Below are 135,493 nucleotides of genomic sequence, written 5' to 3' on the forward strand. Positions count from 1 at the left end.
GTTTGAAGACTATTTGACGTGTATACCTGTATGTTACAAGACCTCAACGGTGGAACAGGCGGAGGATGATTGCTAACCCTATGGAGCGTCACAACGGCTGGAATGGCGGATGAAGGCTGCAGCAGAAAAGGGTCCCCAGTCGTCTTGGACTCCATGCCACTGGACCCAGACCCGGATCTGTCAAGGATAGTGGGGAGACTGGTGCACACAAAGTCACGCACAGGCATCCTCCGTAAAGCGATACCCCCCTACCAGGAGGATCGTCATACTCGCTTCGAGTGACCGCCGATGATGTTACAACCATGTTGAACTGGTTTGAAGTCTATTTGACATGTATATGTTACAACCATGTTGAACTGGTTTGAAGTCTATTTGATATGTATATGTTAGAAGGATGCCATTTAAGGGATGAACTGGTTTGAAGTGCATTTCCAAATCAGTGTAAGTGTAAAGGGTTGCAACAATAAATCAGAATCAGAATCAGAATCAGAAATACTTTAATAATCCCAGAGGGAAAATTAAGATCAATCCTAACTGCTCATCAAAGTATTAATTTTGAGTGAAGAAGAAAAGCAGGAGAAAAGATGCAAGTTGAAGTCCATGATTTAGTAAAAGTTCAGAACTGGGTCATTTTCTTGTGTGTGTTTAACTTGCTGTGTTCTTTCTGGATGGACAACTCCTGAGCTTTCTGCTGAGTCAGCAGCTGACGAGCCACCGACAGCTTCTCTTCCAGCTGCTTCACCATGGACCTGTGGGGGCGGGGCCACACACACACACAAGTCATGCACGTTAAAAATGTGTCGTCTTATATTCTTACATTTAGTTTTTCAAGTCGACTAAAGTTGGGTTGTCTTATATTATAACATGTTTTGTTTTTCAAGTCGACTAAAGTTGGGTTGTCTTATATTATAACATGTTTTGTTTTTCAAGTCGACTAAAGTTCGGTTGTCTTATATTATAACATGTTTTATTTTTCAAGTTGACTAAAGTTGGGTTGTCTTATATTATAACATGTTTCGTTTTTCAAGTTGACTAAAGTTGGGTTGTCTTATATTATAACATGTTTTGTTTTTCAAGTTGACTAAAGTTGGGTTGTCTTATATTATAACTTTTTTTTTCAAGTTGATTAAAGTTGGGTTGTTTTATATATATCATGTTTTGTTTTTCAAGTTGACTTAAGTTGGGTCGTCTTATATTATGACATATTTTGTTTTTCAAATTGACTTAAGTTGGGCTGTCTAATATAACCTATTTTGTTTTTAAAGTTGACTAAATTTGTGTCGTCTTATATTATGTGTAACATATTTAGTTTTTAAAGTAAAGCTGTGTCGTCTGATATTATATAAATCATATTAAGTTTTTCAAATAAAGTTGGGTTGTCTTATAGTCTTATATTATATTATATTTATATATATATACATATATATATACATATATATATATACATATATATATATATATATATATATATATATATATATATATATATATATATATATATATATATATATATATATATATATATATATATATATATATATATATATATATCTCGAAGGCCTTCCGAGAGGCGGGATGGAAGATGGGCTTATTCTGACGGATCAAACAGTGACAAACGGAACGGAAAAAGACAACGAGAAGGTTCTCCGGAAGTGTAAATGCGGGTGGCAGACGGTAATAATAATAATAATAATAGATTTTATTTGTATAAAGCACTTTATATTGAGTAAACAATCTCAAAGTGCTACAGTGTATTAACAAAACAATAAAATAAAGAAAAAAAGATAATTAAGAAATAAATAAAAATAAAAACTAGAACAGCCAAATAGTTATAGCTAGTATGCACATATCTAAAAAAAAAAGGCTTTTTTAAAAAGAAGGTGACTTCTTTCAAAAGGACTGCGGATTCATCAAGGGAGAATGAAGTGTGGGAGGACTCCCGACCAGCATAACCGAGCTGCTTCGGCAGGTCAGACGGAAGAGACCCAATGCCAGGTGACAAAGCACAGTGCAGAGGGTCTCAGCAATGCTGAGGGGGGACGTCAGTGGAAGCAGTAGGGCAGATGAATGCAGCGCCCGAGAGCGAAGCTCATGCAGTCCCCCAGAGAGGTGCACAGTCGGAGAGCCAACGCAAACATCCAGAAAGGCACAAGAAGATCAAGTGGCCAAAGGCGAAAAACCAAGCAGAATGGCGCAAGCTTGACGATCACCTGAGAGGGGTACTGGAGCATTCCCTGCGAGGGACGGTTGAGCGTAAACTAACCTCGCTGAGTAACATCATTTATGAGGAGTGCAGAGAGAGGTTTGGAGAGAGCGCGACCAAGCGAGCCAAAGCCCAGAGGCACAAAGGATGGAGGGAGAGGGACATCAAGGGGCTTATAACCAATAGGCGCCAGTTGCGTAAGAGGTGGAGGAAAGCAGCCACAGAGGAAAAAGAAGGCCGCAAAGTGCTATGGGACGATCTCAAGCATCGGCTTGCCAAGCTGCGTCGGGCAGAGAGACTCAGAAGGAGCCGGAAATGGAAGGAGAAGGAAAGAAAATACTTTTCAAGGATCCTTTCCGGTTTGCCCGTCATCTCCTGGACGAAAAGCGAAGTGGCAAGCTGTCCAGCGCGAAAGAGGATCTGGAACAACACATCAAGGGCCAGTATACGGATTAGCCAAAGATACACCACTTGGCTCACCAGGCCATGTGCCACGTCCAGACCCCCCAGAGACCCCTTTCGACACCTCCCGACCTAGGCTGAGCGAGATTAAAGAAGTCCTTAAAAAAGCCAGATCAGCCTCTGCACCAGGACCAAACGGGCTTCCTTACAAGGTGTATAAAAACTGTCCGCAAGTGACAACAATCTTGTGGAAGCTCATGAATGTTGTGTGGAAGAAGCAATCCGTTCCAGCGGAATGGCAAGAGGCAGTTGGAATATTCATCCCCAAGGAGCAAAATTCCACCAACATCAGCCAGTTCAGGACAATTGCTTTACTGAACGTGGAGGGAAACGTATTTTTCTCTGTCCTGGCAAGAAGGATGACCAGCTTCCTCAGCAACAACTGCTACATCGACACAAGCTGTCAAAAAGCTGGACGGCCAGGCTTTCCGGGTGCATTGAGCATACATCCGTGATCTGGGAACAGATACAACATCTATTTAATAATACCACCTTAACATTTGACAACCAAACAATTACACAAGGCGACTCGGTAAAGAATCTGGGTATTATCTTCGACCCAACTCTCTCGTTTGAGTCACACATTAAGAGTGTTACTAAAACGGCCTTCTTTCATCTCCGTAATATCGCTAAAATTCGTTCCATCTTGTCCACTAGCGACGCTGAGATCATTATTCATGCGTTCGTTACGTCTCGTCTCGATTACTGTAACGTATTATTTTCGGGTCTCCCTATGTCTAGCATTAAAAGATTACAGTTGGTACAAAATGCGGCTGCAAGGCTTTTGACAAAAACAAGAAAGTTTGATCATATTACGCCTATACTGGCTCACCTGCACTGGCTTCCTGTGCACTTAAGATGCGACTTTAAGGTTTTACTACTTACGTATAAAATACTACACGGTTTAGCTCCAGCCTATCTCGCCGATTGTATTGTACCATATGTCCCGACAAGAAATCTGCGTTCAAAGAACTCCGGCTTATTAGTGATTCCCAGAGCCAAAAAAAAAGTCTGCGGGCTATAGAGCGTTTTCTATTCGGGCTCCAGTACTCTGGAATGCCCTCCCGGTAACAGTTAGAGATGCTACCTCAGTAGAAGCATTTAAGTCCCATCTTAAAACTCATTTGTATAATCTAGCCTTTAAATAGACCCCCCTTTTTTTAGACCAGTTGATCTGCCGTTTCTTTTCTTCTCTCCTCTTCTCCCCTGTCCCTTGCGAGGGGGAGTTGCATAGGTCCGGTGGCCATGGATGAAGTGCTGGCTGTCCAGAGTCGGGACCCCGGGTGGACCACTAGCCCGTGCATCGGTTGGGGACATCTCTGCGCTGCTGACCCGTCTCCGCTCGGGATGGTTTCCTGTTGGCCCCGCTGTGGACTGGACTCCCGCTGATGTGTTGGATCCACTGTGGACTGGACTTTCACAATGTTATGTCAGACCCACTCGACATCCATTGCTTTCGGTCTCCCCTAGAGGGGGGGGGGGGGGGGGGGTTACCCACATATGCGGTCCTCTCCAAGGTTTCTCATAGTCATTCACCGACGTCCCACTGGGGTGAGTTTTTCCTTGCCCGTATGTGGGCTCTGTACCGAGGATGTCGTTGTGGCTTGTACAGCCCTTTGAGACACTTGTGATTTAGGGCTATATAAATAAACATTGATTGATTGATTGATTGATACAGCATGCCAAAAGAGAGAGGAGTGACCTCCACGTGGTATGGCTCAACCTGGCAAATGCCTATGGCTCATGACCAAACAAGCTGGTTGAGTTTGCCCTGAATTTCTTCCACGTTCCTGTGTATGTCAGTAACATCATAGTCAAGTATTCCAACAACATGCACATAAGCTTCTCAGTAGACGACTACATGACAGGATGGCAGCGGTTGAAAGTGGGAATTGCCATATCACCAATCCTCTTTGTGGTTGCATTTGAAGTGCTACTCATTGGGGCAAGGCAAATGGCCAGAGGCCTGAAACCACCGTCAGGTGGAAGACTCCCCGCTCTGAGAGGTTTCATGGATGATGTGACAAGCATCCTGCAGACTGCCCCATGCACAGCACGACTCCTCAAGCGTTTCGACGAACTGACCGTCTGGGCGAGGATGAGGATAAAAGCCGCTAAGTCCAGGAGCCTGTCAATCAGGCCGTATCCCAGGGAAAACAGGGGGCATGGACTCGCTCGGAGGATACCATCCAAAGAGTCATAACCTGGGCCGACATCTGGCGAACTCCTCAATCACGGCTCAGCTTCCTCGTGAGGGCAGCGTATGACACCGTGCAACGCCCTTGAAACCTCGCCCAGTGGTTCGGAAGCGAGGGCAAGTGCTCCCTGTGCAGCAAAGACAATGCGGGACTCAAACACATCCTGTCAGGGTGTAACGTCGCGCTGACACAGGGGCGCTTCCGGTGGCGACACAATCAGGTGCTGAGAAAGTTGGCAGAGTTGTTGGAGAGATGCAGAGTCGGGCCAAACAACTTCACGGATCCCCATCGGTCAAACATCACATTCATCAAACCAGGAGAGGTAGGACAGAAGACATAGGCGGGAAGATCATCACTTCTGCTTACCCCTGGTAAGGGATGGGAGATGCGCGTTGACCTGGACAAGCAGCTAGTCTTCCCAGCTGAGGTAATACAGACAACGCTAAGACCAGACGTTGTGATGTGGTCCTCAGCTGCTAAGAAAGTCCTCATCATTGAATTAACCGTGCCCTGGGAGGAGGGAATACCAGTAGCACACAAGTTCAAACGGTCAAAGTACAGCAACATGGCAGAGGACTGCAAGGGGGGAGGCTGGTCTGCGTCCATTCAGTCCGTGGAGATCGGATGCAGGGGTTTTGTGGGAGGTTCTGCGACCCGGCTCCTTCGTGCGGCGGGAATGACCGGTTCCAGCCTGAGGAGGGCCATCAAGGAGTTGGCAGAGGAGGCAGAGAAGGCAAGTTTCTGGATGTGGCTAAGGAGGAGAAACAACACTTGGGGCTCAAAACCCCATTGAGGTCAGTTGCAGGGAGTGGCGCGGGGAGACTTCCCAGCTTAGCTACTGGCATTTTCCAACTTAAATAGCCGATAGCCCCTCCCGCTAGCTGAGACCAATTTGACGGGGGGATTAAGAATGCCGTTCTTTTGTAAAATACACCATAAATAACCATCACACGTCTAAAAGTATTCACATATTACTTTTGCATTTGTTGATCAGTCATTTTTGCATACAGTGTATTTAGGCTTGGATAACATAAATGATAAATGGGTTATACTTGTATAGCGCTTTTCTACCTTCAAGGTACTCAAAGCGCTTTGACAGTATTTCCACATTTACCCATTCACACACACATTCACACACTGATGGCGGGAGCTGCCATGCAAGGCGCTAACCAGCAGCCATCAGAGGCAAAGGGTGAAGTGTCTTGCCCAAGGACACAACGGACGTGACTAGGAAGGTAGAAGGTGGGAATTGAACCCCAGTAACCTGCAACACTCCGATTGCTGGCACAGCCACTCTACCAACTTCGCCACGCCACATAACTTTTAAATGCCCAGTGCCCTTCTGTAACACCCAGCTTTTGAGAATCATGGTTCGGCCCAAATTAGGCCTATTCAGTCAAGGCAGGTGTGTTCACCTATGTAAAGCCCTCAGCCCCACCCTGACTCCTTTAGCCACCAGTTCAGAGCCATGGTGAGTGAGAGGTTACAATTTGTTTGTTGAGCGCATGCTTTTCACTGACTAAAAAGATTGAATGTTTGTAGTTTGTACATGTTGAGCTTCCTAACAAATGTGCACGGTTTGAGAGGAAGTTTAAGGGCAAACTGTCACAGGTGCCTTCACAGATGTGTAAGTTACCCATGCCTTGGGCACTAATACACCCCCATACCATCACAGATGCTGCATTTTACACTTTGTGCCTAGAACAGTCCGGATGGTTCTTTTCCTCTTTGGTCCGGAGGACACGACGTCCACAGTTTCCAAAAACAATTTGAAATGTGGACTCGTCAGACCACAGAACACTTTTACACTTTGCATCAGTCCATCTTAGATGAGCTCGGGCCCAGCGAAACGTTTCTGGGTGTTGTTGATAAATGGCTTTGGCTTTGCATAGTAGAGTTTTAACTTGCACTAACAGATGTAGCAACCAACTGTAGTTACTGACAGTGGTTTTCTGAAGCGTTCCTGAGCCCATGTGGTGATATCCTTTACACACTGATGTCACTTTTTTATGCAGTACCGCCTGAGGGATCCAAGGTGCGTAATATCATGGCTTACGTGCAGTGATTTCTCCAGATTCTCTGAACCTTGTGATGATATTACGGAGCGTAGATGGTGAAATCCCTAAATTCCTTGCAATAGCTGGTTGAGAAATGTTGTTCTTAAACAATTTGCTCAGGCATTTGTTGACAAAGTGGTGACCCTCGCCCCATCCTTGTTTGTGAATGAGTGAGCATTTCATGGAAGCTGCTTTTATACCCAATCATGGCACCCACCTGTTCCCAATTAGCCTGTTCACCTGTGGGATGTTCCAAATAAGTCTTTGATGAGCATTCCTCAACTTTCTCACTCTTTTTTGCCACTTGTGCCAGCTTTTTTTAAACATGTTGCAGGCATCAAATTCCAAATGAGCTAATATTTGCAAAACAAAGTTTCTCAGTGTGAACATGAAATATCTTGTCTTTGCAGTCTATTCAATTGAATATAAGTTGAAAAAGGATTTGTTGTATTCTCTTTTTATTTACCATTTACACAAGGTGACAACTTCACTGCTTTTGGGGTTTGCAGTTTTTAAAGTAAAGTTCGGTCGTCTTGTATTATATATATCATACTTAGTTTTTAAAGTAAAGTTGGGTCGTCTCATATATATATATATATATATATATATATATATATATATATATATATATATATATATATATATATATATATATATATATATATATATATATATATATATATATATATATCATATTTGTTTTTTAAAGTAAAGTGGGGTCGTTTTATATTATATATAAATCTTATTTAGTTTTCAAAGTGGACTAAAGTTGACTGGTCTTATTTCGGGATGAATTACCATAAGTTATGTCTAATCATGTATTTACAGTATTTTTGACAGCAGTACTTGTACTTTGAAGTATAGAAATAGTTGCAAGTACCAACCTTCCAGCAGTACTATTACATTGAAGTATAGAAATAGTTGCAAGTACCAACCTTCCAGCAGTACTATTACATTGAAGTATAGAAATAGTTGCAAGTACCAACCTTCCTGTGTGCCTACTGAGTGCGAGAGTCAGGTTGTGGATCTCCCTCTGGGTCTGTGCCACCTTCTGGGCGGCCTGGAACAGTTTGATGTTCAGACTGCGCTTGGTGTCCACACCACCGTTGTAGGTGTCCACACCACCCTTGTAGGCGTCCACACCACCCTTGTAGGCGTCCACGCCGCCCAGTGCCGCCTTGTCCTGGGCGCCATCTTGCTTCTTGTCGCCCAGCTTGTGGTTAAGAAAGTCAAAGATGGTGTGGCGCTCCCTGCCGGCGCTCCCGGGCTTCCGCCGCCGCTTCACTCGTCTGGTTGGCTCGCCGCCGTCTTTTTGCAGTCGGCTGTGAGAGCGTGGGCGGGTGAGCTCGCCGCACTGGTCCAGCAAGTCACTTCTGGGGAGGACCACCGCCATGACGGGCTCCACTCGACCTGTCTGTGCTTTCCCTAAACCTGAGCAGACAAAACATCTTTATTCATAAACCTTTCATATCATGTACATATTTTTACTATCTACATATTTTTAATATCTTGTACATATTCTTATTATATGCATATTTTAATATCATGTACATATTTTTATTATCTACATATTTTTAATATCATGTACATTTTCTTATTACCGTAATTTCCGGACTATAAGCCGCTACTTTTTCCCCTCGTTCTGGTCCCTGCGGCTTATACAAGGGTGCGGCTTATATACGGCCTGTTCTTCTCCGACACCGACGAAGAGGATTTCGGTGGTTTTAGTACGCAGGAGGAAGACGATGACACAATGATTAAAGACTGTAGGCTGGTTATTTTGATAACGTACAGGCGAGCAGTTTGTATTACTTTGCACCGTTGTATTATTTGTACTCTGCACGAATGCTGTTCGCCATGTCAAAGATGTGAAAGTTTGATTGAATGATTGAAAGATTTATTGTTAATAAATGGGACGCTTTGCGTTCCCAAACAGTCATCTCTGTCCCGACAATCCCCTCCGTGGTAGCAGGAACCCCTATATACTACGCTAATTACACATCAAAACCCTGCGGCTTATAGTCGGGTGCGGCTTATATATGGAGCAATCTGTATTTTCCCCTAAATTTAGCTGGTGCGGCTTATAGTCAGGTGCGGCTTATAGTCCGGAAATTACGGTATATGAATTTTTTAATATCATGTACATATTTTTATTATCTACATATTTTTTATATCATGTACATATTTTTTCATTATCTACATATTTTTAATATCAGGTACACATTTTTAATATCATGTACATTTTTTATTATGTACATATTCTTAATCTCATGTACATATTTTTGTTATGTACATATTCTTATCATGTACATATATTTATTATCATGTACATATTTTTATTACCATGTACATATTCTTAATATCATGTACATATTTTTATTATCATATACATATTGTTAATATCGTGTACATATTCTTGATATCATGTACATATTTTTATTATGTACATCTTTTTTTCATGTACATATTTTTATTATGATGTACATATTTTTATGATCATGTACATATTCTTAATATCATGTACATATTAGTATTATGATGTAAATATTTAATTTGTACAAACCCCGTTTCCATGAGTTGGGAAATTGTGTTTAATGTAAATATAAACAGAATACAATGATTTGCAAATCCTTTTCAACCCATATTCAATTGAATGCACTACAAAGACAAGATATTTGATGTTCAAACTCAGAAACTTTATTTTTTTTTTGCAAATAATAATTAACTTAAGAATTTCATGGCTGCAACACGTGCCAAAGTAGTTGGGAAAGGGCATGTTCACCACTGTGTTACATGGCCTTTCCTTTTAACAACACTCAGTAAACGTTTGGGAACTGAGGAGACACATTTTTTAAGTTTCTCAGGTGGAATTCTTTCCCATTCTTGCTTGATGTACAGCTTAAGTTGTTTAACAGTCCGGGGGTCTCCGTTGTGGTATTTTAGGCTTCATAATGCGCCACACATTTTCAATGGGAGACAGGTCTGGACTACAGGCAGGCCAGTCTAGTACCCGCACTCTTTTACTATGAAGCCACGTTGATGTAACACGTGGCTTGGCATTGTCTTGCTGAAATAAGCAGGGGCGTCCATGGTAACGTTGCTTCGATGGCAACATATGTTGCTCTAAAACCTGTATGTACCTTTCAGCATTGATGGCGCCTTCACAGATGTGTAAGTTACCCATGTCTTGGGCACTAATACACCCCCATACCATCACAGATGCTGGCTTTTCAACTTTGCGCCTATAACAATACGGATGGTTCTTTTCCTCTTTGGTCCGGAGGACACGACGTCCACAGTTTCCAAAAACAATTTGAAATGTGGACTCGTCAGACCACAGAACACTTTTCCACTTTGTATCAGTCCATCTTAGATGAGCTCAGGCCCAGCGAAGCCGACGGGGTTTCTGGATGTTGTTGATAAATGGCTTTCGCCTTGCATAGGAGAGTTTTAACTTGCACATACAGATGTAGCGACCAACTGTAGTTACTGACAGTGGGTTTCTGAAGTGTTCCTGAGCCCATGTGGTGATATCCTTTACACACTGATGTCGCTTGTTGATGCAGTACAACCTGAGGGATCGAAGGTCACGGGCTTAGCTGCTTACGTGCAGTGATTTCTCCAGATTCTCTGAACCCTTTGATGATATTACGGACCGTAGATGGTGAAATCCCTAAATTCCTTGCAATAGCTGGTTGAGAAAGGTTTTTCTTAAACTGTTCAGCAATTTGCTCACGCATTTGTTGACAAAGTGGTGACCCTCTCCCCATCCTTGTTTGTGAATGACTGAGCATTTCATGGAATCTACTTTTATACCCAATCATGGCACCCACCTGTTCCCAATTTGCCTGTTCACCTGTGGGATGTTCCAAATAAGTGTTTGATGAGCATTCCTCAACTTTATCAGTATTTATTGCCACCTTTCCCAACTTCTTTGTCACGTGTTGCTGGCATCAAATTCTAAAGTTAATGATTATTTGCCAAAAAAAAAACGTTTATCAGTTTGAACATCAAATATGTTGTCTTAGCATATTCAACTGAATATGGGTTGAAAATGATTTGCAAATCATTGTATTCCGTTTATATTTACATCTAACACAATTTCCCAACTCATATGGAAACAGGGTTTGTACATATTTGAATGATGACTCACCTTTGCCATATTCATATCCCATCTTCAGCATGAGCTTGGATCCGATGCCTCTGGTGTGAACCTCCCAACCGCCAAAACAGGAAGTAGTTACTGCAGCCACTTCCTGACCGCTGACTTTAGGAGATAACATCAAAGACATCATGTGATTGGATGTGACAGGACAACACAAGATGGACCTCAAAATGTACCTTCAGCATCCACCACCTGCTCATCATCATCTTCTTCATCATGGCGGTCAGAGTCAGAGGAGGGCGGGTCTTCTTCTCTCAGCGGGGGGATGATGCAGTCGGCCTCCATGACAGCATCTTTCAGCAGCTGGGAGTCAAACTTCACCGTGTAGAACCCCTGCTGGACATCTAGGAACACACCTAGAGCTTAGACGCTCTCTCCAAACTGACCTCCACCACCCTACCTGTGATCCTGGCCTAACCCTAACCCTGCTGGACATCTAGGAACACACCTAGAGTTTAGACGCTCTCTCCAAACTGACCACAACCCTACCTGTGATCCTGGCCTAACCCTAACCCTGTTGGACATCTAGGATCACACCTAGAGTTTAGACGCTCTCTCCAAACTGACCACCACCCTACCTGTGATCCTGGCCTAACCCTAACCCTGCTGGACATCTAGGAACACACCTAGAGTTTAGACGCTCTCTCCAAACTGACCACCACCCTACCTGTGATCCTGGCCTAACCCTAACCCTGCTGGACATCTAGGAACACACCTAGAGCTTAGACGCTCCCTCCAAACTGACCTCCACCACCCTACCTGTGATCCTGGCCTAACCCTAACCCTGCTGAACATATAGGAACACTAGACGCTCTCTCCAAACTGACCACCACCCTACCTGTGATCCTGGCCTAACCCTAACCCTGCTGGACATCTAGGAACACACCTAGAGCTTAGACGCTCCCTCCAAACTGACCTCCACCACCCTACCTGTGATCCTGGCCTGACCCTAACCCTGCTGGACATCTAGGAACAAACCTAGAGCTTAGACGCTCCCTCCAAACTGACCTCCACCACCCTACCTGTGATCCTGGCCTAACCCTAACCCTGCTGAACATATAGGAACACTAGACACTCTCTCCAAACTGACCTCCACCACCCTACCTGTGATCCTGGCTGAGTACCAGATGGAGTCCTCGTGCCGAGCCAGGCAGGACGAGCCTTTTTCCAGGTTACTCAGGTCACAGTCCAGGAAGTCTCGGAGCTCCGACACATACACCACCTCTCCATGGGAGAACCTTTAAATGATATATATGATAATCATCTGGAAGTACACCACCTCTACATGGGAGAACCTTTAAATGATAAATATGATAATCATCTGGAAGTACACCACCTCTCCATGGGAGAACCTTTACATGATAAATATGATCATCATCTGGAAGTACACCACCTGTACGTGATGTACTAGTACATTTACTCTTGTAGCTGTATGTAGAAATGGCGCTGCTGCAGTGGTTGCTACTTTCTTGTTCTCATGTTTTTTATCACTGCAAATTCATCATGCATCACAACAGCATAGAACATGTGACCTCTCTGAACCATCATAATAAATATCCACAATTCAATATACAAAATAAATATTACATCGTTCCCGAGAGGGACAAGCAGTAAAAAATGGACAGATTAAAATAATATTCTATTACTAAAGTAACTTCGAATGTAAATTTTTTGTATTAGGGTATTATAAATACTGCAGTATTTAGGTCTCAACGTCTACTCAATAATACTGTGACAGTATCAAAGGAAAACTTGGTGAGTGTAGTCTTTTTCTGGTGCTTTAGAGTTGGCCGTATATAAACTACATCTCCCAGAATCCTCTGCGCAGCGCAGAAACAGCAAGCTAGAACGCGGTAACCAGGAAGTTAAGTGTGTTGGTAGATAACATGAATTGTTGATGTTGCTAACAAACATGTTAATGTTGCTAACAAACACATATGTTAATGTTGCTAACAAATACACATGTTAATGTTGCTAACAAACACACAAGTTAAAGGCCTACTGAAATGATTTTTTTTTATTTAAACGGGAATAGCAGATCCATTCTATGTGTCATACTTGATCATTTCGCAATATTGCCATATTTTTGCTGAAAGGATTTAGTAGAGAAAATCGACGATAAAGTTCGCAACTTTTGCTCGCTGATAAAAAATAAACCTTGCCCTTGTACAGCCCTTTGAGACACTTGTGATTTAGGGCTATATAAATAAACATTGATTGATTGATTGATTGATTGCCCCTACCGGAAGTAGCGTGACGTCACAAGCGGTAGTGCTGCTCACAATTCCCCGTTGTTTACATGGAGCGAGAGATATTCGGAGCGAGAAAGCGACGATTACCCCATTAATTTGAGCGAGGATGAAAGATTCGTGGATGAGGAACGTTAGAGTGACGGACTAGAAATGCAGTTCAAGAGATATCTTTTTTCGCTCTGACCGTAACTTAGGTACAAGCTGGCTCATTGGAATCCACACTTTCTCCTTTTTCTATTGTGGATCACGGATTTGTATTTTAAACCACCTTGGATACTATATCCTCTTGAAAATGAGAGTCGAGAAGGCAAAATGGACATTCACAGTGACTTTTATCTCCACGACAATACATCGACGAAGCTCTTTAGCATGAGCTAACGTGATAGCATCTGTCTCAAATGCAGATAGAAACAAAATAAATAAATCCCTGACTGGAAGGATAGACAGAAGATCAACAATACTACTATCAGGAGACACCGAACCAAACACTGGACATGTAAATACACGGTTAATGCTGTGCCGCCTGTCGAACCCTGGTAATGCTGTTGCTAACGACGCTAACTTAGCAACGGGAACTCGTCAGAGCTATGATAAAAACATTAGCGCTCCACCTACGCCAGCCAGCCCTCATCTGCTCATCAACACCCGTGCTCACCTGCGTTCCAGCGATCGACGATGCGGTCGGCGGCCCGGAGACGTAGGAAGTCAAGGTGAGGTCGCCGGCGCTAGCTCTGCTATCCAACAAAGTCCTCCTTGTTGTGTTGCTACAGTCAGCCGCTAATACACCGATCCCACCTACAACGTTCTTCTTTGCAGCCTCCATTGTTCATTAAACAAATTGCAAAAGATTCACCAACACAGATGTCCAGAATACTGTGGAATTTTTTCGAAGAAAACAGAGTGTCCAATAGGGTCCAAACACTTCCGTGGACCTCGCGACGTCACGCGCATAAGTCATCCTCCAAAGGCGTTTTGAACCGGAAGTTCCCCGGGAAATTTAAAATTGCACTTTATAAGTTAACCCGGCCGTATTGGCATGTGTTGCAATGTTAAGATTTCATCATTGATATATAAACTATCAGACTGCGTGGTCGGTAGTAGTGGGTTTCAGTAGGCCTTTAATGTTGCTAACAAACACACAAAAACCCTGGCGGAGGTCAGAAAGTCTGTCACTTTTGTTTCCAAGGTTACAAAAAAAACAACCGGTCTCGTCGCAACGCATGGCGGGTAATCACCCAAAAAAATCAGAGTAAACTAAAAAGCTACTTGATAAATCCGCAATCCATCTATTTTGCGACCGCTTGTTTCTCCGGATGTGGCGGGGGGTGGAGCCTATTCCAGCCTGACTGGGGTGGAGGGCAGGACTGGACATGATAAAGCTTTACACACACACCATACATACACACACACATTCACACACACACCATACATAAACACACACACACCATACATACATACACACACCATACATACACACACACCATACATACACACACACACACCATACATACACACACACACCATACATACACACACACCATACATACATACATAAATACACACCCGACATACATAGCTATTCTATTTCACTGTGCTGATGAGCTATGTCTCCTTTTATTTGAATGGTTGTCCACACATTCTTTTATAGCTTTATTTATTTTCCTATGATACTCTGATGTATTTTGTACAAATGTCCATTTTGTCTATTATTTGTGCACTTTCATTGTTGAAGTTGTTCTTGATTTAGTGTTATGTCAAAGGATTGAGCACAGCTGTGACTATTTAAGTGCATCACTTCCTGACAATTGCACACTGACCAAGACATTTTCCAAAGCAGTTTGTGAAGGACACCAGTGTTGTTGGCCTTGCTTTCTCTTTATATTTATTTATTTGACACTTACTTTGTTGGCGCAGGCAGGAAGGAGCACACTTTTATTGTGAAGACAGGAAGTGTGCTTTACATTTATGATTAGAGAGTGGCAACAGCCAGAAGATCCAGTGAAGATTAGACATGGACCTGCTGGCACCGTACTTGCCAACCTTTCTGAATTTTCCGGGAGACTCACGAATTTCAGTGCCTCTCCCGAAAATCTCCCGGGACAACCATTCTCCCGAATTTCTCCCGATTTCCAGCCGGACAACTATATTGGGGGCGTGCCTTAAAGGCACTGCCTTTAGCGTCCTCGCTCACCTGAAAAGGAGACTATTATATATGTCTCCGTTATCCATAGGTTTATCTTTAACCCATAAAGTAGGCAGGCACGGAGCTATTTCTCAGCGTGTGTTTATTCCAGCCAGCAATTTAATACACTGACACACAACCTCCGGATTCCCATCATGCATTGCTTCAAAACTACGGCAAGTAGTAATGTCCAAAATTTCCAGCCGGACAAACAATATCGGGGGCGTGCCTTAAAGGCACTGCCTTTAGCGTCCTCTCACCTGAAAAGGAGACTATTATATATGTCTCCGTTATCCATAGGTTTATCTATAACCCATAACATGGTGGCCGAATGGATATAGTCACTCATGAACGGTCAGAGAAGCACAAGGCGGCGGCAACGCAGTATTATGGGCCACCTTGCAAGCAACATCCCGTTCTCATTTGTGGATGTTTTTAACAAATCTGTGAAGGATATGTTCCCGGATTCAGAGATCGCTCGCCAGTACTTAAATGGCAGAACAAAGGCTACTCAAATAATGAAAGGTAAGTGTTTTTTTTTTTTAAGTAAGCAGCAAGTACAGTACAGTTAGTAGAACAACTGTGTTTTCATTACTGTGTACTGTACTATATATATATATATATATAAGAAATACTTTAATTTCAGTGAATTTTAGCTATAAATATACTCCCCCCCTCTCTCTCTATATATATATATATATATATATATATATATATATATATATATATATATATATATATATATATATATATATATATATATATATATATTAGGGCTGCAACTAACCATTAATTTGATAATCGATTAATCTGTCGATTATTACTTCTATTAATAATCGGATAAAAGAGACAAACTACATTTCTATCCTTTCCAGTATTTTATTGAAAAAAAAACAGCATACTGGCACCATACTTATTTTGATTATTGTTTCTCAGCTGTTTGTACATGTTGCAGTTTATAAATAAAGGTTTATAAAAAAAATAAAAACATTTAAAAAATTTAAAAAATTAATAAAATTGCCTCTGCGCATGCGCATAGCATAGCTCCAACATATTGATGACTAAATTAATCTCCAACTATTTTTATAATCGATTGCATCGATTTTAATCGATTGAATCGATTAGTTGTTGCAGCCCTAATATATATATATATATATATATATATATATATATATATATATATATATATATATATATATATATATATATATATATATATATATATATATATATATATATATATATATATATATATATAAGAAATACTTTAAAGGCCTACTGAAACCCACTACTACCGACCACGCAGTCTGATAGTTTATATATCAATGATGAAATCTTAACATTATAACACATGCCAATACGGCCGGGTTAACTTATAAAGTGACATTTTAAATTTGCTGCTAAACTTCCGGTTCGAAACGCCTCTGAGGATGACGTATGCGCGTGACGTAGCCCGGGGAACAGAGGTATGCCTTCCCCATTGAATACGATACAAAAAAGCTCTGTTTTCATTTCATAATTCCACAGTATTCTGGACATCTGTGTTCGTGAATCTGTTGCAATCATGTTCATTGCATTATGGAGAAAGAAGCTGAGCAAGCAAAGAAGAAAGCTGTCGGTGCGAAACGGACGTATTTTCGAACAAAGTCAGCAACAACAGTACACAGCCGGCGCGTCTTTGTTTACATTCCCGAAAGATGCAGTCAAGATGGAAGAACTCGGATAACAGAGACTCTAACCAGGAGGACTTTTGACTTCGATACACAGACGCCTGTAGAGAACTGGGACAACACAGACTCTTACCAGGATTACTTTGATTTGGATGACAAAGACGCAGACGTGCTACCGTGAGTATGCAGCTTTGGCTTCTAAACATTTGATCGCTTGACCGTATGTGCGCAACTTTTTTTTTGCGTATGTACGTAACTTTTTTAAAATATATAAGCTTTATGAACCTTGGGTTAGGTGAACGGTCTTTTGGGCTGAGTGATTGTGTGTGTTGATCAGGTGTTTGAATTGTATTGGCGTGTTCTATGGAGCTAGGAGCTAGCATAGGAGCTAGGAGTTAGCATAACAAAGATGTAGGTGTTTTTATGCAGGATTAATTTGTGTCATATTAAATATAAGCCTGGTTGTGTTGTGGCTAATAGAGTAAATATATGTCTTGTGTTTATTTACTGTTTTAGTCATTCCCAGCTGAATACCAGGTACCGTGAGTATGCAGCCTTGACTGCTAAACATTTGATAGCTTGACCGTATGTGCGCGTCACGTACATAATTTTTTAAAAATATATAAGCTTTATGAACATTGGGTTAGGTGAACTGTCTTTTGGGCTGAGTGATTGTGTGTGTTGATCAGGTGTTTGAATTGTATTGGCGTGTTCTATGGAGCTAGGAGCTAGCAGAGGAGCTAGGAGCTATCATAACAAACACGTAGGTGTTTTTATGCAGGATTAATTTGTGGCATATTAAATATAAGCCTGGTTGTGTTGTGGCTAATAGAGTATATATATGTCTTGTGTTTATATACTGTTGTAGTCATTCCCAGCTGAATATCAGGTACCGTGAGTATGCAGCCTTGGCTGCTAAACATTTGATAGATTGACCGTATGTGCGCGTCACGTACGTAACTTTTTAAAAATATATAAGCTTTATGAACCTTGGGTTAGGTGAACGGTCTTTTGGGCTGAGTGATTGTGTGTGTTGATCAGGTGTTTGAATTGTATTGGCGTGTTCTATGGAGCTAGGAGCTAGCAGAGGAGCTAGGAGCTAGCATAACAAACACGTAGGTGTTTTTATGCAGGATTAATTTGTGGCATATTAAATATAAGCCTGGTTGTGTTGTGGCTAATAGAGTATATATATGTCTTGTGTTTATTTACTGTTGTAGTCATTCCCAGCTGAATATCAGGTACCGTGAGTATGCAGCCTTGGCTGCTAAACATTTGATAGCTTGACCGTATGTGCGCGTCACGTACGTAACTTTTTAAAAATATATAAGCTTTATGAACCTTGGGTTAGGTGAACGGTCTTTTGGGCTGAGTGATTGTGTGTGTTGATCAGGTGTTTGAATTGTATTGGCGTGTTCTATGGAGCTAGGAGCTAGCAGAGGAGCTAGGAGCTAGCATAACAAACACGTAGGTGTTTTTATGCAGGATTAATTTGTGGCATATTAAATATAAGCCTGGTTGTGTTGTGGCTAATAGAGTATATATATGTCTTGTGTTTATTTACTGTTGTAGTCATTCCCAGCTGAATATCAGGTACCGTGAGTATGCAGCCTTGGCTGCTAAACATTTGATAGTTTGACCGTATGTGCGCGTCACGTACGTAACTTTTTAAAAATATATAAGCTTTATGAACCTTGGGTTAGGTGAACGGTCTTTTGGGCTGAGTGATTGTGTGTGTTGATCAGGTGTTTGAATTGTATTGGCGCGTTCTATGGAGCTAGGAGCTAGCAGAGGAGCTAGGAGCTAGCATAACAAACACGTAGGTGTTTTTATGCAGGATTAATTTGTGGCATATTAAATATAAGCCTGGTTGTGTTGTGGCTAATAGAGTATATATATGTCTTGTGTTTATTTACTGTTGTAGTCATTCCCAGCTGAATATCAGGTACCGTGAGTATGCAGCCTTGGCTGCTAAACATTTGATAGCTTGACCGTATGTGCGCGTCACGTACGTAACTTTTTAAAAATATATAAGCTTTATGAACCTTGGGTTAGGTGAACGGTCTTTTGGGCTGAGTGATTGTGTGTGTTGATCAGGTGTTTGAATTGTATTGGCGTGTTCTATGGAGCTAGGAGCTAGCAGAGGAGCTAGGAGCTAGCATAACAAACACGTAGGTGTTTTTATGCAGGATTAATTTGTGGCATATTAAATATAAGCCTGGTTGTGTTGTGGCTAATAGAGTATATATATGTCTTGTGTTTATTTACTGTTGTAGTCATTCCCAGCTGAATATCAGGTACCGTGAGTATGCAGCCTTGGCTGCTAAACATTTGATAGCTTGACCGTATGTGCGCGTCACGTACGTAACTTTTTAAAAATATATAAGCTTTATGAACCTTGGGTTAGGTGAACGGTCTTTTGGGCTGAGTGATTGTGTGTGTTGATCAGGTGTTTGAATTGTATTGGCGCGTTCTATGGAGCTAGGAGCTAGCAGAGGAGCTAGGAGCTAGCATAACAAACACGTAGGTGTTTTTATGCAGGATTAATTTGTGGCATATTAAATATAAGCCTGGTTGTGTTGTGGCTAATAGAGTATATATATGTCTTGTGTTTATTTACTGTTGTAGTCATTCCCAGCTGAATATCAGGTCACCCCCGGCTCTCACAGCATCTTCCCTATCTGAATAGCTTCAACTCCCCACTAGTCCTTCACTTGCACTTTACTCATCCACAAATCTTTCATCCTCGCTCAAATTAATGGGGAAATTGTCGCTTTCTCGGTCCGAATCTCTCTCACTTCATGCGGCCATCATTGTAAACAATAGGGAACTTTGCGTATATGTTCAATTGACTACGTCACGCTACTTCCGGTAGGGGCAAACCTTTTTTTTATCAGATACCAAAAGTTGCGATCTTTATCGTCGTTGTTCTATACTAAATCCTTTCAGCAAAAATATGGCAATATCGCGAAATGATCAAGTATGACACATAGAATAGATCTGCTATCCCCGTTTAAATAAAAAAAATTCATTTCAGTAGGCCTTTAATTTCAGTGAATTCTAGCTATAAATATACTCCTCCCCCTTTAACCCTCCCCCCCGACCCCGCCAACCCCCCCAATATCCCAAATTCGGAGGTCTCAAGGTTGGCAAGTATGCCTGGCACGCCTGATCTAAAGCTTTGCTGTAGCACCCACATAAGCCAAAATAAGATATTTAGAGATGGAGAAATCACCTGCAGTTATCTGGGAAGCGACACTTGTCCTCCAGGTAGAAAGGACAGGGCTTCATGGACTTCTGAGTGGGGTAAATGTACAAAACTCGAACTTGCGCCTCATCGCCGTCAGGTGCTTCTGCCCCCACCACCATGGCGTTGTGGAACTCCAGGGTACCCCACGACGTCCTGTACGGTGCTCTTACTTTGGTACCACTCAGCGTCTCCTCCTCCTCCTCTTCCTCGTCACTCTCCTGGTCTCGCTCCTTCATATCACACCTAGTCCCCGAGGACTCCCCCAGTTCAGAGTAGAAAGCCGCAAACTGGGATTCCAGTTGGTCCTGTGTGTCCGCCGGTGCTCCATTGACACCCCTCGGGGAGGCTCCATTGGCATCTCCCGGGGAGGCTCCATTGGCATCCCCCGGGGAGGCTCCATTGGCATCCCCCATGGGCGCTCCATTGGCACCCACCATGGCCGCTCTATTGGCACCCACCATGGGCGCTCCATTGGCATCCCCCAGGGAGGCTCCACTGGCACCCCCCAGGGAGGCTCCACTGGCACCCCCCAGGGAGGCTCCACTGGCACCCCCCAGGGAGGCTCCACTGGCACTCCCCAGGGAGGCTTCATTGGCACCACCTAGGGAGGCCAGATGAGGGAAAGACAACAAGCTGGCCTTGGTGAGTTCCATCAGCTGACACAGGTCCGCTCTGAGCTTGAGCAAGTCCTGCAGCTGGGAGGGGTCCAGGCCAGCTGCCAGGGTGGCATCCACCTGCTGCAGCTGGGCTTCATAGGTCGTGATGGCTGCCTCCAGGGTGACGTCATCCATGGTGTCCCGTGGCACTGGGCAGGATGGGGGGAATGGCAGACATCCAGATTTGGTCACACTAAGGAGAAAAGACGAGAGTTGTTATAATAACAGATGGCAAACAACGGGTTCTCTGTTAGAAGTCACATTTTGTCCGAATGCATGCATTAATGACATAAATAGTTACTTAGAGCGGATGCTAACCTAGCTCAGTGTTAGCGTGTTAGCTTGCTAACTCTCATAGTAGCAATGGTGTTACCTGGCTTAGTGGTAATGATTATCCTCTCAAGTCCGCGCATGGACAGGTAGAGCGATAACATTCCCTGCAAGACGATAATGCATCATTCGATTGCAGCTAAATTCACTTTTGGAGACATTCAACGAGCCGAACACGACCTACGCGCATGACGTCACCGGTAGGCATCGAGTCGCTAAAATGAATAGCACTTCCGTTTTGGTTTTCAAAATAAAACAAACATCGCCCTCATGTGCGTTGACGGCATGCAGAAAAACCTAGTGTAAACCAAGTGCTCTTAATATTCAAATATGTATGCATTGAATGCACTGTTAAATCGTTGGTGTACTTGTGGATGGCAATTTAGATGAGAGCAGCAATGCACTTATTCTGACTAATACCGGAAGTAGAATTTTTCTTCCAAGACATAGACTTGTCGCAGGGAAATGACGTCACGCAACATTGGCGTCATGGCGGCTCTGCAATCCAAATGTGCGAGCTCTCTCTTTCCTAGCATTTTCTGCGTTGTTCCACTCCTCTGAATGCATACATTTGAAGGTATGCTTTCAGTTCATTGTACTATCCTTCACACAGGATGCTGCTTTAACCGCATTATTTGACTCAAATGCTAAATGTCAACATTGTTAGTTTCCTATATGCATTAGTGAAAGTTTGTGTTTCTTCTAATGTTCTTGCAACTACGTGCACCTTTTGTAACTCGAGACGGTGTACTATTTATCCATGAATTGATTTAAGTGGACCCCGACTTAAACAAGTTGAAAAACTTATTCGGGTGTTACCATTTAGTGGTCAATTGTACGGAATATGTACTGTACTGTGCAATCTACTAATACAAGTCTCAATCAATCAATCAATCAAACAGACACAACTACTGTAACTGGAGACGGTGTAATATTGATCCAAGTTGTGACTCATCATCATTAGCAAACTGTTTTGCAGCCACCCAACAGGAAGTGATGCCTCAGATTGGCGATCCGAAGATGGCGTTTGCCCACCTGCGCCCAGGGTGTGTCCTGCTGAGCCGCCAGCCCACGCTCCACAATGTGGAGACCTTGAGCGGCCAGCTAAAAGAGGTGGAGCATGCCACCTTGCAGCAGCTCCAAGACTACGTCCTCTTCCCGCTGCGCCTGGTGCTGAAGGGCGGTGGCGGGGCCAAGAAGGAGAAGGTGGTGCAAGCTGTGGTGGAAACCATGACCCAGGTGCTGGAAAAGACTTGTGTCCAGAGCTGGGAGACACTGCGCCAGCTTTTCTCAGAGCTTTGTCTCTGCCTGTGTTCTCCATGCGACCCCGGGAAGCCTGCAGATACGTCGGAGGAGCTGAAGCTCGCCGTGCTGCGATGCCTGGACGCTCTGCTCCACGCGGCCTATGGCGACATTGTCTTCAAACTCTTCCAAGCGGCCATGCTGCCCGGCTTGGGGGCCGCCGTATCACTGCTGCTGGCACTGGCTGAGAAGGACACCTGCCGAGAGGTCCAGGCGGCGGCCTTGAAGAGCCTCCAGGCGCTGACCATGCAGTGCGACTGCAGTCAGGATCACGTAGTGCCTTGCTCAGAGGAGAGGGAAGCGTTGGGCGCCAGCTTTGCCTCCTTCTTACCTGGAATCGCTAGCAGCGTCGCCAGGATGGTCACAGGAGACGTGAGGCAAGGCCATGCCGTGACCGTAAGGGCCATTAAGGTATTCATGCGTTAGTGCTCCACACGGCAATACATGTTCTGAGCTTTTCTTCCTGTCACTCACACCAGGAACTTAGAACTACGTCGAGGCTAGCTTGCATGCTGGTTTGAAAATAACAGTGATCAATGGAGTAAAATAAATATCAGTCACCAGAAACTTGGGGAGAAAAAACAAAACATATACGATTATACATACATATATAGATATATACATATATATTTATATATATATATATATATATATGTACGTATACATGTGTATATATACAGTATGTACGTATATTTGTATGTGTATATTTATGTATATACAGTATGTATGTATATGTGTATGTATATATATATGTGTCTATATATATATATATATATATATTACCCCATCAAGTCATAAAAATGGGGTGCCACGGTAAATTTTTGGGGTCCCACTTTTTTCCAAGCGTTTTAAAAACAAATGTATGCATTATCCTGTTATATCTCACATTCTATATTGTGTTTTGATCAAAGGTAGTCATAAACGTTACTTCATTCATTAAAAAAATTATACAAAAGAAAACACATTTTTATGCATTTGGAAATGTATTCAGTTATAAACATTCACTCACTTTCTTCTTTCCTTCATGGATCTAAACTTTACCGCTGCCGCTAGTTTTTTATATATTTGTATTTAGAAAGTTGTAGGTGTACTTATTTCAGTATAAAAGTGTGAAATGTTTTTTGCTTGGGCCATGAAATGATGATAATCATCTACACTTTCATGGCAAATAATGCCAACAAACTTAGAATTTGGCAAATTAGTTTCAATGTCATTGAATAGAGTGGCGCTCTGGCTTGGTGATGGCCATAAGTTGTGTGTTCCCTTTTAAGAATGGCAGTATGTGGGGTGTGTAAGTGAGTGGGCGAGTTAGGAGAGTGAGTGCTAGCATGTTCAGGAGTGTTACTAGCCTGGGGGATGTCCTTTGTGGAAAACATAAAGAGTTATAACAAATTGTCATTCCCACCAAAGAGCAGAACTGTAGGGAGCCACTGCCGGGTAAAGTGGAGGGTGTTACCCCTGACAATGAAGGGAAGGTCTCCCCTGTCAAGTGGAGGGTGTTACCCCCGACGATGGAGGGACAGTCTCCCCGACGACATATATACTGATATATATACTGTATATTCATCAAATTAATTTGTGTTTTATTTTTTAACAAATATGGCCAAAACATAATGCTTTTAATTCAGCAGAATTTCTGCATGTTAGATGAAAAAAATCATTTTAATAGTAAAAATTAACAATTATATTTAATGTTTTTTGATTCTTGGATGTATGTGTGTATATATATGTATGTATATATATATATATATATATATATATATATATATATATATATATATATATATATATATCTATATATATATATATCTATATATATATATATATATATATATATATATATCTATATATATATATATATATATATATATATATATATATATATTCGGAGTGTGGCCCTGCTATGAGGTAGCGACTTGTCCAGGGTGTACCCCACCTACCGCCCGAATGCATTTGAGAAGGATGGATGGTTATTGGTAGTGCCAATCAAGGTTTGGTCTAGGACTGTCTACATGCACTAAAGACACTGTTTGCTAATCGAGGTTTGGTCTAGGACTGTCTACATGCACTAAAGACACTGTTTGCCAATCAAGGTTTGGTCTAGGACTGTCTACATGCACTAAAGACACTGTTTGCCGATGAAGGTTTGGTCCAGGACCGTCAGTCTGGTCATGGAAGACGCTCAGCTTCAGTCTATCGAGCCTCAGAAGTCCTCCCGGGCACACCTGAGCAAGCTGGAGCAGCTGATGGTGCATCGCACGCTGGACTGGGTGAAGAAGACCTCGGAGAGGCTGTGCGTGCTCCTGAAGAGGATAATCTCCAGCACGGTGGCTCATCAGCACTGGAGGGTTCGTCTGGAGGTGCTGGAGCTGGCGGACCACCTGCTGGACAGGTGTGGTGGGTCTCTGGGCCAATGTGTGGGTCTGCTGCTGGAGGTGCTGGTGGGGGCCGTCAATGATGTGGATCTTAGAGTCCGAGAGAGGTTGGTCTTCTGTTGGAGCCGAAAGAGATGTTGTTTGCTGATCTTCTCATCATCTCTTTTAGGTGTGAGCTTGCTCTGAGAGCGGCTTCTCAGACAATTCAGATGTCTTCCAAGACCAAGGATACTGAAAGTAAAAGCAGCTTCACCGACGTCCTATCGGAGAACCTGCACTCTCTGGCAACGTCCTTGCCCAGGCTGATGCGCACCTATGATGACCAGAAGAAGCTCTTTGTCCTCAACGTCCTCCTGGGTTATCTCAAGCTGCTGGGACCGCTGGTGTCTGTGGTCCTCAACTCAGCCGTGCATCTCCACAGGATCTCCAAAGCCCTCATGCAGGTAAGACAGTGTCAAACTGCACCTAGGCGGAGAGATAGGAAGTGTTTCCATGCCTAGAGAAGTTGACCAGGTGCACCAGGGGTGTGACTTAGCAAAGCATGTTCACCTTCACAACTACTACAGCAGAAAGAGGTTTTTCAAAGAACAATAAAATGCTATTTCGGCAAAAATGTTGTAAACGCTGAGGAGCCACAGGCCAACTGACATGCAAACAGTTAGCACGCTGGTCACAAAACAGTAGTATGCTAACAATTATGGAAGTATATTTGTCTCACATCAACTTATATACATCAATATGATATTAATACATATGCATATATTAATAAATATACAAATAAATAGATAATTTGTATAAATAAACACATATTTGTAAATATATTTTTGAGATTTGAAAATATATACCAATACAATTTATAAATATAAAAATGTGACATACAAATAAATCAAGAATTTGTATAAATAAACGTGTATTTGTAAATATATTTTTGAGATTTGAATATGAATATGCTTGATTTTGTATTTTTATTGAATTTGCATATGTGGATCGCTTTTTTGCTTTTGTGTCGATGAGACATTCCTCCCACAAACCAGATGCACAAATAAATGTGACCTACACACTCTCCTGAATAACCAGCAGAGGGCACTGCATCCTGATAAGGGATCAGTATCTACATCGGGATAAGGTCATTAAACGGCATTAATACAATAAAATAAGCAGCTAGCACGGCCTTTCAGAAAAACTGGATAAATTAGCATTAGCTAATACAACGCTAACGTTAGCTAGCTCAGCCCCGTTGTGCATTCTCTCTGTAAAGACGTGGATTGTTTTTGTGCAGAGAACTCCGGGCATTTTACATATAATGCATATAATGCTCTGTGACCCAGACCGCTCTGGCTGCAGTGCCTTCTGCTTGTTGTTCAGTGTGTAGGTCACATTTATTTGCGCATCTGGTTTGTGGGAGGAATGTCTCATCGACACAAAAGCAAAAAAGCGATCCACATATGCAAATTCAATACAAATACAAAATCAAGCATATTTATATATAAAAAAGGAATTGGCCTCACTGTTCCAATACTTTTGGAGGGCACTGTATACTTGTAGTGTGTCTCTTGCAAACGTTTTTTTATCATCCTAAAAAAAAAGACGTGTGTTCTTGGTAGTGAACGATAGACATAATTCCAAAAAAAAATGTTGCCCTTCAATGTGATTGAAAGTGGCGCACCGCTGCAACTTCAAAATAAAGTTTTTTTACGTGAAAACAAATTCAAGTAATATAATATATTGTAGCCTCCAGAAGAAGTCACACAAAGTCTGAGGCTATTTTTAACTTTTATTGCCAATCTTATGATAACAAATGGCACAATTCCAGTTCCCATGAAAATACTTTCTTCTCTACGCTTTCCCAGACACACAACAACACTTCCTCATTCTCCACCAATCCCCTTTCAGACGCTGTTTGTAAACATGGGAACAATGAACATCAAATCCAAACACCGGAACATAAAACATTACCATGAGCTGGTCGTTACTGTCTGAATTCATATATATATATATAGTCTATTATGTTTGCACAATTGACAAGCGATGCACCAAAAACGGTGCCGGGGGGCGGGGTTAAGGGGGAGGAGTATATTTATAGCTAAAATTCACTGAAATTAAAGTATTTATATATATATATGTATATATATATATATATATATATATATATATATATATATATATATATATATATATATATATATATATATAGTACAGTAAACGGTAATGAAAACACAGTTGTTCTACTAACTGTACTATACTTGCTGCTTACTTTAAAAAAAACAAAAAACACTTGCCTTTCACTATTTGAGTAGCCTTTGTTCTGCCATTTGAGTACTGGCGAGCGATCTCTGAATCCGGGAACATATCCTTCACGGATTTGTTGAAAATATCCGCAAATGAGAACGGAATGATGGGAATCCGGATGTTGTGTGTCAGTGTATTGTAATAATCCCAGGAAGGTAGGCTCATACGACTTCTTTGTTTGTCTTGTCTTTATTGCACAAGATGTAATTCAACCACACGACCGCTCCAATGTGTGTCTATCCCTTTTCCCGGCAAAACTCGAACACCCACTTCCTATTAACAACGTCACTTCCCTATCTCTCCCGGACGTCCCGCCCCCCAGCCAAAGTCATTGGCTAACACTCCGTAGCCAGCCGCTACAGTATTAACGTGCCGGCTGGAATAAACACACGCTGAGAAATAGCTCTGTGCCTGCCTACTTTATGGGTTATAAATAAACCTATGGATAACGGAGACATATATAATAGTCTCCTTTTCAGGTGAGAGAGGACGCTAAAGGCAGTGCCTTTAAGGCACGTCACCAATATAGTTGTCTGGCTGGAAATCGGGAGATTTTCGGGAGAATGGTTGTCCCGGGAGATTTTCGGGAGAGGCGCTGAAATTCGGGAGTCTCCCGGAAAATTCGGGATGGTTGGCAAGTATGAGTAAGAGATTTGTTTGAAATGTATTTAAGCTATGGCCGCAAGGTGGACACTTGTGTGTGGGACAAATCCAACGCAACCTCCAGCCCTAGCATGAAGTTATAGCAGTGCAACTTTCACAATAAAAGATTGTTTGAGGGTGTGTGCACAGGTGCTGGATTTGGACGTGACGGACGTTCGTATTGTAGAAGAACGAGGTCACGGTGCCCTGATAGGAACAGGTTCCGGTTCTCTGCACTGCGCGGACGTGCGGAGGAAGCGTTTCCTCTTCTTCACCGATGACACCATCTTCTCCGTGCTCACAGAGATCTGTCAGACTTTAGGTAGCGGATTTTATTCTGTCACAATATCGAAACCTATCAAGTCATGTTTCCACTTCCTGTCTCCAGGTTACTATGGCAACATTTATTTGCTGACTGACCACTTTTTGGACCTGTACCGCCAGTCCTCGGTGTACAGGAAGCAGGCCGCCATGGTTCTAAACCAGATCATCCGAGGTGCTGCAGAGGGAAGGTCTTCTGCTTCCCAAGAAGACCTTAAAGCTTCTGTCATGTTGGTCCTGGAAGAATACATCAGCCCGAACAACTGGCATGTGAACATGGTCGCCGAGGACTCTGGCAGCCATGGAAAGGACCAGAAGGTGAAGAACAACTGGCATGTGAACATGGTCGCCGAGGACTCTGGCAGCCATGGACAGGACCAGAAGGTGAAGAACAACTGGCATGTGAACTTGGTCGCCAAGGACTCTTGGCAGCCATGGACAGGACCAGAAGGTGAAGATGCACACAGCACAAACACGACATAATTATCTCCGTTTGTCTGCTCCTTCTTTGTAGCTCCTGATGTTCTCCTTGACCCACACTCCTCAGCCTTCCTCCTCCTCCATGGCCACCCTGCGCCAGCTCAACAGCAACATCTGGCAGGTGTGCATCCAGCTGGAGGGCGTGGCATGCTTGGCTCAGGCCCTCGGGCGGGACTTCCGTCCCCTGCTGATGACATCACTGTACCCTGTGCTGGAGAAAGCAGGGGAGGAGACGCTCCTCATCGGCCAAGCGGCGCTCAATGCCATGTGGGCCATCAGCGAGGCCTGCGGGTACTCGTCTCTCAAGGACATGATCGCTGAAAACTCAGACTACCTGCTTAATGACATCTCCCTCAACCTGCAGAGGCTCGGCCAGCATCCGCAGGTAAACCTAAATGTGGTATCGGCAGGTAAACCTAAATTTGGTATCGGCAAGTACACCTAGATGTGGTATCTGCAGGTAAACCTAAATGTGGTATCTGCAGGTAAACCTAGATGTGGTAATCGCAGGTAAACCTAAATGTGGTACCCGCAGGTAAACCTAGATGTGGTAGCCGCAGGTAAACATAAATGTGGTATCTGCAGGTAAACCTAAATATGGTATTCGCAGGTAAACATAAATGTGGTATCCGCAGGTAAACCTAAAATATAATAAAAGAAAAACTGCAGTGACTCAAAACTAAATAAAAAGTAAGCCAATGCAGTCTTTAGAGTAGAACATGTCCAATGCAGTCTTTACACTAGAACATGTCCAGGTGTCAGAGTGGAAGAGAGTCCAGCCCTTTTCGAGAGGACTGGTTCCAGAGCCCTTGCTGTGCGTCAAAGTAAGTCCAACTATATCCAGCCGGAATTTCCCCACCTCACGCACCAGCTCAGCCTCCTTCCCCCAAGCAGTGACAGGCGACGAGCTGGGGTAGAAATTCTTGTTGTCCCAGGCTCAGAGCCTGTACGATGGAGTTTAACCCAGTAGATGAGAAGGTAGCTTCCCTCTGCCTTTGGGTGGGGGGAACTGGTCCTGATTGTTGTTTGTGCTGATGCACCAAACAGCGGCGAAGAGTACCTGCCCTTTTTGGATTCCCTCGAGGGAGGACTCTCCAGGACTCCCTCAAGGGAACCCAAAAAGGAGAGTCCTCCCTCGGGTGATTCTCTTGTTCTACTGTATGGCTCACATTGGCAACGACAGTGAAACCTGGAGAGGCGGGATTGGGGGGGAAGGGCTGCCCGGATCTGAACCAGAGTGGTGTTTTGTTATTGGACTTTTGTGCTGGTCACAGATTGTCCATAACAAACACCACGTTCAAACATAAGGGTGTCCATATGTGCACTTGGCACCAGGACACCTTAGGCCGCAGTTCCATGATTGATTTTGTGGCTGTGTCATCGGATTTGCGATCTCAATTTTTGGACACGAGGGTGAAGAGAGGGGCAGAGTTTTCTACTGATCACCATCTGGTGGTGAGTTGGCTCCGATGGTGGGAGAGGATGCCGGCCATACTTGGTAGGTCCAAACGCATTGTGAGGGTCTGCTGGGAACGTCTGGCGGGAACGTCTGGTAGAGTCTCCCGTTAGAGAGAGTTTCAATTCCACCTCCGGAATAACATGTCACAAGGGCGGCGTTGGGTATTAAGTCCGAGTGGACCATGTTCCGTACCTCTATTGTCGAGGGGGCCGATCAGAGCTGTGGCTGCAAGGTGATTTATGCCTGTCGAGGAGGGGGAAGCAGTGCACTGTCAGCACTGTGTATGGTGGGGATGGTGTGCTGCTCACCTAGTCTCAGTATGTTGTAGATCGGTGGAGGGAATCTTCGAAGACCTCCTCAAACCCACCTACACTTCTTCCTATGAGGAAGAAGCACCTGGGGAATCTGTCGTGGACTCACCTATTTCTGAGACTGAGGTTGCCGATGTAGTTAAAAAGCTCCTCGGTGGCAGGACCTTGGGGGTGGATGACATCTGCCCGGAGTTCCTCAAGGCTCTGGATGCTGTGGGGCTGTCTTGGTTGACAAGACTCTGCAACATTGCGTGAACATCAGGTGTGGTACCTCTCGGTTGGTAGACCAGGGTGGTGTTCCTCTCTTTAAGAAGGGGAACCGTAGGATGTGTTCCCACTATGGTGGGATCACACTCCTCAGCCTTTCCGGTAAGGAGAGGCTGAGGAGGCAAGGCCGAATAGTTGAACCTCGGATTCAGGAGGAACAGTGTGGTTTTCTTCCTGGTCGTGGAACTGTTTGCCCAACTAATCTACATGTGCCTTGTGGACTTGGAGAAGGTATTCGACTGTGTCCATCGGGAAGTCCATACTCAGAGAGTATGGGGGTATCGGACTGTCTGAACCTTGGAGTCTTGTTCACGAGTGAGGGAAGAGTGCATCGTGAGATCGACAGGCGGACCCTGTATCAATCCGTTGTGGTGAAGAAGGAGCTGAGCCGGAAGGCAAAGCTCTCAATTTACCAGTTGATCTACGTTCCCATCCTCAAGTGGCCAAAATGAGTGTCCTCCGTTGGGTGGTAGCGCTCTCTCTTAGAGATAGGGTGAGAAGCTTAGAGTAAAGCCGCTGCTCCTCCACATCGAGAGGAGCCAGATGAGCTGTTTCGGGCATCTGGTCAGAATGCTCCCTGGTCGCCTACTTAGGGAGGTGTTCAGGGCACATTTGACTGGTAGGAGGCCACAGGAAAGACCCAGGACACGTTGGGGAGACTATGTCTCCCGGCTGGCCTGGGAATGCCTCGGATCCCCCGAGAGGAGCTGGACGAAGTAGCTGGAGAGAGGGAAGTCTGGGCTTCTCTGCTTAGGCTGCTGCCGCCGCGACCCCATCTCGGATAAGTGGAAGAAGATGCAGACTTTAGACTAGAACATGTCCAATTCAGTCTTTAGACTAGAAAATGTCCAATGCAGACTTTAGACTAGAACATGTCCAGGTGCAGTCTTTAGACTAGAACATGTCCAGGTGCAGTCTTTAGACTAGAACATGTCCAGGTGCAGACTTAGGACTAGAACATGTCCACATGCAGTATTTAGACTGGAACATGTCCAGGTGCAGACTTAGGACTAGCACATGTCCACATGCAGTATTTAGACTAGACCATGTCCAGGTGCAGACTTAGGAATAGGACGTGTCCACATGCAGTATTTAGACTACAACATGTCGAGGTGCAGACTTAAGACTAGTACTTGTCCACATGCAGTATTTACACTACAACATGTCCAGGTGCAGACTTAAGACTAGAACATGTCCACATGCAGTATTTAGACTAGAACATGTCCAAGTGCCGTATTAAGACTAGACATACTTGCCAACCTTGAGACCTCCAATATCGGGAGGTAGGGGGTGGGGGGCGTAGTTGGGGGCGTGGTTATTTACAGCTAGAATTCATATATATATATATATATATATGTATGAAATACTTGACTTTCAGTGAATTCTAGCTATATATATATATATATATATATATATTTATTTTATTTACATAGAAAAAAAAAAAAAAACTTGAATTTCAGTGTTCCGGTGGCTATCCATTAGATGGCAGTATTGTCCTGTTTAACTTCTCCGTTCATGATGAGTATATCATTTCGGCCACCGTGTTCAATGGAGAAGTCTGTTCTATGACGTCATTGGGCAGGCAAGCTGTTTATATTGTGGGAAAGCGGACGTGAGAACATGCTTTCCCCACTCAGTCTCAGGTCCGCATTGAGCTGGAAGGGGCGTGGCCTCCAGCTCCGGCTGAATACCGGGAGTTTGTCGGGAGAATATCTCTGCCGGGAGGTTGTCGGGAGAGGCCCTGAATACCGGGATTCTCCCGCTAAAAACGGGAGGGTTGGCAAGTATGAGACTAGAACATGTCCAGGTGCAGACTTAGGACTAGAACATGTCCACATGCAGTATTTAGACTAGAACATGTCCAGGTGCAGACTTAGGACTTTAACATGTCCACATGCAGTATTTAGACTAGAACATGTCCAGGTGCAGACTTAAGACTAGAACATGTCCATGTGCAGACTTAAGACTAGTACATGTCCACATGCAGTATTTACACTAGAACATGTCCAGGTGCAGACTTAAGACTAGAACATGTCCACATGCAGTATTAAGACTAGAACATGTCCATGTGCAGTATTAAGACTAAAACATGTCCACGTGCAGTATTAAGACTAGAACATGTCCAGGTGCAGTATTAAGACTAGAACATGTTCAGGTGCAGTATTAAGACTAGAACATGTCCAGGTGCAGTATTAAGACTAGAACTGGTCTTTGTGGTGTGCTGCAGGCTCCAGGTGTGCTGACGGTGATGTTGAGACACAGTGACTGCTCTCTGCTGCCTCTAGTGGCAGACCTGCTCCATGACGTGTTGATGGCCCTGGACCTCAACTATCAACACATGGCTGCTACCTTCTGTTCTGTACTCTACTCTCTGATGACATCACTAGGTACTACTTTTGACTTTTTACTACTACAGTACACATGTATTTATGATAGTTCTACTCTCTGATGACATCACTAGGTACTACTTTTTACTACTACTGCACACATGTATTTATGATAGTTCTACTCTCTGATGACATCACTAGGTAGTACCTTTGACTTTTTACTACTACAGTACACATGTATTTATGATAGTTCTACTCACTCATGACATCACTAGGTAGTACTTTTTACTAAAGTAGAAATACTTTATAGTTACTAGTAGTTGTATCCAACACCAGGATGTTCAACTTATATATTTCAATTGTGCTTGCTCTAAAATAACTCCAATATTGTACATTTTTCACTCATATTAAATATATTAATAGACCCATTTCAGTTCAACCAATGAGATCATTGATCCCGCCCACCACCACCTCCTGATTGGCTGATGATATTTCATGATGATAATGACAGAGTGTTAAATCACTTCAAATAATAAACACAATTAGTAAAGCTTATATTTCACTTTGATTGATTATTGAACGAAATATTTCACATTTACAATGTAATTGACATAAATACAATGATAGATCATTGAACATTTACAATGTAAGTGACATAAATACAATGATTATTGAATATTTACAATGTAAGTGACATAAAGATGGTGGCACCCTGCTCGGCTGCGGCTGCAGAGGCTCGTGGTAGTAATGGAACTTTTTTGGCAAATATATCGGTAAATTCCATGAATTTCAAAGTTAACTTCCAGCGTAGTCACTCCATCGTAACATGCGACCGCCAGACAATTTTAGATGTAAATAAATCGACCAGTTTTAGACCAAAAGATGCGTATACGCTGAACCTCCTCTGTAGCATGGGAATACTGCGCCGGCTACATCCAGCGGCCTGTGAAGCAGTGGAGCCAAGTACCAGCGGGGACCGTCGGCGGAGTTCACGTAAGCGGTGTGATCGGAAGCAACAAAAGCTAAAAGCTAATCCTCACAGAACGCCGCTTCCTTCCATCCTGCTTTCAAATGTCCGCTCCCTGGAGAGGAAACTGGACTACCTGAAGCTGGATTTAAATGCAAGACGGGAGATGAGGGGCTGCTGCGCCATATTTCTCACAGAAACGTGGCTGTAACCATCCGTTCCGGATGAGGCAGTTAGCATCGAGGGGCTAACAATGTTTCGGTGGGACAGGAGCAGCACTCTCACTGGTAAATCCCGAGGCGGTGGTGTTTGCATATACATCAACAACAACTGGTGCAACAATGGGAAGATAGTCTCATGTCACTGCTCTCCTGATGTAGAACTACTAACTATAAAATGCAGACCGATTTATTTACCCCGGGAATTCAGTGCTATGATCTTCATAGCAGTGTACATTCCTCCCAGTGCTAACATCAAACAAGCCTTGGAATGCTTTGTACTTCTCCATCAATGAACTGCAATCTACACATCCAGAGGGAGTTTTCATCGTGGCAGGGGACTTTAATCAAGCTAACATGAAAACTGTCTTCCCCCATTTCCATCAATATGTGAATTTTGCAACCAGAGGCGAAGCAAGTTAGACATGGTCCACAGCAACATCAAGCTGGCATTCAAAGCTGCACCCCGCCCCCACTTTGGCTCCTCAGACCATCTCTCTGTGATGCTAATTCCTGCATTCAAGCCTCTAATGATCAGAAAGCAAGCTACAGTGAAGCAGGTGAGGATGTCCGGAAAACCCTGAGGAGAGTGAACCCCTGGAAAGCAGCGGGACCTGATGACATTCCGGGCAGGGTGTTAAAGGGATGTGCAGACCAGCTGGCTGGGGTTCTCACAGACATTTTCAACACCTCGCTGACCCAGGCTGTGGTACCATCATGTTTTAAGACGGCCACAATCATCCCAGTACTTAAAAAACCCACAATCACCTCCCTCAATGATTATCGCCCTGTGGCACTCACCCCCATCATAATGAAGTGGTTCGAGAGGCTGGTAAAGGAATACATTGTTTCCAGACTTCCCCCCACATTCGACCCATACCAGTTTGCTTATCGCCCTAACCCAGGGGTCGGCAACCTTTACCACTCAAAGAGCCATTTTGACCAGTTTCACAAATTAAAGAAAACAATGGGAGCCACAAAACTCTTTTGAAATTAAAAATGGAATAACACTGCATACAAAGTTTTTTTTTGCTTTGTGCTATGTATAAACCAGGGGTTTCAAACACGCAGCCCGCATCTTGATATGAAAATTTAATGTTAGTGCGGACCACGAGTTTTATATGAATGGCGCTTGACAGCGTCATACTTGCCAACCTTCCCGATTTTACCGGGAGATCCCCGAAATTTAAGTCCACTTTTCTCTCGAATGTCTGCTGATTTTCACCCAAACAACAATAATAGCGCCCTCTACAACCAGCATTGACAACGCCCCACCTCAACCGACGCACGGAGGGAGGGGGAGTTGATGTGTGGGGGGCAGGGTTGGAGGGGCAGGGTTTGGTGGTAGCGGGGGTGTATAATGTAGCCCGGAAGAGTTAGGGATGCATGGAATTCTGGGTATTTGTTCTGTTGTGTTTATGTTGTGTTACAGTGCGGATGTTCTCCCGAAATGTGTTTGTCATTCTTGTTTGGTGTGGGTTCACAGTGTGGCGTATATTAGTAAGAGTGTTAAAGTTGTTTATATCGCCACCGTCAGTGTAACCTGTATGGCTGTGGACCAAGTATGCCTTGCTGTGCAAGCAGAAGCTGCATACAACATGTACCTGGACTGGCACGTTGATACTGTTGGCTGTAGAGGGCGCTAAATGCTGTGTCATCACAGTATCCCCTTATTATAGTTAACAGGATGAAAATCAGAGAATAATTGCCCCGGGAGATTACAGGGAGAGGCACTGAAATCCGGAAGTCTCCCGGGTAAATCGGGAGGGTCGGCAAGTATGCAGTTGAGCCGCATCAGAGTGGTCAAAGAGCCGCATGCGGCTCCGGAGCCGCGAGTTGCCGACGCCCTGCCCTAACCGCTCCACAGAGGACGCCATCACCTCTGCACTCCACCTGAGTTTAGAACATCTGGAAGGAAAAGACACACACGTGCGGATGTTGTTTCTTTACTTCAGCTCTGTGTTCAACACCATCATACCACAGCACTTGGTGTGCAAACCTTGGATTCAGTACCCCCCTATGCAACTGGCTGCTTGACTTCCTCACAGACAGACCCCAGACAGTGGGCGACAACACCTCCAGTGCCATCTTCCTGAGCGCCGGCTCCCCCCAGGGCTGCGTCCTGAGTCTGCTGCTGTTCACGTTGATGACCCATGACTGCTGCGCCAGGTCCACTACTAACCACATTGTGAAGTACACAACAGTAGTGGGCCTCATCCGTGACAACAACAACATGGACTACAGGGAGGAGGTGAAACATCTGGTTGACTGGTGCAGAACTAACAACCTGGTCCTGAACGTCGACAAGACCAAGGAGATCATGGTCGACTTCAGGAGGCACCAGTCCAGCCGCATTCCACTCTTCATCAACGGCACAGCGGTGGAGATGGTAAGCAGCACCAAGTTCCTGGAGGTGCAGATAACTGACAATATGACCTGGTCCCTACACACCGGAGCTCTTGTAAAAAGAGCTCAGCAGCGCATGCACTTTTTGCGTGGAATGAAAAGAGCACAGCTCCCTCCCCCCATTCTCACCACATTCTACAGAGGCACTATAGAGAGCAACTACATCTCTGTCTGGACTGGAGCCTGCAGTGCCTCAGACTGGAAGTCTCTGCAGAGAGTGGTGAGGACGGTGAAAAAGATCATCAGGACTCCTCTTCCTCCTATCCAGGAGATTGCAAAAAGCCGCTGCCTGACCAGGGATTTAGAAAATCTGCAGAGACTTCTCCCACCCCCACCAAGGACGGTTTTCACTGCTGGACTCTATAAAGAGTTTCCGTAGCCTCCGTAGCAGAACCTCCAGGTTGTGTAACCGCTTCTTCCCTCAGGCCATAAGACTTTTGAACGCATCATAATAATCCCCTCAATTCCCCCCAAAATGATTTTAAGTGGCTGGAATACAAAGACAATATAACATACTGTACATCCATAAACCTGCAATATATTTATCTGTACAGTAATCTATTGATTTATATCTGCACCTTATTGCTCTTTTATCCTGCACTACAAGCAGCTAATGCAACTTCTTCACATTCAAGTTCACATTTGAATGACAATAAAAGGAAGTCTAAGTCTAAATACAATGATTGATTATTGAATATTTACAAAGTAAGTGACATTAATACAATGATTGATTATTGAATATTTACAAAGTAAGTGACATTAATACAATGATTTCCTTTCAGCAAAGTGGTTTCCCTCCAGTTGCAACAGGACCAAAAAGTCTTGTAGAAGCCAGCAGAACTCTGCTGACCAGGAAGTTTTTGATGTCCGCCTCTTCCTGCTGGACTACCGCAAGCAGAAAGATCTGGCAGAGGGCCTTGGAATGGGGCAAGATGACCTTGATGGTATGGCTGGAATGGGGCAAGATGACCTTGATGGTATGGCTGGAATGGGGCAAGATGACCTTGATGGTATGGCTGAAATGGGGCGAGATAACCTTGAAGGTATGGCTGGAATGGGGCAAGATGACCTTGAAGGTATGGCTGGAATGGGGCAAGATGACCTTGATAGTATGGCTGGAATGGGGCAAGATGACCTTGATAGTATGGCTGGAATGGGGCAAGATGGTGTGTGTTCTCTGGCTGAAAAGTGTCAAGCAGACTTGTAAAGTGACCAGTGGTGTTGTGTTGCAGAGGAGGACTATGATGGCGGTGGTCCAGAGGAGAAACCGGACCTTCCCTTGTCCCCTCCCCCCGCAGAGGAAGAGGATGACTATGATGGTGGTGGTGCCGAGGAGAAAGCGGACCTTCCCTTGCACCTGAGCATGAGCAAAGAAGTGATGGAGCGATGTATTCACCTGTTGTCTGACTCCAGTCTGCAGCTACGACTCAAGGTAGGATCCATTATTAATATTATAATCATTATCAATATTATTGTTATTATTATTATTATTATAATCTATTATCAATATTATCATTATCTAATATTATTATCATTATCATTATTATTAGTATAATCTATTATTATTACCATTATTAGTATTATAATCATTACCAATTATTATTATCTATTATCATTATTATTATTATTATCATTATTATTATTATCTATTATTAATACTATTATCTATTATTATTATCTATTATCATTATTAGTATTATCTATTATAATTATTAATATTAATTATTATTATTATTGTTTTAATCATTGTCATTACTGTTATCTATTATTATTATTATTTTTATGTATTATCTGTTATCAATATTATTATTTTGTATCTATTATTATCATCATTATTATTTATTATCATTTTTAATATTATTTTAACCTATTATAAAATTATTATTATCTATTTTCATTATTATTATTATAATTTTTAGTGTAATAATGCTCATTGTCATTTCTGTATTTTTTTTTTTAATTTTCGCTAACTGCTTATTTGCTATTACTTTTACCATCATGTCGTATTTGCTGATGTTGCTCTGTTGTTGTTGTTGTTGTGTTTGCTGTTGTTGTTTTTGTCTCTCTGTCTAATCCCCCTCTTGTCCCCACAATTCCCCCCTCTGTCTTCCTTTTTCTCTCTTTCTATCCCCTCCTGCTCCGGCCCGGCTGCACCAAATGATAATATAAATACATTTAATAAAGTCAAAATACAAGTAAGGCAACAAGAGAAGTATCCTACACTTCTCTTTTGTAAAGTAAATCTGAACAGCCGATATGGGCATCTACATCTGCTATATGATTTGCCCGAGAAGCTGGGCAGGACATTATAAAAATAAAAAAAAATAAAAAAAATAATATATATATATATATATATATATATATATATATATATATATATATATATATATATATATATATATATATATATATATATATATTATTATAATCATTATCAATATTATTATCTATAATTATTATGATAATCTATTATCAATATTATTATTATCAATATTATTATATGTTATCAATAATATTATTATTATTATCTATTATAATTATTAATATATATTATCATCATTATTATTATTATAACCCATTTTAATTATCTATTATCATTATTGTTGTTATAATCTATTATCAGTATTATTTGTGTCTATTATTATTATCTATTATCAATAATATTGTTATGATCTATTATCATTATTATTATTAATATAATCTATTATCAATATTATTTGAATCATTATCAATATTATCTTATTATTTATTATTATTGTTATTATAATACATTATCAATATTATTATTATCTATTATCATTATTATTATTATATATTATAATTATTAATATATATTATCATCATTATTATTATCTATTATCAATATTATTATTATTTATTGTCATTATTATTATAATCATTATCAGTATTATTATTATCTATTATTATTATTATTATTATTATGATCTATTATCAATATTCTTATTTATTAATATTATTTATTATCATTATTATAAGATATTATCAATATTATTATTATATATTATCAATATTATTATTATCTTTTATCATTATTATTATAATCATTATCACTATTATTATTATTATGATGTGGAGGAGCATATTATTATGGAGGAGCAGCGGCTTTACTTTGAGTTCCTACCGGATGGCAGAGCTTTTCACCCTATCTCTAAGGGAGAACCCCGCCACCCGGCGGAGGAAACTCATTTCGGCCGCTTGTACCCGTGATCTTGTCCTTTCTGTCATAACCCAAAGATCATGACCATAGGTGAGGATGGTAACGTAGATCGACCGGTAAATTGAGATCTTTGCCTTCCGGCTCAGCTCCTTCTTCACAACAACGGATCGATACAGCGTCCGCATTACTGAAGACGCCGCACCGATCTGCCTGTCGATCTCACGATTCACTCTTCCCTCACTCGTGAACAAGACTCCCAGGTACTTGAACTCCTCCACTTGGGGAAGGGTCTCCTCCCCAACTCGGAGATGGCACTCCACCTTTTTCCGGGCGAGAACCATGGACTCGGACTTGGAGGTGTTGATTCTCATCCCAGTCGCTTCACACTCGGCTGCGAACCGATCCAGTGAGAGCTGAAGCCATCAGGACCACATCATCTGCAAAAAGCAGAGACCTAATCCTGTAGCCACCAAACCAGATCCCCTCAACGCCTTGACTGTGCCTAGAAGTTCTGTCCATAAAAGTTAAGAACAGAATCGGTGACAAAGAGCAGCCTTGGCGGAGTCCAACCCTCACTGGAAACGTGTCCAACTTACTGCCGGCAATGCGGACCAAGCTCTGACACTGATCGTACAGGGAGCGGACCGCCACAATCAGACGGTCCGATACCCCATACTCTCTGAGCACTCCCCACAGGACTTCCAGAGGGACACGGTCGAATGCCTTCTCCAAGTCCACAAAGCACATGTAGACTGGTTGGGCAAACTCCCATGCACCCTCAAGGACCCTGCCGAAAGTATAGAGCTGGTCCACAGTTCCACGACCAGGACGAAAACCACACTGTTCCTCCTGAATCCGAGGTTCGACTATCCGGCGTAGCCTCCTCTCCAGTACACCTGAATAGACCTTACCGGGAAGGCTGAGGAGTGTGATCCCACGATAGTTAGAACACACCCTCCGGTTCCCCTTCTTAAAAAGAGGAACCACCACCCCGGTCTGCCAATTCAGAGGTACCACCCTCGATGTCCATGTGATGCTGCAGAGTCTTGTCAACCAAGACAACCCCACAGCATCGAGAGCCTTAAGGAACTCCGGGCGGGTCTCATCCACCCCCGGGGCCTTGCCACAGAGGAGCTTTTTAACTACCTCAGCAACTTCAGCCCCAGAAATAGGAGAGCCTACCACGGATTCCCCAGGCCATGCTTCCTCATAGGAAGACGTGTTGGTGGGATTGAGGAGGTCTTCGAAGTATTCCCTCCACCGATCCGCAGTCGAGGTCAGCAGAACACCATCCTCACCATACACGGTGTTGACAGTGCACTGCTTCCCCTTCCTGAGGCGGCAGATGGTGGTCCAGAATCGCCTCGAAGCAACAGTCAGGACCCGTCCCCTCACCCGATGGCGGAGGGAAGCTACCCTTTCGTCCACTGGGTTGAACTCCAACGTGCAGGCTTTGAGCCGGGGGGCAACAAGAATTGCTACCCCAGCCCGCCGCCTCTCACTGCGTGCAACGCCAGTGTGGAAGAGAGTTCAGCCCCTCTCGAGAGAACTGGTTCCAGAGCCCTTGCTGTGAGTCGAAGTGAGTCCGACTATATCCAGCCGGAACTTCTCCACCTCGCGCACTAGCTGAGGCTCCTTCCCCCCAGCGAGGTGACATTCCACGTCCCAAGAGCTAGCTTATGTAGCCGAGGATCGGACCGCCAAGTGCCCTGCCTTCTCACAACGCACCCGACCTCTATGGCCCCTCCCATGAGTGGTGAGCCCATTGGAGGGGGGACACCCACGTTGCCTCTTGGGCTGTGCCGGGCCACCAGGCGCTCGCCATCGCTCGCCATCGTGCCCCAACTCCGGGCCTGGCTCCAGAGGGGGCCCCGATGACCCGCGTCCGGGCGAATGAAATCGGAGTCTCGGTTTTTGCATTTCCATAGAAGTCTTCGAGCTGCTCTTTGTCTGATCCCTCACCTAGGACCTGTTTGTCTTGGGAGACCCTACCACGGTGCATGGAAGTCCCTGGACAACATAGCTTCTAGGATCATTGGGACACGCAAACTCCTCTACCACGATAAGGTGGCAGCTCAGAGAGGAGATTATCTATTATCATTGTTGTTATTATTATAATTTATCATCATAATTTTTACTATCTATTATCATTATTGTTATTATAATATTTTATCGTTTTTTTCTATTGTCATTATTATTATTATAATATATTATGATATATTATCGTTTGTATCTACTATTATTATTATCATAATATATTATTTTCTATTATCATATATTATCATTATTATAATCTATTATCATTTATATTATAATTTATTATCATTTATATTATTATAAGTTATTATCATTATTATTATCAATCTATTATTATCTATTATCATTATAACTATTATTATTAAAATGCATTACCATTATTATTATTATGATTATATTTTATCATTATGATTTTCATTATATATTATTATCTATTGTCATTATTATTGTATATTATCATTATTATAATGTTTTATTATTATTATTATCTATTATCATAAGTATTATTACAGTCTAGTATTATGTGTATCTATTATTATTGTAGTCTATTATTGTTATGATTATAACCTCCTATGATTATTGTTGTACTTGCAGGTACTGGATGTACTGCAGCTGTGTATTTTTGTACTTGCAGGTACTGGATGTACTGCAGCTGTGTATTAGTGTACTTGCTAAGAGGGAAGATGACTTGTTACCCCTGGCCCATCGCTGCTGGCCCCCCCTTTTGCAGAGACTAACCGCTGATGACCCCCCAGTTGTCCTCCAAGCCTTTAGGGTAATATCATCTGTTTTCTTTTTTAATACATCACCTTGTGTAAATAGTAAATAAAAAGAGAATAAAACAAATCTTTTTCAACTTATATTCAATTGAATAGACTGCAAAGACAAGATATTTCATGTTCACACTGAGAAACTTTGTTATTTTTTGCAAATAATCATGAACTTAGAATTTAATGGCAGCAAAGTTGTCAGAGGGGCATTTTTACCACTGTGTTACATGGCCTTTCCTTTTAACAACACTCAGTAAAGGTTTGGGAACTGAGGAGACACATTTTTGAAGTGGAATTATTTCCCATTCTTGCTTGATGTACAGCTTAAGTTGTTCAACAGTCTCCCTTCTGATATTTTAGCCTACATATTGCACCACACATTTTCAATGTCTGGACTACAAGCAGGTCAGTCTAGTACCCACACTCTTTTACTATGAAGCCACACTGTTGTAACACGCGGTTTGGCATTGTCTTTCTGAAATAAGCAGGGGCGTCCATGATAACGTTGCTTGGATGGCAACATATGTTGCTCCAAAACCTGTATGTACTTTTCAGCATTAATGGTGCCTTCACAGATGTGTAAGTTACCCATGCATTGGGCACTAATACACCCCCATACCATCACAGATGCTGCCTTTTACACTTTGACCCTAGAACAGTCCGGATGGTTCTTTTCCTCTGGTCCGGAGGACACGACGTCCACAGTTTCCAAAAACAATTTGAAATGTGGACTAGTCAGATCACAGAACACTTTTCCACTTTGCATTAGTCCATCTTAGATGAGCTCGGGCCCATCGAAGCGTTTCTGGGTGTTGTTGATAAATGTCTTTGGCTTTGCATAGTAGAGTTTTAACTTGCACTTACAGATGTAGCGACCAACTGTAGTTACTGACAGTGGTTTTCTGAAGTGTTCCTGAGCCCATGTGGCGATATCCTTTACACATTGATGTGGCTTTTTGATGCAGTACCGCCTGAGGGATCGAAGGTCCGTAATATCATGGCTTACGTGCAGTGATTTCTCCAGATTCTCTGAAACTTTTGATGATATTACGGAGCGTAGGTGAAATCCCTAAATTCCTTGCAATAGCTGGTTGAGAAATGTTGTTCTTAAACAATTTGCTCAGGCTTTTGTTGACAAGGTGGTGACCCTCGCCCCATCCTTGTTTGTGAATGACTGAGCATTTCATGGAAGCTGCTTTTATACCCAATCATGGCACCCACCTGTTCCCAATTAGCCTATTCACCTGTGGGATGTTCCAAATAAGTCTTTGATGAGCATTCCTCAACTTTCTCACTCTTTTTTTGCCACTTGTGCCAGCTTTTTTGAAACATGTTGCAGGCATAAAATTCCAAATGAGCTAATATTTGCAAAAAATAACAAAGTTTCTCAGTGTGAACATGAAATATCTTGTCTTTGCAGTCTATTCAATTGAATATAAGTTGAAAAGGATTTGTTGTATTCTCTTTTTACTTACCATTTACACAACGTAACAACTTCACTGCTTTTGGGGTTTGTACGAGAAAAGGTGGTACAAATTCTAACTGTAGGTACTTCTGACTTGTGCTAAATACGAACAAAATGACGTTAGCTTACATGCTATGATTCTTGCGCTCATAGTATGTAAATCAGAACCACAATGGCATGGAAACAGCAGTTCAGAACATTCAATGCAATTACAAAATAATGTTTCAGTTGTAAAAATCATTTTTAATTGCCTATTTATGATGTTTGACTTGAATGAATGGGTGAAAATGCAGTGCAGTACTTGTCTGCAACCAGCAGAGGTGCTGCTGACTCAGTCATGCATTAGTTTGCTGATTTCAGTCCAACACATTGGCTTGGAAACAGGAGTCCAGAACTAGCATGCAGGCTATGTTGTAAAAGTAGCAGGTGGTGTGCACCTTGAAACAGGCGATGAAGTGTGCCTTGGTCTTGCAGGTGCTGTGCACCTTGAATCGGGTGATGAAGTGTGCCTTGGTCTTGCAGGTGCTGTGCACCTTGAATCAGGTGATGAAGTGTGCCTTGGTCTTGCAGGTGCTTAGCACCTTGAATCGGGTGATGAAGTGTGCCTTGGTCTTGCAGGTGCTGTGCACCTTGAATCGGGTGATGAAGTGTGCCTTGGTCTTGCAGGTGCTGTGCACCTTGAATCGGGTGATGAAGTGTGCCTTGGTCTTGCAGGTGCTGTGCACCTTGAATCAGGTGATGAAGTGTGCCTTGGTCTTGCAGGTGCTGTGTACCCTGGCTGCCAGCTGTGGAGACTTCCTGCGGAGCAGAGTATCCAAGGAGCTTGTGCCAAAGCTGAGCTCCTGGTTGACCCAGCAGGCTGGCATCAGTGCCCAGGCAACACCCGTCTACTGCCAGTCTCTGGCCTACAAGATGCAGCTGCTGCTCCTGGAGGGTCTGGGCCCCCTGTGCCAGAGCTTGGACCTGGGTAAGTCCAGACTAGGAGAGGGTGTTTCAAGTACTTTGATGCTCATTTGTAGAAGTGAACAATAAGATAAACAACATGTTTACATGAGAGATCTAGTAGAGAAAAGGTTAGTATTTATGTCATTTTTCCCTCTATAATCCTCTTTTTTTATCTCTGGAAAATATAACAAATATTTCCCTTTTTTCTTTGTTTTTTCCGACCTACAATGTGTGTTAAAAACTCGATCCGTCTTTTTGTCATACCTGCCAACAACTACGTCATCAGTTTTTGTGATACCTGCCAACAACTACGTCATGAGTTTTTGTGATACCTGCCAACAACTACGTCATGAGTACGCTTGTATGATCATCCATGAAATATGATGAAGTTAAAAATGGAAGCTAACTAACTTAACTATATTTCTCAGTAGCCATTTTTAGACCCGTCTAGCAGTTAGCTAAGTACATGCTACAGAAGAAGAGAGAGAGGTAAATGGATTAGTGCAACTCCACAGCCAGGGGACAAACTGTACATCAATGATGATTGATTGGTTTACGTATGAAAACATTTATGATGATTGCTTGGTTTACGTATAACAACATCCATGATGATTGATTGGTTTACGTATAACAACATCCATGATGATTGGTTTACGTATGAAAACATTTATGATGATTGCTTGGTGTACGTATAACAACATCCATGATGATTGATTGGTTTACGTATAACAACATCCATGATGATTGGTTTACGTATAACAACATCCATGATGATTGGTTTACGTATAACAACATCCATGATGATTGATTGGTTTACGTATAACAACATCCATGATGATTGGTTTACGTATAACAACATCCATGATGATTGATTGGTTTACGTATAACCACATCCATGATGATTGATTGGTTTACGTATAACAACATCCATGATTGGTTTACGTATAACAACATCCATGATTGGTTTACATATAACAACATCCATGATGATTGCTTGGTTTACGTATAACAACATCAATGATGATTGATTGGTTTACATATAACAACATCCAAGATGATTGGTTTACGTATAACAACATCCATGATGATTGATTGGTTTACGTATAACAACATCCATGATTGGTTTACGTATAACAACATGCATGATGATTAGTTTACGTATAACACCATCCATGATTGGTTTACGTATAACAACATCCATGATGATTGGTTTACGTATAACAACATCCATGATGATTGGTTTACGTATAACAACATCCATGATTGATTGGTTTACATATAACAACATCCATGATGATTGGTTTACGTATAACAACATTCATGATAATTGATTGGTTTGCGTATAACAACATCCATGATTGGTTTACGTATAACAACATCAATGATGATTGATTGGTTTACGTATAACAACATCCATGATGACTGGTTTACGTACAACAACATCCATGATGATTGGTTTACGTATAACAACATCCATGATGATTGCTTGGTTTACGCATAACAACATCCATGGTGATTGGTTTACGTATAACAACATCCATGATGATTGATTGGTTTACGTATAACAACATCCATGATTTGTTTACGTATAACAACATCAATGATGATTGATTGGTTTACGTATAACAACATCAATGATGATTGATTGGTTTACGTATAACAACATCCATGATTGGTTTACGTATAACATCAATGATGATTAATTTGTTTACGTATAACAACATCCATGATTGGTTTACGTATAACAACATCCATGATGATTGCTTGGTTTACTTATAACAACATCCATGATGATTGCTTGGTTTACGTATAACAACATCTATGATGATTGCTTGGTTTACGTATAACAACATCCATGATGATTGGGTTACGTATAACAACATCCATGATGATTGGTTTACGTATAACAACATCCATGATGATTGATTGGTTTACGTATAACAACATCCATGATGATTGGTTTACGTATGAAAACATTTATGATGATTGCTTGGTGTACGTATAACAACATCCATGATGATTGATTGGTTTACGTATAACAACATCCATGATGATTGGTTTACGTATAACAACATCCATGATGATTGGTTTACGTATAACAACATCCATGATGATTGATTGGTTTACGTATAACAACATCCATGATGATTGGTTTACGTATAACAACATCCATGATGATTGATTGGTTTACGTATAACAACATCCATGATTTGTTTACGTATAACAACATCAATGATGATTGATTGGTTTACGTATAACAACATCAATGATGATTGATTGGTTTACGTATAACAACATCCATGATTGGTTTACGTATAACATCAATGATGATTAATTTGTTTACGTATAACAACATCCATGATTGGTTTACGTATAACATCAATGATGATTAATTTGTTTACGTATAACAACATCCATGATTGGTTTACGTATAACAACATCCATGATGATTGCTTGGTTTACTTATAACAACATCCATGATGATTGCTTGGTTTACGTATAACAACATCTATGATGATTGCTTGGTTTACGTATAACAACATCCATGATGATTGGGTTACGTATAACAACATCCATGATGATTGGCTTACAAATAACAAAATCCATGATGATTGATTGGTTTACGTATAACAACATCCATGATGATTGGTTTACGTATGAAAACATTTATGATGATTGCTTGGTGTACGTATAACAACATCCATGATGATTGATTGGTTTACGTATAACAACATCCATGATGATTGGTTTACGTATAACAACATCCATGATGATTGGTTTACGTATAACAACATCCATGATGATTGATTGGTTTACGTATAACAACATCCATGATGATTGGTTTACGTATAACAACATCCATGATGATTGATTGGTTTACGTATAACCACATCCATGATGATTGATTGGTTTACGTATAACAACATCCATGATTGGTTTACGTATAACAACATCCATGATTGGTTTACATATAACAACATCCATGATGATTGCTTGGTTTACGTATAACAACATCAATGATGATTGATTGGTTTACATATAACAACATCCAAGATGATTGGTTTACGTATAACAACATCCATGATGATTGATTGGTTTACGTATTACAACATCCATGATTGGTTTACGTATAACAACATGCATGATGATTAGTTTACGTATAACACCATCCATGATTGGTTTACATATAACAACATCCATGATGATTGGTTTACGTATAACAACATCCATGATGATTGGTTTACGTATAACAACATCCATGATTGATTGGTTTACATATAACAACATCCATGATGATTGGTTTACGTATAACAACATTCATGATAATTGATTGGTTTGCGTATAACAACATCCATGATTGGTTTACGTATAACAACATCAATGATGATTGATTGGTTTACGTATAACAACATCCATGATGACTGGTTTACGTACAACAACATCCATGATGATTGGTTTACGTATAACAACATCCATGATGATTGCTTGGTTTACGCATAACAACATCCATGGTGATTGGTTTACGTATAACAACATCCATGATGATTGATTGGTTTACGTATAACAACATCCATGATTTGTTTACGTATAACAACATCAATGATGATTGATTGGTTTACGTATAACAACATCAATGATGATTGATTGGTTTACGTATAACAACATCCATGATTGGTTTACGTATAACATCAATGATGATTAATTTGTTTACGTATAACAACATCCATGATTGGTTTACGTATAACATCAATGATGATTAATTTGTTTACGTATAACAACATCCATGATTGGTTTACGTATAACAACATCCATGATGATTGCTTGGTTTACTTATAACAACATCCATGATGATTGCTTGGTTTACGTATAACAACATCTATGATGATTGCTTGGTTTACGTATAACAACATCCATGATGATTGGGTTACGTATAACAACATCCATGATGATTGGTTTACGTATAACAACATCCATGATTGATTGGTTTACATTTAACAACATCCATGATGATTGGTTTACGTATAACAACATCCATAATTGATTGGTTTACATATAACAACATCCATGATGATTGGTTTACGTATAACAACATCCATGATAATTGATTGGTTTGCGTATAACAACATCCATGATGATTGGTTTACATATAACAACATCAATGATGATTGATTGGTTTACGTATAACAACATCCATGATGATTGGTTTACGTACAACAACATCCATGATGATTGATTTACGTATAACAACATCCATGATGATTGCTTGGTTTACGTATAACAACATCCATGGTGATTGGTTTACGTATAACAACATCCATGATGATTGATTGGTTTACGTATAACAACATCCATGATTGGTTTACGTATAACAACATCAATGATGATTGATTGGTGTACGTATAACAACATCAATGATGATTGATTGGTTTACGTATAACAACATCCATGATTGGTGTACGTATAACATCAATGATGATTAATTTGTTTACGTATAACAACATCCATGATTGGTTTACGTATAACAACATCCATGATGATTGCTTGGTTTACTTATAACAACATCCATGATGATTGCTTGGTTTACGTATAACAACATCCATGATGATTGCTTGGTTTACGTATAACAACATCCATGATGATTGCTTGGTTTACGTATAACAACATCCATGATTTGTTTACGTATAACAACATCAATGATGATTGATTGGTTTACGTATAACAACATCAATGATGATTGATTGGTTTACGTATAACAACATCCATGATTGGTTTACGTATAACATCAATGATGATTAATTTGTTTACGTATAACAACATCCATGATTGGTTTACGTATAACATCAATGATGATTAATTTGTTTACGTATAACAACATCCATGATTGGTTTACGTATAACAACATCCATGATGATTGCTTGGTTTACTTATAACAACATCCATGATGATTGCTTGGTTTACGTATAACAACATCCATGATGATTGCTTGGTTTACGTATAACAACATCCATGATGATTGCTTGGTTTACGTATAACAACATCCATAATTGATTGGTTTACATATAACAACATCCATGATGATTGGTTTACGTATAACAACATCCATGATAAATGATTGGTTTGCGTATAACAACATCCATGATGATTGGTTTACATATAACAACATCAATGATGATTGATTGGTTTACGTATATCAACATCCATGATGATTGGTTTACGTACAACAACATCCATGATGATTGTTTACGTATAACAACATCCATGATGATTGCTTGGTTTACGTATAACAACATCCATGGTGATTGGTTTACGTATAACAACATCCATGATGATTGATTGGTTTACGTATAACAACATCCATGATTGGTTTACGTATAACAACATCAATGATGATTGATTGGTTTACGTATAACAACATCAATGATGATTGATTGGTTTACGTATAACAACATCCATGATTGGTGTACGTATAACATCAATGATGATTAATTTGTTTACGTATAACAACATCCATGATTGGTTTACGTATAACAACATCCATGATGATTGCTTGGTTTACTTATAACAACATCCATGATGATTGCTTGGTTTACGTATAACAACATCCATGATGATTGCTTGGTTTACGTATAACAACATCCATGATGATTGGTTTACATATGACAACATCCATGATGATTGGTTTACGTATAACAACATCCATGATTTATTGGTTTACATATAACAACATCCATGATGATTGGTTTACGTATAACAACATCGATGATGATTGCTTGGTTTACTTATAACAACATCCATGATGATTGCTTGGTTTACGTATAACAACATCCATGATGATTGGTTTACATATAACAACATCCATGATGATTGGTTTACGGATAACAACATCCATGATTGATTGGTTTACATATAACAACATCCATGATGATTGGTTTACGTATAACAACATCCATGATGATTGATTGGTTTATGTATAACAACATCCATGATTGGTTTACGGATAACAACATCCATGATGATTGCTTGGTTTACGTATAACAACATCCATGATGATTGGTTTACATATAACAACATCCATGATGATTGGTTTACGTATAACAACATCCATGATTGATTGGTTTACATATAACAACATCCATGATGATTGGTTTACGTATAACAACATCCGTGATGATTGGTTTACGTATAACAACATCCATGATGATTGCTTGGTTTACGTATAACAACATCAATGATGATTGCTTGGTTTACGTATAACAACATCCATGATGATTGCTTGGTTTACGTATAACAACATCCATGATGATTGGTTTACGTATAACAACATCCATGATGATTGGTTTACGTATAACAACATCCATGATGATTGGTTTACGTATAACAACATCCATGATGATTGCTTGGTTTACGCATAACAACATCCATGGTGATTGGTTTACGTATAACAACATCCATGATGATTGATTGGTTTACGTATAACAACATCCATGATTTGTTTACGTATAACAACATCAATGATGATTGATTGGTTTACGTATAACAACATCAATGATGATTGATTGGTTTACGTATAACAACATCCATGATTGGTTTACGTATAACATCAATGATGATTAATTTGTTTACGTATAACAACATCCATGATTGGTTTACGTATAACAACATCCATGATGATTGCTTGGTTTACTTATAACAACATCCATGATGATTGCTTGGTTTACGTATAACAACATCTATGATGATTGCTTGGTTTACGTATAACAACATCCATGATGATTGGGTTACGTATAACAACATCCATGATGATTGGCTTACAAATAACAAAATCCATGATGATTGATTGGTTTACGTATAACAACATCCATGATGATTGGTTTACGTATGAAAACATTTATGATGATTGCTTGGTGTACGTATAACAACATCCATGATGATTGATTGGTTTACGTATAACAACATCCATGATGATTGGTTTACGTATAACAACATCCATGATGATTGGTTTACGTATAACAACATCCATGATGATTGATTGGTTTACGTATAACAACATCCATGATGATTGGTTTACGTATAACAACATCCATGATGATTGATTGGTTTACGTATAACCACATCCATGATGATTGATTGGTTTACGTATAACAACATCCATGATTGGTTTACGTATAACAACATCCATGATTGGTTTACATATAACAACATCCATGATGATTGCTTGGTTTACGTATAACAACATCAATGATGATTGATTGGTTTACATATAACAACATCCAAGATGATTGGTTTACGTATAACAACATCCATGATGATTGATTGGTTTACGTATTACAACATCCATGATTGGTTTACGTATAACAACATGCATGATGATTAGTTTACGTATAACACCATCCATGATTGGTTTACATATAACAACATCCATGATGATTGGTTTACGTATAACAACATCCATGATGATTGGTTTACGTATAACAACATCCATGATTGATTGGTTTACATATAACAACATCCATGATGATTGGTTTACGTATAACAACATTCATGATAATTGATTGGTTTGCGTATAACAACATCCATGATTGGTTTACGTATAACAACATCAATGATGATTGATTGGTTTACGTATAACAACATCCATGATGACTGGTTTACGTACAACAACATCCATGATGATTGGTTTACGTATAACAACATCCATGATGATTGCTTGGTTTACGCATAACAACATCCATGGTGATTGGTTTACGTATAACAACATCCATGATGATTGATTGGTTTACGTATAACAACATCCATGATTTGTTTACGTATAACAACATCAATGATGATTGATTGGTTTACGTATAACAACATCCATGATTGGTTTACGTATAACATCAATGATGATTAATTTGTTTACGTATAACAACATCCATGATTGGTTTACGTATAACATCAATGATGATTAATTTGTTTACGTATAACAACATCCATGATTGGTTTACGTATAACAACATCCATGATGATTGCTTGGTTTACTTATAACAACATCCATGATGATTGCTTGGTTTACGTATAACAACATCTATGATGATTGCTTGGTTTACGTATAACAACATCCATGATGATTGGGTTACGTATAACAACATCCATGATGATTGGTTTACGTATAACAACATCCATGATTGATTGGTTTACATTTAACAACATCCATGATGATTGGTTTACGTATAACAACATCCATAATTGATTGGTTTACATATAACAACATCCATGATGATTGGTTTACGTATAACAACATCCATGATAATTGATTGGTTTGCGTATAACAACATCCATGATGATTGGTTTACATATAACAACATCAATGATGATTGATTGGTTTACGTATAACAACATCCATGATGATTGGTTTACGTACAACAACATCCATGATGATTGATTTACGTATAACAACATCCATGATGATTGCTTGGTTTACGTATAACAACATCCATGGTGATTGGTTTACGTATAACAACATCCATGATGATTGATTGGTTTACGTATAACAACATCCATGATTGGTTTACGTATAACAACATCAATGATGATTGATTGGTGTACGTATAACAACATCAATGATGATTGATTGGTTTACGTATAACAACATCCATGATTGGTGTACGTATAACATCAATGATGATTAATTTGTTTACGTATAACAACATCCATGATTGGTTTACGTATAACAACATCCATGATGATTGCTTGGTTTACTTATAACAACATCCATGATGATTGCTTGGTTTACGTATAACAACATCCATGATGATTGCTTGGTTTACGTATAACAACATCCATGATGATTGCTTGGTTTACGTATAACAACATCCATGATTTGTTTACGTATAACAACATCAATGATGATTGATTGGTTTACGTATAACAACATCAATGATGATTGATTGGTTTACGTATAACAACATCCATGATTGGTTTACGTATAACATCAATGATGATTAATTTGTTTACGTATAACAACATCCATGATTGGTTTACGTATAACATCAATGATGATTAATTTGTTTACGTATAACAACATCCATGATTGGTTTACGTATAACAACATCCATGATGATTGCTTGGTTTACTTATAACAACATCCATGATGATTGCTTGGTTTACGTATAACAACATCCATGATGATTGCTTGGTTTACGTATAACAACATCCATGATGATTGCTTGGTTTACGTATAACAACATCCATAATTGATTGGTTTACATATAACAACATCCATGATGATTGGTTTACGTATAACAACATCCATGATAAATGATTGGTTTGCGTATAACAACATCCATGATGATTGGTTTACATATAACAACATCAATGATGATTGATTGGTTTACGTATATCAACATCCATGATGATTGGTTTACGTACAACAACATCCATGATGATTGTTTACGTATAACAACATCCATGATGATTGCTTGGTTTACGTATAACAACATCCATGGTGATTGGTTTACGTATAACAACATCCATGATGATTGATTGGTTTACGTATAACAACATCCATGATTGGTTTACGTATAACAACATCAATGATGATTGATTGGTTTACGTATAACAACATCAATGATGATTGATTGGTTTACGTATAACAACATCCATGATTGGTGTACGTATAACATCAATGATGATTAATTTGTTTACGTATAACAACATCCATGATTGGTTTACGTATAACAACATCCATGATGATTGCTTGGTTTACTTATAACAACATCCATGATGATTGCTTGGTTTACGTATAACAACATCCATGATGATTGCTTGGTTTACGTATAACAACATCCATGATGATTGGTTTACATATGACAACATCCATGATGATTGGTTTACGTATAACAACATCCATGATTTATTGGTTTACATATAACAACATCCATGATGATTGGTTTACGTATAACAACATCGATGATGATTGCTTGGTTTACTTATAACAACATCCATGATGATTGCTTGGTTTACGTATAACAACATCCATGATGATTGGTTTACATATAACAACATCCATGATGATTGGTTTACGGATAACAACATCCATGATTGATTGGTTTACATATAACAACATCCATGATGATTGGTTTACGTATAACAACATCCATGATGATTGATTGGTTTATGTATAACAACATCCATGATTGGTTTACGGATAACAACATCCATGATGATTGCTTGGTTTACGTATAACAACATCCATGATGATTGGTTTACATATAACAACATCCATGATGATTGGTTTACGTATAACAACATCCATGATTGATTGGTTTACATATAACAACATCCATGATGATTGGTTTACGTATAACAACATCCGTGATGATTGGTTTACGTATAACAACATCCATGATGATTGCTTGGTTTACGTATAACAACATCAATGATGATTGATTGGTTTACGTATAACAACATCCATGATTGGTTTACGTATAACATCAATGATGATTAATTTGTTTACGTATAACAACATCCATGATTGGTTTACGTATAACAACATCCATGATGATTGCTTGGTTTACTTATAACAACATCCATGATGATTGCTTGGTTTACGTATAACAACATCCATGATGATTGCTTGGTTTACGTATAACAACATCCATGATGATTGGTTTACGTATAACAACATCCATGATGATTGGTTTACGTATAACAACATCCATGATTGATTGGTTTACGTATAACAACATCCATGATGATTGCTTGGTTTACGTATAACAACATCCATGATGATTGGTTTACGTATAACAACATCCATGATGATTGGTTTACATATAACAACATCCATGATGATTGGTTTACGTATAACAACATCCATGATGATTGGTTTACGTATAACAACATCCATGATAATTGATTGGTTTGCGTATAACATCCATGATTGGTTTACATATAACAACATCAATGATGATTGATTGGTTTACGTATAACAACATCCATGATGATTGGTTTACGTACAACAACATCCATGATGATTGGTTTACGTATAACAACATCCATGATGATTGCTTGGTTTACGTATAACAACATCCATGGTGATTGGTTCACGTATAACAACATCCATGATGATTGATTGGTTTTCGTATAACAACATCCATGATTGGTTTACGTATAACAACATCAATGATGATTGATTGGTTTACGTATAACAACATCAATGATGATTGATTGGTTTACGTATACCAACATCAATGATTGGTTTACGTATAACATCAATGATGATTAATTTGTTTACGTATAACAACATCCATGATTGGTTTACGTATATCAACATCCATGATGATTGCTTGGTTTACTTATAACAACATCCATGATGATTGCTTGGTTTACGTATAACAACATCCATGATGATTGCTTGGTTTACTTATAACAACATCCATGATGATTGCTTGGTTTACGTATAACAACATCCATGATGATTGCTTGGTTTATGTATAACAACATCCATGATGATTGGTTTACATATAACAACATCCATGATGATTGGTTTACGTATAACAACATCCATGTTTTATTGGTTTACATATAACAACATCCATGTTTTATTGGTTTACATATAACAACATCCATGATGATTGGTTTACGTATAACAACATCCATGATGATTGCTTGGTTTACGTATAACAACATCCATGATGATTGGTTTACATATAACAACATCCAAGATGATTGGTTTACGTATAACAACATCCATGATGATTGGTTTATGTATAACAACATCCATGATGATTGATTGGTTTATGTATAACAACATCCATGATTGGTTTACGTATAACAACATCAATGATGATTGATTGGTTTACGTATAACAACATCCATGACGATTGGTTTATGTATAACAACATCCGTGATGATTGGTTTACGTATAACAACATCCATGATGATTGCTTGGTTTACGTATAACAACATCCATGATGATTGGTTTACATATAACAACATCCATGATGATTGATTGGTTTACGTATAACAACATCCATGATTGGTTTACGTATAACAACATCAATGATGATTGATTGGTTTACGTATAACAACATCCATGATTGGTTTACGTATAACATCAATGATTAATGATTGGTTTACGTATAACAACATCCATGATGATTGGTTTACGTATAACAACATCCATGATTGGTTTACGTATAACAACATCCATGATGATTGGTTTACATATAACAATATCCATGATGATTGGTTTACGTATAACAACATCCATGATGATTGGTTTACGTATAACAACATCCATGCTTGATTGGTTTACATATAACAACATCCATGATGATTGGTTTACGTATAACAACATCCATGATGATTGGTTTACATATAACAACATCCATGATGATTGGTTTACGTATAACAACATCCATGATGATTGGTTTACGTATAACAACATCCATGATAATTGATTGGTTTGCGTATAACATCCATGATTGGTTTACGTATAACAACATCAATGATGATTGATTGGTTTACGTATAACAACATCCATGATGATTGGTTTACGTACAACAACATCCATGATGATTGGTTTACGTATAACAACATCCATGATGATTGCTTGGTTTACGTATAACAACATCCATGGTGATTGGTTTACGTATAACAACATCCATGATGATTGATTGGTTTTCGTATAACAACATCCATGATTGGTTTACGTATAACAACATCAATGATGATTGATTGGTTTACGTATAACAACATCAATGATGATTGATTGGTTTACGTATTCCAACATCAATGATTGGTTTACGTATAACATCAATGATGATTAATTTGTTTACGTATAACAACATCCATGATTGGTTTACGTATAACAATATCCATGATGATTGGTTTACGTATAACAACATCCATGATGATTGGTTTACGTATAACAACATCCATGCTTGATTGGTTTACATATAACAACATCCATGATGATTGGTTTACGTATAACAACATCCATGATGATTGGTTTACGTATAACAACATCCATGATGATTGGTTTACGTATAACAACATCCATGATAATTGATTGGTTTGCGTATAACATCCATGATTGGTTTACGTATAACAACATCAATGATGATTGATTGGTTTACGTATAACAACATCCATGATGATTGGTTTACATATAACAACATCCATGATGATTGGTTTACGTATAACAACATCCATGATGATTGGTTTACGTATAACAACATCCATGATAATTGATTGGTTTGCGTATAACATCCATGATTGGTTTACGTATAACAACATCCATGATGATTGCTTGGTTTACTTATAACAACATCCATGATGATTGCTTGGTTTACGTATAACAACATCCATGATGATTGCTTGGTTTACTTATAACAACATCCATGATGATTGCTTGGTTTACGTATAACAACATCCATGATGATTGCTTGGTTTATGTATAACAACATCCATGATGATTGGTTTACATATAACAACATCCATGATGATTGGTTTACGTATAACAACATCCATGTTTTATTGGTTTACATATAACAACATCCATGATGATTGGTTTACGTATAACAACATCCATGATGATTGCTTGGTTTACTTATAACAACATCCATGATGATTGCTTGGTTTACGTATAACAACATCCATGATGATTGGTTTACATATAACAACATCCAAGATGATTGGTTTACGTATAACAACATCCATGATGATTGGTTTATGTATAACAACATCCATGATGATTGATTGGTTTATGTATAACAACATCCATGATTGGTTTACGTATAACAACATCAATGATGATTGATTGGTTTACGTATAACAACATCCATGACGATTGGTTTATGTATAACAACATCCGTGATGATTGGTTTACGTATAACAACATCCATGATGATTGCTTGGTTTACGTATAACAACATCCATGATGATTGGTTTACATATAACAACATCCATGATGATTGATTGGTTTACGTATAACAACATCCATGATTGGTTTACGTATAACAACATCAATGATGATTGATTGGTTTACGTATAACAACATCCATGATTGGTTTACGTATAACATCAATGATTAATGATTGGTTTACGTATAACAACATCCATGATTGGTTTACGTATAACAACATCCATGAGGATTGCTTGGTTTATGTATAACAACATCCATGATGATTGCTTGGTTTACGTATAACAACATCCATGACGATTGCTTGGTTTACGTATAACAACATCCATGATGATTGGTTTACGTATAACAACATCCATGATTGGTTTACGTATAACAACATCCATGATGATTGGTTTACATATAACAATATCCATGATGATTGGTTTACGTATAACAACATCCATGATGATTGGTTTACGTATAACAACATCCATGCTTGATTGGTTTACATATAACAACATCCATGATGATTGGTTTACGTATAACAACATCCATGATGATTGATTGGTTTATGTATAACTTTCAGCATTAATGGCGCCTTATCAGATGTGTAAGTTACCCATGTCTTGGGCACTAATACACCCCCATGCCATCACAGATGCTGGCTTTTCAACTTTGCGCCTATAACAATACGGATGGTTCTTTTCCTCTTTGGTCCGGAGGACACGACGTCCACAGTTTCCAAAAACAATTTGAAATGTGGACTCGTCAGACCACAGAACACTTTTCCACTTTGTATCAGTCCATCTTATATGAGCTCAGGCCCAGCGAAGCCGACGGCGTTTCTGGATGTTGTTGATAAACGGTTTTCGCCTTGCATAGGAGAGTTTTAACTTGCACTTACAGATGTAGCGACCAACTGTAGTTACTGACAGTGGGTTTCTGAAGTGTTCCTGAGCCCATGTGGTGATATCCTTTACACACTGATGTCGCTTGTTGATGCAGTACAGCCTGAGGGATCGAAGGTCACGGGCTTAGCTGCTTACGTGCAGTGATTTCTCCTGATTCTCTGAACCTTTTGATGACATTACGGACCGTAGATGGGGAAATCCCTAAATTCCTTGCAATAGCTGGTTGAGAAAGGTTTTTCTTAAACTGTTCAGCAATTTGCTTACGCATTTGTTGACAAAGTGGTGACCCTCTCCCCATCCTTGTTTGTGAATGACTGAGCATTTCATGGAATCTACTTTTATACCCAATCATGGCACCCACCTGTTCCCAATTTGCCTGTTCACCTGTGGGATGTTCCAAAGAAGTGTTTGATGAGCATTCCTCAACTTTATCAGTATTTATTGCCCCCTTTCCCAACTTCTTTGTCACGTGTTGCTGGCATCAAATTCTAAAGTTAATGATTATTTGCAAAAAAATTTTTTTTTATCAGTTTGAACATCAAATATGTTGTCTTTGTAGCATAATATGGGTTGAAAATGATTTGCAAATCATTGTATTCAGTTTATATTTATATCAAACACAATTTCCCAACTCGTATGGAAACGGGGTTTGTATATATACATATACATATATATATTTATATATATATATACATATTAGGGATGTGGGAAAAAATTGATTCGAATTCGAATCGCGATTCTCACGTTGTGCGATTCAGAATCGATTCTCATTTTTAAAAAATCTATTTTTTATTTAATCAATCAATCAATCAATCAATGTTTATTTATATAGCCCTAAATCACAAGTGTCTCAAAGGGCTGTACAAGCCACAACGACATCCTCGGTACAGAGCCCACATACGGGCAAGGAAAACTCACCCCAGTGGGACGTCAATGTGAATGACTATGAGAAACCTTGGAGAGGACCGCATATGTGGGTAACGCCCCCCCCCCCCCCCCCTCTCTAGGGGAGACCGAAAGCAATGGATGTCGAGTTGGTCTGACATAATATTGTGAAAGTCCAACACATCAGCGAAAGTCCATTCCATGGTGGGGCCAGCAGGAACCATCCCGAGCGGAGACGGGTCAGCAGCGTAGAGATGTCCCCATCCGATGCACAGGCTAGCGGTCCACCCCGGAGCAGAGTAGAAAAGAAAAGAAAAGAAACGGCAGATCAACTGGTCTAAAAAGAGAGTCTATTTAAAGGCTAGAGTATACAAATGAGTTTTAAGATGAGACTTAAATGCTTCTACTGAGGTAGCATCTCTAACTTTTACCGGGAGGGCATTCCATAGTATTGGAGCCCGAATAGAAAACGCTCTATAGCCCGCAGACTTTTTTTGGGCTCTGGGAATCACTAATAAGCCGGAGTTCTTTGAACGCAGATTTCTTGCGGGGACATATGGTACAATACAATCGGCAAGATAGGCAGGAGCTTGACCGTGTAGTATTTTATACGTAAGTAGTAAAACCGTATAATCATTTTTTAAAATTTTTTTTTTATTAATCAATCCAACAAAACAATACACAGCAATACCATAACAATGCAATCCAATTCCAAAACCAAATTCGACCCAGCAACACTCAGAACTGCAATAAACAGAGCAATTGAGAGGAGACACAAAAGCGACACAGAACAAACCAAAAGTAGTGAAACAAAAATGAATATTATCGACAGCAGTATCAATATTAGTTACAATTTCAACATAGCAGTGATTAAAAATCCCTAATTGACATTATCATTAGACATTTATAAAAATAAAAATAAATGAACAATAGTGTCACAGTGGCTTACACTTGGACTACAATTACCAAACTTCTTACATTATTATCTCCTTCGGTTGTGAACAAGCAAGCCACTTATTTAATTCTTCTGCAGATAAGGACTGGATCTACATAGAAAAAAATATGTTAACGAATTTGGACATTGATGTGGGGAGTTTATATTATACTAAAAAAATACCTAATGAATTGAGGCAGAGCCCAATAGAAGCCACCTTTAACATTCTAAAACTGTGTCAGAAAATACTAGGAATCAAGTCAATGACATCTGTAAATCAACCGCTTTGGTACAATCCCAATATCATAATTAATAAAAATGTGGTTAAATGGACAACATGGAAAGACAGAGGTATTACCAAACCTCATCATATTATTAATACAAACTCTTTTAAACCGTTCAATGATTTAGTTGATCAATATAATGTACCCAGAAATCATTTTTTAAATGTTATCTCTTTAAAACACGCTGTAAATAAATGCATATCCTCTGAAAGTATGTCTTTAAATAGCCATGAACTGGAAGATGCACTTTTTAATCAAGATACATTTAAGAAATTAATTAAACTATTTTATGGAATAATAAACACCACACTAGAAATGCAAATGATGCATGTGTTCGGAAATGGATGATGGACTTAAACATTTTAGATGAGAGACATATCATGGAATGATATTTGGAAAAATTGATAGTGTATTTGTTATTGATGTCGATAGTGTATGTGGTATTGTTGTTGATAGTGTATTTATTATTGTTGTTCTGTGTGCAGCTGAAGCAGACTTGCATGCAGTGAGTGAAGCGTGTCTTCCCTACCTGAGCTGCAGACAACCTGTCAGACTCCAACAGGCGTGTTTGAGGTAAAAGACAACATGATTAAACATTGTGTGTGTGTGTGTGTGCGTGTACTTGATTAAACATTGTGTGTGCATGTGTGTACGCGATGAAACATTGTGTGTCCTGCTCAGATGTTTCCAGAAGATGATCCAAGTGGATCCAGACACTTTGTGGCTGACCCTCACTGAGCTGCACTGCTACCTCCCACACCCCCCACACCCCCACCTGCACCCCCTACAGCTGAGGGGGAGGGGCCGACCCAGAGACGAATACTCGGACAATGTCCTGCACCTGCTGAGGGAAGACTTTGACCACTGATGTGAAGAAGAGCTTGAACACAACACGTTTATATTTGTCACAAATTATGGAACATCATTTTTACCCACTGGAATAAAATGTTTGATGTACTGTCCCGTGGTCTGGTCAACACGTACACACAGTCACATGGTCTGGTCAACACCATTTGTATCATCTACATCAACAATATTTGCCTGAGTGTAACTTTTTTATGATGTTTTCTTGGAGGTTCTTCTTGTTTTGTGCACATTTTTCAAACAAAGCAAACATGCTATCAGGATTTTATGATCAAGTTTTATTACAAACATGAGGTCTGTAAAAAAAAAAAAAAAAAAGGAGAGAGAAGGTAAGTGTGTGTGCAAGTGTGTCTGTGTAAGTGTGTGTCTGTAAGTGGCCTATAAGCAAACAAACTTTAGAAGTTCTCTAAAAGGTCCATGATCCTCTTGTGCTCCGCATCCTTGAACTCCTCACTTTTACCATCTCCAATGCTCTCTGCGTACTCTGTCAACACAAACACACAATGTGTATATATATATATACATAAATACATATATAAATACATATTTATATATGCTGCATTTAGTGACTCACCTCTCATGATGTGTCGCACTACTTTGATGGAGCCGCCTCTCAAGTTGAGAATTTGATGAACTCTCTGCTGCAGCTAAAACAAGAAGACAGAACAATGATCAAACATGTCAAACAAGAAGACAAAACAATGATCAAACATGTCAAACAAGACATAACAATGATCAAACATGTCAAACAAGACAAAACAATGATCAAACATGTCAAACAAGAAGACTAAACAATTATCAAACATGTCAAACAAGACAAAACAATGATCAAACATGTCAAACAAGACAAAACAATGATCAAACATGTCAATCAAGAAGACAAAACAATGATCAAACAGGTCAAACAAGATAAAACAATGATCAAACATGTCAAATGAGACAAAACAATGATCAAATATGTCAAACAAGAAGATAAAACAATGATCAAACATGTCAAACAAGACAAAACAATGTTTAAACATGTCAATAAAGAAGACAACAATGATCAAACATGTCAAACAAGAAGACAAAACAATGATCAAACATGTCAAACAAGAAGACTAAACAATGATCAAACATGTCAAACAAGACAAAACAATGATCAAACATGTCAAACAAAGACAAAACAATGATCAAACATGTCAAACAAGAAGACAAAACAATGATCAAACATGTCAATCAAGAAGACAAAACAATGATCAAACATGTCAATCAAGAAGACAAAACAATGATCAAACATGTCAATCAAGAAGACAAAACAATGATCAAACATGTCAAACAAGAAGACAAAACAATGATCAAACAAGAAGACAAAACAATGATCAAACATGTCAATCAAGAAGACAAAACAATGATCAAACATGTCAAACAAGAAGACAAAACAATGATCAAACATGTCAAACAAGAAGACAGAACAATGATCAAACATGTCAAACAAGAAGACAAAACAATGATCAAACATGTCAAACAAGAAGACAAAACAATGATCAAACATGTCAATCAAGAAGACAAAACAATGATCAAACATGTCAAACAAGAAGACAAAACAATGATCAAACATGTCAAACAAGAAGACAAAACAATGATCAAACATGTCAATCAAGAAGACAAAACAATGATCAAACATGTCAAACAAGAAGACAAAACAATGATCAAACATGTCAATCAAGAAGACAAAACAATGATCAAACTTGTCAAACAAGAAGACAAAACAATGATCAAACATGTCAAACAAGAAGACTAAACAATGATCAAACATGTCAAACAAGAAGACAAAACAATGATCAAACATGTCAAACAAGACAAAACAATGATCAAACATGTCAAACAAGAAGACAAAACAATGATCAAACATGTCAAACAAGAAGACAAAACAATGATCAAACATGTCAAACAAGAAGACAAAACAATGATCAAACATGTCAATCAAGAAGACAAAACAATGATCAAACATGTCAAACAAGAAGACTAAACAATGATCAAACATGTCAAACAAGAAGACAAAACAATGATCAAACATGTCAAACAAGAAGACAAAACAATGATCAAACATGTCAAACAAGAAGACAAAACAATGATCAAACATGTCAAACAATAAGACAAAACAATGATCAAACATGTCAATCAAGAAGACAAAACAATGATCAAACATGTCAATCAAGAAGACAAAACAATGATCAAACATGTCAAACAAGAAGACTAAACAATGATCAAACATGTCAATCAAGAAGACAAAACAATGATCAAACATGTCAAACAAGAAGACTAAACAATGATCAAACATGTCAAACAAGAAGACAAAACAATGATCAAACATGTCAAACAAGAAGACAAAACAATGATCAAACATGTCAAACAAGAAGACAAAACAATGATCAAACATGTCAAACAAGAAGACAAAACAATGATCAAACATGTCAAACAAGAAGACTAAACAATGATCAAACATGTCAAACAAGAAGACAAAACAATGATCAAACATGTCAAACAAGACAAAACAATGATCAAACATGTCAAACAAGAAGACAAAACAATGATCAAACATGTCAAACAAGAAGACAAAACAATGATCAAACATGTCAAACAAGAAGACAAAACAATGATCAAACATGTCAATCAAGAAGACAAAACAATGATCAAACATGTCAAACAAGAAGACTAAACAATGATCAAACATGTCAAACAAGAAGACAAAACAATGATCAAACATGTCAAACAAGAAGACAAAACAATGATCAAACATGTCAAACAAGAAGACAAAACAATGATCAAACATGTCAAACAAGAAGACAAAACAATGATCAAACATGTCAATCAAGAAGACTAAACAATGATCAAACATGTCAAACAAGAAGACAAAACAATGATCAAACATGTCAAACAAGAAGACAGAACAATGATCAAACATGTCAAACAAGAAGACAAAACAATGATCAAACATGTCAAACAAGAAGACAAAACAATGATCAAACATGTCAATCAAGAAGACAAAACAATGATCAAACATGTCAAACAAGAAGACAAAACAATGATCAAACATGTCAAACAAGAAGACAAAACAATGATCAAACATGTCAATCAAGAAGACAAAACAATGATCAAACATGTCAAACAAGAAGACAAAACAATGATCAAACATGTCAAATAAGAAGACAAAACAATGATCAAACATGTAAAAACAAACTAGGGTCAGATGCTACCGTTTAGAACCCGGTCTTTGGCAGGCACCATCTTAGAATAAGACCACACAAATCTTTGCCTGACTGTAATGTGCTGCCACATGATGGCATAAACCAGTACTGTTGGTCATGTAGGACTTGATTCATGTGTTAGTCATTGTATCGATCTGTGCATTACTTGGTCATGTAGGACAGTGTAGACTTGTGGTTGTAGATACACAAGTCCAATGTATGGAAACATCATATAGGTACCATTCACACATCACATGATCATGTAGGACAGTGTAGACTTGTGTGGTTGTAGTGTAGATACACAAGTCCAATGTATGGAAACATCATATACAGTGGTGGTCAAAAGTGTACATACACTTGTAAAGAACATAATGTCATGGCTGTCTTGAGTTTCCAATCATTTCTACAACTCTTATTTTTTTGTAATAGAGTGATTGGAGCACATACTTGTTGGTCACAAAAAAAATTCATGAAGTTTGGTTCTTTTATGAATTTATTATGGGTCTACTGAAAATGTGACCAAATCTGCTGGGTCAAAAGTATACATACAGCAACATACATGATCAATTTTGGTGATGTAGAAAAGTTACAATCAAATCAAATGAGCTTCATGGCCTCTTAACTTCATGTGAGTGATTATGATTGTTGACTTCTCAGAGTCCATTTAAATAGGGCTCATGTGATGCAGTCATTAGACTCGGTTACAAACGCGACAATGGGAAAGTCAAAGGAATACAGCACAAATCTGAAAAAACGAATCATTGACTTGAACAAGTCAGGAAAGTCACTTGGAGCCATTTCAAAGCAGCTTAAGGTCCCAAGAGCAACTGTGCAGACAAGTGTTCATAAGTATAAAGTGCATGGCACAGTTTTGTCACTGCCACGATCAGGAAGAAAACGCAAGCTATCACCTGCTGCTGAGAGAAAATTGGTCAGGATGATCAAGAGTCAACCGAGAACCACCAAAAAGCAGGTCTGCAATGAATTGGAAGCTGCTGGAACACAGGTGTCAGTGTCCACAGTCAAGCATCGCCATTGACTGAGAGGCTACCATGCAAGAAGGAAGCCTTTGCTCCAGAAGCCACACCTTAAGGCTCGTCTAAAGTTTGCTGCTCATCACATGGACAAAGATAAGACCTTCTGGAGGAAAGTTCTGTGGTCAGATGAAACAAAAATGGAGCTGTTTGGCCACAATACCCAGCAATATGTTTGGAAGAGAAAAAGTGAAGCCTTTAATCCCAGGAACACCGTGCCTACCGTCAAGCATGGTGGTGGATGCTGCCAATGGAACTGGTGCTTTAAATGGGACAATGAAAAAGGAGGATTACCTCCAAATTTCTCAGGACAACCTAAAATCATCAGCCCGGCGGTTGGCTCTTGGGCGCAGTTGGGTGTTACAACAGGACAATCACCCCAAACACACTGTCAAAAGTGGTAAAGGAATGGCTAAATCAGGGTAGAATGAAGACTTTAGAATGGCCTTCCCAAAGTCCTGACTTAAACGTGTGGACAATGCTGAAGAAACAAGTCCATGTCAGAAAACCTACAAATTTAGCTGAACTGCACCAATTTTGTCAAGAGGAGTAGTCAAAAATTCAAGCAGAAGCTTGCCAGAAGCTTGTGGATGGCTACCAAAAGCGCCTTATTGCAGTGAAACTTGCCAAGGGACATGAAACCAAATATTAACATCTCAAAGACTTCTATGGAATTACAAAAACAGAGACTCCGACACTGGGGTCCCCCTCTGGAGCCAGGCCCGGAGTTGGCGCACAATGGCGAGCGCCTGTCCCCATGCTCACTTGGTGGTTCTCTAACAAGGCCACCAACTGCTCCACAGTTGGAGGGCTTACTTGTGCGGCGTATTTTCGGGCATCAGGCGGCAAGGCTCGGATACAGCGGTCTATCACCAGTCGGTCCACGGAGGGGGGGTTCCCTTCGCTCGTTAGCCAGCTGTGTGTTATGCGATCGTGGCGGATGGGTGGGCTGAAAGGTCCTGTTGTGATATTGTTGGGCCCTGGCAGGCAGACTGCACCCTTGGCTGGCGAGAATGGTTTGCCAAGGGACATGTAAGCATCTTTGCCATCAGAGAGGTGCTCCAGGCGTCCACTGGCTTCTCCCCCTTTGAGCTAGTTTATGGCCGACGTCCCCGAGGCGTACTGGACATTGCGAAAGAAACCTGGGAGAACCAACCCTCGCCACACCGCAGTGTGATCGACCATGTCGCCCAACTACAAGCCCGGGCTCGCAAAATCTGGCCCTAGTAAGAGAACATGGAAAAAGCCCAAAGAGAACAGGCAAGAACGTATAACACTCCGAGAGTTCCAGGTTGGGGAAAAAGTGCTGGTATTAGTTCCGTCTAGCGAATGCAAGTTCTTGGCCAGATGGCAGGGGTCTTACGAGGTAATTGAGAGAATGGGGCCCGTCAACTACGAGGTAAACATGCCAGGCCAGCGGAAAGGTCACAAAATTTACCATGTAAATATTCTGAAAAAATGGCTTGCGGCAGAGTCGTTGCCACCTACTGCGTTTTTAACGGCACACTCTCTGCAGACCACTCCCCCGGTACCTATAGGAGAGGACCTCTCCCTGTCCCAAAAGCAGGATGTGAAGGAACTTCTAGGACGGAACCAGGACCGCCTCTCTGAACTGCCAGGAAGGACCCAGGTGATCAAACATGACATTTCAAACATGACATTGAGAACCAAAGGCCCTACCGAATCCCAGAAGCCAGGCGGGCGGTTATAAAAGAAGAGGTAAAGAAAATGTTAGAACTTGGGGTAATAGAGGAATCCCATAGTTCATGGTACAGCCCGATTGTTATTGTTCCAAAACCAGACGGGTCCCTGAGATTTTGTAATGACTTTCGCAAATTGAATGAGATATCACTGTGTGATGCTTATCCCGTGCCCAGAGTAGATTAGATGATAGAGCGGCTTGGCCCTGCTCGTTTCGTCAGCACCCTGGACCTGACCAAGGGCTACTGGCAGGAGTCATTGACGGAAAGGGCGGAACCTAAAACGGCTTTCTCCACACCCGAGGGGCTATTCCAATATACCGTCTTACCGTTCGGGATCCAAGGGGCCCCGGCAACATTCCAGAGGATGATGGACAGAGTTCTACGGCCCCACCAAGAATATGCAGCCACCTACCTGGACGATATTGTGATTCATAGCACCAGCTGGTCTCTCCATCTCCAGCATCTCGACGCGGTCCGAGGAGCCCTTAGACGTGCCGGACTGACTGTCAACGCTAAGAAGTGCCGAGTGGGTCTGACTGAGACTGATTATCTCGGCTACACAATAGGAAGAGGCTGCGTGAAAACCCCAGGCCCACAAAGTGGAGCGCATCAGGGAACGGCCCCGCCCCTTGACGAAAAAGCAAGTCAAATCATTTATTGGCCTGGTATCATATTACCAAAAGTTTATAAAATAATTATCTACGATTGCAACACCGCTATATGAACTGACACGAAACAAACTGCCCCATCATGTCACCTGGATGGTTGAGGCCGAGACTGCCTTCCAGATGTTGAAAATAGCCCTGTGTGAAGAACCCGTGTTGAAAGCCCCCGACTTCAGTCAGCCGTTCATCCTCCACACAGATGCCTCAGGCACGGGCATTGGAGCCGTGCTCGCCCAGCTCGTGGACGGAGAAGAGCACCCAGTGACATTTATTAGTCGGAAGCTCCAGAGCCATGAGAAAAACTATGCCACAGTGGACAATGAGTGCTTGGCAGTCAAATGGGCACTACACCACCTCCGCTACTACCTATGGGGTAGGACCTTCACCTTGGTGACAGACCACGCCCCCTTGAAGAGGATGTCCACAAATAAGGATCGAAACGGTCGTGTCACACGCTGGTTCCTGGAACTACAGAATTACCACTTCACCGTGGAATATCGGCCTAGGAAGGTGATCCCACATGCAGACGCCATGTCCTGGCTCTATGAAGAGGACAAAGAAGCTCCCGGACCGAGCGGCGAGCTTAGGGGGGGATATGTGGAGTGTCACTCCAGCACCGCCTGACAGGTAGGCACCTCACAGGGGAGGAGCCAGGGCATGGAGGCAGAGTGGAACACAGAGGACAACGCCCCAGCCTTGGCCGCATCATTGAAGGGCGGTACATTCCCCTGTACCTGTTCAATCAGCCTGAAGTGCCACCAGCTGTGCGGCCAGGTAGGGCCCAGCTGCAAACTGTTCTTAACTCTGCCTCATTCAGGTCTGGCTCTCCTCTGTGTCAAGGCAAGTGCATCAAGCGGTAAGTGAGACATCCACTAGTTCCCCATTAATGACATTATTAGGGAAATGTTTTCTGATATTATGTTTTCTCTTGTTTGGTAGGCAATTACCTAGGACATGTAAAGAAGTGTGCTTTGTGAAGGATTGAGAGCCCCAGGAGGGAGATATTTATATTTGTTAATGGACACTTTAAGTTTGATACTTCCACACCCTGCCCTTCCTACAAGGACTTGTGCAATAAATGCCCTTTTCAGCTTTCTGCAAACCCAATCCTGTGTCTTGGTGAGAATCAGGTGCCACAATATATATATATATATATATATATATATATATATATATATATATATATATATATATATATATATATATATATATATATATATATATATATACATATATATATATATATATATATATATATATATATATATATATATATATATATATATATGTATATATGTATATATATATATACATATATATACACATATATATACATATATATATATATATATATATATACATATATATATATATACATATATATACATATATATATATATATATATATATATATACATATATATATATATATATATATATATATATACATATATATATATATATATATATATATACATATATACATACATATATATACATATATATACATATATATATACATATATATATATACATATATATATATATATATATATATATATATACATATATACATATATATATATATATATATATATATATATATATATAGAATCAGGTGCCACAATATATATATATATATATATATATATATATATATATATATATATATATATATATATATATATATATATATATATATACATATATATATATATGTATACATATATATATATATATGTATATATATATATACCGTCATTTCCGGACTATAAGCTGCTACTTTTTCCCCTCGTTCTGGTCCCTGCGGCTTATACAAGGGTGCGGCTTATTTACGGCCTGTTCTTCTCCGACACCGACGAAGAGGATTTCGGTGGTTTTAGTACGCAGGAGGAAGACGATGACACAATGATTAAAGACTGACTTTTCATATACCGGTAAGCTGGTTATTTTGATAACGTACGTAAAGGCGAGCACTTTGTATTACTTTGCACCATTGTATTATTTGTACTCTGCACGAATGCTGTTCGCCATGTCAAAGATGTGAAAGTTTGATTGAATGTTCGAAAGATTTATTGTTAATAAATGGGACGCTTTGCGTTCCCAAACAGTCATCTCTGTCCCGAAAATCCCCTCCGTGGTAGCAGGAACCCCTATATACTACGGTAATTACACATCAAAACCATGTGGCTTATAGTCGGGTGCGGCTTATATATGGAGCAATCTGTATTTTCCCCTAAATTTAGCTGGTGCGGCTTATAGTCCGGAAATTACGGTAGTCAAAAAGTTTGGGGACCCCTGATCTAAAACAACAACACAAAACAATTATCATAATCCTCTAAAGCAACAAAAAAGTGTATACTTCACAACAATAACGATACAGTGTGCGTATAGTCACATAAAATACTTTGTTGACAAATTGTACACATTTGTAGGCATGAAAACAACAATAATAATAATAATTGATACAAGTCATTGTACCTGTGATAGTCCTGAGTTGCTGATCTCCACCATGATGTAGCAGATAGACTGGAGAACAAAGAGTCCAGCATCCAGTCGACGCATGTAGAACTCATCTTCCATGTTGTCGTCCAGGATCTCACCACGCCGCACCATCTCCTGCACGCACACATTTAGCACAATAATCACCATTTCCTGCACACACACATTTAGCACAATAATCACCATCCCCTGCACGCACACATTTAGCACATCTGCCAATACGCACACAGGCCAATTTAATCATCTGTCAATACGTAGACAAGCCATTATAATTAGCTGTCAATACCGGACTGGCCACATTAATTAGCTGCCAATACGCAGACAGGCCACATGAATAAGCTGCCACTATGCAGACAGGCCACAATAATTAGCTGTCAGTACGTAGACAGGCCACGATAGTCCGCTGCCTATACGTAGACAGGCCACAATAATTAGCTGTCGATACGCAGACAGGCCAATAAAATTAGCTGCCACTATGCAGACAGGCCACAATAATTAGCTGCCAATACGCACACAGGCCACAATAATTAGCTGTCAGTACCGGACAGGCCACAATAATAAGCTGCCACTATGCAGACAGGCCACAATAATTAGCTGCCAGAACGTAGACAGGCCACAATAGTCCGCTGCCTAAACGTAGACAGGCCATAATAATTAGCTGTCGATACGCAGACAGGCCAATATAATTAGCTGCCACTATGCAGACAGGCCACAATAATTAGCTGCCAATTCGCACACAGGCCACAATAATTAGCTGCCAATACCGGACAGGCCACAATAATAAGCTGCCACTATGCAGACAGGCCACAATAATTAGCTGCCAGTACGTAGACAGGCCACGATAGTCCGCTGCCTATATGTAGACAGGCCACAATAATTAGCTTGCAATACACACACAGGCCACAATAATTAACTGCCAATATGCACACAAGCCACAATAATCAGCTGCCATTATGCGCAAAGGCCACATTAATTAGCTGCCTATATGCACACAGGCCACTATAATCAGATGCCAATTCGCACACAGGCCACAATTATCAGATGCCAATACGTACACAGGCCATCTACACTGTAGATGGTATCTTAACTCTCACACTGTAGATGGTATCTTAACTCTCACAAAGTAGATGGTATCTAAACTCTCACACTGTCGATGGTATCTTAACTCTCACACTGTCGATGGTATCTTAACTCTCACACTGTAGATGGTATCTTAACTCTCACACTGTAGATGGTATCTTAACTCTCACACTGTAGATGGTACCTTAACTCTAACACAAGATGAAAGGATGTATGAAATAGAATGGAGGAATGAAAGGATGTATACAAATAGAACAGATGGATGAATACATATGGAAATAGCACAAAGGGATGAAAGGAGCTATGAAAATAGAACAGAGGGATGAAGGAGGTATGGAAATAGAATAAGGGGGATGAAAAGAGGTATACAAATAGAACAGAGGGATGAAAAGAGGTATACAAATAGTACAGAGTAATGAAAGGAGGTATACAAATAGAACGGAGAATGAAAGGATGTATACAAATAGAAATGGAGGGATGAAAAGAGGTATACAAATAGAACAAAGGGATGAAAAGAGGTATACAAATAGAAAAGAGGGATGAAAAGAGGTGTACTAATAGAACAGAGGATGAAAGGATGTATACAAATAGAAATGGAGGGATGAAAAGAGGTATACTAATAGAACAGAGAGATGAAAAGAGGTATAAAAATAGAATGGAGGGATGAGAGGATGTATACAAATAAAACAGAGGGATTAAAAAGAGGTATACAAAAAGAACAGAGGGATAAAATGTGGTATACAAATAGAACAGAGGGATTTAAGGAGGTATACAATTACAACAGAGGATGGAAGGATGTATACAAATAGAAATGGAGGGATGAAAAGAGGTATACAAATAGAACAGAGGGATGAAAAGATGTATACAAATAAAACAGAGGGATGAAAAGAGGTATACAAATAGAACAGAGGGATAAAATGTGGTATACAAATAGAACAGAGGGATGAAAAGAGGTATACAAATAGAACAGAGGGATGAAAAGAGGTATACAAATAGAATGGAGGGATGAAAGGATGTATACAAATAGAACAGAGGGATGAAAAGAGATGTGCAAATAGAACAGAGGGATGAAAAGAGGTGTACAAATAGAACAGAGGGAGGAAAAGAGGTATACAAATAGAATGGAGGAATGAAAGGAGGTATAGAAAACCTTACATGTTTCTCCCCTTCGATCCTCTTGTCAGCCTGTTGGACAGCCTCCAGGTATTTAAAATGTAAGTCCATCAGACGATCCACCTGACACACCAAATATATATATTTACATTTATAGAAAACTTTATGCATCAAATCATATATTATCTATATATATATATATATATATTTACATTTATAGAAAACTATATACATCAAATCATATATTATCTATATATATATTTACATTTATACAAAACTATATACATCAAATCATATTGTATCTATATATACAGTATATATATATTTAGATTTATAGAAAACTATACACATCAAATCATATATTATCTATATATATATATATATATATATATATATATATATATATATATATATATATATATATATATATATATATATATATATATATATATATATATATATATATATATATATACAGTAAAATACTTCCTTTATGTTTTACGTCTACATTTGCATTCACAACCTTGCCAATATTTTTCATACATATAATATATATTTTTTATACATGTGTGTATATTAGGGTTGTCCTGATACCAATGTTTTGGTACCGGTGCCAACATGTATTTCCATACTTTTCATAATTAAAGTCCTCATGTGTCCAGAGACATATTTCCTGTGTTTATACACATAATATATTTTATATTAAAAAGGAAAAAAAATGAGTGACTATAAAAATATGGATGTAAACATAGTAGTATCGACTAGATACACTCTTGTACTTGGTATCATTACAGTGGATGTCAGGTATAGATCCACCCATGGCATTTGTTTACATTAGTGGGCGCTAGCTTGTTAGCAGTGAGCTATTGTATCCTCCTACCGTGTGTAGTGAAGCATGTTTAGCTATTCCTCGTCCTCCAGTGATAATAAACTTTGTTTGTCGTCATGGAGATGAGGATTAGTGATTTAAAAGAAGCTAAAACACTGCAGACTGCGGATGGACATTAGCCGCTAGCTATGTTTTAAAGCACTTCTTGTAGAGCGGCAATTTTTGTATAACTTCACCTTTATTGTTAGTTTTTAAGCTGTTCTCCCTTTTCTGTCTACACACTGTGTCTGCTTGTAAGTACTCTGTGTGTGCGCGCTGCCCAACATGCATGTAATAGCAGCTATGTCACCACATGACGATGGCGTGCTGTCATGCCCGTTAAAAAAAAAGAAAAGGGAACCGGTATGTTTTAAAGGCAGTAAAGTACCGTTTATGATTGATTAGTAGCGCGGTACTTAATTAGTAATGGTATACCGTACATCCCTAGTGTGTGTGTGTGTGTGTGTGTGTGTATATACATTTACATGTTGGTTTAATAGTGTATGGTCATGTAATACTACATGTTGGTTTAAAAGTATGTAGCCAAAACAAGCAAACTAAACATAACAGTATGTGCACTGGCTGCTAGAACACACACTTTGTACTACACAGCACTGACATTACACACTAATACTTGTCTAGACAACACATTGTACTACACATGACTGAAATTACATACTAATACTTGTCTACAACACACTTTGGACTACACTTGACTGACATTACACACTAATGCTTGTTTAGAACACACTTGGTACTACACATGACTGACATTACACATCATAGATATCTAATACTAGAACAAACTTTGTACTACACATTCCTGACATTACACACTAATACTCGTATAGACACACTTTGTACTAAACATGACTGACATTACACACTAATACTTGTCTAGAACACACTTTGTACTACACATGACTGACATTACACACTAATACTAGTCTAGAACACACTTTGTACTACACATGACTGACATTACACACTAATACTTGTCTAGAATACACTTTGTACTACACATGACTGACATTACACACTAATACTTGTCTAGAACACACTTTGTACTACACGTGACTGACATTACACACTAATACATAACTAGAACACACATTGTACTACACATCCCTGACATTACACACTAATATATGTCTAGAACACACTTTGTACTACACATGACTGACATTACACACTAATACATGTCTAGTTACACTTTGTACTACACACGACTGACATCACACACTAATACTTGTCTAGAACACACTTGGTACTACACATGACTGACATCACACACTAATACTTGTCTAGAACACACTTTGTACTACACATGACTGACATTACACACTGATACTTGACTAGAAGACACTTGGTACTACACATGACTGACATTACACACTAATACTTGTCTAAAACACACTTTGTACTACACGTGACTGACATTACACACTAATACTTGTCTAGACACACTTTGTACTACAAATGACTGACATTACACACTAATACTTGTCTAGACACACTTTGTACTACACATGACTGACATTACACACTAATATTTGTCTAGAACACACTTTGTACTACACGTGACTGACATTACACACTAATACTTGTCTAGAACACACTTTGTACTACACGTGACTGACATTACACACTAATACTTGTCTAGAACACACTTTGTACTACACAGGACTGACATTACACACTAATACTTGTATGGAACACACTTTGTACTATACATAACTGAAATTACACACTAATACTTGTCTAGAACGCACTTTGTACTACACATGACTGACATTACACACTAATACTTGTCTAGAGAGAGAGAGAGAGAGAGAGAGAGAGAGAGAGAGAGAGAGAGAGAGAGAGAGAGAGAGAGAGAGAGAGAGAACTGACCTTCTCACAGTCATTCTCTGTGAACTTGTTTAGGAGTCTGCTTCTCTGCTGGGACTTGAGATTTCTCAGCATGGAGGCAATAATTGAACTGACGTGCTCTACGGGTAAGAGCAGAGTGCAAATTAGTGCCATCAAAACAAGAGGAAATAACATAAATGATAAATGGGTTATACTTGTATAGCGCTTTTCTACCTTCAAGGTACTCAAAGCGCTTTGACAGTATTTCCACATTCACCCATTCACACACACATTCACACACTGATGGCGGGAGCTGCCATGCAAGGCGCTAACCAGCAGCCATCAGGAGCAAGGGTTAAGTGTCTTGCCCAAGGACACAACGGATGTGACTAGGATGGTAGAAGGTGGGGATTGAACCCCAGTAACCAGCAACCCTCCGATTTGCTGGCACGGCCACTTTACCAACTTCGCCACGCCGCCCCATCATCAGATAATTTTTCTCCCAAAGCACCATTACAGATAACAACCTCAATGTCATTGGTCTCACTGAGACTTGGTCAACACCAGATGATTTTTTTCCCGCTTAACAAGGCATCTCCTCCTAACTTTACAAGCTCACATGTAGCTCATCCCCTTAAAAGATGTGGAGGGGTCGCACTAATATCCAATGAAAAACCTTAACCTTACCCTAAACCTAAGTTATGGGTTATACTTGTATAGCGCTTTTCTACCTTCAAGGTACTCAAAGCGTTTTGACACTATTTCCACATTCACCCATTCACACACACATTCACACACTGATGGCGGGAGCTGCCATGCAAGGCCCTAACCACGACCCATCAGGAGCAAGGGTGAAGTGTCTTGCTCAAGGACACAACGGACGTGACTAGTATGGCTATAGCCGGTGATCGAAACAGGAAGCCTCAGATTGCTATGGCACGGGCGCTCTACCAACCGAGCCACGCCGTTCATATACATATATATCAATACATACTGTATGTACACAGATATATCAGTATATATATATATATATATATATTTAAAAGTACCAATGATTGTCACACACACTAGGTGTGGCGAAATTATTCTCTGCATTTGACCCATCACTCTTGATCACCCCCTGGGAGGTGAGGGGAGCAGTATATATATATATATATATATATATATATATATATATATATATATATATATATATATATATATATATATTATATATATATATATATATATATATATATTATATTACTCGATAAATCGATCGGGATATTCGCTAGAATACTCGATTATTAAAATATTCGATAGCTGCAGCTCTAATATCTATAAATATGTATCTACAGATATATATACGTATACTGTACATATACCTGTATATATAGATAGATATCTATATCTATGTATATATATATATACATAGATATAGATATCTATCTATATATAGATTTATATATATACATATATATATAGATAGATATCTATATCATAGATATCTATATCTGTATATCTATATTAATATATCTATATCTATATATATATATATATATATATATATATATATATATATATATATATATATATATATATATATAGCCCTACATCCTTCTTCTGACACCACACTATTTCCTCACAAAGACCCCGCCAGGCCAGAGTTTTTACAACCTGTTTCTAGATCTCTGAAATCTACACTTCGACCACCATGCAGTTCAGGGAAAACTTGAATATATTTTATAAAATACATTTGACAAATCATGCCAAGAAATCTACATTCTCATGACGTCAACAAATGTGAAGAAAAATGGACCATGTTGGCCCCATGCTGAGATCTCAAGTACTGTTGCAAGATTGTTTTATAAATATCTCCATCATGCCTCCATATCCTACATTTGGGTCTTATGCAGATCCCAAATACACAAAAAACAGGTTCCAATAGGTAAGAAAAGTTGCTTTTGCATATAAGGACTGTTTTTTAAAAAGGGAACTATGATTCTAATGGACATTTTCTATTGGGGTCTAGATATTCTTCAATAAAACATCATCTATGCAGCATTACATGTTATGTAGACCACAGGGAAGTAGAAAAAAACATCACATGACCCTCATCAAAAGCAAACAAAGTACCTTTGTGGTTGTATCTCAACACTACATTTCCCATGATGCTTTGAGCTCCAAGAGGCCACAGTCTCCACACTGGGTGGACTAAAAGTCCTGTCAGAAAGAATAATGTCTTTCTACAAGGGCAAGGCATGAAAAGAAGTCTCAGGTTCCATTCACCTGCCTCTTGTATTTAGTGGTGTGTCCAGATTGCAGACTGACTTGCAAAACACAAACTACACAACTGCACAATATACAGGTTCAACAAAACCAATCACATCAATAAGCATATGAAAATATTAATAATAATGTAATGGATTTGTATCGCACTTCACAGAGAACTGAGGACCCATCACTCACACATTGACGAGTCAATCTTTCAGTTAGATGTTCAAGTGAGGACTTTAAAGCCATGCAGCACAATCAACGTGATGAAATGTGTCTCCGCAGGGATTGATTCCCTGTGATGAATCCTCCTAAGAGACAGCACTCACACTGGAAATGCACCAAAGGGACAGTGATAGACAGTAAGTAGATTGAAACATGTGTGATCCCGCCAAGATAAAGTCTTCTCCCATTGGAAGGTGCTAATCTTGTCTGCGTTTCTCCTCAACGTTTAATAAATCCATACTGCTGGATAATCACACAAGTGATAGAAGCCACAAAACAATGAACATGTAGAGCGGTAAACACCCAGGAGATCCTATGTGGCCAAGTCTACACAAACCAGGGATCCCAGTAAACACCCAGGAGATCCTATGTTGCCAAGTCTGCACAAACCAGGTATCCCAGTAAACACCCAGGAGATCCTATGTTGCCAGGTCTACAAAGACCAGGGTTCCCAGCAAACACCCAGGAGATCATACGTTGCCACGTCTACAAAGACCAGGGATCCCAGCAAACACCCAGGAGATCATGTTGCCAAGTCTACAAAGACCAGGGTTTCCAGTTAACACCCAGGATATCTTATGTTGCCAAGTATACAAAGACCAGGGTTTCCAGTAAACACCCATGAGATCCTATATTGCCAGGTCTACAAAGACCAGGGATCCCAGCAAACACCCAGGAGATCCTTTATTGCCAAGTCTACACAGACCAGGGATGCTGGCAAACACCCAGGATAATCCTATATTGCCAGGTCTACACAGACCAGGGATCCCAGCAAACACCCAGGAGATCCTTTATTGCCAAGTCTACACAGACCAGGGATGCCGGCAAACACCCAGGAGATCCTATCTTGCCAAGTCTACACAGACCAGGGATCCCAGTAAACATTCAGGAGATCCTATGTTGCAGTCTACAAAGACCAAATATCTAAGTAAACACCCAGGAGATCCTATGTTGCAAAGTCTACAAAGACCAGATATCTAAGTAAACGCCCAGGAAATCCAATGTTGCCAAGTCTACACAGACCAGGGATGCCAGTAAACACCAAGGAGATTATGTTGCCAAGTCTACACAGACCAGGGATCCCAGTAAACACCCAGGAGATCCCAAGTTGCCAAGTCTACACAGACCAGGGATCCCAGCAAACACCCAGGAGATTCCATGTTGCCAAGTCTACAAAGACCAAGGATCTACAAACCCTGTTTCCATATGAGTTGGGAAATTGTGTTAGATGTAAATATAAACGGAATACAATGATTTGTAAATCCTTTTCAACCCATATTCAATTGAATATGCTACAAAGACAATATATTTGATGTTCAAACTCATAAACTTCATTTTATTTATCACCTTTTCTTTTAACAACACTCAATAAATGATTGGGAACTGAGGAAACTAATCGTTGAAGCTTTGAAAGTGGAAGTCTTTCACATTCTTGTTTTATGTGGAGCCTCAGTCGTTCAACAGTCCGGGGTCTCCGCTGTCGTATTTTACGCTTCATAACGCGCCACACATTTTCGATGGGAGACAGGTCTGGACTGCAGGCGGGCCAGGAAAGTATCCGCACTCTTTTACTATGAAGCCAAGTTGATGTAACACGTGGCTTGGCATTGTCTTGCTGAAATAAGCAGGGGAGTCTATGGTAACGTTGCTTGGATGGCAACATATGTTGCTCCAAAACCTGTATGTACCTTTCAGCATTAATGGCGCCTTCACAGATGTGTAAATTACCCATGCTTTGGGCACTAATACACCCCCATACCATCACAGATACTGGCTTTTTAACTTTGCGCCTATAACAATCCGGATGGTTCTTTTCCTATTTGGTACGGAGGACACGACGTCCACAGTTTCCAAAAACAATTTGAAATGTGGACTCGTCAGACCACAGAACACTTTTCCACTTTCTATCAGTCCATCTTAGATGAGCTCAGGCCCAGTGAAGCGGACGGCGTTTCTGGGTGTTGTTGATAAACGGTTTTCGCCTTGCATAGGAGAGTTTTATCTTGCACTTACAGATGTAGCGACCACCTGTAGTTACTGACACTGGGTTTCTGAAGTGTTCCTGAGCCCATGTGGTGATATCCTTTACACACTGATGTCGCTTGTTGATGCAGTATAGCCTGAGGGATCAAAGGTCACGGTCTTAGCTGCTTACGTACAGTGATTTCTCCAGATTCTCTGAACCCTTTGATGATATTACGGACCATAGATGGTGAAATCCCTAAATTCCTTGCAATAGCTGGTTGAGAAAGGTTTTTCTTAAACTGTTCAACAATTTGCTCACGCATTTGTTAACAAAGTGGTGACCCTCGCCCCATCCTTGTTTGTGAATGACTGAGCATTTCATGGAATCTACTTTTATACCCAATCATGGCACCCACCTGTTCCCAATTTGCCTGTTCACCTGTGGGATGTTCCAAAGAAGTGTTTGATGAGCATTCCTCAACTTTATCAGTATTTATTGCCACCTTTCCCAACTTCTTTGTCACGTGTTGCTGGCATCAAATTCTAAAGTTAATGATTTGCAAAAAAAAAAAGTTTATTAGTTTGAACATCAAATATGTTGTCTTTGTAGCATATTCAACCGAATATGGGTTGAAAATGATTTGCAAATCATTGTATTCCGTTTATATTTACATCTAACACAATTTCCCAACTAATATGGAAACAGGGTTTGTAATTAGCCACTGACCTTCATGCAGTCTACTGGTCTTCTTCTAATTAGCCACTGACTTTCATGCAGAGTCTACTGGTCTTATTCTAATTAGCCACTGACCTTCATGCAGTCTACTGGTCTTCTTTTAATTAGCCACTGACCTTCATGCAGAGTCTACTGGTCTTCTTTTAATTAGCCACTGACCTTCATGCAGAGTCTACTGGTCTCCTTCTAATTAGCCACTGACCTTCATGCAGAGTCTACTGGTCTTCTTCTTATTAGCCACTGACCTTCATGCAGTCTACTGGTCTTCTTTTAATTAGCCACTGACCTTCATGCAGAGTCTACTGGTCTTCTTCTAATTAGCCACTGACCTTCATGCAGAGTCTACTGGTCTTCTTCTAATTAGCCACTGACCTTCATGCAGTTTACTGGTTTTCTTCTAATTAGCCACTGACCTTCATGCAGTCTACTGGTCTTCTTCTAATTAGCCACTGACCTTCATGCTCTTTCTCTGAAGTCCCGGAGCTTCTCATCTTCTTGGGGGTTTTCATGAAAAGCGGAAAGATGGTTCGCAAACCGAGGATGTCCACAAACTTATGGCAGTTGTCTGCTCCCTCAGGTCCAATCATACCATGATCCAGGACCTTGAGAGCGCTGGTCCGAGACATCTTCTTTTCCCTGCGTTGTGAAATAAAAGATGTGAAAAGCAAGAAAGTAAATATGTTTCATTGAATTGATGAAAAGTATCAAACATAAGCTACAAGGGCGTTGTATACTTCCTGGTCTTCCAGCGGTGCCATACATGACAGAACTGATCTGGGAGCAGTGCCACATTTTCACTTGACTTTGGTGGTGGACACAGAAACATTAGTCCTTTTCCCACTCTAGGGACTTTTTAGACTTCCTATAACCTTTTTAGTCCCCGGGCCAGTTACGCACCGCCACCTTCGTCCAGCTACTGCCACTGGTAAAGTTACTAAACATGTCAGACCTTAGTCAATCTAAAAGTTACCATTCTCAACTTATTCATGACAAAGTCAGGAACAAAACAAGGATTTGTATTGGGGATGCCTTTGAAAGTTGGAGACCATTGAAGGCGGAGAATATTTTTTCATCTGATGCCAAACTTGCTCATTTCCTCCTTGATAGGTAAGTCAGGCATTTACCTTTTCTTATGACTTGTAATAAATGGAAATGTACATTTGGTATGTAAACTATATTGTCCAATACAGTCTATGATCTTGTCTAACAAAGCTAGTATGTTCCTGCAATCAATGCTTAGTGTGATGGTGTTAGCTCCTAGTGTAATGCTAAGCATGCTAGCCCAGCCAATGACACATGGACATACAGGCTAATGGGGGAAATATATGCTAGTTAGCCTGAATGTCCATGTGTCATCTAACTGACAGGGCAACATGTTTTTTCAACAAATAAAAGCTATGTGGATATGGGTAGTGTCAGTGCCTATTTCCTTCTCTATATGCTGATACACTGAGGAAATGGGTTCCAACATTAGAACATTAGAAACCTTCTCAAAGAGAGAGACGTTGCTTGGGCCAGGGCTCGAAAAACAAAGACAGAGGCTGACTGGCTTAGCTTTCGCCAGCTTAGAAATAAATGTACTTCGCTTGTTAAGAGGGCCAAGTCTGATTTTTACCTGCATGAATGCAAAAAACATATAAATGATCCCAAAAAGTTTTGGCAAACCATAAAAGCTTCTTTAAATCATGTGACAACAAATGACTTTCCAAGTCCTTTAATTACTCAATCTGGTACTTTATCTGATAAGACAACTATATCAAATTGTTTTAATGAGTATTTTGTTTCTGCCGGATCCTTGATTGAGTCGTTGAATCCTCAATTGTCAAATGTTGGTTTAACTAATGTTAATATACCAAATACACCACAGGCTGTAAATAGACGCAGCACCTGCACTTTTGAGTTCACACCTGTATCAATATCCGAGGTAAACAGTGCACTAAAGAGCCTGGACACAACTAAAGCAGCAGGACCTGACCAAATTGAACTCTTTTTCTTAAAATTGGCTGCTGATTTTGTTGCTGAGCCTCTCTTGCATATTTTTAACCTAAGTCTAACAAAAATCTGGAAATCGGCCTTTGTTCTTCCCCTGCTAAAAGGGAGTGAACCCACAAATATAAATAATTACAGACCAATTCCTAAATTATGCATTTTAGCAAAATTGTTTGAGAAGATCATCAGTAACCAGCTAGAGGATTTTTTAGAATCAAACAATATTTGATCTCCATTTCAATCTGGTTTTAGAAAACAGCATAGCACTATTACAGCTGCTCTTAAGGTCCTCAATGATTTAATCGAGGCTGTAGACGGCAAGAAATATTGTGTCGCCCTATTTATTGATTTGTCAAAAGCATTTGACACAGTAGACCACAGTCTGTTAATTCAAGCCCTTCATCACGTTGGATTATCTAAAAATGCAGCTGCTTGGTTCACAGACTATCTCTCCAGCATAACACAACGTGTACAGGTGGCTGGGACCACCTCTTCATTACTGGACATTACCAAAGGTGTTCCACAAGGCTCAGTGCTGGGGCCCAATTTATTTTCTATCTACATAAATAATCTTTGTAATAATTTGTCAAATGCAATGTACCATTTTTATGCAGACGACACCATTATTTATTGCTGTTCAACCTCCATCACTCAGGCTTTTGAGTTTTTACAAGCTGCTTTTGATGTCATCCAGGCTCGCTTATTTGATCTTAAATTGGTTTTAAATACAGATAAAAGCAAGGTAATGGTTTTCTCTCATTCAAGGGTGCTACTGGAAAATATTCCAAATATTGTATCATCAAATGGAAACACTATAGAGCAGGTCTTAAATTACAAGTACTTGGGTTTTACTCTTGATCAGGAGCTTTCATTTAAAGCCCATATTAACAACTTGGTCTCTAAGCTTAGGGTAAAGCTTGGTTTCTTTTTTAGAAATAAAAACTGCTTCTCTCTTAAAGTCAGAAAGAAATTGGTGACAGCAACTATCTTGCCTGTAATTGATTATGGAGACGTGCGGACTGAATTTGGCAAAAGAGCTTTTGGCATTGCTGCCCCTATGGCATGGAATGCATTGCAGACGAAACTGAAACTTACAGAACTACTTCCATTTGGAGACTTCCGTTCTGTCCTGAGGGACAAACAGCGAGAGACGTTTGCACAGTGCCTGTGTTTTTAAAGATGTAAATCTCTGTTGTTTTACGGTTCTCTTATGTATTTTAAAATGTATGTCTTAATGTATTATTTTTGAAACTGCTCTGTGACATGTGCTGTTGACTTCTTGGCCAGGTCACTCTTGTGAAAGAGATCTTGATCTCAATGGGTTTTCTTATCTGGTTAAATAAAGGTTCTATATTAGCACAGCTGTCATGACAATGTGAAACATGGAGACAGCCACATCACATTATGAAAGAATTCCTCATTGGTGTTTGCATATTGTGGACTACATGTATCAAGTTATATGGCAATGTGAAAGGTTTGAAAGAGTAGCCTATAGACATACCTTGGTAAAATGTCTCTTTAGTTTTGGGCATACATTAGGCTGCTAAGCACGCTCTACTTATTTTCACCAGTATAACCATTGCTAGAGTTGGTTGTAGTTTGTTTTAGTCTTTGTTTTGTGATAGTACTGACAATAACCATATGATTGTTGTGATATTGTACGCAGGCATGACCTACTTCTTCCTGAAAATAGCCTCATTTCTGTGTCAAATGTGTTGGTTAGAGATGTGTTATTGACATGATCTATTCAGCTATTATGGTCCCAGCACCTCAATCCCGAGTAAGAGGCAGTGGAAGTTTGAAGTTCCATGGAATAGCCCAGTCCATCCAGCTGGATTGAGCTGCGTATCTGGCAACCTCAGTCAGGGAGAGGGGGAGGGGCCTACAGAATTTTGACTGTGATTGCAGTACCACATTATTACATATGGCACCTTTAAATCAGCCTAAAACAGCAAATATACAAATAAACCGACACACATGATTCATTGTGACAAATCCATTGAAATGTATTAATAAGAAAATAAAAAATATAGATCAATCAAAATGTATTCTATAGCCTTAAATCACAAGTGCCTTAAAGGGTTCGAAGAGTCTGAAGCCACGTCCCACGTTTATATAACTATTATTTTATTAATATAAATCCACGTAATCCTTGACGTTAATATCTCAATTCAGACTTTACTGGTGGTAATCTTTTAATATTTGGATTTGTGTGCAACTTTTGCCCATTCAAAGCATGCAGGAAATTGATCAGCATTTACAGATAAGTGTGTATGTCAAATTGGACAATGTGTGTTTACCTTGGGTTTTTTTGGCGTGAGTTTCAATCAAATCTATAAAGGAACAAGTGTTGCAAATTGGCCTTGTCTAGAACTTCTATGTACAATAAATATGATCCAGTACATTGTGATATTGTTAGCGTAAGGCTGAGTAGATGAGCACAATATAGGAAGCATGGTGGTGTGCATCTCACCTAAGCATGAGATTCATTAGCTGAAGGCCCTCCCCCTTGAGGAAACGGTCCCGGTTGGCTGCTAGCATCAGACAGGAGCACAGCCCATCAAAAAGGTTCTCCATCATCTCCTGTTCCTCAGCTGTGGACGGGTTGTGACGTTTGAACACCTGCAGGGAAGGAAATAGCCATCATGGAATTATCTCCACTCAAAGTATTTTGTGTATATGCACATTCCCAATGAGTGATAATATCACATATCCTGACAATTGATTAAAAATAAGGTGGCACATTTGCATAGATTAGAACAAAACTTGTTGACAAGCAAGTTTTACATTATTAAAATACCAATAGAGTGAAAATACAAGTTGCCTCAATATTGAATATATTACCATATATATCTGATTTATGACAGCAAAAGACTTACGTTTGCAGATAAATAGATATGATCAAAATAGTATCAATCTCACAGAGACGGACTACAAAGGCGGACGCGCGCAATTTTTCAAGTTTTATGCAGATCCCAAATACAGATCAGCAGGTACCAGAAGGTAAGAAAAGTTGCTTTTGCATAATATTGTGAAACAAAACGACAGATAACATCTCTTACCTTATACACACAGCATAATAATACTCCTTTGTAAGGCACATCTAACATTGCAGTCTACACGTATCTCTTGTGTGACTGCCATCTACTGGCCACACTTATCATTACACCATGTACCAAATAAAATTGCTTCGAGGTGGGTAAGCTCAACCAAACGTATTCCTTACATTAGGCGCACCGGGTTATAAAGGCGCACTGTCGAGTTTTGAGGGGGAAAAAAATGATTTTAAGTGCGCCTTATAGTCCGGAAAATCCGGTACTTTGCGGGTTGTAAATCCAAATGGATATGGTTTAATGGACACAATGAAAGCCAAATAAGCATATAAAGTCAACTTTTTTTTTACACTCTACTGCTACTTTCAGGGGCCAATCTTACGGATAGCTGCTGCAGTAACACATCGATGCCATCCAGCTCCCCCAAGAGCTCTCTGGTATCTGCGGAAGAACAAATTTTTTTGCAACATGCACACAATTACAACATCACAGTTTACGCTTTCTCTTTTCAACATGTTTGAAAAGGAGTAGGAAGTAGCAGAGCTCATACAATTCTACCCCTTTTTTCATTACATTGCAATTGCTAAGACTTTAGTTGGCTTCCTGTTTTTAATGTGTTGACAATTGACATCATAAATGATGCAATTCTAAAAAAGTTCAATAAATGAATAGTGAGGTAAGTTGTATTTCATGTCGTGAGATAAATAAGATTAACCATAACATCTAAAATTTTTATCAGAATTATTTTTCTTTGTTAACACTTTGAACAGTTTCTTAAAGTGGGTCATATTGGTACATTGCTTATTCATCCTTTCCATCATTTAATTCCACATATTTCATATACTACATGTTTTAAGTGTTGTACGTGTGTGCAAATGTTCTAAATTACATTTTCCTTTAAGGTTATATTCATCCTCCTTTGTTGAGAAGAATTGTTGTACATTCTTGGCTAGCAGGTTATAGTTTACATTATTTTAGATGTTTGCAAATGCACAAAATCATTACATTTTAATATTTTTGATTCAACAAATAAAGTGTATGTTCTCTATATCCAACATAATGTATTATTATTACTGATTTTTTTTGTAACACAGTTAGTGAATAGGTGTAATTATTTCACATATTTCTGCACAATAACTTAGATATGCTAACACTAGTGAGCAGTAGAGAATATGAAGTGATTTTTGGTCCACTGCATATTTTGCTTTATTCATTATTTAAATATTTCTTGCCACTTTATGTTGAAAAATGAGTGAGAACGCAGAAGAAAACTCTTGACAGTTTCTAAAGGATGGCCCTTAGTTGCCATTGGCGAGGCTCTTCTTCTGCCAACTTAAATGAACAAGCAGTGAAAAAAGGAGAAAATATGGCATGACTGAAAAGCCTTGTAGCATCGATGAGAAGTTAGCGCTGGTAATAACGGGTGAGACAAGAAGGAGAGCCACTTATGTACAAAAGCCAAAAGCAGTGAAGTTGTCACGTTGTGTAAATGGTAAATAAAAAGAGAATACAATGATTTGCAAATCCTTTTCAACTTATATTCAATTGAATAGACTGGAAAGACAAGATACATTTAGAATTTAATGGCAGCAACACATTGCAAAAAAGTTGTCAGAGGGGCATTTTTACCACTGTGTTACATGGCCTTTCCTTTTAACAACACTCAGTAAAGGTTTGGGAACTGAGGAGACACATTTTTGAAGTGGAATTATTTCCCATTCTTGCTTGATGTACAGCTTAAGTTGTTCAACAGTCTCCCTTCTGCTATTTTAGCCTTCATATTGCAGCACACATTTTCAAATTCAGAAACTTATTTTTTTTTTTGCAAATAATAATTAACTTAGAATTTCATGGCTGCAACACGTGCCAAAGTAGTTGGGAAAGGGCATGTTCACCACTGTGTTACATGGCCTTTCCTTTTAACAACACTCAGTAAATGTTTGGGAACTGAGGAGACACATTTTTTAAGCTTCTCAGGTGGAATTCTTTCCCATTCTTGCTTGATGTACAGCTTAAGTTGTTCAACAGTCCGGGGGTCTCCGTTGTGGTATTTTAGGCTTCATAATGCGCCACACATTTTCAATGGGAGACAGGTCTGGACTACAGGCAGGCCAGTCTAGTACCCGCACTCTTTTGCTGTTGTAACACGTGGCTTGGCATTGTCTTGCTGAAATAAGCAGGGGCGTCCATGACAACGTTGCTTGGATGGCAACATATGTTGCTCCAAAAGCTGTATGTACATTTCAGCCTTCACAGATGTGTAAGTTACCCATGCCTTGGGCACTAATACACACCCATACCATCACAGATGCTGCATTTTACACTTTGTGCCTAGAACAGTCCGGATGGTTCTTTTCCTCTTTGGGTTTCACAATTTCCAAAAACAATTTGAAATGTGGACTCGTCAGACCACAGAACACTTTTATACTTTGCATCAGACCATCTTAGATGAGCTCGGGCCCAGCGAAGCGCTTCTGGATGTTGTTGAAAAATGGCTTTGGCTTTGCATAGTATAATTTTAACTTGCACTTACAGATGTAGCAACCAATTTTTTTTAAAAATTAAATCAACATAAAAAACACGATATATACACTATATATCAATATAAATCAATACAGTCTGCAGGGATGCAGTCCGTAAGCACACATGATTGTATTTCTTTATGACAAAAAAAAAAAATAATAATAATAATTGTTTTTTTACTAACCCCCCCCCCCGGTCCGTGGGACAAATTTTCAAGCATTGACCGGTCCGCAAGTACAAAAAGGTTGGGGACCACTGCTTTAGATGATATTACTACGCGGCTTGGCGTAGTGGGTAGAGCGGCCTTGCCAGAAACCTGAGGGTTGCAGGTTCGCTCCCCGCCTCTTACCATCCAAAAAAAATCGCTGCCGTTGTGTCCTTGGGCAGGACACTTCACCCTTGCCCCCGGTGCCGCTCACACCGGAGAATGAATGATGAATGAATGAGTTGTAAAAATGAATGATGGGTTCTCACTTCTCTGTGAAGCGCTTTGAGTGTCTAGAAAAAGCGCTATATAAATCTAATCCATTATTATTATTATTATTACGGAGCGTAGATGGTGAAATCCCTAAATTCCTTGCAATAGCTGGTTGAGAAATGTTGTTCTTAAACAATTTGCTCAGGCATTTGTTGACAAAGAGGTGACCCTCGCCCCATCTTTGTTTGTGAATGACTGAGCATTTCATGGAAGTTTCTTTTATACCCAATCATGGCACCCACCTGTTACCAAATTGGCCTGTTCACCTGTGGGATGTTCCAAATAGGTCTTTGATGAGCATTCCTCAACTTTCTCACTCTTTTTTTGCCACAAATCATTATATTCTGTTTTTATTATCATTTACACAACGTGCCAACTTCACTGCTTTTGGGGTTTGTAAGAGTAGAGGGAGAACATGAGGACATTTATGGTAGCACGTCAGGAGAGGTGATGACATGTGGACATGTGTTGGAACAGCATTACTTACTGTCATTGTTTTGCAGCAAGATGGCCAGAATTTCACTGCAGTACAGCTTGTTGCATCAAATGGCAGCTTGGCCTAGCAGGAAAACATTTGGATACAAATGGAAAAAGTTTAATTGATTAATTGAATTTACTTCATGTTCATATACAGTGTATATATATATAATATATATATATATATATATATATACACTACCGTTCAAAAGTTTGGGGTCACATTGAAATGTCCTTATTTTCAATGAAGATAATTTTAAACTAGTCTTAACTTTAAAGAAATACACTCTATACATTGCTAATGTGGTAAATGACTATACTAGCAGCAAATGTCTGGTTTTTGGTGCAATATCTACATAGGTGTATAGAGGCCCATTTCCAGCAACTATCACTCAGTGTTCTAATGGTACAATGTGTTTGCTCATTGGCTCAGAAGGCTAATTGATGATTAGAAAACCCTTGTGCAATCATGTTCACACATCTGAAAACAGTTTAGCTCGTTACAGGAGCTACAAAACTGACCTTCCTTTGAGCAGATTGAGTTTCTGGAGCATCACATTTGTGGGGTCAATTAAACGCTCAAAATGGCCAGAAAAAGAGAACTTTCCTCTGAAACTCTACAGTCTATTTTTGTTCTTAGAAATGAAGGCTATTCCACAAAATTGTTTGGGTGACCCCAAACTTTTGAACGGTAGTGTATATATATATACACTATCTCTCCTCTCCTCTTCTCTCGTCGTTTCTAATACTCACTCTCTCTCTTCTCTCTCTCTCTCTCTCTCTCTCTCTCTCTCTCTCTCTCTCTCTCTCTCTCTCTCTCTCTCTCTCTCTCTCTCTCTCTCTCTCTCTCTCTCTCTCTCTCTCTCTCTCTCTCTCTCTCTCTCTCTCTCTCTCTCTCTCTCTCTCTCTCTCTCTCTCTCTCTCTCTCTCTCTCTCTCTCTCTCTCTCTCTCTCTCTCTCTCTCTCTCTCTCCACAGAGAGCCCCCCCCGCCCCGTTGGCTCCAGACAAAGACGATTTTTGTTATTTGGGTCCAAAATACCCCTGCGTTAGTGGAAAAGCGCAAATGAGTGAAAGCGAGAGAAACGTTGCCATGGAGACAAGGGTTGTCTTACGTGCCTGGCTGCAGTCACACGGCGACACCTGTCCGTCAGTAATAAAGTCCCTGACAACCTGGACCAATTCAAACCGTTATTTTTTTTTATTGTTTCATTTGCATTGCCTCACACGATGAACACTACATATATCTTTATATAACACTCCGGGAGCCGTACTTTCCGCCGACCGCGGTGTTGCTGTCGGGAGGAAAAGCGGAACGACACACATTGCGGAAATAACATTATTCTCCGTGCCTCTGGTAAATACAAATATATTCCACAACCCCAAACATGTCTTTTTCAAAGCGTGCAGTGAAGAGAAAGGTTAGTGATGAGCAAAGACAATTCCAGGAAAAGTGGGAGATGCAATATTTCTTTGTTGAGCACAGGGGCACCCCAACGTGTCTTATTTGCACAGAGAAAGTTGCGGTGCACAAGAAATAAAATTTAAAACATCATTATACAACTAGACATGCTGAGGAGTATGCAAAATACCAGGGAGATGAGAGAGTGACCCGGGTTGCACATTATGTGTATGTGTATACATTGTTGCTGACTGGAGAAATCAAATTATTATTGTTAGAATATAATAGAAAGTACTTTATTGATCCCTGGGGGAAATTCAGCACCACAGTTCGCTCACAATAGACAAGAATAACAATAAATAATATAATATATATAATATATTATATATATAATATATAAATAATATAAATATATTCTACATATACTACATATACTCTACATTTAAGTGCAGTCAAGGAACATATGCATTATACAGTCTGATGGCTATCGGTATGAAGGACCTCCTGTGTCGTTCCGTGTTGCATTTTGGGAGTCTGAGCCTCTCATTTTGTTCATTTATATTTTGATTTTATTTTGTGTTAAAAATAAAAATACACATTTAAAAATAATTTTTTTAAGAAATCTTTTCTTGCGGCCCAGCCTCACCCAGACTCTGCATCCAGTGGCCCCCAGGCAAATTGAGTTTGAGACCCCTGATGTAGATAATGGCTTTCACTATGTAAAGCGCTTTGAGTCACTAGAGAAAAGCGCTATATAAATATAATGTATTTCCCATTACTTCACATAAGTATTGAGAGTCTTTGCTGTGCCACTCATATTGAACTCACATGCTGTCCATTTCTTCTGATTCTGCTTGAGATGGTTCTGCTCCTTCATGTGATTCAACTGATTGGACTTGATCAGGACGGGCACCCAGCTGTCTATAGAAGACCTTACAGCTCACATGTCAATCATGAGGTCCAAGGAACTGCCCAAGGAGCTCATACAGACAGAATTGTGGCAAGGCAAAGATCTGGCCAAGGTTACCACAGAAGGTTCCTCAGAGCACAGTGGGCTCCATGATCCTTCAATGGAAGAAGTTGTGGACCACCACAACTCTTCCTAGACCTGGCTGTCCAGCAATGGTGGGAGAAGAGCCTTGGTGAGAGAGGTCAAGAAGAACCAAAGATCACTGTGGCTGAGCTCCAGAGATGCAGATGGGAGAAAGCTCCGCAAAGTCAACTATCACTGCAGCCCTCCACCAGTCTGGACTTTATGGCAGAGTGGCCCGACGGAAGTCTCTCCTCAGTGCAAGACACATGAAAGCCTGCATAGAGTTTGCCAAAAAAACACATGAAGGACTCCCAATAAGATTGTCTAGTCTGATGAGGCCATGGTTGAACTTTTTGCCGTTTGTTCTAAGCGGCATGTGTTGAGAAAACCACCTGCCCAATACAACCCCAACAGTGAAACATGGTGGTGGCAGCATCATGTTACGGGGATGTTTGTCAGCTGCAGGCACAGGACGACTGTTTGCAACTGCAGGAAAGATGAATGTGGCGAAGTATAGAGATATCCTGGAAGAAAACCTCTTCCAGAGTGCCCAAGATCTCAGACTGGACCCAAGGTTCACCTTCCAAATAAAAAAATAAAACAGAGGGGTGGCTTCGAAACAACTCTGTGACCATTCTTGACTGGCCCGGCCAGAACCCTGACCTAAACCGAATGGAGCATCTCTGGAGAGAGCTGAAAATGGCCGTCCACCAACGTTCACCATCCAACCTGACAGAACTGGAGAGGATCTGCCAGGAAGAATGGCAGAGAATCCCTAAATCCAGGTAGCATCATTCCAAGAGACTTGTGGCTGTACTAGATCAAAACGTGCATTGATTGATTGATTGATTGAAACTTTTATTACTAGATTGCACAGTACAGTATATCCCGTACAATTGACCACTAAATGGTAACACCCGAACAAGTCCACGTTTATCAATAAATGCAAAAACTCAATACTGAGCAAAGTACTCAATACTTATGACTACTTGTGTAATACATTTGCAAACATTTCTGTCTGGATGGGTGCTGACTGAAGATTCAGGGGAAATAAAATCAACCTTTTGATTTTGGCAAACGGCTGCAATGAGTAAAGGGGTGTACCGGTAAATACTTTGTGTACCCACAGTATATGTACCCTGTGACTGACTGTCGCCCCACTTTGGTAGTGAGAATGTACTTACCTTGATTCTCTTGAGCAGCCACTGCATGAGTCCCTGCTGGGCTGCTTCCGTGCACAGGCCTGGTCTGAACTCTGCCATATTTTCTATAATGGCTGAAGGAAAAACACTGATATTAGAAATTCACCCCGTGGCTCACTGAAGAAAAAGGTGCAATTCAAACACACCTGCTTGAGCAGGGACACACTTTGAGTCATAAAAATGCATTAGAGCTTCTGCAGGTATCAACTCACCTAATTTGATGCAAATTAAAAGGAGCGATTATCAGGCCTCGAATTTGAACTTTTTAAGGTCAAGGCAAGTGTTGCCTTAAAGGAGGGCTTATATTTTAGGGCACCAAGGCAAACATTATTTTCTTTTGAGGCAGGGGCTCCAAAGCATGCATGCATGTGTTTGTTTTTATATATATATATATATATATATATATATATATATATATATATATATATATATATATATATATATATATATATATATATATATATATATATATATACACACCGTATTTTTTGGAGTATAAGTCGCTCCGGAGTATAAGTCGCACCGGCCGAAAATGCATAATAAAGAAGGAAAAAAACATATATATAAGTCGCACTGGAGTGTAAGTCGCATTTTTTGGGGAAATTTATTTGATAAAACCCAACACCAAGAATAGACATTTGAAAGGCAATTTAAAATAAATAAAGAATAGTGAACAACAGGCTGAATAAGTGCACGTTATATGACGCATAAATAACCAACTGAGAAGGTGCCTGGTATGTTAATGTAACATTATATGGTAATACATTTACCAAACAATCTGTCACTCCTAATCGCTAAATCTGATGAAATCTTATATGTCTAGTCTCTTACGTGAATGAGCTAAATAATATTATTTGATATTTTACGGTAATGTTTTAATAATTTCACACATAAGTCGCTCCTGAGTATAAGTCGCACCCCCGGCCAAACTATGAAAAAAAACTGCGACTTATAGTCCGAAAAATACGGGATATATATATATATACACACACACAGTGGTGGTCAAAAGTGCACATACACTTGTAAAGAACATAATGTCATGGCTGTCTTGAGTTTCCAATCCTTTCTACAACTCTTATTTTTTTGTGATAGAGTGATTGGAGCACATACTTGTTGGTCACAAAAACATTCATGAAGTTTGCTTCTTTCATGAATTTATTATGGGTCTACTGAAAATGTGAGCAAATCTGCTGGGTCAAAAGTATACATACAGCAATGTTAATATTTGCTTACATGTCCCTTGGCAAGTTTCACTGCAATAAGTCACTTTTGGTAGCCATCCACAAGCTTATGCTTGAATTTTTGACCACTCCTCTTGACAAAATTTGGTGCAGTTCAGCTGAATTTGTTGGTTTTCTGACATGGACTTGTTTCTTCAGCATTGTCCACACATTTAAGTCAGGACTATGGGAAGGCCATTCTAAAACCTTCATTGTAGCCTGATTTAGCCATTCCCTTACCACTTTTGACGTGTGTTTGGGGTCATTGTCCTGTTGGAACACCCAACTGCGCCCAAGACCCAACCTCCGGGCTGATGATTTTAGGTTGTCCTGAAGAATTTGGAGGTAATCCTACTTTTTCATTGTCCCATTTACTCTCTGTAAAGCACCAGTTCCATTGGCAGTAAAAGAGGCCCAGAGCATAATACTATCACCACCATGCTTGACGGTAGGCTTGGTGTTCCTGGGATTAAAGGCCTCACCTTTTCTCTTCCAAACATATTGCTGGGTATTGTGGCCAAACAGCTCCATTTTCGTTTCATCTGACCACAGAACTTTCCTCCAGAAGGTCTTATCTTTGTCCATGTGATCAGCAGCAAACTTTAGACGAGCCCTAAGGTGTGGCTTCTGGAGAAAGGGCTTCCTTCATGCATGGTAGCCTCTCAGTCCATGGCGATGAAAAACAGGCTTGACTGTGGATACTGACACCTGTGTTCCAGCAGCTTCCAATTCATTGCAGACCTGCTTTTTGGTGGTTCCCATATGGCTCTTTTGATATTTTGGGTTGCAGAGCCAAACTGTCATCTAAGCCATTGTACTGATTATTACTTACCCAGCGTGTTGAAGACTCCGTCCGCCTCCTCTTTGACCTGCTCGTCCAACCGCTCCATATTCTGCACCAGTAAGGCCACCACCTGGCCTTCCAGCTGCACACACACAAGCAGACACAATTATCTGTGCTTCTTCATACGATACCATGCCTGTGGAGGAAAACTAAGAGTTGGACATGAGTAAAAGTTGATGCTTTGGAAGATGGAACACAACAAATGAAGTGGTATATATTCCAAAAGACACACTTCACATGAAACGCACGCAACTGTTTTCAGTCAAGTGATAATCATATTATGGGCTGTACTAGAACACAAACCAAAGAAGAAGGAAAGCCAGTCCGCACTGATTCATGTGGATTGACCTGGCCTTCTGGCTACAAGGACAGAAAACTTGGAGACTTGTCCAAACAGGTGTGACTTTAAAGGTGCTGTAAAGAAGGTTTATGTGGCTCCGCTGCAGTAAATGAAGTGCATGCTTATTTGCTGCAAGTGTCTTAGACAATATGACTAGGGAGTGGTTGTCAGTCAGACAAAGGACTAAAAACACTCTTCTTCTACACTGAAGTCAAATCTTCTTCAGTACTGCAGTTGACAAGCTCATTTAATCCTGACTTGAGACATTCCATTTGTGCATATTTCATGATATTGTAGCAAGTGGAGGATTGAGTAAGGTTCTGGGGTTGGGCCATAGTTAGCGCTGGACCAAGAGAGAAGTCATCCTGCCTGGTCTTTATTACAATATTTCATCATTTTATCCAACACATTCTGGTAATGTCTTAGCAGGGTCAGGGTTAGTTTGATTCAACCAGCAACATTGCTGGACTAGAATGGGTGCAGAATCCAGTCTAATGGCGCCATGCTTTGATTGTGAAGCCTAGTTTGCATTGAACAGGAAGTTGCTGTTTGCATGCTTTAATGCTGGGTACTGTCACGCCAAATTTTTTCCCTCTACAAAAACCTTCCCTCCCCCATTTACTTCCGTGGTCATGTTTCCTCTTACGTCATTGACAGCGATCGATAGCACTTCGGCTTTGACTGCCCGCCGCTGGAAGGATACTTCGTCTTTGACAGCTGCTGGAATCTGAAGAAATCGATTATTGGTTTTTTTGTACAGGCGCGAAACAGGACAGTCGTGCAGGTTAAGGACCCCCAGCAACTTTGTGATTTTATTGGACGCAGCCTCGGAAGTAAATGGGGGAGGGAAGGTTTTTGTAGAGGGAAGAAATTTGGCGTGACAGTACCCACACTGTAGTTTTGCAGCTTGGGCTGCTTCAATTAAATTGATTCGTTTGATTTGCAAAAAAAAGAAAGATTAGTATTTTGTTGCTTGGATGATTGGTTGGATAGGTCAAATAAGCAGAGACCCCCTGAGCCTGCAACAATAAAGTCCAGGCCTCTTTAGGCCCTTGAAGTGTACATGCTCACACATTATGAAATCTTTATCAACATCCTTCTCATTACTTGAGGGAGGTAAAGAAATATTACTACTCACGTCAAACTCAGATCTCAACCCTGAGACCTAACTCACTTTGTTTGCTGTTCCAGTTCCAAATACTGGCAAAATGCAACTGCTTTTCTAGAAGTCCACCTCCAGTTCCTTTATTCACTAGCCCAGGACAATCCAGGACACAGACACCTTGTGAAGGTCAGCAAATAGAAGCCATTGATCCTTAGCACACCTTGGCAAAACCTCCAAAGTGGGCAAAACCTCCAAAGTGGGCACTTCAATAAACACAACTACCGTATTTTCTGGACCATAGGGTGCATCGGATTATAAGGCGCACTGCCGATGAGCAGGTCTTTTCTGGTCTATTTTCATGCAAAAGGCGCATTAAAGGAGTCATATTATTATGATGATTTCCTAAATGTAAAATACTTCCTTGTGGTCTACATAACATGTAATGGTGGTTCTTTGGTCAAAATGTTGCATAGATGATGTTTTACAGATCATCTTCAAGTCACTTTCTGACAGTCTTTTCAGGATGCACCGCTTTGTGGGCGGTTTTATTTACGTGCCTCCACCTGGACAGCATCTTCTCCCCGTCATCTTTGCTGTAGCAGTGTAGCGTGCAAGGACGGGTGTGGAAGAAGTGTCAAAAGATGGCATTAACTGTTTTAATGACATTCAGACTTTACTTCAATCAATAACGAAGCAGCATCTCCTCATCCGTGGCTCACTAGTGCAACAACGCCGGAAATGTGTCCCGTGAAAAATCGTCCCACCGGAACTCTCTAATAACTAAAGTTCCTTGGGTGAATAATGTAAACTCACTACACCGGTATGTTTTAGTGCTTTCATGGTGAGTTTACTGACAGATATACTGTAAGATATCTCTACGCTGCTGACCCGTCTCTGCTCGGAATGGTTCCTGCTGGCCCCACCATGGACTGGACTTTCGCTGATGTGCTGGACTTTCACAATATTATGTCAGACCCACTCGACATCCATTGCTTTCGGTCTCCCCTAGAGGGGGGGGGGGTTACCCACATATGCGGTCCTCTCCAAGGTTTCTCATAGTCATTCACATTGACGTCCCACTGGGGTGAGTTTTCCTTGCCCGTATGTGGGCTCTGTACCGAGGATGTCGTTGTGGCTTGTACAGCCCTTTGAGACACTTGTGATTTAGGGCTATATAAATAAACATTGATTGATTGATTGATTGAAGTAAGAACTTTACACTACTTTATATTAGAAATGACAACAGTGGAGGATGAATGTCCCATAACAAGAAGATCGAGAAGAAGAAGAAGCTTATCGACTACGGTGTAGGTGCGGACTACAAAGGCGGACGTGCCCAGATTTTCAGGACTTATGCAGATCTCAAATACACATCAGCAGGTACCAGAAGGTAAGAAAAGTTGGTTTTGCATAATATTGTGAAACAAAACGCCAGATAAGATGTCTGCTAATGGGTGCCATTTTGCACACACCATAGTAATACTTGTATCTCTGACTACAGTAGCTATAATGGGCCGACAATCCATCAAGCGGTGTGGCTTCAACGTCATACTAAAACATTTTGACAGATTTTTGAGCGCCGTGTGTAATGTTCTTTATTTTCAATGGAACATTTAAAGTTTTGGTGTTGTTTATTTGCGTCATATTGCAGTCACGTCACTTCCTGTCAATGAGAAAGGACGCAAAAGAGAAAGGCTCCGCTCTTGCTACCGGAGTTTTTTGTTAAATTTGAAGATTTTGACCACTGATTTGCGATCACAGCCACAGGAGAGTACCCTGGCATCTTCAATCTGATTTTGGTCAGTTGAGAGGCACTGGTACGCTGAAAGAAGGCGAGTTGAGAGAGCCGTTAGACTCAAGCCAAAGGCGCCTTGCCGCAGTTCAAAGCGGTTGCCTAGCAACCAAAAGCTACGGCGAGTTTACAGCTGTTTTAAAGTGATCCCGACGTCGCAGAGGGATATAAGTTGCATGTAGGAGCCCCACAACAAAAATAAGGAACTTTGTCAGGGACAACTGTTAAAAAGTGTTTTGTCAAAGTATTACTGGTTTTGCAAAGTTATTGAGAAAGGTTGCACAAGCAGATATGCTTTTAATGTGATAAGGAACTCGCAGATGAAGTGTTTCTTTCAATGTAACGGTAAAGACAACGCTAGGGTGAGGATAGTTGATGTATTCAAAAGTGAAATAGAAACTGAGTTCAAAGAATTCTAGCCCAAGCTGAAAGCGAAAAAGGTAGTGAAGTGATTTACATTTATATAGCGCTTTTCTCTAGTTAAACATAAACTTTTTCAGTTGATGTTTAACTTGTTTAAATATACAAATGCTTAAGTACACAACGTTTCCTAACGTGCCATTTATTTTGTATGCTGGCCATTGGACTCACGGTAATGGATGGAAATAAAAGACCACGGTGATGGATGGAAATAAAAGACCACGGTGACGGATGGAAATAAAAGACCACGGTGACGGATGGAAATAAAAGACCACGGTGACAGATGGAAATAAAAGACCGCAGTGACGGATGGAAATAAAAGACCACGATGACCATCAGTTCTGGACCTTCATTTCAGCAAACTTATCGACTACAACTAGATGAGAATGGGGGACACGCACAAAGCTCTTGGGGTAAACTTCTACCATATATGGAGATATCCGCAGACATAACTAACGTGGAAGATGTCACTAATGTCTCTAATTCTAAACAGCTCGTTTGGAACAAGTATCGTTAGTTTTGAAGTCCAAATACCTCCATATTGTACTTAACACACCCGCTTTATTAACCAGTAGAATTTTAGTTTTTATCGTTAGTTTTGAAGTCCAAATACCTCCATTTTGTACTTCACACCGGACCCCGACTTAAACAAGTTGAAAAACGTATTCGGGTGTTACCATTTAGTGGTCAATTGTACGGAATATGTACTGTACTGTGCAATCTACTAATAAAAGTTTCAATCAATCAAACACACCATTTTTATTAACCAGTAGAATTGTAGTTTGTTGCCATTCTTCCTCTCCACGATGTTATTGCTTGTATACACTGTGTGTGTGTGTGTGTGTGTGTGTGTGTGTGTGCGTGTGTGTGTGTGTGTGTTTTGACGCAATCAACATCATGCGTCTCGGCTCTGTAGTCACCGCCACACAGCACCATGCGGATGAAAGAACGGTACCGGTACTTTTCAAAAGGCAGTATAGTACTGATTTCAATCGATTAGTATCACAGTACTTTTTTAGTAGTGGTATGCTGTACAAACCTAATGCCGTGTTAAGATTAAACTTATATTGACACAAAAGTTCACATTTTCATTGAAAGTATTGAAGTCTTTGGATAGAGGATGAAGCATTAAACAGCTGTGCCTAGTTCAGGATGCCAGGGAACAGAACCCCAATCATTGTCATATTAGACTCACCAGAGCGTCGATGAGGACTTCAGCGCCTTCCTCGCTCTCGTGGAGAGTGTCGATGTCCGTCAGCTCCTGGAGGAGGTCCACCACTGCTATGGCAACATGTAGATCAGGCTAAGGACCAGAACAATATCATAATACACCTGGGTCTGGACCGGGATGTCCACACAACATACAGCACCAGGGTCATGTGATGAACCAGCAGTTATTGCTAATAATCCACAAGGTCAAGTGTGGAGAAATCTATGGTCCAGGAGGAAAAGGATATCAGTGTTTTCGTGACTGAGAAGGCCCATCAGCGAGTGAACAGAGTTGAGCTCCACCAGCAGGTGATAGAGGTCGGGCATGGTGGCAATTACATGCATTTCCTGTATGATGTCATTTAGATCCAGTTCTGACTCCATGAACCTGGACCCAATGACCAGAAGAAAAGAGTTAACAGGACAATCTTAGCGTTGCAGACGGTGGTGATTATCGCACTTACTTCTCTGGGTTGTCTGGAAACTTAATCCTGAGTTCCTGGTTTTTGTAGGAGCGTTTCTCAAAGGTCAGGATCATTTTCTTCACCGAGCTCTCATCCACCGGCTCTGCCTGTTTGATACCAGACAAGAGTGGACATACAAAAGTCCAATAGGATTAAGTGAGAGGAAGCAAAGTCTTGATGATGTGGTGGACACATCCTTATACATACTGTACATGTACACATACATATATGTACACATTACAGATGTAACTGTAAACGGTATAATGATAAACCCTGGTAAAATTGCAGACGGTTAGTAATACCGTTTAAACTTTTAATTACCGAAAAAAAAACTCATTTATGAATGCATTTTAGGCAACACGGCTTCCTTCCTGGAAGCAGAAACACCACACTGGCGCATTTACGCTCCACAAAAGATGGCGGCAACTACACAGACTTTTCTCTGGAGCTGTTCCCTCCAAGTCAACGGAGCCGATAGCTTGGTTGCACTTCATTTCACCGGCTTCTACTTCCGTAGAGTCTGGGAGTGTGTTTAAGATTGTCCAGAGTTAGCATGCAGCAGTAGATGTGTCGGGAACTTTAGTTTGTTTACTGGGATGTTCCCACAAATATGTGTCTTTAAATAAATGGATCATGTTTATATATAACAAGGGTGTCAACTCATTTTCATGGTGGGCCACATGGCAGATACCAAAGCCCCTGGAGAGCCGCTACATGATAATATTACGCAGTTTTTTATTATTATTGTTGTTTACCAACAAACTCAGGGAAAACCTGCTTGTGAATCAAAAGTCAAAGAGACAACTTAAGTTCAGCTAGGGTAGAATTTTCATAAGAAAAAGGGTTTGAATGACACAAAGGCAAGAAATACAGTACGAACGGGATTGAGAAGGCACTATTCAGTTTACCTGACACATGAAACGTGACAAATTGCAGGAGCGCACTATTCACTTCAGCCGCCGTTCCAACTTTGACCACAGCGTCAGTTGCTATGTAGGGTGGAGCTTTCCCTCATTTTCAGCAGACTGCATTACAAAATGATTAACCCCTGCTATTCCTCTCATGCGAGATCCACCTAGGAACGGGGCCAAATAAATCCCTTTCCTACTGTAGCTTGTTGCATCAAATACTATTGAGTTACGAGCTGCATTTGCATGCCTTCATGTTTTTTTTTCTGTCAAAACGTAGATACATTAATTCAGGGGTCACCAACGCGGTTCCCGCGGGCACCAGGTCGCCCGTAAGGACCAGATGAGTCGCCCGCGGGCCTGTTCTAAAAAAAAATTAAAAAAAAAAAAAATTAAAAAAAAAAAAAAAATTTTTTTTTTTTTTTTTTTTTTTTAAATAAAATTAAATCTACATAGAAAAAACACAAGATACACTTTCAATCAGTGCATCAACCCAAACAACCTCCCCCATGCACACTCATCCACACCCACTCACACAAAAGGGGTTATTTCTTTCTGCTACCAATATTCTGGTTCCCACAACATAGACAACAAATCTGCAAGGGACACAGTCCTTGAAGCACACATGATTGTATAGGCTGCTGGTCCACTAACATTTTCATTAATTACTATTTTTTATGTAATTATTTTTATATTGTTTTACTTTCTTTTTTATCCAAGAAAATGTTTTTTATTTATTTATCTTATTTTATTTTATTTTTTAAAAAGGGCCTTATCTTCAACAGACCAGGTTGTCAATGAAATTAGATTTGTTTAAAGGGTTTTTTAAACCAGGCCCAGTCCAGATAATGTCCAAGTCGGACTCAGCAACACACACCTTCATTCATGTAAAATTAGGGAACACAACAGATTGCATATAATTTATAAACAAAATTACATTTTCAAAATAAGCATTTATGTACAGTCCAGATTATGTCCAGGTCACTCAAATTAGGGAACACAACAACAGATATCATATAATCTATAAACATAATTATACTTTCAAAATAAGCCTTTGAGGACTTCTCATCTTTTTTTTAAATGTTTTTTGCTATCATTATCGTTTTCAACCATGTAACTTTCTAAAGTTAGAAAATACTGAATAAATGTTTTAAAGAAAGTAATACTAAGTGAATATCTGTTGTTGGCCTTAAAAATAAACATTTTACTGAGTACTATAATTAAATTGACTAAATCATGATTGTCAATGAACTCTCCTAAAATAACAGAAACCACATTAAGCTTCATAAACAAACCAATCCTTAAACACATTTTTTCAACTTCCACCCAAAACAAAGACACAATATGACAATACCAAAACAAATGCAGGGTGGATTCAGGCTCCTGACAACAAAATCGGCAATCATCTGACTCTGTCGTATTCCATAATTTTAACATTTTCCCTGTGGGTAAGAAGTTATAAATAATTTTTATTTGAAAATAACGATTTATTACAATATTAGAGTTCATCCACATTAACTGCTGCAAAATATCGTCTCTTTTTTCTGGCACATAAAATTGAAAACACCACTATGAGTGGATTGTTTCCTTTATGAACCCCGCCATGTTTCCCAGCAGACTCTCTGGGAGGGGATCACTTGTAAAAAAGGATACCATTTCTTTTGATACAGTACATGTTTTTTGTCCAACAGGACATTTGTGTACCACTCAATGTTTAAATACATCTTTGGAACAATTGATGCTTTTAAAGACAGACACATAGCTTCAAGGTTGAGAAGTTTCAGGCCCCCATATTCATACTCTTTGTACAAAACCTTTCTTTTAATCTTTTCTGGTTTGCCGTTCCAGACAAAATCGAAGACCCTCCGCTCATAAATCTTAAAGTTTTGTGATGGAGCTGGTAATGACAAAAACAAATAAATAAATTGAGGAATAATTAACGAGTTGGCAATAGACATTTTACCATACAAGGTTAGGGATTTCCCTTTCCATAATTGCATAATTTTGTCCAGCTTTCTTAGTCGATTATCATAATTTACTGAGCCTAGATCTTCCAGATTTTCTGGGACAACAACACCAAGTATGTTAACTGGTCCATCTGTCCACAAAAGAGGCACTTTGCATTCCATTCGAAAGGACGTTCCCTTTAGATTTCCGATCCTCAACATTTTACATTTATCATAATTAAGCTTAAGGCCAGATTGCTGTGAAAATATGTCCAAAAGATTAAGAAGGTTCCGCAAACAATGAGGAAAAATCTTATCTTTGTGAATCAGCCTTTTCTGACATGAACTTCATCAAGAACAAACACAGAACACGCCTCACTGATGCACATCTGCAAGACTCACTCAGAGTTGCAGTGTCAAGTTACACACCAGAGTACAACACACTAGTTAACAGCATGCAATGCCAGGCTTCCCACAAACTGACAAAGAAACAGATAACAGATTTGGTGTCCAGTTCAAAGTGTGACATGATTTAAAAATTTGAGAGTTTACTTTTGTATTTTACATGAGTTATTATTTGTACAAACATGGTGCAAAGTAATTCATGATTTGTTAAAAAATGTTAGTGGCTAGCTAGTTAAAATGGGATATTGTGATTTCACAAGACTGTCTTAGAAGTGATCATTTGAAAATGTTCAATTTGAAAAATCTGCACTTAGAGAAAATATAAAAATAAAGTGTTGCATATTGATATGTATCTGTTTCTATATATATTTATTGTGAGAAATCATTAAGATGATCAGTGTTTCCACAAAGATAAATATCATTAATTATTAATAATAACAGAGTTAAAGGTACATTGAGCAAATTGGCTACTTCTGGCAATTTATTTAAGTGTGTATCAAACTGGTAGCCCTTCGCATTAATCAGTACCCAAGAAGTAGCCCTTGGTTTCAAAAAGGTTGGTGACCCCTGCATTAATTAATAAAGTTGATGCACATTCTTTCCAGGCAATGGCGGCCCATAAAGAATAATGGGGCGGGCCAGATGTGGCCCCCGGGCCTTGAGTTTGACACTAAGTCTTTTTATTAGACATTACAAATTACAGTACAGTGCAGACATTCGCGGGAGAAGCAGCAAATAGGGTGAACACGAGTCCCTACACAGTAGTGATGGGATCGGCAGTTTTTTTTGACTGTACTGAATCACTAGAATCAGTGACTGACACAGCGCCACAGTCAGCACAGTTCAGTATGTGAATCTGAATTACTTCTGCAGCGGCAGTTCTGTGTGCAGGTCATCGAATCATGAGTCAGTCAGTAACAGCTTCCCCAGCGGCGGATCTCGGTGTGTGTCAGTTCGCGAACGACACAGGCCCTCAGCACCCAATGAACGACGCGTACAGTGACTGAACGAGAGCCTCAATGTGACGTCCTCCTCCGCGACACAGTCAGTTCTCTGTGTCAGTAGGTTCGCGAGTCCTGACTCTGAATGAGTGAGTGAGTGCAGCGCGAACCTGAATCACGTCATCAGCGACAATAAATAAATAAAGAAAATAAATACCTTCAAAATAAAACAAATAAATTAAGAGCCAGAAATGCCAACATAAAAAGTAAATGTTCTGTAGCCTACGTTTAAAAATATAACAAAGAAAATATCATCTTAAATGTGCAAACAAAAAGAAAATAAATAGGCTACCTTAAATAAAACAAAACTAATATTAAACCAAGTGCCAGAAATGCCAACATTAAAACTAAAATTTCTGTAGCTTACATTTAAAAATATAAAAATGGAAATATCAACTTAAATATGCAATAAAAAAAGAAAATAAATAGCTTAAATAATATAAAAGTCAACAACAGTTGCAGTAGAAGGGATAATAATAATAATAATAATAATAATAATAATAATAATAATAATAATAATAATAAGAATCAGAATTGATCCCCAAGTAGAAATTTATTTTTGTTACAATAACTGTGTAAATAATAGCCTATGTATGTGTACATACATTAGTTATTATTTTTATTTTAAATCTTCTCAAAACAGCCTGCCCTACACTTTACCCCCCGCCCCTCCCCCTCGCGTCGCTGCTGCTCAGCCTTGCCCTGCCTGCACTGAGTTTCTTTCTGTCTCCTCTACTCTTATAACTTTATGTGTTGAGATAATGGGGACGGGGCGCGTGTGTGTGTTTGTTTTCATGTGGCTTAAGTCAACATTAGCCGTTAACTTGGAGAATGAATGGAGAACGGCTGCCAATGGCATGAAACATATCCCGCGACGGGAGGAGAATCACTCGCGGCATTGGGGCAAGCAGAGCAGAGAGCGAGAGCGTTGTCGTTCACTGAGTGATTCATGTCGTTAATCCGCGGTGAACGAATCGTTCGCTCAGTCCCTCCCCCCGCCCACTCATTGGCTGCGTCGTTCGCCGACGTCGAGGGTTCAGTGAGTCACAGAATGCGCCAGTTCCACTCATACCGGCATGGTCGCGGCGGAACTCAACTGAACTGAGAAAGGAACGAATCAGTTTATGAAGTGATTCGGTTCAGTACATTCACTCAAAAGATTTGTTCTTTCGAACGAATCGTTCGCGAACGACACAACACTAGCTGTCACTTACGTGTGCTAGCAGAAGCTGCATTCAACATGTAACCTAGCAGGAACGTAGTTTGAACAGGCTGTAGAGGGCGCTAAAGACAGTGCCATCACGCCCTAAATTTCGGGTGTCTCCCGGAAAAATAGGGAGTGTTGGCAAGTATTACGCTATCAAGCGCCATTCATGTAAAACTCGGGGACCGCACTAACATTAAATTGTCATATTAAGGTGCGGGTCGGGGCGTGTGTCTGAGACCCCTGGTTTAAACATAGCACAAAGCAAAAAAAAGCTTTGTATACAGTGTTATTTCATTTTCAAAAGAGTTTTGTGGCTCCCATTGTTTTCTTTAATTTGTGAAACTCGTCAAAATGGCTCTTTGAGTGATAAAGGTTGCCGACCCCTGTCATACATGAACACTATTTTTATCTAGATGGACAAAAAGTGCAGATATGTCTTAAGTATTTTTATTTATAAACATTATTATTTTCTTTCTGCCATATGACTGTCTATAATGCTTGTGTTGCTTTCATGTGCACATTCAATTTGTACTTGAGCTCCATACATACTTTTTTTTTAGTAGAACTTGGTTGAAAGATTTCAGTATAAGTAGTTTGGAGCACAATTACAAAGATGGTGATAATGATGATAACCATGATAAGAAAGGTTCACACCATGACATCCCTACTCACAAGTTTATTATCACTGTGGAAGTGGAAAAAAGGCTGAGCTAGCTTGTATATGTTACAGTACCTTAAGTTCAAAGTTAATATATTATTTAATATAAGCTACAGTATTTGGGTTTTAAAAACTCCACAATCTGAGTCACTGTTTGCCAAAGCACTGATGTATACAAGTCATCAAAGAACACAAATAACAAATAATAATAAATAGAACTCTGGTGAGAAGTACTGAAGCATACAAGTCATTAAAGAATACAAACAGTAGTTTACTATTTGAAAGTGTTTTTTAGTAAATGTTCACTTGAAATAAAAGTATTGATACTGTATTTACTGCAGAATGAAGTGTGTGATGACAAGCAAAAAAACAAAATAGCTTTAAGAGGAAGAAAAGTTGTTATGTTTACCACCACAAAACACAGCGAAAAATAAGCAAAAGCAGGTATGGACCATAGTTTGATGTATATGACCACAATGTTAGCATATATGACCACAATGTTAGCATAAATGACTACAATGTTAGCATATATGACCACAATGTTAGCATATATGACCACAATGTTAGCATATATGACCACAATGTTAGTGTATATGACCACAATGTTAGCATATATGACCACAATGTTAGCATATATGACCACAATGTTAGCGTATATGACTACTATGTTAGCATATATGACCACAAACATGACCACAATGTTAGCGTATACGACCACAATGTTAGCATATACGACCACAATGTTAGCATATACGACTACAATGTTAGCATATACGACCACAATGTTAGCGTATACGACCACAATGCTAGCGTATAAGACCACAATGCTAGCGTATAAGACCACAATGCTAGCGTATAAGACCACAATTTTAGCGTATACGACCACAATGTTAGCGTATACGACCACAATGTTAGCGTATACGACCACAATGTTAGCGTATACGACCACAATGTTAGCGTATACGACCACAATGTTAGCGTATATGACCACAATGTTAGCGTATACGACCACAATGTTAGCATATATGACCACAATGTTAGCATATATGACCACAATGTTAGCGTATATGACCGCAATGTTAGCATATATGACCACAATGTTAGCGTTTACGCCCACAATGTTAGCGTATACGACCACAATGTTAGCGTATACGACCACAATGTTAGCGTATATGACCACAATGTTAGCATATATGACCACAATGTTAGCGTATACGACCACAATGTTAGCGTATACGACCACAATGTTAGCGTATGTGACCACAATGTTAGTGTATATGACCACAATGTTAGCATATAAGACCATGATGTTAGCGTATACGACCACAATGTTAGCGTATACGACCACAATGTTAGCGTATACGACCACAATGTTAGCGTATATGACCACAATGTTAGCATATATGACCATACTGTTAGCGTATATGACCACAATGTTAGCATACTGTATATGACCAAAATGTTAGCATACTGTATATGACCACAATGTTAGCATATATGACCACAATGTTAGAGTATATGACTACAATGTTAGCATATATTACCACAATGTTAGCATATATGACCATAGCGTGGGTTATCTGTACTGTCGCTCCTCTAGTAAACACAATGTTGTATATGCCTTTAATTTAAAAAATGGTGATATTAATCGTGATGGAATGATCTGAAAAATTAATGGTGATCATTTTTTGGGCCATATCACCGCTCGAGTTTGCATGCACATGTCCAAAAATTAACTTTGAATAGTTTGAAGATCATATTCCACACTGTATGATGAGTTGCACCTACCTCGGGGTCATCTTCATCCTGCTCCATCAGCTTCTCCAGGATCTTTTTGCGCTCGGCCGTGGAGTCGTCGCCATCCGCCATGTCGGCCCCTCCTTCCACGCCCGCTCCTGGCCCATCTCTGGCTCTGGAATGGTGCAACTTCTGCTGCTTTGCACTTCTGCTGTCCTCCTCGCCTCCATCCTCCTCTCTGGAACGTGTTGCTCCTCTGTCCGGCTGGAAGGTGTGCAGACGTGAGTAAACACCAGGGGGAAGAAAACATTTCATGCATGGCCCCTGTAGGCCCAAGTTACTAACTGGGGGGAGGATGTATCCATGCATGCAATGTGCAGCCACCAATAAGCAAGTATTCCTAAAAAAGCTCATTTCCTAAGACAGTCTGCTTCTCCAAACAGTAACCCTGCCAAACTATTCACAAAGTTTTCCTAAAAGCTGCATGCTAACAATATTCTCCTAAAAGCTGCATGCTAACATTATTCCCCTAAAAGCTGCATGCTAACAGTATTCTCCTACAAGCTGCATGCTAACGTTATTCTCCTACAAGCTGCATGCTAACATTATTCTCCTAAAAGCTGAATGCTAACATTAGTCTCCTAAAACTGCATGCTAACATTATTCTCCTAAAAGCTGCTAACATTATTCTCCTAAAAGCTGCATGCTAACATTATTCTCCTAAAAGCTACATGCTAACATTATTCTCCTAAAAGCTACATGCTAACATTATTCTCCTAAAAGCTGCACGCTAACATTATTCTCCTAAAAGCTGCACGCTAACATTATTCTCCTAAAAGCTGCATGCTAACATTATTCTCCTAAAAGCTGCACGCTAACATTATTCTCCTAAAAGCTGCATGCTAACATTATTCTCCTAAAAGCTGCACGCTAACATTATTCTCCTAAAAGCTGCATGCTAACATTATTCTCCTAAAAGCTGCATGCTACAATTATTCTCCTGAAAGCTGCATGCTAACATTATTCTCCTAAAAGCTACATGCTAACATTATTCTCCTGAAAGCAGCATGCTAACTAAGGCTGCAACAACTAATCGATTAAAATCGATTATAAAAATAGTTGGCAATTAATTTAGTCATCGATTCTTTGGAACTATGCTATGCGCATGCGCGGAGGCTATTTTTTTTTTTTTTTTTTTTTAAGTTTTATAAACCTTTATTTATAAACTGCAACATTTACAAACAGCTGAGAAACAATAATCAAAATAAGTACAAAAACAGTACACAACAGTGCCAGGGCGGCGCTGAGACTACGTCTCATGAGGTGGCAGGAAGCCAGCCAATGATGTGTCATGTGCAGCTCACGTGACGATGCCGTCTCCTTTGCTGGAAACATTCGAAAAATGTAGGAAAACAGTACGGATAGTTTGTTGGAGCCATGGATGAAGGGAAGAACTCACGGTACGTAACTTTTTAAGTCCATTGTCCGGGTACATTGATCCGTTGTGTCCGTCTTTGTGTTTTTTGCGAGTAACTTTAACGTTATGCCTTTGTTGCAACGCGGGGCTGATAATGTGTCTCCGGCACATTTGACTCCGTTTTGAGAGAGAAAACGCACGGTTACCAATTTCGAAATAAACGTAACGGACAGAAATATCTCAGGTTTGTTTCATAATGGATCAATGTAGCCGGGCCCGATAAAGCTATATAAATATATTTAGATTTGAGTGACGCTTTAGTATAACTAAACGTTATGAAGGTGCTGGAATATTTCATGCTATTATTCAGAGGCAGCCTAAAATTAATCTTTTATTATTCACAGCAGAAACGTGTACAATATCTGATTCAGTTCTGATCTGATGAGTTACATTTCTGTGTTATTATTGGTGTATGCTGCATCCCCAATGTCCATTTATTTAATTAAGCTTTTTTTTTTTATGTGGTGGCGTATTTGCCTTTTATGTCAGAAATTATTAATTAAATCAACTATGCATGTATTGAGTTACATGTTCATTATATGGTTTCCCTCATTTCAGAAAGAAACAAGCCAGCATTAGCGACTTGGTACAAAGGAGGGTCTGCACACCACAGCAAGCGGTTGCATTGACTGATGCTATCCTGAATATGTTGCTAACTGACATGAGGCCACTATCAATGGTGGAGGATGAAGGTTATAGACAAATGATTCACGTCCTCAACCCTGGTTACACTCTTCCCTCGAGGACCCATTTTACCAAAGTGATGGAGAGGAAGTACAAGCAGACATTCCAAGCAGTGTAGACTGGCATAAAAGCCACCCAGAGCAAACTTGCTCTCACTACTGATGTGTGGACAAGTGTAGCCACCTTGGCAATACGTGCCATTACATTGGAGACGAATGGAACATGAAGTCAATCTGCCTTACGACCATGCCACTAGAGGAAAGACATTCAGCATCCAACATTGCAGAATGGTTGGAATAGGTAGTAGCCAGGTTTGAAATTCCCCCAAGCAAAATTATTGCTATTGTGCATGACAATGGTGCATTTAATTAAAAAAAAAAACATTTTTGTAATAATTTTCCTTGTTTTATTTGGCAAGTTGAAAGAACATGGTGCCAGTATGCTGTTTTTTTTTCAATAAAATACTGGAAAGGATAGAAATGTAGTTTGTCTCTTTTATCCGATTATTAATCGATTAATCAAAGAAATAATCAACAGATTAATCGATTATCAAATTAGTTGTTAGTTGCTGCCCTAATTATAACATTATTCTCCTAGAAGCTGCTAACATTATTCTCCTAAAAGCTGCATGCTAACATTATTCTCCTAAAAGCTGCTAACATTATTCTCCGACCCCAAAGGGGACAAGCGGTAGAAAATGGATGGATGGAAGCTGCATGCTAACATTATTCTCCTAAAAGCTGCATGCTAACATTATTCTCCTAAAAGCTGCATGCTAACATCCATCCATTTCCTACCGCTTGTCCCTTTTGGGGTCGCGGAGGGTGCTGGAGCCTATCTCAGCTGCATTCGGGCGGAAGGCGGGGTACACCCTGGACAAGTCGCCACCTCATCACAGGGCCAACACAGATAGACAGACAACATTCACACTCACATTCACACACTAGGGCCAATTTAGTGTTGCCAATCAACCTATCCCCAGGTGCATGTCTTTGGAGGTGGGAGGAAGCCGGAGTATCATGAATTAATTTAAGTGGACCCCGACTTAAACAAGTTGAAAAACGTATTCGGGTGTTACCATTTAGTGGTCAATTGTACGGAATATGTACTGAACTGTGCAATCTACTAAGAAAAGTTTCAATCAATCAAAAACCCACGCAGTCACGGGGAGAACATGCAAACTCCACACAGAAAGATCCCGATCCCGGGATTGAACTCAGGACTACTCAGGACCTTCGTATGGTGAGGGACATGCACTAACCCATGTGCCACCGTGCTGCATTATTCTCCCAAAAGCTGCATGCTAACGCTAAGAAGACCAGGTGAGTGTAAAACGCTCACCTGGTAGTTCAGAAGCTCTCCAACGTCCATAGCGCCCGATGACAAAACGTCACAGCGGGACAAAGTTTCAAAATAACTTAGGCGAGGATGTTTACACTTGAAAGAACTTGGGCGAGGATGGGGACAAGCGGTAGCAAAATGGATGGATGGATGTTTACGGAGGCTAGCCGGCTAATGTGGAGCCGAAGCATGTGCCGTAAATCATGAGGACACCGTCGTAAAGTCTGTCACGACACCCCCAGTTCAGGACGACACGATCGGTCCACGCATGCGCGAATACGACGTCATTATCTTCCACTTGTTTTACGACAGTTATTTTCGTGCACGCCGTCACTGTTACCATGGTTTTCTTTTTTGTCATATTTTTGATTTGAATAACAATGTAATATAAACAATTTATTACCAAACAAAACAGACGTTTTGAAACCGTACAGAAACCTGAACGATGCCTTAAATGGCAAATAAATTCATATTTTTTGACTACTTTATTTACATCAATTCAGTCTGCAGATATACATTTAAGGTCCGTTTCGTTCATTCTATTCCCAATTCTTAAAAGCAAATCAAAAAACAAAATTATATATGGCAAATTTTAAAACAAACAAAAAAAAGGGTTGATTTTCATTCAAATATTGCCATAAAATTGTTTTCCTTTTATGGATTTTTATGTTTCTAGATAAACACACAAATCGTACATATGTTCATCCAAAATGCAAAAATGTGTGTTTATCTGGGTTATGACAAATTGAACCGGACGCAGTATTTGAGTTTTTCCTTGTCGTTTAGCATGTTTTTTTTTAGCATAACGCTATCGCCTTTGTTCAGCAGGAGTCTGTCACGCCAATTTTCTTCCCATTACAAAAACCTTCCTACCCCCCATTTACTTCCGGTGTCATTTCCGCCTACGTCAGTTCCTCTTACTTACGTCATTTCCTCTTACGTCATTGACAGCGATCGATAAATCCAAATCTCCTGAAAATGGTGGTGTCACCGGATGATATTCGTCTTTATCTGTCCCAGGGGACTTATGTCAAACACCAGCAGGCTTCGCAACATTTAAAGCGGAGTGTTAGGGCCGCTACTGCGAACTTCTGTCTTCGTGGTAACGTGCAAAAAATATTAATTAATATATAATACTGTTAAATGTCTGTACTACTTTAAATCAACATTATTGTTGAAACCATTTCACTAATATTAATTAATATATAATAATGTTAAATGTCTGTACTTTAAATCAACATTATTGTTGAAACCATTTCACTAATATTAATTAATATATAATAATGTTAAATGTCTGTACTTTAAATCAACATTATTGTTGAAACCATTTCACTAATATTAATTAATATATAATACTGTTAAATGTCTGTACTTTTAATCAACATTATTGTTGAAACCATTTCACTACAATATTGTGTGTGCTGCTGTCCTGTGTAGAAGAGGTTCTGTACCATGGGAACAGAAGGGTCATTTGGACAGAGGAGGAGAATGTGGCTGTGTTAACCAAAGCCCATGCAGGCCATTTTGGACCACGGAGGATGCAAGCGAAGATTGCTCCCCGGTTTTATTGGCGGTCCATCACACAGGACACATTGGATTGGGTAAGCAAGCTCCTAGAAGGAAGATATTTGCTTTTAATTTTTATTTTTAGTTGAAACACTCAGGTTAGTAGTTAGTAGTAGGTCGCAAAGTGTTGTGGAATCAAATCATATCTACAATATGTTTCCCTTTATTACTGCTTTTAGGTGCGCACATGTCCTGACTGCCAGCGCTTTGAAAAATTAAAGACCAAGGCGCCTGAGCTGAAGCCCATCAAGGTCGTATCACCTTGGTACATGGTTGGTGAGTGGGTTTATTCACACATCCCTCACCTTTTCACGCACAACTATACAAAAACTCAGTCCACATTCAAATATTTGCTAAACTGAGAACTGGAATTCATGCTCTAGGTGTGGACCTTTTTGGACCTGTGAAAAAGTCGTCTAAGGGGAACAGATATTGTCTCACTTTGACCGATTATTTCACCAAATGGGTGGAAGCAAGAACATTCCCAAAAAAGACAGCAGCCAATGTGAAGGAGGTATTCTTTATATTTTGGTGTTTCACTTACCCATGGCCATAATCAGAAAGGGAAAAAGCCACTAAAGTGCATAATTTATATATATATATATATATATATATATATATATATATATATATATATATATATATATATATATATATATATATATATATATATATATGTATATATGTATATATATATATATATATATATATATATATATATATATATATGTATATATATATATATATATATATATATATATATATATATATATATATATATATATATATATATATATATATATATATATATATATAATTCTATTGTAATTATTAGTTGTACTAATATAATTTCTGTGGTGCCCCACAGGCCTTGAGGGACATTTTCTACACTCATGGTTTGCCTGAAGTTATCCTCACTGACCAGGGCACTGAATTCAAGAAAGAGGTAACTTTCTTTTTCTACAACTGCATGTTTAAACTGGCCATATTTTTAGCAGACACACACATTCCTCAAAACACAAGTAACGGACTCCTTTTTCGTGTATAGGCTGAGGTAGCTTTCAAGGAGTTGGGCATTGAACATCGGGTTCCGTCAGCATACCACCCCCAGACCAATGGGCTTGATGAGAGGACGAACCAATCCATTAAAGTGGCTATTGGGAAGACCATCAGGGGCCAACAGGAGAAGTGGGAGGACAAGCTCAGGGAGATAGTGTATGCCCATAACACCTGTGTACAGGCATCGACCAGGTACTCCCCCTTCCGCCTGATGTTTGGTCGAGAGGCACGGATGTTTACGGAGGTAGGTGGTTTGTTTTTATTTAGCTCTATGTAGGTCAAATCAAAATGAGTGCTCATTACACAGTGGTACCTCGCAATACGAGTTCATTTCATTCCTAGACGAGCTCCATTTTGGCCACTTTTTGTTCCAGCCATGTTCTGGTTTTGGCTATGGTTCTGTTCTAGTCATCTTTCCCTTCCCTGCTATAATAATCCTGGCCACTGTTCCATTTTGGCCAATTTTTGTTCCAGCCATGTTCTGGTTTTGGCTATGGTTCTGTTCTAGTCATCTTTCCCTTCCCCGCTATCCTCATGTTTTAGACATGTTCTTCTTTCGGCTATGTTCCCATTCCAGCCATGTTCCAGTGGTGTGCTACAGGGGTCCCCAACCACAGAGTCATGGACCAGTACTGGTGAAACGATATTTTGTTAATGCTTTGGCAGTGTTCTAATAGAATTTTCACTTTTTTATTTACAATTTGTCTTCATGTTTTAATATGCCAAGTGGCTTATTGCATTTTATTTTATTCACATTTGGCTTTTTTACTGCAAGAGCATTGCGCAGCACATTGTCCCAGGAAGCTGGAGTGAGCTCACTGGAAAAGACATGCAGGTAATAGGTTTACTCTATAAAATATACATTTCTTGTAGTAAACCCAAAGGCTGTATACATTTTCATGGTGCTAATGTGTATTACCAGGAGATCCCACGCCAGACCTCGGGGAATGACTGTGGTGTTTTCATGCTCATGGTAAGTTGAGCATTTTTAAAGAAGAGTAGGTTAAACTTCCCCCACAATGATGTGAAACACAGTATCAAATTACAAAAATATTTGGTTGCAATTATTGCTTCCAGAGATATTCCTATCTAAAACATTTCCAGTATTGATGTTGACGGCTCTTTTAATCAATTTAGTAGATTATTACAAAGTAGAGAAATATTTTTTTCATTAATCAATTATTACATGTGCTCAGAAAAATTACTATTTTCTATTTTTAGTACTCCCTCTGGCTCTGTACGGACACTACTTTTCACTACAGTGTGGTAAGTGTTTAGATATTTAAAAGATTTCAAAATAAGCGGCTCTGAGAGGTAAAAATAATGAACTCATTGTTATATCTGCTCTAGCTGGACATGCAGTCAGTCCGGCGTTGGTGGTGTGTCCTTCTAATGGAGCGCTTTGGCATTGAAGGGTAGGACAACTTCTTGAAATATCTGCTGTATTGTTTATCATGATTAGTAACTGCCTGCGATGAGGTGGCGACTTGTCCAGGGTGTACCCTGCCTTCCGCCCGAATGCAGCTGAGATAGGCTACAGCGACACCCCGCGACCCCAAAAAGGGACAAGCGGTAGAAAATGGATGGATGGATGGATTAGTAACTGTAATCTGAAGAGCTTTTCTTCAATTTCCCCAAAGGCATGGCCAGAGGTTCTGTTATTGGACAGACAAGTCGAGCGGCCTATTGCAGGGCATTCTTCAGCCAGTCTTTAGGGTATCCAGAAACTCAGTCCAGGCCATCGACTGCGTCATCAAAGATTAACTGAATACAGTACTGGTATGCCATGACACAAAAGTGAATAAATTGTATCATACCTATGTTGCTCCATAAAAGAAATGATTGGAGAAATATGTAAGCTGGGGGAAAAAATAACTGGTTCAAAAATAATAATCTAATAACCTTTATTGGTTTGTACCTTGATGTGGTTTAAGAGCTTTTCACTATAACATGTCTACTTCTGAGGTGACCACCACTTGTGATTATAATTGACGCTTTGTCCTTTATCTGTGTTCCCCATTCTTTAGGTGCAGCTCGTGCAATGTTTGGAACAAAACATTTGTAAACAATAAAAAATCATTTTACATTGCAGTTTCTTGTCTCATTTTAAAGTCTTGAAGAAATACCCAAGGTTTTTCTTTATTTTTATGTTCTTATTCTAAATATTGTCGTTTGTCTGACCACGGGTCATCTGACTTCACTGAGGCACATATGTGCACATAAATGTCATTTTGATTTAGTTCACTTACACAGAGAACTAAAAAAAACTGAATGTAACGAATACATTTAGTTTTAATAAAGTTTGATAATGTTGATTGATAATGAATTAACTTATTGTACACTGTTATTCATTTCCGCATATGTCCACGAGTCAAATGTGCAGTCAGGAATATCCTGAAGTTAATTTGTCAGATTAATACTTGCCCGATTAATACAGACGTTTTGTTAACGCTGTATTATAAAAAAGAGTCAAACGAAATGCTATTGATCGCTGTCAATGACGTAAGAGGAAATGACCCCGGAAGTAAATGGGGGGTAGGGAGGTTTTTGTAATGGGAAGAAAATTGGCGTGACAAGTGTCTTATTGTCCTTTTAAAAAAGTCTCATTCAATAGTTGTCCAACTTTCCTTTCAGAAATGAAAATAGAAAAAAATGGCCCAAAATGTGTTTTTTGATTTGCATTTAAGAATTGGAAAGAGAATGAAGGGAAGGAACACGGACCATCTAAGTTACAGTAAGTGACTTGTTTAAAAAAATCCACATTTTACCATAAGAAACTCAGAGTATATCAAACAAACCTTGAACGATGGGAGTCAGTGGAACCAGTGTATCATTTGTTCATTTGTTTTTCAAAATAAAACAAAAACTAAAAAAAAAGAAATAACAGCTCGTTTATTTAATATTTCTTTTCTCACTCAAAATGAAAAAACGCTGACATCACCATTGAGGATGTCCAATCTGCCATAGATGCCTTTAAAACCAACAAGTCTCCTGGAGCTGACGGCCTCCTTCTGAGGTTTTTAAAGCGGGTGGAGATGTGCCCGTCTCTGTTTTAGACCAACTCTTTGTGTCTTGCTGGAACAATGGATATCTCCCAGATGTCTTTGGAGATGCTAACATCATCACCATCTATACAGAGGGCACCGTGCAAACTGTAACAACTGCAGAGGAGTTTCTCTGCTCAGTGTTGCCAGAAAGATATTTGCTCGAACTGTTCTACCACGACTACAAGTCCTTGCAGACCGTATCCTCCCTGAAAGCCAATGTGGGTTTGGAAGCGGTCGCTCCACAGTAGACATGGTGTTCTGTGTTCGACAATGACAGGAAAAGTACATTGATCAACAACAACCTCTGTTTCTGGTGTTTGTGGACTTGACTAAGGCCTTTGACTATGTCAGCCGATCTGGACTCTTCTTTGTTCTGCAAAGACTTGGCGGCCCCGCCTAAACTGCTGAACATGATTACTGAATTTCACGATGGCATGAAGGCAACGGTACAGTTTGTAGGCACTCACCCTGACGAATTCCAAACGAGATGTGGGGTGAAGCAGTGTTGTGTTCTTGCTCATGTCCGACCGGTAGGAGGCCACGGGGAAGACCCAGGACACGTTGGGAAGACTATCTCCCCCGGCTGGCCTGGGAACGCCTCGGGATCCCCCGGGAGGAGCTGGGCGAAGTAGCTGGGGAGAAGGAAGTCTGGGCTTCCCTGCTTAGGCTGCTGCCCCCGCTACCCGACCTCGGATAAGCGGAAGAAGATGGATGGATGGATGGATACATGCATCTGGCTTTGGAGCCAAACTGATTGCCATGCCTGGTCTGGTCGGGGTGTTTTGCTTTTTGGGATGTATGCAGGCAGAATATGTGCATGGGGTTGAGAAAGGGGAAGTGCAAGACTTCTGTTTTGATTTTGTATGCCTGTAGTGACACAATGTTGCCGCCGGGGGGCGCTCCATCGCCTGACCCAACGTTTATCACTATGATGTCGAAGCCGGGACAATTTGGGTCACCAGCTTGGTGTCTCGGGTTCCCCTGGTGTTGCTTCAGCATAGGTTACGCGAGGGGAATGCCGCGTCTGGTCCAGAAGCCGGCTATTTTTGCACCTATATTCCGGGGGGGACCAACTTGCGCCAGTGAGATTGTCTCAACCGGACTGGAAATGACGTCATATCGCCCTTCAACATCGTCGACATTGTGATAAAGTTGAAAAAGTTGGAAAAAGTCCAAGTTGACTGCAAAAATGCCCCATCACAAAATGAGCAAACAGCATTAAAGTATTTTTGTATATTGGGTGTTTGCAATAATTAACAAGAAAAACGTAAAAGTAAAAAATAATAAGTACACAAAAATAGAGAAATACAGTAGGTATTTGTTAAAACAAGTCAAGGCAACGTTTCAGTAAGTTATATCTTCTTCAGGCCGCCTTAGCTAGCATGAACGTCTGCTCGGCGCTCTGTAAAATGACTTGTAAACAACAGGTAGGTGCTGTGTAAAATGACTTGTAAACAACAGGTAGGTGCTGTGTAAAATGACTTGTAAACAACAGGTAGGTGCTGTGTAAAATGACTTGTAAACAACAGGTAGGTGCTGTGTAAAATGACTTGTAAACAACAGGTAGGTGCTGTGTAAAATGACTTGTAAACAACAGAGACAGTTGTCTTGCTATGCCGATGATGGGGCGACAGCACCCCCCTCAGGCCAAACATAAATACAACAAGGTGTACAGTTTTTCTCCATTGTCGAAATTATGTAGAAAATAGAAATAATAATCAAAATTAATAAATAACAACATATACATTTTAAAATAAAAATATGAATGATATGAAATAACTGGAAAAATAACAAAAAACATTCTTAGTTACACTTCCATTTTGGAATCGAAAAGAAGCATAACCAGGTGAAAAGAGAACTGTGTCCTAAAAAAAGTGTTTTTGGTCAGTTTTTTATGGGATTTTTAAGACTAAAATTCAGTTCCCTGCAACCCCAAATAAGTAGCACAATAGTAATAGTAATAGTCAGCATTGCTGCTCTGCATCTCCAAATAGATAGCATAGTAGTAATAGTATTCCAAATTGATGCTTAAGTAGCGTAGTAGTAATAGTAGTAGTCAGTATTGAAGCTCTGCATCTCCAAATAGGTAGCATAGTAGTAATAGTATTCCAAATTGATGCTCTGCATCCCCAATGAAGTAGCATAGTAGTAGTAGTGGCAATCAAACTGATGTAAACATGTATGTTGGTTTAAAGAAAATGGGCTCCCAGAGAACAGCGTTGGGCTCTGGCTAGTTAGGTTTAGAATAGAGGATGGGGGAGGGGTTAGGGTACTATCTTAACACAGCTGGGAGATAAGCACAATGCAACCTGGGTGGCGTGAAGCAACAGCCAAGACAGGACACAGCAGGATATGAAGGAGCGATGAGGTGCCCAACACAGGTGAGGACAGAAGGCAGGTGCAGCTAATGCAATGTTTGCTGTAGAGTAAGCTAAGAAATAATGTCCAATCACCTTTTTTCAAACCATTTGTAGGTCATGTATCCACAAGACAAAAGATCCCTGCTGTTGAATTGGCTGTGGGAGTCCAAGGAAGCCATTCAAAAATGTTTGGACACAACTATAGCTATTTGAAAACATGCTATTACAACTAATACTTAAACATTGGCACATGAATACTATGAAGTCTTTTAATAGGTACAACATAGCTTTTTAAATGACAAAGTAGAACAATATAATTGTGGAGGAGGGGCGTGCAGCGGAACGGGGGTGTGCCAGGGCCGGCCTCGAGGACAGCGACAGGTGCGTAGATGGCCCAGGTGGGCCTTGTCATTTAATCACCTGTCGCCCTTTATTAGCAGCAGCCAGGAGGAGAGAAGCAGTGGGAGCTGGAGCGAGAGCTAGAGCGAGACTGACACAGACACAAAAAGACAGTTGCTGGAAAGCAACCGGCTGAACTATTGAAAAATAAACCCTTGTTGTAACCCTGATCCGGGCTCTCATGTCAATGTTTGGTGGTCAGAAGAACCCACTGGAGGGCAACCTCCACAATTTGTCGCCCAATTAACCCGGACCACCTGAGGCTACGGAAGCAAAACCTCCTTCCATGCTTTCAGTAGGTTTATATGATAAATTTGAGTGTCTCCGCCCCGGTCCGAGCATCGAACCTCGTAACCCACATCACCCACTTGCCGTGTGACCTCCAAGGGTCCTTGCCACCGGGCAAGTAATTTCGAGCTGGATGTTGGAAGTAACACAAGCACTCTTTCTCCCGGTGAACATTTTCTTAGCTGAGTCCCCCTGTTATACACGTGTTGCTGACGTTCCTGGGCGCGGAGCAAATTCTCGCATGACAAGTGCCCCACCTAGTGGAGTTTTGCTCGCATGTCCATGACGTACTGAATTTCGTTTTTGCTGGAGCTTGGACCCTCATCCCAGCTTTCCTTAATTACGTCCAACACCCCGCGCAGCTTCCTGCTGTATAATAATTCAAAAGGCGCAAAGCCTGTTGGAGGCCTGAGGTACCTTCCAATTGCAAACATAAGGGGTCCAACCATTTATCCCAATTTGGTTTGTCCTCGTGCGTAAACTTACGGATCATGGTTTTCAGCGTCTTATTTAGCCGCTCCACCAGCTCATCTGTTTGTGGGTGATATACGCTGGTGCGGATCGCTTTAATTCCCAATAATCCGTATAGAATAGAATAGAATGGAATAGAATAGAAAGGACTTTATTGTCATTATATTTGCATATAACGAGATTAAGGACTCCAACTTAAAGGCCTACTGAAACCCACTACTACCGACCACGCAGTCTGATAGTTTATATATCAATGATGAAATCTTAACATTGCAACACATGCCAATACGGCCGGGTTAACTTATAAAGTGAAATTTTAAATTTCCCAGGAAACTTCAGGCTGAAAACGTCTAGGTATGATGACGTTTGCGCGTAATGTCAAGGGTTGAAGGAGACATTTTGGAATAGCACGGTCGCCAGCTTAAGTCGTCTGTTTTCACCACATAATTCCACAGTATTCTGGACATCTGTGTTGGTGAATCTTTTGCAATTTGTTCAATTAACAATGGAGACTGCAAAGAAGAAAGCTGTAGGTGGGATCGGTGTATTAGCGGCTGGCTACAGCAACACAACCAGGAGGACTTTGAGTTGGATAGCAGACGCGCTACCGTGAGTACAGCTTTGGCTTCCATACATTTGATCGCTTGCCCGTACGTGCGTGGCGCTATGTGCATGTCACGTACGTAACTTTGGGGAAATATATGTTTCTTGCCGACTCTGATGGCGGTCGGGGTGTCGTCGAAAGCTACAACGCCCGCCGCCGCGCCGCTGTCCTGACCTTGACTTCCTCCGTCTCCGGGCCGCCGACCGCATCGATGATCGGGTGAAGTCCTTTGTCGCGCCGTCGATCGCTGGAACGCAGGTGAGCACGGATGGTGATGAGCAGATGAGGGCTGGCGTAGGTGGAGAGCTAATGTTTTTAGCATAGCTCTGTCGAGGTCCCGTAGCTAAGTTAGCTTCAATGGCGTCATTAGCAACAGCATTGCTAGGCTTCGCCAGGCGGTACAGCATTAACCGTGTGGTTACAGGTCCAGGGTTTAATAGTAATAGTAGTATTGTTGATCTTCTGTCTATCCTTCCAGTCAGGGGTTTATTTCGTCTGTTTCTTTATGCAGTTAAGCACGATGCTATCACGTTAGCTCCGTAGCTAAAGTGCTTCGCCGATGTATTGTCGTGGAGATAAAAGTCACTGTGAATGTCCATTTCGCGTTCTCGACTCTCATTTTCAAGAGGATATAGTATCCGAGGTGGTTTAAAATACAAATCCATGATCCACAATAGAAACAGGAGAGAGTGTGGAATCCAATGAGCCCTTGTACCTAAGTTACGGTCAGAGCGAAAAAAGATACGTCCTGCACTGCACTGTAATCCTTCACTCTCACGTTCCTCATCCACGAATCTTTCATCCTGGCTCAAATTAATGGGGTAATCGTCGCTTTCTCGGGCCGAATCGGTCTCGCTGTTGGTGTAAACAATGTGCAAATGTGAGGAGCCCTTCAACCTGTGACGTCACGCTACTTTGAAGGTAGAAAAGCGCTATACAAGTATAACCCATTCATCATTAATTTACTTCCGGTACAGGCAAGGCTTTTTTATCAGCAACCAAAACTTTATTGTCGATGTTCTCTACTAAATCCTTTCAGCAAAAATATGGCAATATCGCGAAATGATCAAGTATGACACATAGAATGGATCTGCTATCCCCGTTTAAATAAGAACATTTCTTTTCAGTAGGCCTTTAAGGTGCGGTAGTGGGAACAAATATGGGGTAAAAATAAATTACACAAGAGGTAATAAAGAAAAAACTAACAATTGAAATTAACAGACTACTATCCAATAAAAATAATAAGAAATCCTGTACAATATACAAAACACTATAGAAATACAAAATACTGTACAATATACAGAACAAGGCAAGAGTACCGGAGTAATAAATAACAATCAGTGTCAGATGTATTGCACTCGAAGGGTAATATTGCACAGTAGGGTATTAGGGTAGGATATTGTATAGGGGTGAATTATTATTATAAGTTAGAGTTCAAGATGGTGACAGCTCTGGAAAATAAGCTGTCTCTGAGCCTGTTTGTTCTGGCTCTGATGCACCTGTAGCGCCTGCCCAATGGTAGCAGGTGGAACAGGTGGAAGCCAATGTGTGTGCTGTCCTTAGTGATGCTTTTGCTCTGTTGAGGCAGCGGGAGTTGTGTAAATCCTTCAGGGAGGGGAGGGGGCAGCCGATGATTTTTTGTGCAGACTTTATGACCCTCTGAATCGCCTGTTTGTCTGCTTCAGTGGAGCTGGCGTACCACACTGTTATGCAGTAGGCAGCAGGCTCTCGACAGCCGAGCGAAAGAAGGTCACCAGCAGCTGCCTCTCCAGTCTGTTCTTCCTCAGCACCCTCAGGAAGTGTAGTCTCCGCTGGGCCTTCCGGATGACCGCAGTTATATTTTGGGTCCAGGAGAGGTCAGCAAATATGAGGGTGCCGAGGAACTTGAAGGAGCTGACTCTCTCCACCTCCTCGCCGTTGATGTAGAGGGGGGCGGGGTCTGCAGTGTTTTTCCTGAAGTCAAAGATGAGTTCCTTGGTTTTTGTGGTGTTCAGTGCCAGATTATTCACTGAACACCACGCTGATAGCTTCAGGACCTCATCTCTGTATGCAGACTCATCCCCCCCCTGTAATGGGACCCACCACAGTTGTGTCATCGGGGGGTTTGGGGGTGGTGTGGCTGTGACTGTTTGTGATGTCTCAAAGCGAGCAAAGAAGCAGTTCAGCTCCTCTGCCAGCGATACATCCCAGTCCCTGGTTGCTGCCTCACAGCCTTTGTAATTGGTGATGTGCTGTATGCAATGCCACATCTGCCGTGGGTTGTTGCTTGAGAGGTGGTCTTCGATTCTCTCTTTGTAATAGTAATAATAATAATAATAATAATGGATTAGATTTATATAGCGCTTTTCTAGACACTCAAAGCGCTTCACAGAGAAGTGAGAACCCATCATTCATTCACACCTACTTTCGTAGCCACAGCTGCCCTGGGGTAGACTGACGGAAGCGTGGCTGCCAATTTACGCCTACGGCCCCTCCGACCACCACCTATCATTCATCAACCGTTGTGAGCGGCACCAGGGGCAAGGGTGAAGTGTCCTGTCCAAGGACACAACGGCAGCGATTTTGGAGGGTAAGAGGCGGGGAGCGAACCTGCAACCTTCAGGTTTCTGGCACGGTTGCTCTACCCACAACGCCACGCCGCCCCATTAGTAGTCCCTTCTGGCTTCCTTGAGTCCCCTCTTCAGGTCAGCACGCGCAGCACTGTATAGAGCACTGTCACCTGACCTGAAGGCGGTGTCGCGGGCCTTGAGGAGCATGCAGACCTGGCTTGTCATCCAGGGTTTCTGGTTTGGGTAAACCCGTATGCTTTTTTTCACAGTGACATTTCCGATACAGTACTTTATGTAGGATAGTACCGACTCTGTGTGTGTGGGCAGGTCTTGGTCTTCGAAAACGTCCCATGCAGTGTGTTCAAAGCAGTTCTGTAGCTGGGGGAGTGCATCCTCAGGCCAAGTTGTAACAGTCTTTATTACTGCTTTTGTCCTTGATCTGAGGGGGGTGTAGGCAGGGATGAGCAGCAAGGAGAGGTGGTCTGACTGGCCTAGGGGGTGGAGGGGGATGGCTCTACATGCCTCTTTGATATTAGAGTAAACATGGTCCAGTGTGTTTCCCCCTCTAGTTGGGCATTTAACATACTGGTAAAATTTTGGTAGTACTGTTTTCAGATTGGCTTTATTAAAATCTCCAGCAATAATGTGAGCGCCATTGGGGTGGGCACGTAGCTGTTTATTTATTGTATTTAGCAGTAGAGAGAAAACCATGCTAACATTAGCATCCTGTGGTATGTAAACTGCTGTGATGATTACTACTGTTAGCTCTTTTGGCAAAAAAAAGGGTATACATTTCACTGACATGAACTCTAGGTCGGGGGAACAGTGACTGTCTATGATAGTGCTGTTATTAGACCATGCGTTATGTACATAAACACAGAGACAACCTCCCCTGCTCTTACCAGAGTCCTCGTTTCTGTCCCGACGTAGCAGCGTGCGGCCTGCTAGCTGCACCGCAGCGTCGGGGATTAGGGGGTGAAGTCAGGTTTCGGAAATGACCAAAAAACAACAGTCCTGGATGTAGCTATTTCCAGCTAGCTCAAGCTTTAGCTTGTCCATTTTGTGAGTGATGGATCTGGCGTTGGTGAGGTAAATGCTCGGCAGCGGAGGCTTGTGGGGCTGTTTCTTGATTCTCTCCAGGAGACCAGACCGGCAGCCCCGCTTTTGTTTCCTCTCCCACCGCCGCCTGCGTTGCCTGCCGGATCCGATAACAATCCACGGAGATTCCGGCGGTCTCGCTATCTCCTCGGGTATGTTGGGTGAGCTGTGGAAATCGCTCGAAACAGCTATCCTGTGTTGAAAACCAATGTCCAGCAGGTTTTGACGACTGTGTTGTGTCGTGAAGGTAGACCGACATAACCAAAACAATATAAAACATAAAAGGAAGCACCGAAAGTGGGAGCTGTAAGCCGCTGCGTCCGTGCGCGCCGCCATCTTATATACAATAGTTCCTTTATCGTGTGTGACATAAAGGACATGCCCTGGTCAGTCAGAATCTCTTTCGGGATTCCAACTCGGGAGATAACCTGAAACAGGGTCTGCGCGATGTAGTAGAATTTCTGACCTTTGACCTATATTGCATGTCTAATAAGAATGTACGCTCATTTAATTTCTCTTCTATTCTGTGCCAGTGGGACAAAGGTGAATATGGAGTTGTGCCAACCTGTCTACAGAATGTTTAGAATTTCCAAATATGACTAAGAGATACAAGGTTGTTTTGGAACAGACAAAACCAAAACAAAACAATCATGACGCATTAGATAACAAACAATGATGCACAGGAGACATAAAAAATGGCAGAAGACCGGAATTCGACAGTGATTTTGGCTTGTGTGTGTCTTGTTTACTCCGGAGTAACATGTGGTCTGTCTGCACGGCCAACTTAATTCAACCTGCACTTCTGATAATGGGTAAATAAATTTGTTGTACTAAACTACTTTTGTTGCCTGTTTAAGCTTCGGACAATCCACTACACAAATTGGCGTCACGAACAGGATGGTTTAGAAGCTACAGGTCGACAGCCGCTCCCGCCCTCTCTGTCAGGCAGACAGTGTGTTGCACGCGCGCATCACAAGGTAAGCAGTTTGCTTTAAAGTGTAAACATTTTCTGCCTGGAGAGAGCCGGATCGATAAGACTAATTGCTGAATCTATTTTTGATGAAAGATAGGTTTAGTCAGGTTCTCCAAAAACAACCTGGAATGGGGTAAATTATGGTTGGATTGAGTTGTTTTATATGTGATTATTTGTCTGTGTGTTTGTTGAAAACTTGTGATTTCTTGTTTTTAACATAAGGGGATTGTTATTAGAATTTTGGTGGTTTGGAGTGTAGAAGCACAGACGATGTGAGACGAAACATTTCTTTTAACCTCTTCATCCTCTGTCGTTGCTGGCAGAGGATGCTTCTTTCTGCAAGTGCATCAGAATTAGCCAGAGTTGGACAAAGATAAATTTAAGGCAAGGTTTGCTAACTGGTGTGACATTTGGCCCATATAAAATTGATACGTCTGTGAAAGTGCGAGACACCTGTCTATGTGGAAACTGCAGCGGTCCCTAGTCCTTGTGACTCAGCGTGTAAAAAAGCCTCATATTAGGTGACCATTCAGTGACTCCGGTAAAGGAGATCAACTGAGCCAAGTTGTCACGAATCTGTTTAATGGCTGCAGAATAGACAGGTGGCGTCTCGGGCTCCATATGGTAGAGCTTTGGTGAAACTTGGTGAAACTGTATGGGACTGACCAGACACAATGTCTGTAGGATTTCTGGGTGATTCCTGGTGGTCCTATGGCGCCTTAGAGGCCAGTGATCCGTGTTGGTCAGTTTGATAACGCAGGTGCTGCTCCAATGAAACGGGTTAATCGCCGTTTTATGAGCAATGATGGAACCTGGTTTTTGTGATATGAGACGGCCGATTCCACAAAAGCACGCGTGCATCAGTTGTTTATATTTGTCCGGACAATGGGGTGGTATTGTAATTTAACAATGTGTGTGTATAATGATGAATGCTGAAATGTGTGTGTATTGAGTGAGTCAGTTTATGTTGGTACATTTAGATATATGCGTAATTTAATAACTTTTGTGTAGCACCTGGTTTCTTATCTGGTTTAATTCCCCCCTTCCTTTTCTTCCCCCCCCTCTCGCAACCTCCCTTCACGTTTTTTCGCACCCCCGCTTCTTTTGCAAAAGCTGGGAAATTGTCCAAAATGTGTGTGATTGTGAGAAAATAGACAGAAAAGACATTAGTGAATGATCCATCCATATAATTATTTTCTTCCGCTTATCAAGAGGTTGGATCGCGGAGGCAGCAGCCTAAGCAGGGAAGCTCCCCCTCTTTGGCGCTGCGAGCGAATTCCAGTCATTTGAATTTGTTTTTAACTATACTGGTGATTGTGACTGTGCGATATTACAGTTGTTTTACACACTGAGATTTTGAGTACGGGAAAAAAGGCTCTTGCTCGCTGGTAAATTCTCTGTGTGAGTGACTGTGTGACGCATATAAAGAAAAAAAAAAAAGGAGTCTCAGCTGGGAGACATTTTGAGATAAGAGTGTGTCAGAAGTGGCGAGGCTCTAATCAGAAGGAAGACAGACCAAAATATGAGAACTTAAGTAAACAGACAGCAAGTAAACCAGAAATAATAATGTAAATAAATAACAAAGAAAGCAAATTTCTATGTGACATTGGTGCATGTAGAATTACATGTAGAGAATAAAACTAAATGGAAATAACTGTCTGCAAGATGAGCATGACGTCATGAATTGTGCTCGGGTTAGTAATAGATAGATAGATAGACAGATAAAACGTTATTGATTCCTTCAGGAGAGTTCCCTCAGGAAGAAGAAGTAAAAAGTAAACAGTAACTAATAAGGGTATAAATGGAAACAAAATAGAAAAATATTACAAGGAGAATAAAAATAGAACAGTAAAATAAGAGAAACTAGGCATTAACGACCATGATATAAAAAAGTATTGCACTGTTATTGTTTTGCATTCCCTGTCATCCTAGCCCTCCCAAAGAGGAGTTGTACAGTCTAATGATGTATGAGACAAAGGATTTTTTATAGGCTAAACCAGTAGTTCTCAAAGGAGGGTATGGTGTTTCCGCCCGGACAAAAAAGGGGGGTACTTGAAGGTATGCCAAGGGGTACCTGAGATTTTAAATATTTTAAAATAGCGACAATTCAAAATCCTTTATAAATATAATTATAGAAGAATAATTCTTCAACAAAATAAATATTTAGAATTAAGTTCACGAGCCCAGATGGATCTCTATTACAATATCCAAAGAAGGTTGATGATTGATTATATGTATAAAAAATCGTTATTATAATTTAATCACTTATTTAATTTTTAAAACGTTTTAGTTATTCTTATTTTTTTGTTTGTCCAAATAAGTCAAGTAAGACCACAACAAATGAGCAATATGGTGCACTGTTATACAATTTAATAAATCAGAAAATGATGACATTATGCTGTATTTTATTTCTTTTTTTTACTGGGAAAAAAAGGTTGAAAACCACTGCCCTAAATCATATCTAAAGCTAAAATTATTTTATAAGACTGATTATTTTGGATTATTGTGTTTGTATTGTGAGAGAAGGAGAGAGGGTGAGAGAGAGAGGAAGAGAGAGCAGGTGAAGGAAGAATGAGGGTGAAGAGGATGGTTTGAGAAAATATGGGAAAAGGATGTTTATAACCTTATGTTATGTGAATGGTTTCTAGGAGAACAGAAAATAGAAACATTGTGTGAAGTGTAAGGAAGAGATGGATACAGGATGTTGTTTGTAAAGGAAAACGAAAGTGAAGAAAAGATGAGAAAGTGACAAATGAAGGTATTCGTAAATGGTATGCTGTCGATTGTGGTTAGCTGCAAGTTTGTTTATTTGTTTGTTTAGTTGTTTGAGTGAAATGGGAAGAAATCAATAGGAATAATTACATGCAAGATGGAATAAAACTATGAGTGCGATAGATAATGAATGAATAAATGAAATAGGTTTATTTTGGTCATATAATCAACCATCAACCAATTTGTGTGAGCAGTTTAACAGTAAATTAGACATATTAACAATCATACACATTTACACACAGAAAAGAAAAGAAAATAGAATGACCGAAAAAAGAATAGGCGGAAGCCAAAGCTTATATTGGCCTATGATATACAATTACTGAACATTAAATTACCTGGAACATCAACGTTAAAAGATGAAAGTAATTGTTACTATATTTTATAATGTTCAAAAAACTTTACTTTTCAAGGGTCTCCAAAACCATAACAAAAAACTACATGTGTTCAGCTCATCACTGAGGATGGTACATCATTTAACTCCTAAAACTGAAATACATTTGTGTTTTTATTTTATTTTACTTGACCTATTTCAAAAATCAATATCCCCCGTAAATGATAGTTTTCTCCTCATAATGTAAACAAGCTAAGAATACAAACTGGAAGGCTGTTGTTCTTTACTCGGAAACATAATTGCCATTGTTTTAAAATTAAATTATCTGAACATTTAACACATTATGACTTATAAAAAATAGATTGGTATGATCATAACAATAATGCTTTGTGTAATATTGAAATGAACCTTTTAAGTTTAAGTATTGGGTCTATATTTCTTCTATAAACATTTCCCCAAATTTCAAAACAATATTACATATGGAAAAATAAATGAATAATATAACATGTGCAGACATTTCTTATTCAGCATGTGTTTTACTTTATACCGAATAGCAATGGATTTGGATATTTTTCTTTAATATGTTCAATATGTGGCTTCCAACATATTTATGATCAATTATTATTCTCAAGAAGTTAGTTCATATATTCTGTCAAGTTACTCTTTCTGGTAAAGATGTAGTCTTATTAATTTCTACATATTGAGATCTATTACTTAAAATAACTACTTAACCACTGTTGTGAAACACTTTTAATTTATGGGAGTATTGGGATAGGATTGAGGAAGATGTCTGCTGTGGTGGTGGTTAGTTTGGAAATTAATTTAATAAAAGTAACTTTAAAGTGCAGTCTGACATTTTAGTTTGGAGTAATTTATATTTTTATTTAGACATTGCAGTACACCATACTTCTGGATGTTGAGCTAGAAGAGGATAATGGCTTGACAGAATAAAGTTAGAACTAAAGTTGGGGTGCCAGTGATTGTCACACACACACTGGGTGTGGTGGAATTTGTCCTCTGCATTTGGCCCATCCCCGTGATCGCCCCTGGGAGGTGGGGGGAGCAGTGGGCAGCAGCGGTTCCACGCCCGGGAATCATTTTTGGTGATTTGGCTCCCAAATTTTTTATAGTCTTTGGTATGACTCGACCGGGGTTTTGAACTTGCGACCTGCCGATCTCAGGGCGGACACTCTAACCACTAGGCCACTGAGATGAAGGAGGCAAACCAAGTCTCAACAGCTTTCAGTTAGCTATAGATTTTGAGAGTATAATGCGAATAACTATAACTTTACAACTGTTTGGTGTGAATAGTGTTGAATAATAATTACAAATAACAGCCTACATTAATAATTAGAATAAGAGCCGATATGTAAAGTGTTAAAAAGAGGAGAAGTGTGATTAGGCCTGGCGCTTAGAGCATGGCCTTGTGTGTTTGTTGTGACTAGGTTGGATAACCAGTCGGAGACAGGCAAGGCAAGGCGGGGCAGCTTTGTTTGTGTGGCGTTTATCATGCAACAAAGTGAAATGAAAGAAAATAAAAGCAAAATTAAAATGCAGACAATAAAAATAAACACAGTGCGGACGTTAAAAGTTAAAAGATTAAAAGATTTAGCTGAAAGATAAGGAGAAACGTGAATAAAAACATTCTTTTGTTTTGGAGAATATCACGCACAGCGGGAGGTCAGAGTGCAAGCATGACAGCTTGCTCGCGGCTACTGATAGATAATGATAGTTTAAATTAACTTATAGATAATCTTTAAGTGAATTAAAAGGGTACTTAAATACACATGAAGTAGTACGTATAATCTTTGAATTAAGGTTATTGATTAGCAATTAATGGGATAGTTAAGACTGTAATTTTAAAACGTGATATGCAAAATTGAACTAACCGAGAGGATATGAAAACGATGGGTGTACATGTTTTGAGTTCCAAATTCTGGAGGAAAAAACCTCAACAAAACGTAAAACCAAACAGACGGACTTGGGTGGTAGCCACGGTTGTGCTAGGTCAAGCGAGGGTGGAAAGGATATGCAGCACGGGGACTGCCAACTTCTCTGAACAAGACAAGCTCCAAAGTTGTAGCCAGAACATGCTCACAAAAAATACAGGTGTGACAGCAGGACGAACAGCAGGATACAAACAGACCCCTGCTGGACATAAGTGTCAACGGACAATGTTCAACACAATCTTTGAAGCATTCCTTTGTGGTCAACCTGCACACACCTTGTAATGACCTGCTTACGAACTGTGCCCTGACAATTCAATACCGCACAGAAGGAACTTCCTGATGTTGCCTGACAGCACGACATCAGCTGACAACTACTGGGGACGCCTCCCAGGAACGAGTGGAGGACGGGGACTGCTCCAACTGTCCTAGCACTGGCTGACGGAGGTGCGTCCGTGTGTCCTGCCACCCAAACCGCCAAAGTGTATGATCACCAATTAGACGACTCATAATAGGAGCCGTTTGACTCTTATATATGGTGGGACTCAAGGTATGGCCGCTCATGTGAACTATCCTTACAACAATTAGAATGGTGTAAGATGGACAACTAATGACCCACATTGTTCCCTCTGTCCTGCCTACGAAACCAAAAATTTAGGTCAAATGATAAAACAGGGCGTAGCTGCCGCTGATTGAACCGATACGCAAATACCACATTTTCAATTATTTCGGTTGTCTGTTAAAAACAAAGCTATTGGTTGCAATTGGGACACTCCTGCTGTAGGCTACAATGAGCTAGCAGCTACACAACAGCTGAGCTAAAATAAAATTTAAGCATATCAAAAAAAATAAAATTGTAGTTGCTTATTACATACACAAAGTCGCTTAGAGACAGAAGTCTGTAGAAAGTATTCAGTAACAAACGTGTCCGCATTATTAAACTTTATACCACAGGAAACATACTGAAAAAATACAGCAGTTACTGTCAGACTCTAATCTGGGATACCTTGTCTATCAGAGACATGGTTAAAACCCACAACACCTTTCGTTCTAATTAATGTCCCGGGGTACAAGATTACAGAAAAGACAGATCGAGTGACAAAGGGGGGAGGAATTATGATTTATGAAAGGGAAAACATTAAAAGTAGATCAATTTGAGTATGTTGAAATTAAAATCACATTTTTCTCAGAAATGTATTTCAAGGTAATTGTAGTATACCGACCGACCACAGCTAAAGACATTTTTCTTGATTCATTTTCAGACATCCTCAAACAGCATAGTATGAAAGAAGTAACGGCATGGGGGACGTTAATCGGGACTGGTTAAATAAGACGCGTAGAAAGAAACTTAAGGATATTATAAACGGCTTCTACAATGATACAAAGGATAAGCAGCCCTACTAGAACTACAATTGGATGACAAAAATCAAAGAGATCATCTGTAAATACAAAAATATAAAACCAGAAAGAAGAGTGCTAAAATAAAAATACCTTGGATTAATAAAACAATTTGGATTCTAATAAAGACATCTGGACTCAGCTCTCAAAAGAGCAATTAAAACAGGTCTAAATACAGATCGTATGATTTTAAAAGTTTGGAGGAACAAAGTTACAATGTTTATGCGGAAGTCTAAGGCTGACTTTCACTTAGAATTAATCAAAGCTGCAAAAGGGAACATTAGAAAGTTATGGAAAACCAGATACAAACTTACGGGAAGAGAGCAAACAAGAAACAACACTATAACATTAAATATCAATGGCGCTACTATCGCAGACAGTCTGGACATAAGTAATAATTTTAATTAACATTTCATCCATTCTGTACAAACCCTGAATAAAAAGTCCCTCAAAATCAGTGCAAATAATTGTCATTTATTTAGGATGGACTAATTTTAGAATTAACAAATGAAACAAAGTTAAACAAAATCTTCACTGCATTATCAGACTCACGATCTAGAGATATATATATGGGTTGGACACTATCTTCCTAAAAACATATAAGGATTGTATTATTGCTCGTATAACAACGATTGATGAATAAATGAATAACGGAAAACACTTTCCCTACCACGTCGAGAAACTGCTACTATGATTAAATCCATAAAGCAGGAAATAAAGAAGACCAGAACATGTACAGACCAATTAGCCTTCTCCACGTTATAACAAAAGGAATAGAAAATTTGAAGTTAAAATGTGGCTTTGGAGCAATCAAGGCTGCTCACACGGTCACTAAGAGGGGCATTATGTTGACACATCAACTTAATGTGTAGTATATTTATCCATGAGAGCATTTTTGTTGTAAATTGTGAGGTATGGCTGTTAAAATCTTGGTTGTTGTTACGAATGATGACAGATGTAAAAAAGAGCATGTATTGTCTTTGTGTGATGATGTAAATAAGGTGTGGTTGTATTGTATGTTAAGTATGTGTCCATGAAGGGGCATTTGGTGACTTAAAATTGATTACATGCTACAGTATGATTATTTTTGATTAATTATTGATTATTAGGAATGTATATAAATTATGATTAATTAGTGTCATAATTTTATTGCTTGATTTTTGGATCCCTTTAATTTAGGTAGCCAGGGACTACAGATGGAAAGTAGCTATTTAGATATAATCAGGTACAGAACATATCTGTTTCTGAACTTAATGTTTCTGTGCATTGTCCCATCATAGATAGACTAAATTAAATACAACTATTTAGTGAATTATTGAGGCCACAATAATTCACTAGGTGTTGTAAAATATCAAAGTACTATTGCAAAAGCGAACAGTGACCTCAAACATGACCTGTCCTCCGCCTCTGTTCTTGCTGCGCTTGACTATCAGCTTCCTTTTCTTTTTCTTGGATGTTTCTGAAACTACTACTACTACCACTACTACTACTACTATTACTATTACTACGACTAACACTGTCCCTGTAAGAGGGACAGAGGGGGGAGG

General features: G+C 40.0%; 3 protein-coding genes across 9 annotated transcripts; 1 reads left to right on the forward strand and 2 right to left on the reverse strand.

Moving 5' to 3' along the window:
* Positions 1 to 480: 480 nt before the first annotated feature.
* On the reverse strand, positions 481 to 21,655 carry zgpat (zinc finger, CCCH-type with G patch domain). Of its 3 annotated transcripts, none has more exons than XM_062057831.1 (8): positions 21,469 to 21,655; positions 20,977 to 21,288; positions 20,425 to 20,928; positions 12,190 to 12,323; positions 11,262 to 11,429; positions 11,074 to 11,187; positions 7,907 to 8,351; positions 481 to 749 (listed from the first exon to the last, which is right to left on the reverse strand). In XM_062057831.1, the coding sequence occupies exons 2-8, from the start codon at positions 21,228 to 21,230 to the stop codon at positions 617 to 619; spliced, it is 1,752 nt and encodes a 583-aa protein (XP_061913815.1). In that variant the 5' UTR covers positions 21,231 to 21,288; positions 21,469 to 21,655; the 3' UTR covers positions 481 to 616. The 3 variants fall into 3 exon arrangements, with proteins under 3 accessions (XP_061913815.1, XP_061913821.1, XP_061913809.1); XM_062057837.1 differs by having other exon boundaries at positions 20,425 to 20,784; positions 20,833 to 21,288; XM_062057825.1 differs by having other exon boundaries at positions 20,425 to 21,288.
* A 207-nt stretch (positions 21,656 to 21,862) lies between these two features.
* Positions 21,863 to 63,215, forward strand: tti1 (TELO2 interacting protein 1). Of its 5 annotated transcripts, none has more exons than XM_062057794.1 (14): positions 21,863 to 22,002; positions 22,405 to 23,138; positions 24,872 to 25,209; positions 25,272 to 25,545; positions 28,184 to 28,355; positions 28,422 to 28,738; positions 28,902 to 29,219; positions 33,099 to 33,258; positions 37,572 to 37,733; positions 38,022 to 38,221; positions 42,639 to 42,779; positions 45,002 to 45,206; positions 62,569 to 62,656; positions 62,765 to 63,214. In XM_062057794.1, exons 1-14 carry the CDS (start codon positions 21,987 to 21,989, stop codon positions 62,949 to 62,951), a joined length of 3,312 nt encoding a protein of 1,103 aa, XP_061913778.1. In that variant the 5' UTR covers positions 21,863 to 21,986; the 3' UTR covers positions 62,952 to 63,214. The 5 variants fall into 5 exon arrangements, 4 of the variants coding, with proteins under 4 accessions (XP_061913778.1, XP_061913788.1, XP_061913769.1 ...); XM_062057804.1 differs by having other exon boundaries at positions 28,422 to 28,672; positions 28,869 to 29,219; positions 62,765 to 63,213; XM_062057785.1 differs by having other exon boundaries at positions 28,869 to 29,219; positions 62,765 to 63,212.
* Positions 63,205 to 113,311, reverse strand: ctnnbl1 (catenin, beta like 1). Its single transcript, XM_062057847.1, is given in 17 exon segments — positions 63,205 to 63,431; positions 63,522 to 63,594; positions 72,061 to 72,198; positions 74,317 to 74,397; positions 77,036 to 77,133; positions 82,627 to 82,808; positions 86,635 to 86,783; positions 87,597 to 87,655; positions 90,703 to 90,756; positions 90,759 to 90,774; positions 94,310 to 94,401; positions 96,380 to 96,473; positions 101,244 to 101,339; positions 101,504 to 101,645; positions 101,722 to 101,828; positions 109,635 to 109,847; positions 113,086 to 113,311. Coding segments are annotated over 17 exon segments (1,713 nt in total). The 5' UTR covers positions 113,116 to 113,311; the 3' UTR covers positions 63,205 to 63,342.
* Positions 113,312 to 135,493: the final 22,182 nt, after the last annotated feature.

The sequence above is a fragment of the Entelurus aequoreus genome, linkage group LG01 (assembly GCF_033978785.1).
Source record: "Entelurus aequoreus isolate RoL-2023_Sb linkage group LG01, RoL_Eaeq_v1.1, whole genome shotgun sequence".
In the NCBI taxonomy this organism is placed as follows: domain Eukaryota; kingdom Metazoa; phylum Chordata; class Actinopteri; order Syngnathiformes; family Syngnathidae; genus Entelurus; species Entelurus aequoreus.

Excerpts from the sequence above, each read along its gene's own strand:
- zgpat (XM_062057825.1), bottom strand. The coding sequence starts at position 21,230 with ATGGATGACGTCACCCTGGAGGCAGCCATCACGACCTATGAAGCCCAG. Across the intron at positions 11,188-11,261 it reads GCAGGTGGTGGATGCTGAAG|TCAGCGGTCAGGAAGTGGCT; the intron begins GTACATTTTGAG and ends TATCTCCTAAAG. Across the intron at positions 750-7,906 it reads CTCAGTAGGCACACAGGAAG|GTCCATGGTGAAGCAGCTGG; the intron begins GTTGGTACTTGC and ends CCGCCCCCACAG.
- tti1 (XM_062057785.1), top strand. Across the intron at positions 28,739-28,868 it reads GCCATGGACAGGACCAGAAG|CTCCTGATGTTCTCCTTGAC; the intron begins GTGAAGAACAAC and ends CCTTCTTTGTAG. Across the intron at positions 62,657-62,764 it reads CTCCAACAGGCGTGTTTGAG|ATGTTTCCAGAAGATGATCC; the intron begins GTAAAAGACAAC and ends TGTCCTGCTCAG.